We start from the raw sequence: 121,896 nt of genomic DNA, 5'->3' as shown, positions 1-121,896 counted from the left end.
AGCTCAACCTATGAGGCCTAAACTTTTCATTCATTTTAGAATCTTACAGCTAATTCCATTTTACATCATTAGTTTATCAAGGTCTCTCTTACTTGCAGATTTTATTAATAAAGAACCTGGGTGCTTGCATCAGATGACTAACTCTTACCAGTTTACTTCTCAACTGAAAATGCTTTGGAAAAGGTATGAGATTTGGAACCCTCACCTCCAGATTTGACTGTTACCTTCGCTTTGTACATAGGGACAGCCTCAACAGGACATTTACTTCCCATACCCACAATTTCCTTATTTGTAAAATGGGGATATTAACATCTATTTTGTAGGACTATGTCCTACAAAATAGATATTAGACTAGCTCTATGTTTAGAGCTAACGCATATAAAATGCCTAGCTCAGAATCAGACACACCTTAGGCAGTCCTCAAATGAAAACTACTAATATGATGATGATTATAACACAGCTGGAAAAAAATGAACATTTTAATTTCTAACACTCTTGATTCATTGCCCCATCTTCTCTGTGCAGGGAGACCTGTGCTTGAAAACAAATTCTATTTGCTTCCTCCTGTAGGTGAGGGATCAGATCGTCCATCTTATTGTCACAGTGTCCTAAACTGGACAGTCTGGTCCTCAGCTCCTGCTCTCAGGTAGCCGACCTGAGCTTGGTGGAAATCAGCACCCATCTACGAACCCTCAGGTACTTCCTCCTCTGTGGGATCCTAACCAGATCCCAGGAAAGTAGTTACATAGCTCTTTAGGCCTGTGGCTCTGGTCTTTTGACTTTTCTTTATTTAAACCACTGGAATAACCAATACACTCACGTCAATGGAGGAATGAATTAGAAGCCGGGATTCTGCCTGATACGTTTTTGTGTCTTTGGCAGAACAGCCAGCATCATTTTGTGGGGTGACCAAACCCATCATCACTGACTAGAATAGAATCAAACAGAAAGGAATGGATGCATGATTTGGGGATGTGTGAGAATTTGTTTGACTAAATTGATTTTTTGGAAGGACCAATTTAAGATATGATTTCAACAACAGAACTGTGACCATTCTGAATTCCTAACAGGCCAAAATATCAATAAACAGTTCTACCACTTCTTTCTTTCACCATCAAAAATAAGCAAGAGCTGGGACAGTGTGAAGAGGTAAGGGAAGGCAGAGTGGTCTCAGAGGAAATGCACTCCATGACAGAAGCTCACTTGCCCACGAGCATTCACCAGAGAAAGACATAGCATGAAAGGTGGTGTTCTAATGGGTCTGAGCCGCAGCACTAGTTGCTTAGTTAATTCCCACTTCATGATGCTTTGCCCCAAAATTACAGAGCTCTTAATCCCAAATTATAGAGCTGCGAAGACAATGGGGAAAACTTTGTATCTTTATACAATCTAGTGTTATTAGTCTCTGTTTTATTGGCTGTTGCTGCATATGAAAACCATCCTGGAATTCAGTGGTGTGAAGTAACCACTTCATTAGACAGATTCTGTGGTTTGTGAATTTGGACAGTGCATAGGAGGGATAGCTTGTCTCTGTTCCTCCATGTCTGGGGCCTTAGCTGGGAAGACTCAAAGGCTGGGTCTAGAATCATCTGGAGGTTCCTTGACTCACATGTCTGGCATCTGGACAGGGGTGACTTGAACTCTGGACTCAGCTGATAGTATCAACTGAAGAACCTACACATGACCTTTCCTTATGGTTTGGGCTTCCTCACAACATGGAGGCCTCAGGATAGTAAAACTCCTTACGTGGCAGCTCAGGTCTCCAGCATGAGTGTCCCAGGAAACAAAAAGGAAACTGCATCATGCTGTATGAACTAGCTTCAGAATTCATGTAGTTTCATTTCCTCTCAACTGTATTGTTTGAAGTAGTAACAAGTGTGCCCAGTTTGATAGGGGAGGGCACATAGATCTCAACTCTCAATGGGAAGAATATCAAAATATTTTGTGACCATTAAAAAAAAAAAAGGTCACTGCCCATTCTATAGTTGAGGCATCTAAAAGTCAGAAGGTATCAATAACTTGCCATGTAAAGTCTAAATAAATTATAGACTGGAATTTTTGAGCTGAAGAAAACCTTAAAGATCCCCTAATCCAAACACCTGTTTAAATAATGAGGATGTTATCAAGAACCAGAGAGATGCTATGACTTTCCCAAGCTCACACAACTGTGTAATGGCAGGGCTGGGATTAGATCCCAGGTCATCTGACTAACAAGTGCTCTCCCCACTGTGCAGAATGAGTATCAGCAACCGGGTGACACCCACTCCAAACAAGTCTCTCACTCATGGAAGAGAACTTTGGAAAGGCAAATGACACCAGCAGTAACATCAAAGACTGCAGAAAACAGTAACCGCCACCACTCCTGAAAACATGAGGGACAGAGTAACAGCTGGGAAATCCATCAATATCCCACCTCTTGAATAATATTGCCTTCTATTTGATTAGCAATATATCTCTTTCACAGAGACACGTGTTTAATCACAATAATAACTCTAAATGTTAAACAGTTGTTCCCGTTTGTTTGTTTTTTTTCCCCAAGGGAAACTGGGGATCAGAGGAATTCAGTAACTTGTCCAAATTTGCCTAATTAGTAAACGGCGTGTAGGCCTCCCCATCAGGTCACCTGGCTGCACATCCTATGCTATTTTTTCCTAAGTAGGAAAACTGTTTTAATATTTAATGTGCAACATACATAATTAGGGGTATCCTGGTTCTATGAAAGTTTGTATTATAAGAGGGAAGGGGGTGAATGTCATGGAATGCATCACAGAACAAGGACACAAAGCCAGCAGTTTTGACTGCAGCCCCTGAGCTCACCTAGTGAACTTTCCACTTCCCAAGCATGTCCTCTTTCCTTCAGAAGAAGGGAAAAGGAGTAACAGGCAAGCGATGCTATTCCTGCTGCCAGCAGTGCACCCCGTGTTACAGGCTCCTACCCACGGCTCCCAGGCAAGCCAAGCAGAGGCTTTCAGAGATGGGTATTTGCTTCCTTCGAGAAGCAAGGCAGGTAAGGGGTGGTGCCTTCTGGAAATAAGACCTTAAAGGAGAAGACCCTGGAGGTGATGTTTGTCTCATAAGCTTGAAGGGTTGTTCACTGACTCCACAAGGTGATTTTAGAGATGGAAGGAAAAAGGGGATTAATAATATAAAATATAAATAATAGAAACAATAAAAAGTTAATAATATAGTTACTGTTATTATTATGTCTGTGTAGATGTTTATGTACAAGCTCTTCTCTATTCTGAAAGCTGAAGCTATTTTTGCTCTTGCAAAAATTTGGCAATGATTTCTCAAATAGTTTTTCGTTTAGAAAAGTCTTTATTCTATTTCTTGATTTTGATATTTAAAAATACTTAGACGAAAGCAGCAAAAACACTAGAACTTTATTTGAACTCTGATCATGGAAATCTCATTTATATTATCTTTAGCACCTTTTTTTTAAAAGATTTTTTGATGTGGACCATTTTTAAAGTCTCTATTGAACTTGTTACAATATTGCTTCTGTTTTATGTTTTGGTTTTTCGGCCAAGAGGCATGTGGGATCTTAGCTCCCCACCCAGGTAATCAAACCCGCACCCCTTGCATTGGAAGGCAAAGTCCTAACCACTGGACCGCCAGGGAAGTCCCTTCAACACCTTTTTAAAATAACTCTCATGATCAGAACATTCTGTGAAAATCTAGATAAGGCTAAACTTGTTTAAATGCTTAGAGCTCATGGTACTTAACCAAGTAGATGTGGGGAGCACAGAAGACAGAGCCCTTTCTCTATTTAGGAAGCTGAGACTTGGGGCAATGCACAATGTGATTTGAAGCATATATGTCTTCTTTATAGCAGCAAATTCCATTGAAATGGCCTCTCCTCTCAGCTAGTTAGTTAAATATGAAGCTAATGTTTCTCCACATAAAAGTGCACCCACTCTTGTCCTGCTAGCTAGGAAAAGGGTAACGGAGTGTGCCAATTTGTGAAAAGCCCTGACTAAATCCTTTTAAATTAAACTCTACAGGTATCTTGATGTGAGTGGATGCCAAAAGATAACTAAGGCAGGAATCCATGCATTGGCAAGCAGCTGCCACCAGCTCAAGTATCTGGACCTAAGCTCTACAGGGATAAGCAAAAGAAGGTAGGAATTTTGCAAATTATCCTTTTTTATCCAGTTTAAGAACTTGAATCATGAGTTTATCCATTTCAGCTTATCATTTTAAGGGTACCTGTTAGTCTGTAATGTAGACTATGATATGATAGGCCAAAAGGAATCTCTATAGATGCTAAATGAAAATATGAATGGAGATTTATCCAATCAACTGAGGGGAGAGTTGTTTGCCAAGAGGGATATACACCAATGATATATTGTATATAGTCTGGTATGAACTACTACACAAACTTGGAATTATAATATGGTAACAATTATTTACTTTTCTAATTGCTCATTTAAGCAATTCCTGCTTCATTTATAGGAAATCTATTTTCTTCCTCTTTGGTCTGCCCCTTCGCTAAATTATACTGGGACTCTGGAGGCTTACACAGTCGCAAGAGGAGGGAGGGTCTATCCAGCTTCACCCAAGTGAGGAGACTAGAAACTCAAAACATATCCCAGATCATCTGCTTTTGTCCAAATCCCGTTTCGTCTGGCTTTGACAAATGTAAGAATCTTCTGATTGGTGACCCCTACTTCTACTTGAACCCTTCTATAAATTGTTCACTACACAGCAGCAAAAGTGATTTTTACAAAATATAAAGAAGACTCCTTTGATGAGAAATAGTGCAGGGCTTCTCGTATTTAGTACAAAGCAAACAAATTAATTTCTTTCCCAGCTTTATATGAACCTATAAGATACATTTCTTTGAACTCACTTAATACCAATTTTCCCTTTTCCCTCTAGGCTCTCATTTAATGATGCTTCTTAAATTCCTAAAACAAGTCAAGCCCATTCATCACCGTAGGGTCTTTCCACGATCTAGTTCCACTGCCAGGAATTGGCTTTCTCAATCTTTGTATGGATGTCTTCTAAAGATTATTTAGCTTAAATGTCACCCGTTAGGTCTTTCTGACCCCAAAGTCTAAAGTCTAGCTGGGCAGCCCTCTCACTCTTGGAGTCTTTTCCTTTTTCAGGAACTTCGTGGGAGAGGAACAAATTTCCTTGATAGAACCCACCCACTTCTTGTCTCACCTCTTCTTCCTTCCCTTCAGCGATGAAGGAAAAAAGAAAAAAACATCAACTAGTGAAAAGTGCTATGCAGAAAATTAAAACAAGGAGAGTAGGCATAATCAAATAATCATAGGAGCAAACCCAAGGCATATGTAATTACAAATGATGGCAAGTATTATGAAGGGAATTATGGAGTATTATGAAGAGTGCTGTGGTGTACACATACTCTCCTCTGTGGTCCTACCTGTGACCCATGGGGCTACCCACAACTTTGCGATGATATTGACTCAAGTGGCTTAGTGGCCTGTGAGTGGTCTGGAACAGTCTAAAACCAGGCTTTCACACAGATTTGTAAGCCATATTTGCATATTCATTAGCTTGGCGCTTTGACCTATTCTTTACAGATAATAAGGTACCAGGAGCAGGTACTTTATTACTCATTCACCTGAGCTGTGCACTAACTACAAGACTAAATGGTTGAGATTTAGAAACTGGGTGTCATTAGCACTCAATAGACAAGATTGCTCCAATGTCTTGACTTGAAACTCATTTTATTATTCCTCTATTTTATTTTATTTTTTTGTAATTACTTTAGGAAATTGTAACAAATCTATTCTGGATTCCTTTGAGAAGTAATACAATTCCTAGAAAGAGAAGTAGGCTGTGTGTCAGAAAGAGGGGAAGAAAAGCCAACACAAACATAGACTGCACATCTACTGTGTGCTAGATTGTTAGGCACTTGTTATATGCTCCCAAACTGCACTGTAGATATCTCTTATACTCATTGCAGTTAATTTATATGATAATTTGATTAATGTCTAATTCAACAGTAGATATTCAGTAAAGTTAATGCAGGGATTTTTTTTTCTTTAACTTACTACCTGGCACTGTGTCTAATATGTAGAAAGTGTTGGAATAAAATTTTTGAATGTAAAATATGAACATATGTTATTTCATTTGATAATCTCAGTAATCCCATCAAGAGGTAGTGTTCCACAGATAATACCACCACCCAGAGATAAAGCTAACGTTTTGTTTCATGACACATATAAAAGTCTTGTGGACAAACAAAACTATGTCTGCATAAAACTGTTCAATAGGGGCTTCCCTGGTGGCGCAGTGGTTAAGAGTCCGCCTGCCGATGCAGGGGACACGGGTTCGTGCCCCAGTCCGGGAAGATCCCACATGGTGCGGAGCGGCTAGGCCCGTGAGCCATGGCCGCTGAGCCTGCGCGTCCGGAGCCTGTGCTCCGCAACGAGAGAGGCCACAGCAGTGAGAGGCCCACGTACCGCAAAAAAAAAAAACAAAACAAAAAAAAAAACAAAACTGTTCAATAGGGCTTCCCTGGTGGTGTAGTGGTTAAGAATCTGCCTGCCAGTGAAGGGGACATGGGTTCGAGTCATTCCTCTATTGATGGACATCTTACCACCTCTTGGAGTTTCTAGAAATATACTCTTTTTGTTTTATTTCAAATCCTTCTCACCTCCCTGACCTTATAACTTAGGGTGTGAAGAGTCTGCTCAGGTTGCTATAACAAAATACCATAGACTGGGTACCAGAAAACAATAAAATATATTTCTCGCAGTTTTAGAAGCTGGGAAGTTTAAGATCAGGGTGTCGACATTGTTGTGTTCTGGTGAGAGCTCTCTTCCTGACTTGCAGATGGCAGCCTTTGTGCTGTAGTCTCAAAAGGGGCGTGGGGGGAGGAGGGGGGAGAGAGAGAGAGAGAGAGAGAGAGAGGACTCCAACGCTCTGGTGTCTCTTTTCACAGGGGCACTAATCCTATCATGATGGCCTCACCTTCGTGACCTCACCTAATACTATTTACCACCCAGACACCCCATTTCCAAATACCATCTCATTGGGAGTTAGAGCTTCAATGTATGAATTTTGCGGGGACATAATTCAGTTCATAACAAAGTGACTTTTTGATTTTTGTCTTCAGTGTTCCTGCTACTCCCCCTGTAATCTGGCTTCTATTGCAATACCCACCCCTTGATAGTCAGATATGCCTACTTCTTTCTTATTGGGTTCCTGGCCCCAGGAAAATCAAGGGATGTAACAAAATACTTGCTTTAAGTGACTGATATTCTATCGCACTTACTCTCTATGGTTGCCAGCTTCCAAGATAGCCCCCCCAATAGTCCCCAGCACCTGTTATTCATACCCTGTGTAGTCCCTTCCAACAAAGTACTAGCCTTGCTCTGTGTGACCAGCAGAATACAGCAGAAGTGACAGTATCTCATATCTAGGATTAGATGACAAAAGATTGTTGGCTTCCATCTAGGGCAGCTCTTTCTCTGTCTTTCTATCTGTCTAATAATGTCTAGTAATGAAATAAGAAACATAGAGGAGATGTTGGTTTGGAATGTATGCAGGGCCACATGCACATTATTAATTACTGTTTGAAGTTTTGCAGCTTCTTTTTAATGACGCTTAAATGATTTTATCTCATGAAAACTGAGATTTTATATCTGTAAATGATAATAGTTTAGAATAATTGAATATATAGACAATCAACTCCCTATGATTATAAGAAGTCAATGGACTCCCCAGCTTCTGGGTATTATTTCTATTACTATTTTTAGTTTGCAGTGAAGTGGGAGGGCATGGTGGTAGCTGTGGTTTACTGGAAGCAATTTACTTTCCTGGAAAGTTAAGTGATGTTCTTGTACCTATTTGTTGTTATTGGTATATATCTTTTAAATATTTCATATAAAAGACTGCTTCGTTGTTAAGTCTTATTTGTGGAATCACAAAGCTGAGTATTCTAGAATAGATGCAACAGTATAGTTCCTGTTATTTAATTTAATTGATATATTTTAAATATATAATAAATTCAAAATAATTATGATGAGCTATTTATAGTGAGGGATAGAAAACAATGTCCAAGACAAGTTCTTCCCTCAAGGTACTTATCATCTAATTTGAGAAAAAAAAATGTCACACACACACATGGGGAAATCTAAATGGCATGCACATCCTTTGAAGAAAAAAGAGATTGCTGGAGCTTTAGGAGTGGGTTTAACCTCAGTCCTTGAAGGACTGGTAAGATTTAGGTAGGCAGCAAAAAGGAAAAGGGACTCCAGGTGAGAGCAAATTCTTCCACAGTGTGATATAATATATATCACACCTGCAAGGTGCCTAGGGCAGGTATTCCCACCTACTGAATAGGACATTTTAAACCAGAAAGCAACTTGAGAACTTACCAAGTTAGTTAATATAAGACAGGGATTGGAAAATTGTAGTCAGCTGCCTGTTGGGTTTTTTTAACATCTTTATTGGAGTATAATTGCTTTACGATGGTGTGTTTCTGCTGTATAACAAAGTGAATCAGCTATACATATACATATACCCCCATATCTCCTCCCTCTTGCATCTCCCTCCCACCCTCCCTATCCCACCCCTCTAGGTGGTCATGACCTACAAGCTAAAAATGGTTTTTACAACTTTAAATTGTTATAATTTAAATGGTTATATAAAAACCTCTATTATACCTTTGATTTTTCCTCTTAGCCTGTGATCAAATACAAACTAAATCCTGCAAAGCCTAAACTACTTACAATCTGGCCCTTTAAGAAAAAGTGTGTCAACCACTGATTTAGGATCTTCATTATGAAATAAAACATATTTGGATTATTATAATGACATTAAGATATGGAATTATTACAATACACTTAAATATGGATCATCCTGTAAATATAGTTTTGTATCTGTCTCTTTTCCATCGAAACTTATACCTGTTCTTTTTATTCATCATTTTTTCAAAAACATTATTTTGATGCTTGCTATTCCATTATAGAAATTTGAGATAATTCATTTAAATATTATTCTATTGTTAACATATAGAACATACAGATTGCTTCTAATTTCACTCATGAAAAATACAACAGTAAAAAAATCCTTGCACATAAATATTAACATCTTTTAAATTTAATTTATATAAAGCCCTAGAAGTAGAATTACTAGTTCAAAAGTCACAAAATAAACAGTTTAAAGGATTTCAAATGAATATTGCTAAATTGCCCTCAGAAAGGCTGTATACTTTATTCTTCCAATAGTAATGTATGGAAGTGCCTATTTTGCCACACCTTTGGAAATTCCAGTGCTCTCCTAAATATTTAGCCAACATTATGTAGAGGGTGTCTTATTTTAATTTGTTTTGCTGATGATTCTTGACATTAATTTTTTTCAATATTCTTAATGGCATTTTGCATTTCTTGATTTATTTTTTATTTTGTGTGTGTGTGTGTATGGATTTTTTGCCCCTTTTACTATTCAAGCATACATCTTATTTCATAGATTTGTACATATTCTTTTTTTTTTTTTTTTTTTTTTGCGGTACGGGGGCCTCTCACTGTTGTGGCCTCTCCCGTTGAGGAGCACAGGCTCCGGACGTGCAGGCTCAGTGGCCATGGCTCACGGGCCCAGCCGCTCCACGGCATGTGGGATCTTCCCAGACCGGGGCACGAACCCATGTCCCCTGCATTGGCAGGCGGACTCTCAACCACTGCGCCACCAGGGAATCCCTAAAAGCTTTTAACTTTAATCAGGTCCCATTTGTTTATTTTTGTTTTTATTCTCATTACTCTAGGAGGGGGGTCATAAAAGATCTTGCTGTGATTTATGTCAAAGAGTGTTTTTCCTCTAAGAGTTTTATAGTGTCCGGTGTTACAATTAGGTCTTTAATCCATTTTGAGTTTATTTTTGTGTATGGTGTTAGGGAGTGTTCTAATTTCATTCTTTTACATGTAGCTGTCCAGTTTTCCTAGCACCACTTATTGAAGAGACTATCTTTTCTCCATTGTATGTTCTTGCCTCCTTTGTCATAGATTAGGTGGCCATAGGTGTGTGGGTTTATCTCTGGGCTTTCTATCCTGTTCCATTCATCTATCTTTCTGTTTTTGTGCCAATACCATACTACCTTGATTATTGTAGCTTTGTAGTATAGTCTGAAGTCAGGGAGCCTGATTCTTCCAACTCCATTTTTCTTTCTCAAGATTGCTTTGGCTATTCGAGGTCTTTTGTGTTTCCATACAAATTGTAAAATCTTGTTCTAATTCTGTGAAGAATGCCATTAGTAATTTGATAGGGATTGCATTGAATCTGTAGATTGCTTTGGGTAGTATAGTCATTTTCACAATATTGATTCTTCCAATCTAAAAACATGGTATATCTCTCTATCTGTTTATGTCATCTTTGATTTTTTTTCATCAGTGTTTTATAGTTTTCTGAGTACAGGTCTTTTGTCTCCTTAGGTAGGTTTATTCCTGAGTATTTTTTTCTTTTTGTTGTGATGGTAAATGGGATTGTTCCCTTAATTTCTCTTTCTGATTATTTGTTGTTAGTGTATAGGAATGCAAGAGATTTCTGTGCATTAATTTTGTGTCCTGCTAATTTACCAGATTCATTGATTAGCTCTAGTAGTTTTCTGGTGGCATCTTTAGGATTTTCTATGTATAGTATCATGACGTCTGCAAACACTGACAGTTTTACTTCTTCTTTGCCAATTTGTATTCCATTTATATATTTTTCTTCTCTGATTGCCATGACTAAGACTTCTAAAACTATGTTGAATAATCGTGGCAAGAGTGGATATCCTTGTCTTGTTCCTGATCTTAGAGAAGTGCTTTCAGCTTTCACCACTGAGAATGATGTTTGCTGTGGATTTGTCATATATGGCCTTTACTATGTTGAGGTAGATTCCCTCTATGCCCATATTCTGGAGAGTTTTTATCATAAATGGGTGTTGACTTTTGTCAAAAGTTTTTTCTGCATCTATTGAGATGATCATACAGTTTTTATTCTTCAATTTGTTAATATTCTTTAATTTGTATCACGTTGATTGATCTGCATATATTGAAGAACCCTTGCATCCCTGGAATAAATGCCACTTGATCATGGTGTATGATCCTTTTAATGTGTTGTTGGATTCTGTTTGCTAGTATTTTGTTGAGGATTTTTACATCTATGTTCATCAGTGATATTGGTCTGTAATTTTCTTTTTTGTAATACCTTTGTCTGGTTTTGGTATCAGCATGATAGTGGCCTCGTAAGACAAGTTTGGGAGTATTCCTCCCTCTGCAATTTTTTGGAAGAGTTTGAGAAGGATAAATGTTAGCTCTTCTCTAAATGTTTGATAGAATTTGCCTGTGAAGCCATCTGGTCCTGGACTTTTGTTTGTTGGAAAATTTATAATTACAATTTCAAATTCATTACTTGTGATTGGTCTCTTTATATTTTCTAATTCTTCCTGGGTCAGTCTTGGAAAGTTGCACCTTTCCAAGAATTTGTCCATTTCTTCCAGGTTGTCTGTTTTATTGGCATATAGTTGTTTGTAGTAGTCTTTTATGATCCTTTGTATTTCTGCGGTGTCAGCTGTAACTTCTCCTTTTTCATTTCTAATTTTATTGATTTGAGTCCTCTCCCTTTTTTTCTTAATGAGTCTGGCTAAAGGTTATCAATTTTGTTTATCTTCTCAAAGAACCAACTTATAGTTTTATTGATCTTTGCTATTGTTTTCTTCATTTATTTCTGCTCTGATCTTTATGATTCCTTTCCTTCTACTAACTTTGGGGGGGTTTTGTTCTTCTTCTTCTTCTTTCTCTAGTTGCTTTAGGTGTAAGGTTAGATTGTTTATTTGAGATTTTTCTTGTTTCTTGAGGTGCGATTGAAATGCTATAAACTTAGAGCTGCTTTTGCTGTGTCCCATAGGTTTTGGGTTGTTGTGTTTTCATTGCCATTTGTTTCTATGTATTTTTTTATTTCCTCTTTGATTTCTTCAGTGATTTCTTGGTTATTCAGCAATGCACTGTTTAGACTCCATGTGTTTGTGTTTTTTACAGGTTTTTTTTCCTGTAATTGATTTCTAATCTCATAGCTTTGTGTTGGAAAAGATGCTTGATATGACTTCAATTTTCCTAAATTTTCTGAGACTTGATTTATGACCCAAGATGTGACCTATCCTGGAGAATGTTCTGTGTGCACTTGAGAAGAAAGTGTATTCTGCCACTTTGGGGTGGAATGTCCTATAAACATCAATTAAATTTATCTGGTCTATTGTGTCATTTAAAGTTTGTGTTTCGTTATTTATTTTCTGTCTGGATGATCTGTCCACTGGTTTAAGTAGGGTGTTTTGTCATATCACTCAATCTGAGATTTAGTTTTCTTGTCTCTAAAATTGGAAACCTACTTCATGAAGGATGTTTAAAGGATTAAATATGATTGCATGGTGGCAAAATAGGAAAAGGATCCTGGGAAGAGGGAACAGCATAGAGGAAGTATGGAGTCTTAACACGAGTGCTTAAAGTTTGGGAGACAGTATAGCTGGAGGCAGGGCACATGTGCAGCAGGTATGGGGATAGAAATGGGCTCCTATGGAGACACTTAAAAGGGAGGCCTAATCTCTTTTTGGAAGGTCAAGGAAATGATATCTGAGCTGAGGTCTAAAGCAGAGGGGGAGGATATCTGGTCAATATGGTAGACTGAGCTGAAGTGACAAATATCCCATCCCACTTCAAATATACAGTGATGTAGAAAAAAAATACAACAAGAAGGGTGTGATATGAAGCCAAACTCAAAGCAAGGAAGCTATGGTAGATTAAAGATGGCGACAAATTCTTTACTACTACCCATCTTGTTGAGAGGTGGTGACTATTTACTCTCCCCTTGAGCTGGGTTGCCTTGTTGACTAGCTTGACCAGTAGAAGGTGGCTGAACTAACAGTCTGGGACTTCTGAGGCTAGGTTGTAAGAAGTCTTGTAGCTTTGGCCCAAGAGTCTTTGAAGACTCATTCTTGGAGTCCTGAGGCACCATGTAAGAAGCCCAACTATCTTGAGGGAGAGACCATGTGAAGAAGCCCTGAGACTACATGGAAAGTGACAGTTGGATTAAAATTTGAAAAATCATCAATATAATTTACCACATTAACAGAATAAGGGAGGGAGGAAAGCCATGATCATCTAAATAAATGCTGGAAGCATCTAACAAAATGCAAAATCCACCCATGATAAATATTCTCAGCAATGTAGGAATAGAAGAGAACTTCCTAAACCAAATAAAAGGCTTCTACAAAAAAACCTATAGTTAGCATCACAATTAATAGTGAAAGACTGAATGATTTCCCTCTGTGATTAGGAACAAAGCAGGCGATCTGTTCTTATCACTGCAATTCTATATTGTACTAGAAATCCAAACCAGTGTAATAAAGCAAGAAAAAGAAATAAAAGACACACAGATTAGAGATGAAGAAGTAAAACTATCCTTTTTTTCCCCACAGACGACATGACTGTGTATGAGAAAATCCTAAGAATTACACCAAACAGTCACTAGACCTAACAAGTGAGTTTAGTAAGGTCTCAGGATATAAGTTCATCATAATACCAAAAACAATTGAATTTTTATATGTTGGCAACAAATAAACAAGAGATATATCATGTTCACTGATAGGTAGACTTAATATTAAGATAACAATTCTGCCAAAATTGATCTATAAAATTCAACACAATCATAGTGCCAGGATATAGTTTTGTATAAATTGAAAAACTGATCCTAAAATTTATATGGAAATACCTTGGACCAGGAATATCCAATACAATTTTGAAAAAGAGTAACAAAGTTGGAGTATAACAAAGTTATACTAAAGTACTTGATTTTGAGACTTATTAAAGCAATGTAATCAAGACCATATGGTGTTGGTAAAAGGACAGATATACAAATCAACAGGACAGAATAGAGAGTCCAGAAATAGACCCACACATATATGGTCATTTGATTTCTGATAAAGGCCATTCAATGGGAGAGGACAGTTTTTTTTTTTTTAAGTAGTGCTAGAAGAACTGGCTATCCATATAGAACAAAATAAACTTCAACTTTTAACTCACCCAATACACAAAATTCACTCAAAATGGATTATAGATGCAACAGTAAATGATAAATCTATATTTCTAAAACACATAAAGAATATCTTTGCAACTCTGGGTAGATGAAGATTTTTTAGGTGCTCACAAAAGTATAAACCATAAAATAAAACACTGATAAGCTGGATTTCATCGAAACTAAAACCATCTGCTCTTTAAAAGACACCATTAAGAAGTTGAAGAGGCAAAGGAGAGAATGGGAGAAAAATTTCAACATACATATACATGACAGAGGACTTGTTTGCAGAATAGATGAAGAATGCTTACAACTTAATTAGATGGCAACCCAATAAATAATGGGCACATGACTTGAATAGAGATTTCCTTAAAGAAGATACAAGAATGGCTGATAAGCATATGAAAAGTTGTACAACATCATTAGTCATCAGAGAAATGCAAATTAAAACCACAATGGGATATGAGTACATATCCATTAGGATTGCTAAAATTAAAAAGACTGATACTACCAAGGGTTGGCAAGAATATGGAGCAACTAAGTAACTACAACTCTCTTACATTGCTGATAGGAATGTAAAACCAATCACCTTGAAAAGTACTTAGTTGCTTGTAGAGCTAAACATATACCTACCATGTGATCCAACCATCTCACTACTAGGAATTTACCCAAGAGAAATGGACACGTGTTCCTTCACACAGACTTGTACAAGAATAGTTATAGCAGCGTTATTCACAATAGCCAAAGTCTGGACATACCCCAAAAGCCAATCAACAAAGTGATGGATAAACACACTGTGGTATATGTATATATAATGTACTCTTATTCATTACTAGAAAGGAATGAATTACTGAGATATACAACAATATAAATTAATCTAAAAATTATTATGCTGAGCAAAAGAAGCCATGCATGTTAGAGTACATGCTGTATGATTCTATTTACATGAAACTCTAGAGAAGACACAATTAATCACAGTAAATCTAACCCCTCAGGTCCTAGCTATAGGGCCCTCTCACAATATGGCAGCTACTTCTTCTTCAAGACCAGCAGGAGAATTGTCACTCCAGTCTGCTCAGAGTCTTACATAACATAATGTAATCACAGGAATGATTCTCCCATCCAATTCAGAAGGCTTGGTCACTTTGAAAAGGTGGAGATTATTCAGAGCACATACACCAAGAAGTGGGAATATGGGGGCTACTGAAGAATTCTGCTTACCACAGTTGGCCTTGTTCTACTGTCCAAAAGTTGAGATGGATATATTTGCACTGGACTCAATTTCTCTCTCTCTATTTCCTGCATATATAATATGAAATGCAAACTTTTGTCTCAACTGAGAGGCGCAAGATGTATCAGATACATGGTTTACCAATGTGGGGAAATGACATATGAGCTTTGCTTGGTCATCACATAATGGGATCAGAAGTTTGAAATTCAACACTTCTCACTCAGTTCTAGTACTGGAGGCCGACTCTGCTCTGGTCTGTAAAATGGTGTTTGATACTGTTTGGAGCATTATAGAGATACTTAATTTTTTGAAGTGAAAGATTTACCAAAGTCTGACTGCCAGCACATACATACATATAACAATGCTATCTATTGATTACAGAAACGATAGGCAATCAAAGAGTAAGTTCAACTGGGTCCATAATTCTTTATTTTCTAAAAAAAAAAAAAAATCTGATGTGAATATGATAAAATGTTCCTATTTGTACTTTCTGGGTTTGTGGGTGTTTTTCTTTTTCCATATTTACATAAAGAGTAAGTAAATCACTATGATGTAAATTTGCTGACATATTCTTCTTTGTAAAATATTCAAAATTTTCCTATAACTTCCTTAGGAATAGTAAGCCTTGAGTAGATACTCATGAGAAAACTAAGACACAAGCGCTTGCAGCGCTGTGTTTGTTTGAGAGAGTTCCTGAACCTACTAATTTGTTCCTCAGTGGTATACCATTACTTGGATATCTATTTCCATCTTAACAGGCTTATCAGATCTTTCTGGGTCAGAGTAACTTCAGTGTTAAGGAAGGCTCTGAGGAAGGCTCTTGTACCTGTAGGGACTCCTATAGGGTAGATTACAATAGGCTTCTGTTAAAAGCCTCTTCCATTTACTGGGTGAAGAAGAGGTTAAGGGGTGGTGCTCATTCCCAGCTATAGAAAGTTGGATCAATTTATGATGTAGTGGCAAAGGATAATTTCTCATGACTCATCATCCTAGTCATTGTCTATCACAAGATTTCCCAAAGTATGTTCTCAAGAGCACAAACTCTGTGGAAAGCCCACAGAAACTGAAACAAAAACAAAAAACCCAAAACTAAAAGCTTCCATGGTCAAATACATTTAGGAAATATTAGATTAAACAAGTATAAACAGCTTTCTTTATCTCATCCAAGAAGGGATACAGTAGGGTTCTTTTCCAAATGTATTTGTGTTTTAGAAATGTATTTGATCACAGTAGTATCTTTTCACTCTTTTGAGAAACATGCTCTAACAAGATTATCTCTGATTTTTAAAATCCTTGAGCAGCCACAAAGCAAGCTGATCTTTCTTAAAAGTCATGCTGATAACTACAAGCAAGCTCTCCTTACCTACCCATTCACTGGCTCTCAAAGGCTGCTCTGTTATCTCCAATTCCTCACTAGCTGTTTCTGGATGCTAAAACAGAAAAGAAATGCCTCCTATTTCTTTCTTCTCCTCTCTTTCCTCTTAATTCTTCAAAAAATTAGAGACAGATTATATAACCTTGGGCTTCCCCTGAGTATATTGCTGGAAATATTCAAAAGCACTCCTTAGTACCTTGCGAGGTACTTTAAACACTTAAAAATACAAAAGGCAACTCAATAGGACTCCTTTAGGAATCTTTTTATAAGCTCAAGATGTGAATGATTCCTCAATAGAACAGACTAGAAAGTCCAGAAATAAGCTCCAATACATACAGGAATTTAGTATATGCTAAAGGTGGTATTTAAATCCACGGAGAAGAGATTCTTGAATAAACGGTGTTGAGACAACTCGGTAGAAAGCCAGAAAAAAATAAAGTTGAATCTACAACTCACACCAGACCCAAAATAAATTCCAGACGAATCAGAGTTTTAACATAAAAAATAAAACCGTGAAAAAGACTAAAAAAGAAAAGAAAAAAACATTCCTATGGCCTGAGCTGACATAATACACGCTCAGCACTGTCCGTGTAAGTGACAGCCCACAATGAAATTGAAACTTTGATAGGAAAAGCAGGATCCAACCTTCACCTGAGGCTGGGAAATGGTTTGATTAGGCAGAAGAGAAAAAAACTAAAAGATGTTTGTCGACATGACAATGAGAAGCTATTAAGTTAATCATGTAATCAAGTGTGGCATATCTAGGGGACAGTAGGAGCCCTGATGGATATTAAAAGGAGAGATGTTTGGATATATAAGATGGGACCAGACTGTAGAGGATTTTGGATGCCCAGATGAAGAGTTTACCCTTGATTCTCTGGGGGTTCATGAGCTAGGGTGCAGGATTTCTCAATCTCAGGACTATTGACATTTTTGACCAGATAATTTTTTGTTATAGGTGGCTGGGCCTGTGCATCATAGGATGTTTAGTAGCATCCCTGGCACCTACCTATTAGATACTACTAGCATCTCCCCCTTTTCGAATTGTGACAAACAAAAGTGTCTCCAGATATTGCCAAATGTTTCCTGGGGAACAAAATTACCACTGATTCAGAACGACTGAGTTCCAGAATGACAGAATAATTGATGTTTAAGAAGGACTGTCCCGCTGTGGTTGTAGAATGAACAGGAAATCAAGGACAGGAGCCCAAGAGAATGTATTAGAGGCTAGGTATGGTATATTGTTATAGTAAGGGCCCCCGATAAAGTACATCTCCCTGTATCCATGACCTTGTATAATCCCCTCCCCCATTGACTTAGGCTTGGCCATGTGACTTACTTTGATCAATGGAATATCAACAAACACGACACAAGCTGAGGCTAGAAAAGCATTTGTGCACTGGGACTTATGCTCATGAGACACTGCCACCATATGACAAAGCCAGTGCTAGCCTCCTAAAGACATATCCAGCTAAAAGCCAGCACCAAATTCAGACATGAGTTAGCCACTTAAGACCATGCAGCCACAATAAAGCTATCATGACTACATGATCCTAGGCAGGCCAGCAGAAAAACCACCTACTGGAGCCCAAGTTGATGGCAATGAAATATTGAACAAATAAAATGGTTGATGTTTTAAATCACTAGGTGTTTGTTGTGTTGTTATGTAGTGATAGATAACTGTTACAGTAGGTGTGGAGCAGATTCACATCAGTGGAAATGAGATGTGTACACAAGACATTTGGAATAATCCATGTTTCTTGACGACTCTTCAGTGAAGGGGCTTACAGAAAGGACAAAGCAGGTGAAAGAATATAAGAATTTACAATTGAGTGCAAAGGTCAGAGTGAGTTAATGAAGGAAGTTGCATGAGCAGTCTTCAAAAAAGGCACTTCTGGGCTTCCCTGGTGGCACAGTGGTTGAGAGTCTGCCTGCCGATGCAGGGGACACGGGTTCGTGCCCCGGTCTGGGAAGATCCCACATGCCGCGGAGCGGCTGGGCCCGTGAGCCATGGCCGCTGAGCCTGCACGTCCGGAGCCTGTGCTCCGCAATGGGAGAGGCCACAACAGTGAGAGGCCCGCGTACCACAAAAAAAAAAAACACAAAAAACTAAAAAAGCACTTCTGCCTAAGAAGTTAAAAATATTATTCACTCATCTATTTTGAAAAATACAGCTATTTATTAATTGCTAAAAGAACAATGATAATATTTCAGAGATTCAGTTTAATAAGTAAATCTGTAAAGCTTTAAAGGCATTACCAAGCTAGCCATTTCTTTTTTTAAATAAATTTATTTATTTTATTTATTTATTTTTGGCTGCATTGGGTCTTCGTTGCGGTGCGCAGCCTTCTCATTGTGGTGGCTTCTCTTGTAGCGAAGCACAGGCTCTACACACGCGGGCTTCAGTAGCTGTGGCTCACAGGCTCTAGAGCACAGGCTCAGTAGTTGTGGCCCACGGGCTTTGTTGCTCCGTGGCATGTGGGATCTTCCAGGACCAGGGCTTGAACCCGTGTCCCCAGCATTGGCAGGTGGATTCTTAACCACTCCGCCACCAGGTAAGCCCCATTTCTTCTTTATATGGAAAAAAATCAACCTTTAGAATAAACAGGAAAGCACATGAACTCAAAAATCACTAACAATTTACATTGCACTGATAATAAAGTTCATTTCAATGTATTAGCTATCTATTTGTATAGTACTGTATTCACTTAGCGATTAGATTGCTAAGTCCAGGGCTTCTAATGGAATGCCTCTCATAATTTACCAGTTAAATTTACAGATGGTAATTATCAGTGGTATTTACAGCTTGACAGATGCTGTGCGTGTTGACTTTATTTATTGTACTACACAAGAAGAAACAGTTCCTCAGATGTTTAGCACTTAGCTTTCTGTTTAAGAACACAAGCTTGAGGAACTGTGTCAGTCAAATCCTCTATTTTTATTATATCGAAAACAAAATAGTAAGCAATAAAGAGCATCCAGAATGAGAATAAGTGAAATAGAGTCATAACTAAAAGAAATGGAAATAAATAAAAGAAAATCTAAAAAGTGGCGGAAATTGACGTGAATAAAGTAAAAATAACCCAAATGCACTTTCACAGGCTATGAGAATCACCAAAGGGAACATATACATAAATCATGACAGAGTGAGGGTCTCTTGGAAATAAGACAAGATTTTTTAAGAGGATAAAAATGGATGAATTTTAAAGATCTTATACCCATGAAGCAGCCAATATTAAAGAAACAATAGCATTGTTGAAATAAATGTTTAAGATCAAAGGGTAACATACATCTGCATAATTTCCATAAGATTGGTTGAAAGGAAAAAAAAAGCTACCTCAGTCCTTGTTTAAATATTGTTGCCTGCCAAGGATTTTGGTTATTAATTTTCTCTCAGGTTGAGGAGACAAGGACTGAGAAAAATTATTTGGATTTGAGCATCTGGAAGATCTATGTGATTCCTCCTGTGCATTAACTAGTTGGACCTTAACGTTGGAGGGACATGCATTAAAGAAAGCCAGTAAAATCAGAGAATGGGGTCTTCTGGTAAATCTCATACTTTGGTTTGTAAGAAAACTTGTATACACGGAAGTTTACCAATTTTCCGGAATCAGAAAATAATAAAATACACATAACGTTAACCAATTTGGAATCCTACCCCTACCTTCCTTTCCCCTCTCTATCCAGTGAGTTAGCTTCTCATACCAGCTCTCGATTTACCCGAGCAAACACTGTTTATACCGAAGGCCCTGGCAACGCTTCTGCCTCACCCCCAGTTCCGGCCGGGCTCCCCAGCTCCAGGAGCCCCAAACACAGGTTCCAGAGGCCAGCACGGAAAGCACAGCCGGACTCTCGAAGGCGTGGGAACCGGAGCGGGGCGCTCCTCCTCCCAGGTTGGGCGGAGCCGGGCCTCGCTGGGCAAGTGCGTGAGGCCGCGCCGGGCGGTCAGTCGCGGCGGGCGTTGCTGTGCGGTGCGCGGGGCTAGGGGCGCGCTCGCACCGCTCTGGGGCTGAGCCCGGCCAGGGTCCGCGCGCGGAGCGACGTCGGAGCGCGCCGTCCCGACCCACCCAGGCGCTTTGCCCCGCCCCGACGTTCCCGCCAGTGGCCTAACCTGCTTGACTCGCCGCAACTCCCGGCGGCAGCAGGTGGCCTCGGACTCGCCGCCGTCACCGCTGCCCGAGCGGGCCGCGCGGCCCGGAGCCCTCTCGGTCGCCCCCGACAGGTGGGATGGAGCCGGACGGGGACCTGGAGGAGCTGGCCCGGCTGCGCTCCGTCTTCGCCGCCTGCGACGCGAACCGCTCGGGGCGCCTGGAGCGCGAGGAGTTCAGCGCGCTGTGCGCGGAGCTGCGCGTGCGGCCGGCCGACGCCGAGGCCGTATTCCAGCGGCTTGACGCCGACCGCGACGGCGCCATCACCTTCCAGGAGTTCGCGCGCGGCTTCCGCGGGGCCCACCGCGGGAGACGGCGCTGGGGCCGGGGGCCGCGGGAGCCCGCGTTCACTGCGGCCCTGGTGGGGTCCGACCCCGGGGACAGCCAGGAGGACGAGGGCGACGAGGACGCGGCGGCGGCACTGGCCGCCCACTGGGACTCGGCGAGCCCGGGCCAGGCTTGGCAGGACTTCCAGGCGCGACTCGGGGACGAGGTCAAGTTCATCCCCAGGTGCGTGTGTGGTTTGCAGAGCGGAAGGTGGTGGTGGTGTTTCTGTCCTTCCTGGGACGCTGCCATCTCTCCCTCTTACACTCGGAGTGTGCAGACCCAGTGGATCCTTTCTCTCTCTCTCTCTCTCCTCTGTCTCTCTCTCTGTCTCTCCCTCTCTCTCTCTCTCTCTGTCTCTCTGTCTCTCCCTCTCCCTCTCTCTCCCTCTCTCTCTCTGTCTCTCTCTGTCTCTCCCTCTCTCTCTCTGTCTCTCCCTCTCTCTGTGTCTCTGTCTCTCTGTCTCTCTCTCTCTCTCTCTATCGCTTTCCTCCTTTCACCGACGCACTTTTAACTCTTCCAAGACGGGATCCCCTAGAGTTAAGGAAAAGGAATGCGTTCGGAGTCACAGTTCGGGGAGAAAGTTTCACCTGCTCATTTCTCAGTTTCACAAGCCGGAGTGAAATCCACAGCGTCCGGAGATTCTTCCGGGACGCTGGTTTAGGAGCGCTCCCCGAACCTCAGAGACTTGATTACATCACCTCCTACTCCTGGCCTCCAGGCTGCACCCGGAGCAGCAGCGCTCCGTGACCCGGTCTGCTAGCCAATTTGCCATTCTCTATGGTGGTTTTTGTGTTTGTTGTTTTCCTGCTACTATGTAGAAAACGACATTGTTGCGCATTTATATTGCTGCAGGTTCAGGGCATGGTGGGAAAGATATTCAGGTTTTATTGAGATTAATTTGCATCTGTCTCTGCCTAGAGTCATGGTATGTCTTGAGCTATTTTCACTTCTTCCTCAGGCACTACAAACATCTTAATACTATAAAATGTTTTTCTGCTCTCTGGATTTTCATTGAAATTTTATGCATCTCTGGTTGTCATTATTAGGAAGATCTGAACATTTTGCTTGGCAGTTCACATATCTGAGACATAAGACTCAGAAAAGGAAATAGCCCTGGAAGGCAGCAGTGGCCTGGCTCACCCATTCACCGCTTAGACCTGCAGGGCTGGGAGTCCTCACTTCTTCCTCCGCCCAGCTTCTCCCTCCTGTTTGGAAAGTTCAGGAATACTGGGCATGGAAGTTTACTCACTGCAGTATAAGAGAGATTGTGTAGAGAAAGTGGGCTTGATACCCATCTTTTCTGTTACTTACAAATGAGTGAAAATGCAGTGTCTCCACCAGGGAAGTAGAAAAATTTAAACTTTGCTATAAACCATATACTTTGAATCATCTTTCATCTGTAACTTGGTTTGGGTCCAGCTAGTTTAAAAAGGTAACAATATTAAGAATAAGAAAAGGTCAGACCACACCGTATTTTACACACACACACACACACACACTGAACTACTTTTCAGAGTTGCTAAGTCTCAGCAGCCAATATTTGACACTTAACCTTTAAATGATGAAAATGACCTTCTTAGGATCAGCATACAACCAGGTCTTAATATTATTGGTGACATCATTATTATCACGATGCCTTTCCGACTCTTGAGATGTTATTAAATGTAATGGCACCAGCGTCACCTGGTAGACTTGTGTCCTCAGTCCCTGCGAGATTAACAAGGACAATATTTGCCTTCCTGTACTCGTTCAAGTGGAAAAGAACTAAACTGAATTGCTTCACCTGATTGTTACTATGGCAGCCGTTAGCTGTTTTGGTAAATTGGGTTGCTTCTATTCTACTTCCTCATACAGCTGTTCATCTTCCCTTCCTCCCATTCAGATGTGATAAAAATCTTTCCTTATTGACAATGTCATTGCCATTATTTCAGCCAAATTAATTCTGCAAACATTGTTGAGTGCCTGTTTTGTGCCACCGTCTTAGGTACCTTCCTAGGTACTTGGAGACAAAGAGAAGGAGGAGATGTGGTTCATGCCCTCAAGAAGTTCATAGTGTGGGTGAAATACTTCTCAAAAATTTCCTCAGAGAACATGTAAAGGCAGGAGGGTTATTTGTAGAGTTATCTGCATATATTGTGGACATAACCCAGTAAACTGCCTGCAAGCAGGAACTTTCTTTGAATTCTTGAGTTTTTACCTTAAAAAAAAGAAGTCACGTTCACTTTATAATATACTGGGGCTTGGTTTAATGTAAAATATTATATATTCTTCCAGGGGGAAAATTGTCTCTCTGGGAAGCTGTGCCATTTCATCTGGTGCCTTAGTTTCCCACCTGTCACTCCATCTTCCCCCAGGTGGCACCCTGTCCCACGCCTATCCTAGGGGGGTATTTGTGTACAGTTTAAGCAGAACAGATATCAGATATAGGAATGTTTGGTTCCTGCAAAGGCAAACCGTGGTAGTGATTTCCATTTCAAAGATCATTCAAACTCTTAGATCAAAATATTAAACAAATTTGGGTTAAAGCCCTCAGTCATTGATAATTGTATTAGAGAGAAAATGATATTGCACTGCGAAAGAATAAAAATGCTCTCTGGGTGGTGTGTTAAATTCTCAAGTTGGTCTTCTCTTAGAAACCGAAGGACTCCTTTCCTTAAAGGTTGGGGAGGGGAGTGTCCCGCCAGGTGTCACTGTTAACCTGAGCTGGGCAGGTGTAAATGGTCCAGAGGGTCAGGATGGGCCGTTACCACTAGTTCCAGTAAGCTGGAACTAGGTCAGCCAGCAGGTGAAACCAGAATGGCCAAGGCAGTGTAGTTACTTAAGAGAATTCCAGAAGGAGGATTGTATCAGGCCAAGAAAAATCCATGAAGTGGGAAGAGAATGTCTGGGGAGAAACAGAGAGCAGAATTGTAATTACCTAGTGAAGCCAGTTTCTGGTGTCAGGGGCATTATCTTGGTGAAAGGGAAGTTTGTATCCAGTAGGTACTCAATAAATGTACTCAATAAATATTTGCTGAATGTTCTTTGATTCCCTGCTTCATATACTGAGAATGCAGTTAGTTCATGCTGCATGCATTCTCTTCATTTCTTTTGTTGGTTCCCTCCCTATATTTTCACATTCTGGTGAGAGCTGGTATCTTCCGAGATTGGCAAGGAGAGAAGGATATAGGGTGTGTGTGTCTGTGTGTGTGTGTGTGTATTGAGCATTCGACTGCGGCAGGGTCATGACAGGAATTCACCTCTCTCCTCTAGTCAGAGCCGAAGCTTTTCAGAGTGTTCTCAATTCCATTTGTAGCGATTTGAGTGTCATTTGTGGACTGATTCACTTTAACTTAGAACCCCACGTTCTCACAAACAGAAATGCGAGGGTTCAGCTGGCACCAGAACCACAATGGACTTGTGAATGGGCACCAGTTTTGCCACAATAGCCAGATTAGACCCAGGGTGAGTGGGTGCCTCTGGTGTAACGGGTTAGCGTGATTGGTGACGTGCCAGACAGGGCTGGGGCGGGACTTGTTCAGGCACCAAAATCAGACCTGTGTGGTCAAGCTGTTTCACATGATTTGTGCCCTTTCTACACACACAACGCTGAAGAAGAGTCTTCTGTTGAATAACTTAGAAACAAGAAATTTAATTGAGAAGCACCAAACCTACCCACGTGTGAACTGTTATGTGGATTGTCAAAAAGGTTTACTTCGGCACGTCCACGTAACTATGAAGATGATGTCTAAAATGGAGAGGAAAAGCAACAGGTGACACCAATCCCACTTAACTAGGACGTTTTAGAAAACACGAAGCTACAAGTAGGCAGAGGCATAGTTTCATGGTCAGGGACTCCTTTATATTTCCCTTTCTTGGGGTCCACTTTAGGGCTTTTGCCTCTGATCGTCTTCTTTTGTAATAGTGCAGTTGCTTCAAAAGCCCGCTTCACCTTAATGGTATGGTGCTTGGCAGGATGGGAAAGGGAGAGGAGAGGTGGACGCAAGGGGAGAGGTAAACACAGAGAGGGCTGGAGACACAGGGTGAGAGGAGGCAGAAGACAAGCAGACAGAGAGACACTGATTGATAAGATAGTGCCTCACTTGTCCCTCTCTTCCCACTCAGTGAGGGTATGGCCTTGAGACAGCTTGGGATGCGAGAGTTAAATCAGCTCTTCTCTGTTTGATCTCAGCTCTTGAGTATCTTCCACATGTGAGCATCTGGGTGCTTTGGACTGGTTTTTTTGTTGTTTTTTTTTGCGGTACGCGGGCCTCTCACTGTTGTGGCCTCTCCCATTGCGGAGCACAGGCTCCGGACACGCAGGCTCAGCGGCCATGGCTCACGGGCCCAGCTGCTCCGCGACATGTGGAATCCTCCCGGACCGGGGCACGAACCCGCGTCCCCTCCATCGGCAGGCGGACTCTCAACCACTGCGCCACCAGGGAAACCCCTGGACTGTGTTTTTAATGTTTGAAGATAAGTATATTTTTTTCACCCATATTGCCAGTAATATCTGCTACTCATCCAAGGAGATAGAGATTGGTTCCAGCCTTGAGGCACCATAGTGGGTTGGACTTCAGTCCTGCAAGAGGTTCAAAGATGTTTTTGACTGTGTGTGATGCTTACCTTTGGCACTGGCTTTGAGGCCTATCAGTGTGCTAGCCACAAGCTTTCCAGAGATTTCCTGCCGTTTCTGCATTCAGAACTGGGGATATATATATATATGTATGTGTGTGTGTATATATATATATATACATACGTATATATATATATGTATATATGTATATCTTTATATGTCTCTATCTCTATATATAGATTGTATATATCTTTATTTTCTGTTTCTGGTCTGTTGCTTTTTGGTTTTCCTCTTCAGTATATCCTCTATCACAATTATGTGTCATTACGCTACTGCTGAGTGGGAGAAACCTGTCCATTTAAAGCACAGCTCTTCCTTGAACCATCCAAACCTTGCTCCTGGGCCTAGCGGGAGTCTCTGTATGGCTTATTTTTTATGAGCTCTGCTTGCTGGTGGTGGCCCCTTCTGGTTCTGATATTTGAATTTCATCTCGAGGTAGTAATTTCTTTTTGGCCTCCCGGCCCCAGAAAGGTATTCTGGGCTCCCATCCTTAGAGGACTGCCAGTTTTGGCCATACAGACAGTGGCCTGCTCTGACCCTCAGATCTCACTGATTGTTCAGAGCTCTGCTGGCAGGTTTTGGTGAGAGATTGTTTACTCAGCCCTTATGGTATGGGTAAAAAGAAAAAGGCTTAAGATGGGGTGCCATTGGAAGACTACCCTCCAAGGACCACAGACTCTTCTCTAGCTTGTCTTTTAGCCTAAAGTTTTCATTTACTTCTCTCCGGAATCACTGTTCAAATACACGGTCACTTTGAGCTTGTAAAACCTGTTTCTTGATTTCTTCCCAGGTTACTTGATTTTATTTCATTTGTAAAATGGAAGTAGCTGAATCGGGCTGATCGGCCTTGAATGGAGGCTTAAAGGCTGATGGCAGAGAAGAGAGCCTTTGATGATGGGGGAGGTTAGGATGCTGAGGTGATTCAAACGTCTGCTTTTTTCTCCTAAGAGGATATACAGTATACTTTCTTGCTTCATGTGTAGCTTGTGAAAGCTTAGTTGCACCTGACTGCAGTATATCGTTGGAGGGAAGAAATGGGAAGAGAGTATTTATCGTGGGTATTTGGGCTGCTCCTATCTGACTCTGTTAGTCTCATATCACGTTGTAAAATGGAAAGTAAACACTGTTTCCCAGAGGAAAGCTGTAATGATGGAATGACACGTATGATTTCTTTGATATTAATTCCTCAAAAAAACAGTTTCACTGCTTCAACTGGTAAATATTTGGGGTCTTTCAAATTATAATTGCCTTTGTCAGAGTAATTATAAAAAGAGAAAAGTGAATTTTAGCCCTTAAGGCCTTATGTATATGTCTTATAAAAACAAGACATATAGATGCAGTAGCTCAGGCGTGTTTCTTTCATTCTTTCTCTAATTCCCTCGGTATTCATGTGCCTGCCAGTGTCCCAGGCACTAGAGAGACTCCTTCGTAGACCTGACCTTCAAGGAGCTCATTGTCTCACGTTTTTAAATACCTAGGAGTTTCTGACATCTGAAGGACCTGAGATGCAGTATAATAAATGCAGAAAAATACCTCAGGGCACATCTCCAGACTATGGACATTTCATGTCAAGAGTGTTTCTCAAATTGGGGGCCCTTTGGGTCTTTATGTGTATGCTTGGCAATCTTAGAAGACTAAACATTTATGTTTTCATTTTATGTTATCATTATATGATAATATAAAACAAATTAATTTGAGCACATTTGGAATCACCTGGATGACTCTTACATGACAGATTTGGCTACAGTGTTTCAAAACCTGCCTCTGTGTTTAAGATTGTATGGCATCTGTTCCTTGTCATGCATGGGCTGATGAGGAAGGCACAACAGTGGACTTGGTGCAAGTGATGTGTCCACGTAAATTGAAAGTGACCAACAACACAGAGTGTTGGGTTGTCTGTGTCCTCAATGGAAAAGTGATCAGGGAGTGGGGTTTTGATCCTGTAAGTGTGGCTGGAAAGCGCAGTACACAAGCTGCCAGGACCATACTGACATTGGCTGTGGGGGTGTAGTTTCAGTAGAAGTGCATCCCTTGTCAGTTTAAATGAATGTTGCTAATTCTCATTCCACTGATTTTGCAAATGCGTGTTGGTCACATAAATGTTTGGGAGCTATAAGTATAAGGAGTTTATATCTGGTTTATGTTTGTTTATAGTTAAGTGACGTAATATAAACAATATTTACATCAACTCTGGAATCCATAGGAGATATTTTCTTTAATAAGGTCTACATGTTTATCAAGTGTGAGAAATACTGGTCTAAAAGGACTTGAAATCCTCAAGAACTGTATAAGATTGAAAACATTAGTTTCTCTATTTTTCATTGCTTATCGATCTCATCCGTCATTTAAATTGAGGGCATAATATTGTGGAAGAAGTTCATCTTAAATTGTTCCCAGTCTTAAGGATCATTTTTGTTATTTGCCCACAGAGGAAACTCTTCTTGCCTTTTCCCTATGTCATTCATTCACTCCTTCATTTAAAAAACTTTTCTTTTAATGCATGTGTGCCTGGAACTGCACCAGGAATGGGGTGCTTTAAAATGATATCCAGTCAAAACTCAAAAGTTTCTTAGACAGTTTCTCTCTCTCCAAAGGGGATGGCATCGGTGAGCGTAATGAACGGGAAGAATCACAAGGTGGGTGGTCTGGGTCCAGCTCTCACTGGGGGTCAGAAATCAAGCAGACCAAATTGACAGATGAATGGATAAAGAAGATGTGGCACATATATACAATGGAATATTACTCAGCCATAAAAAGAAACGAAATTGAGTTATTTGTAGTGAGGTGGATGGACCTAGAGTCTATCATACAGAGTGAAGTAAATCAGAAAGAAAAACAAATACCGTATGCTAACACGGTATATATATGGAATCTAAAAAAGAAAAAAATGGTTCTGATGAACGTAGGCTCAGGACAGGAATAAAGATGCAGACATAGGGAATGGACTTAAGGACACGGGGGTGGGAAGGGTAAGCTGGGACAAAGTGAGAGAGTGGCATTGACATATATACACTACCAAATGTAAAACAGATAGCTAGTGGGAAGCAGCAGCATAGCACAGGGAGATCAGCTTGGTGCTTTGTGTCCACCTAGAGGGGTGAGATAGGGAGGGTGGGAGGGAGACACAAGAGGAAGGGGATATGGGGATATAAGTATACGTATAGCTGATTCACTTTGTTATACAGCAGAAACTAACACAACAATGTAAAGCAATTATACTCTAATAAAAATGTTAAAAAAATAATAAGGCATTAATTAAAAAGAAAAATCAAGTGGACAAACTAAATTCAGGGAGTTTCTTCCTCTCTTCAGTAGAGCAGTTATCTCCATTTATCTTGTGTGGTGGTGTCACAGTTCCAGCAAGAGAGACTCTAGGCCCTGTCAAATTATCTCCACGTTCCCTCCTCTTACCACCCCGTGGGCTGTGACTGATGTAATGGAGGGGGGCTCACAGACTCTGAAGCCTCCAGGGCCAGGCAGGTAACATAGACCTGGTGGAGTGGAGTTGGGGCCCAGTAGCAGCCTCTGCTTCATATGCTGGGGGGACGGACAGATGCTGCCATGCAGGACATCGGCCCAGTTTTGCCAGCGACGCCAACTTATAAAGGATGGTGAAAAATCCAGATTTTAAGTAGGAATCTCCAGTTTTGCATATTCCATGAAGGACAAAGCACAGAGGCGGGAAAGATACTTTTTCCAGTTTGCAACCCCTGTTTCCTACCTGAGAATGTGCCCTAGTAAATTCAAGTGTCAGGCGTGATCTTGCTTTGAAGGTTCGTGTTGATGTGAACATGTGGTTCCATGGTACCCTAACTTAGTATTTTAATCATGCTACTTCTTCCCCTTCCAAGTTTGTGGGATAGTATTTTGACCCAAAGATAGTCTGTCTGTACTCTCTTTTTTGCTCTTGGGTGTTCTTGTAGTTTCCTGAGTTACCTTGTTCAGGCTTAACAGATGTTGCTGTACAGTATTTTCTGCCTCCAGATTTGCTGCCCTGATGGTGTGTCCTTGGAGGAGGAGGGCTGAGCTCTGAAAGCATTGAGATGTCCAGAACACCTTTTACCCTGATGTCTTTCTTTCTCTTCATTTGAAGCTGAAAGTATTTGTCACTGTTTTAAGATATGTTAAAAAAAAAAAAAAGGAATGAAATAAAAATAAGGGAATTTAGTGATGAGAGGTTATATTTTCTGGTACCACAGTGGTATTTCCTTTCATTATTGGAATATTTTGTCCTTCAGTCAAAAAAAATTTTATGGGGATGAAAAGATGCTCATCACTAATCATCAGAGAAATGCAGATCAAAACCATAATGGAATATTGCCTCCTACCTGTTAGGATGGCTGTTATCAAAAACACAGAAAGTAACAATTGCTAGTTAGAATGTGGAGAAATTGGGACCCTTGTACATTGTTGGTGGGAATGTAAATTGGTGCAGCCACTATGGAAAACAGTATGGAGGCTCCTCAAAAAATTAAAAATAGAATTATCATAGATCCAGCAATCCCACTTCTGCATGTATATCCAAAAAAATGAAATCAGGATCTAGAAGAGATATCTGCACTCCTGTGATCATTGCAGCACTAGTCACAATAGCCAAGAGGTGGAAACAGCTCAAGTGTCCATTGATAGATGAATGAATAAAGAAAATGTGGTATATACATACAATGGAATATTACTGAACTATACAAAAAGAAGGAATTTCTGTAGTATGTGACAACACAGGTGGACCTGAGGACATTAGTCACAGAAGGACAAATAATGTATAATTCCACTTATATGAGGTATCTATAGTAGTCAACTCTTAGAAAGTTGAATGGTGGTTGCCAGGGGCTCAGGGATTGGGAAATGAAGAGTTGCAGTTCAGTGGATTATAGAGCTTCAGTCGTTCAACATGAAAAAGCTCTAGAGATCTGCACAATAAGGTGCATGTAGGCAACAATACCGTACACTTAAGAGTTTGTTAAGAATAGAGATTTCATGTTATATGCTTCTTAACCACAAGAAAAGCAAACATATGGAATACAAAATTTCTTTTTTACAGAGATAAGAAATTGGGATAGCTACAAAAGCTCTGTGTCTCATATCTTTTTGGATCAGTACCAAATACAGGCTCCGTCAAGGTTTGCCCTTTAAATATACTCACACCTGTCGTTTTCAGGTGACCAAGCAGAAACACTCAAAATAATGACACATTCTGAGAGCTCCCTCCCACCACACACACCGAGGGCAACTGCTCTCTTCAGTTTCAGTTTTTGGGGGGCATTTTATGGGCATGTTCAGCCATGATACCCCCTCACGATCATTACAATTATGGAGCATGCTCAAAGTGACCATTTTGTTATAATGGTATCTCTGACCTAGAGTGGTTTTTTTTTAATGTCTGGATAGAAAACAAACAAGTGGGGCTTCCCTGGTGGCGCAGTTGTTGAGAGTCCGCCTGCCGATGCAGGGGACACTGGTTTGTGCCCCGGTCCGGGAAGATCCCACATGCCACAAAGCAGCTACCGTGAGCCATGGCCGCTGAGCCTGTGCGTCCGGAGCCTGTGCTCCGCAACAGGAAAGGCCGCAACAGTGAGAGGCCTGCGTACCGCAAAAAAAAAAAGAAAACAAACAAGTGCAGATGAGTTATTCATTCTGAAATCTGGGTGCAGCGGTGGAAGTTTCACCTGCTGTGAGCCTCTTGTGGCTGCCTGGTCCAGAGGTGGAGGGGCGGTGGGAGGTTGAGGCAGCCGGCGCTGGCTTGTTGCCCATCTCCTTAGGCATGGGGGTTGCACAGTGCATCCCCTGGTGTGACCCACTCACCTCGTAATTCTTGCTCCTGTAGAACAGTTACAGTCTGCTCTGGCTGAGGTGGACGAATTCCTGAGGAGTCAACCAACATTTGCTTAGAAAATCCATGTTTTAGGACGTTCATATATCATGTTTTCTAATGGACATGCCATAAACTAGTGTTCGTGTTTGTGATGCAAATATGTTTTCTTTTCCTCCTTGGGGATCTGTTGGCATAGCATGTACTTCAGTCTGGCAGAGATGGTTAGCCTGGGGATGTCAGTGAATGAATTACAGTGCATGCATTTCTACTCTAACACAGCACATGTATTCCAGACAAACCTAATGTTCTGCAAACACACAAAGGACATATGGAAAAAAAAAGTAGGTATGGGGCTGATCTCTCCATATCTGTATAGCTTTGCAACCAGCATACTCAAAAAACCAGTAACAATCTGAATAAGATATTAGCACAATAAAAAAGTCACATTAGATGCTTAATAGAAACATACGACAGTCCAGGGTACTAGTACAGAAAAACTGTAAATGTTTTAAAGCAAGTATAGGATTTTGCACTTTGTTTTTTAAGGTGAAGGTAACTCGGTGGATGGAGGTACCTGGGTTGTGGCTGCTGGGTTACAGGAACAAGGACAGAATGCACAAAGACAATGCATGTGTACTGTCTGTGCTGGGAGGAAGCCCCCAGGGAATGGGCATTGTGTCCAGACTGAGTTCACCTGCAGCCGGCTGCCTTCAGCTGTGGTAATGGGCTTGCACTTGGTGACTGTTACGTGGGCGCAGAGCATCGACATGCTGGGAAATGCAACTTCCACTTCTGCGTCATTCACCTATTGACCTAAGGGATGAGCTAATTGATGCTATAGGAACATGCACTGTGTCTGAGCAGTCCTAGTCTTGAGTGAAAATGTATGGGAGGCTAAAGCAAGGCACAAAGCCAGAAATGAGGGTTAGATTGATTCTGTGTGTACAGGTCCGGAGGTTTTATATTGGTCAAAAAGGGATAGTGCATTGCCTCTCTGCTAAAAGATGACAGTGAGTAAGCTGTCTTCAGGCTAATAAATATCTGTCCACAGAAGTCCACAGATCTGTTGGATAGGCTGTGATAGGTTCATCCTAATGAACCCTGGTGAGAATTATAACGTTATGTTGTAGGTGAGCATTTGGGCCATTAAAAAGTGACCTATTCTGTTGAATAATATTTTAAATTAAAGTTCTCATTTAGCAACTGAATAAGAATTCAGTTCTTATTGAATTCAATTTATTCAACCAAGTAAGCTGAATAACCTTATTCATCTGTTTTAAGCAGTGCTAGCATATACTCATGGGGAAGCTGGTACATTTGTTTATGCAATTAACCCCAGGAAAAGTACAGTGATATAAGCCACTGAGTTAGTTAGAGAAATAGAGCCAATAAGATGTGAGCGTGTGTGTGAGCGTGTGTGTGAGCGTGTGTGTGTGTGTGTGTGTGTAGGTGAGGGGGTGTGGATTTATTTTAAGGAATAGGCTCACACGATTGTGGAGGCTGGCAAGTCTGTAATCTGCAGGGTGGGCCAGCAGGCCGGAGACCCAGGGAAATGCTGATATAGCAGTTTGAGCCCCAAGGCAGTGGGCCGGTAGAATTCCCTCTTCCTTAGGGGTGCTCAGTCTTCATTTAAAGGTCTTCAACTCACTGGATGAGGCCTGCCCACGTTCTGAAGGGTAATCTGCTTTACTCCAAATCTAACTGATTGAAATGTTAATCTCATGTACAAAAGACCTTCACAGCAACGTCCAGACATGTATGACCAAATATTGGAGCACTGCAGCCTAGCCAAGCTGACACATGCCATTAACCATCGCAGCTACTAAAAAAAGTTTTCCAGATACTCTGTTCTTGAGATTCCCAATGCTATGGGAATTGGTTCCGGTGAGATCAGAGAGCATTTTTTTATTGCTTCCAGCTTATAAAATATGCACCAGAAATTTTTCAGATATTTATTTGAATCTGCAAAAATCCCTATACATATATTATATTCCCCTTGTACCCCTTCCAAATGCCTAAACACTTCAAAACCACATATCAAATTTCAGGGGTGGTTTAACGTTATTAATATTTTTCTATCGGCCAAGAAGAGGCTTACCCTCCCTGTGTTCATGGCTCTGAGATGCCCCCTGGGAGAAGAGGGCTTCTTCACCCTGGTGTCTACCCCTCCATTCTCACCCTACACCCTCACTCATCCTCAAAATATCCATAACTCCACACTGAGCCCCTCACGGAAGAGACATCTTGGATTTAAGCAGCCTCAGCCGTCTGGCAAGTCACGCCAGCCCTTTACATTGCTGCACTTTCCCAGGCAGTCTAACTGCTTGCTTGTTCATTTCCTTTCTTCCTTTACCTCCTCTTCCTCTCTCCCTCCCTCCCTCCCTTCTGCAACTGCTGTGGGAAAAGCACTATGCTAAGAAGTCCAAAGGTGAAGTTTTAATGAGAAATTGTACAAAAATTCCCAGAGTAGGAACAGGTTCTTACTTTACTGTCCCCAACTGCTAGTTTTTGTGCCTGAGTTGGTAGAGCTAACAGGGATGCAAATTGAAAGGCACGGGGAAGCCCAAAATGTTCCACCAGATACAGGTCCTAAAACTCAGCCGTAAGGAGGCCGTGAGTTCCATGCTCAATTTCCCAGGACAGGCATTATTCAGCTCCCAGGAGCTGGTTTTAAATCACGTCTTTTCTCAGGCTCTGCAGCTCAGGGCCTCAGACCAGCAACACTGGCCACACCTGGGAGCCCTTCCAGCAACGCAGACTGTAGGCCCCACCACAGACCTACTGAAGCATCTGCGTTTTAACAAGATCCCTGGGAGACTCGTGCATGTCTTCAACTCTGCTGAGGAAATGAGAATTGAGGGTGTGGAATGCAGCCACGTTGGGTTGGGAGCTGCTATTCAAAACGTAGAAAAGCCCCAGGAAGAGAAGGTGGAACTGAGGTAGAAAAGATAAACATCACGTGCTTCAGATTTTGCCTGGGGTTGCCTCTGAAATGAAATCCAAATTGTGAAGTGTTCGTGATTGAATTTCCCATGAAGATAAAAAATATATACTTCCTCGAATATATTGTGTAATATTTTGTGAACGTGTTCCTCAGAGACAAATACACCTACAGAAGAGTGCAAGGAGCTTGGTATACGGCTTGCTGACTCTTCGCAGATGGAACACTCTCATATTTGGCATCCAGATCTAGAAACAGCACGCACCTAGAAGCCCCGTGCTCCCTTCCCGTCACCATAGCCCCTCCCTGACCCCCCGGCATGATTTCTTGGGTGTCTGTTTCCTTACTACATAGGTCTGGCTTCTTGCAGTCACCATTACGCTTGTGAGCCTGTAGTTGTAGATCTGTCATTTTCTCTCTTCATTGTGTGAAGATACCGCAGTTCATCCATTTTACTTTTCACGGCCATTTGGGTCATTTCTACTTTGTGGCTATTACATAGCGTGCCGCGATGGGCAGTCCATCTTTTGGCAAGCATATGGACTCACACGGTGCCTTGCTTTTAATAACTGTTTTCAAAATAACTTCAGCTTTCCTTGCTAACTCAGGGTCATCATTATGAAGCTGAGTTTCATCCCGGGCTGTGGTGTAGTGTATCCCCAGGATTTGTGGGGATGGCAGTTCAGTTTGGCTTTTCGAGTTCCTGTGTGCATTTTCTGTTCTTGCTGTCAGGCTGCCAGGTGATGGTTTACTGTTGTCAGTTCTTCCTTCCTTCCTGGGTACCTTCGTTTACTGAAGACGCAGAAAGCAAACTGATCAGATGAATTAGAACTGTGTTCAGAACCCCTTTGAATGCATGTTACTCCTGTGCCAAGGACGGGGCTCACAGGCCGCTGTTCATTCTCTCCTGACTTTGTCTGCTTTTGTATTCTTCTCAGGGCCAGATGCCTGAGCTTCAAAGGGCTGGAGTGCTGCCGTCATTTTGAACTTAATTTTTTGGGGGCGGTTTTATTCCTTTTCCATTTTTTTTTATATTTTTATATAAATATTTTTATATTTTTACATTTTATATTTATATTTTAACTCCTTGCCCCCTTTCGTCCATTTTGAAAGTTCCCCAAGGTAGACACTGTAGTTCTAATTGTCTTTGTAGAAATTATCCCATGCAGAAGAGGTCCAAGAGGGAGGGGATATAGGTATACACATAGCCGATTCACGTCATTGTACAGCAGAAACTAACACAACATTGTAAAGCAATTTTACTCCAAGAAAAAGAAAAAGAAAAGTAAGCACAAAACGTGGATTTATATTATCATGACTACATGTGAGAAGTACACACGTAGCCAAGAGTAGCCATGGTGTTATGCTGAGATGAATCCACAGGAGTCTGGCAAGTCTTGCACCTGGGTCTTGGGCCCCAGACCAGTAGTTGCTTATTGAAATTATTTTTAATGCTCTTTTCTTTGAAAAGAAATGCTACAAAAACTGTACATGGAGGTAAACAGATACTGCTGCTTTGTGAGGTTCTCCTTGTCCACTCAGGCCGATTATTGTAATCACCTATTACAGCTCCTTCTTTAGCACTTATACAACAATCTGAATAAGATATTAACACAATAAAAAAGTCACATTAGATGTTTCATAGAAACATACAACAGTCCAGGGTACCAGTACAGAAAAACTGTAAATGTTTTAATGCAACTATAGGATTTAAAGCAACCATTCAGCCTTTATTTCCATTTTGTTTAGTAGCTTTTAGGCCAGTTGTACACTGCAGAAGGGATGTTATCCACACCAGGTGAGAGAGGGCAGCTCATACCCCAGGGAAGCAGAACTGGAAGCAAGGGCAAAATAAAGGTTTCAGATGAAAAATGTAAACTGAAATAAATGTAAATGCACAGTTGACTGAAATTGCTTTTTCATTATCTGATGAACCAGTGAATTAAGATGATGACTCGAGAAAAGACCGGTTTCTCTTTTCTTGGCTCTCCAGAGGGGTTGAGGTCAGATTCCTTCAGGAGATAGTGTTTGCAAATCTGCAGGTTGGTTGCTCTTCCAGTGGACTGTGGCTCTGGGAGCACAGAAGTGGACTAGTTTTCAGGGCAGCTGATTCTGGTATAATGTGGAAAAGTCAGATTTTAATAGCTTTTTTGGCTACCTTCTTTTTTAAATCACATTCTAAAAAAATCACCCTTTGGTTCTTCAGAAAATCAAATGAAAAAGTAATTAAACTTCCCTGCAGGTTGCTAGGGAAGCAATGAAGTGCAAAGTTGATGAGCAGTGGAGTGTATCTCAGGAAACTTCTATCTTGTGGAAAATGTACCCTAGGCATCGTTGAATGAGACCAAGAACCTCTCAAAGGGTTTTAACTGTTGAAATGTCAAAATTAAAGATGTCAACAACATTTTATTTTAGGGGGGAAGTGTGTTCAAGAAAATTTGTAAGAAAATCTCTACAACTAATTTTGCGTTATTTTGATATTTTTTTGTCCATCTCTGCATAAACAGAGAGACTGGAAAACCATTATTGGTTTTTGATGGTTAGGTAGCAAGGTAGGTAGGTAAAAGTCAATGATTCTTAAAAGTAGATTAAAATTTTTTCTGTGATATTTTTGTACCGTAACTAAACAAACACTACATGTTTGTTTTAAGTTAAAAATAAACTTAAAACTTAAAAATAGTTTTAAGATAGTTCAAAGATGTCATAGAAAAGAAATTCTCATTTAACTACATGATTATCAGGGCTAACTCTTATAACCTTTCAGAAAGACTTTTAAGAAGGCCAGAGCAGGTTGTGTACAATCTCCAACAGATTTCCTTGCCAGTATCATGTACACTCAAGCATAAGGTCGAGATTTAACTGTTGAAGACAATGTGACTGTAGCTTATGTACCTAACAGTTATCCTTTCATGATATCAATAATAATTTAGAGTTAAATGCCAGTCATTCAATAGTTAGTAGCAGTTATTCAATATATATTAAATACGAATTCAAGAAGTAAGTTTACTTAAAAAACTGAAAATAGAGCTACCATATGACCCAGCGATCCCACTACTGAGCATATACCCTGAGAAAACCATAATTCAAAAAGAGTCATGTACCACAATGTTCACTGCAGCACTGTTTACAATAGCCAGGACATGGAAGCAACCTAAATGTCCATCAACAGATGAATGGATAAAGAAGATGTGGCACACGTATACAGTGGAATATTACTCAGCCATAAAAAGAAACGAAATTGAGTTAGTTGTAGTGAGGTGGATGGACCTGGAGTCTGTCATACAGAGTGAAATAAGTCAGAAAGAGAAAAACAAATACCGTATGCTAACACATATATATGGAATCTAAAAAAAAATGGTTCTGATGAACCTAGGAGCAGGACAGGAATAAAGACGCAGACGTAGAGAATGGACTTGAGGACATGGGGAGGGGGAAGGGTAAGCTGGGATGAAGTGAGAGAGTAGCGTTGGCATACATACATTACCAAATGTAAAATAGATAGCTAGTAGGAAGCAGCTGCATAGCACAGGGAGATCAGCTCAGTGCTTTGTGACCACCTAGAGGGGTGGGAGGGAGACACAAAAGGGAGGAGATATGGGGATATATGTATACGTATAGCTGATTCACTTTGTTATACAGCAGAAACTAACACAACATTGTAAAGCAATTAGACTCCAATAAAGAAGTTAAATTTAAAAAAAAGTTTACTGCTGAGTGAACAGATAGAATTCACTTATATCCCAGAATATGCTCATTTTAGGAGAGAAAATGAGTTCTTTGCTGGTACTCATGTTTCTGTGGTATATAGTAAGAAGTCTTTGGGAGATTTTAGAAAGACAAGCAAATCCTCATCTTCTGTAGAAGCTGGTGATGGGTTATCTATATAATGCAATATTTTAATAAGTCCATGTTGATCTTCATAAAATCATGTGATTTAATTTGTTTTTAGAACTCACATATATAATAATATCTATAAACTTAAACATTATTTTGTTTAAAATGCATCCTAATTTATTATTGAAATATATTTAGGATTCACCATATTGTTTTAGCCATTTAGCTTGGATGGAGTTCTGATTTCAGCATCCTCAACCCACAAACACACAAATCTGAAGTGGAAGAAAAGGAAGGGGTCTCTGTATATCAGAAATATTAGTTAGAAATCCCCACAGGACATTTTCTCCAGTTGACAATTTTTGACTCTCTTCAGCTTTCTTAGTGTATGTTATATAGCAAATATTGGCTGCTTCCCTGTTGGAAACAGTGTGAAAGGAGAAAGGGGAAAATTAAATCAAGGCAAAAGGCAGCCAGCAGGTTGAAGAGGAGTGTATGCCCTTGCATGTAGATTTGAGATGCAAGCCGGTGTGCTTCTAGAATCTCTCCTTTCTCACTGTGTTGTGAAGGGAATTGACCCTTTTCAGCTTGGCAGTCAGATATACCAGCTTGTCTCCTTCCTGACCCTGTGCCCAGCAAGGCTCATCTGCTCCCTCCTCACCACTGTCTTCTTTACCCTCCGTGAGGCCGAGTCCTTAGCGTGCCTCAGATCCAGTACAAAGCTCCACCTTCTCCACTCCACCCCGCACTGTGTCCGCCTTCCCTAGGCTCCGGCCTCATTCATTCATAATGCAGGATCTGTTGCTGGTCAGATCTCTGGGTGCTGCAAGGGATGTGGAGACTGATAGGGTAACTGGGAAGATAAAACATCCACAAAAAACTCAGTAAATAGAGCTTCAGATGAAATGTGGCATGGGAAGGATTTCTTGTGGTTGAATCATTCAGAGCAGGCTTCATGGAAGAGGCAACTTTTGAGAGAGGCTTGACTGATGTGCAGAGTTTGATTTCTAGATAGGAGTTACAGAAAGTTTTGGTTTTGATCAGAGAGTAAGATTAAAATATTCTTTGACTAGGGAGAAATAAAGCTGTTTCCCAACTCTTTTCAGTCTCGAAAATTGAAAAAAAAAGTTAAGGAATGGTATAATTTGAAATCAACCAAGATAACATATTTGTCTCCTTTTTTGAAAATTTATGTATTGTGTGTTGGGCACTGTGCAAAATATTTGAGGACAGTGAGCACCTAAGAGTGTTTAGAAGATGGGACATTTGAAGGAAATGAGATAGGAAAGTAGAGTGGCTGTAAAATTGGTTCTCCAAACCAGAATTTTCCTATGAATAAAATGAGAACTAATATACTTAAAATTATCTAATATTATTGAAATATTATTTTGTCTGAAAAATTGCTTTTATTATATATGTGGTCCTATAAAACAGTTCTATATAAAATCTTTTTAATAAATAAAAAATAAAGTTATTTCTAAAATATATAAAAATTTTTAGGTACATTAGTGCAAAGAAAATCTTTTAATAAATATGTGAACATTTAAAAATTGCAAAGCAGAGTAAGTAGTTTTGGAAAATATTTAAGTATTTTAATCTGTTGCTTATTCATCTATCTCTGATACTTTTTTGAAGAATATATATTTTTTCCAATGTGGTCTTATTATGCTTTTTTCCTCCATAAAATTGCTTGTAATCTTCTTTGGAGTTACATTTTATGATTATTAAATTTGAAATTGTTGACATCAGCAATTGACTTTTCTCTGTGGGTCATGTTTTTAATTAAGAAAATTATTCTGTGTACAAGGGCTGAAGAGCACTTCAAGAGCAAATTCTGTGATAAGCTTAGAGCAGATTCTACTAAACAGGATATTCTCAATTTTTTTTTGGTACGGACATGTATGAATATCGACTTTTGTAACTAGTTCAGCCCTTGATTGTCCCAAGTTCTGTTTTTGCCTCCCTTCAAAGTACTTTCTTTGACAAATACTTTGACAAGTTTCTTAGCTTTTATAAGACAAGACTTGTCAAATAAATTGTCTCCATTTATGACTCTTTTGAATGTTTTCCCATACTTAGATGCTTCAAAATTGTAGGCCTTTTCAACTTCGTTTTATTTTGGTACAGAATATAAATTTAAAAGATGTAGATAATGATGCTTCTTCAGGAGATTTGTGTCTTCTGGTTCACGTGGTTAATGATATCGCTCTAATTCGCTCTCGTGGAGGATAAATGCTGACAGACTTTTTTTAATAAGCCTATTTTTAAAGAATGTTGCCAGGTTTACAGAAAAATTGTGAAGATGGTACAGAGAGTTCCTATATAACCTGTACCCACTTTCCCTCATTTATGACATTTTGCATTGGTGTAGTAATTTGTTAAAATGAATGAAATGATATTGATATATTATTAGTAATTAAATTCCAAACTTTATTCAGATTTCCTCAGTTTTTCCCTAATATCCTTTTTTTGGTTCCATCATTCCACCAGGACACCACATTATACTTAGTTGTCGTGTCTCCTGAGGCTCCTCTTGGCTGTGACAGTTAAATATTTCAAGCAAGTTACACGGTTTCACCATCATTCTTGAGGAAAGGAAATTTGGTACTGAGCTTTTTATTAAGCATGCATCTTTCTTTGTCTTGTGGGGTCATTGCTGCTAAAAGGATTTACTGCAAAATGTAAAAGCATTACCATCCAGTAAAATAACTGGTTATACATTTAAACCACACTAAAAATGGTTAAATCACAGTAGCGAAAACATTCTAGTTACTTTCTGTTGCTCTGTGGCAGGACTCTCCAACTTGTGTTTTTGGTACCTATTTCCTGTACACTGTGCCTGTAATTTCCTAATTTCCCACTGATGTGGCCAAATGGCTGCCCGGCAGCACTGTGCATCTATCTGCGGGTAGCGGCACAACTGGCTGGTTTTCCAGGTGGCCCGCAGGTCAGACCCCTCCATCTTTCTGCATCACCATCAAGACCCGCAGGAGTTATCTGTCTCCAGCTTCTCTAGTCCAAGCTTAATTTGTTTTATCAGTGAGTATGTTTCCTGCTCCTGAAAAGAAAGTCTTAGTTACATTGTGTCTAGAGAGAGTCAGGAAAGGAGAGATGGGTTTATCACTGATTGTCTTCTGATTTAGCAGCACATTAGTGAGAAGTCTTTTCACTGCACAAATGTATCACGCTACCAGGTGAACGCTGAAGGTAAAAAGCGCACATCCACTGACTCACCCTGGCTTATTTTAATGCAGCTGTTAATAACTTTAATGCTTAAGAAAACCTTTAATGTATAGTTAGTACACAGTTTAATAACAGTTACAACCTGTTAATGCAACTTTTTGATTACAGAAAAGGGGAAATTCTGGATAAATGCTAAAGGACAACAGGCTTAAATTGGAATTGTTCCTGGCAAACCTGGGAAGGTGATAGATGTCGTCTAAAGGGAAAATTTAGCATAGAAACTGATATGGCACTCTTTATTTTCTCCCCAACCCCTATCTTTCCTGCCCAAATAAAAATTTTCAGTGAAAAATAACTATAATACACATAGTTGCACTAACATTACTAGATTAAATGCCTACATTTAACTTGACTCAAGGTAAATTGATAGGAATATTGGGAGAGTGAATGTGCATTATAAGGTAAGAAAGACACATATTCCCACATATACCTGCCCACTGTCTACAATATAAGCACATTGATAATGTGATGCCCATAAATGAAAAAATTTGATATGGACCTACAGACAGGGTGAGAGCAAAGGCCTGTGTTCCTGGGTACAGAAGGGTTAGGTCTGCATTGCCCCATCCCCATTCCTGTGCTCAGGGCCCAAAGTAAGGCCCATTTGGCCCTCTGCCTGTTTGTGTAAATAGTTTTAGTGGAGCACAACCAAGCTCATTTGTTGATTGTTGTCTATGGCTGCTTTCATGCTACAATGGCAGAGTTAAGTAGTTGCAACAGAGATGGTAAGTATTTTATATCTGGTGCTTTAAAGAAAAGGTTTACTGACCCCTGGACTATATAAGCTTTGCAGACTGACCTCGAGCGTGACCCAACTCTCACTTTTCAGTTTCCCCTGCCCTGGCCCCATAAGACAACATTTCAGTCCAAGGGGCTTCCACGCCACACGGCTTTCTTCCTTTCAGCCCTTTTCCAATACACTACATAGAAGCAGACAGGAGATAACCACCTACTTCTCTCTAACTCATTGGGGTAGAGGAGTCCAGAGGAAGCGTGACAATGGCTAATGTTTATCAATTACCTACAGCATTCCTTGCACTGTTGTCTGTGCTCCAGTTGGGTTAATCCTCACATTCCGTGGTAGGTTCAAGTACTATACCCACTTTATAACTGAGGAAACTGGAGCTCAAGAGGTTAAGTGTTTCTCACAAGGCCCAGGATGTGCTGAGGAAGCATGTGAATTTAGCCAGGCCATTACACTTACCCCGTGCACTCCTCCTTCCTGGCTTCAGGAGCCCTCCGCTGTTTCGAGTGTGCTGTCCTTAAACCTTCAGCACAGTACCTCTTGCTGGCTCTGTCTTCCTCCCTCCATTGGCAAACTCCCAGTAACTAAATTTCAGTGATTTTAAATAGCAAGCAATTTGCAATTTGAAATGTTTCTAGACTTTGCATAAATCTAGTTAACGTGCTCACCTTCCAGGAAGTTTCCATTTTAAAACCTTTTGGGAAATGTTTCCCAAATAAGTACTTAGGCAAGTAAAATGTTTTTTCAGGGTGACGTGAATCCAGGAGGAATTTTACCCACAGGAGATGTATTCAGGCTGGGGGTCCTGGAGTAGGCAGCAGTGGTTGGTTACCTGAACTAGATCATCCTCTGACTCAGCAGCAGCAAAACAACTGAGAAAAGCCCAGGCCACTGGATTGGTTGTGTTTCCCAGTCTGTGGGGTAGTGGGACCAGGTTGAATAAACCATTGTTTGTTTTTTCTAGAAGGGAGAGCCAGATCACCATTCTGTAACTGAGTTAATGAAGAGCAAAACCTGTTGTGAGAAACAGGCGGCCAGTGTGAGGCTGTTAGTGGGCTGAGGTACATCCTGTCTGGAGAGCAAGACTTGAACCTCCAAAAGAGAACTGATGCTGCCCTGTTCTAGCAGCACAGCTGGATTTTGGCTGTTGGAACTTATTTTCCAGTCAGTTGAGGTTTATTCTGAAAGTATGTGTACTATGTAATAAGAGTACATTTTGAAATCATTCATTTTCACTTAACTTGTAAGGGGGAAAGAGGCTAAGCCTTTCCCCCTCAACTGACTAAATGACAGTATGGTTTGTTCAGGGCAGCTAAAAAGATCAGTTGGCGTCACCTGAATAGGAATATACTCATTATCCTTATTCCCAAAGAGAAATAAACTATCAGATTTTAAAAAGACTTTATTTTTTTAGAGCAGTTTTAAGTTCACAGCAAAATTAAGAGGAAGGTACACGGATTTCCTATACACACCCTGCTCCCATACATGCACAGCCTGCCCATTATCAACAGCTCCCACCAGAGTGGTACCTTTGTTCAAATTGATGAACCTACATTTTCACATCATTATCACCCCAATTCCTTACTTTACGTTAGGGTTCACTCTTGCTGTTGTATCTTCTGTGGATTTGGACAAACGTACACTGATATGTAGCCATCATTATAGTATCATGCGAAGTATTTCACTGCCTTAAAACTCCTCTGTGCTCCGCCTGTTCATCCCTCCCCTCCAACCACCGGCAACCAATGATATTTTTACTGTCTCCAAGTGTTTCCTTTTCCAGAATGTCATGTAGTTGGAATCATAAAGTATGTAGTCTTTTCAGATTGGCTTGTTTTTCTTAGTAATATGCATTTAAAGTTCCTCCATGCCTTTTCATGGCTTGATAGCGTATTTCTTCCTAGTGCTGAAAAATACTCCATTGTCTAGATGCTGAATAATATTCCATTGTCTGGATGTGCCACAGTTTATTAAAATCCATTCACCTACTAAGGGACATCTTGGTCACTTCCAAGTTTTTGCAATTATGAATAAATCTGCTATAAACATCTGTGTGGACATAAGTTTTCATCTCCTTTGGGCAAATACCAAGGAACACAATTTCTGGATCATATGGTAAAAGAATGCTTAGTTTTATTAAAATTTGCCAAACTGTCTTCAAAGTGGCTGTACTATTTTGCATGCCCAGTAGCAATGAATGAGAGTTCCTGCTGCTCCACATCCTCAATAGCATTTAGTGTTGTCAGTGATCTGGATTTTCGCCATTGTAATAGGCGTGTAGTGATAGTTTGTTGTTGTTTTAATTTGTATTTCCCTGATGACATATGATGTAGGCTATATTTTTTCATTAATTTTTATTGGAGTATATGCTTTTTTATTAATTTTTATAGAGTATCCTTTTTATGCTTACTTGCCATCTGTATATCTTCTTTGGTGAGGTGTCAGTTAAGGTCTTTGACCAACTTCGTAATCAGGTTGTTTTTCTTACTGTTAAGTTTTAAGAGCTCTTTGTATATTTTGGATGACAGTCCTTTATCAGATGTGTCTTTTGCAAATATTTTCTCCCAGTCTGTGGCTTATCCTCTCATTCTCTTGACATTGTCTTTTGCAGAGCGGTTTTTAATTTTAATGAAGACTAGGTTATCAATTATGTCTTTCATGGATCAGGCCTTTGGTGTTGTATCTAATATGGCATCGCCCTATCTGAGGCCATCTAGGTTTTCTCCTAGGCTTATCTTCTAGGAGTATGATAACTTTGCATTTTACATTCATATCTGTGATCCACTTTGAGTTAGTTTTTATGAAGGGTGTAAGATCTGTGTCTAGGTTCATTATTTTGCCATGTGGATGTCCAGTTGTACCAGCACCATTTGTTGAAAGACTGTCTTTGCTTCATTGTGTTGTCCTTGGTCCTTTGTCAATGACTATATTTATGTAGGTCTATTTCTGGGCTCTCTATTCTGTTTCATTGATCTGTCTATATGATAAGATTTTAGTTGTCTATAATTTTACACATTCTATAATAAAGGAAAGTAGAAGCTAGTGAAAACTCCTGAAGTCCCACATTTCTGGATTAAATTACAGTAGACTTAGATTTACCTTCCTATCTGCAAACCTGTTTCAAAATCCTTCGCTTAATTCTCTGCTGCAGCCAAAACTTTGAGAAGTTGAGAATGGTTAAGATGTACACTTGATCATGTTGTCTCTTCCTTTAAACCTTCCAGCACCTTACCACCCTCTCAGAATAATTGCCCCTCTCCCATGTCTTTACCGTGCTTTCAGGCTCGGAGCAGTCATCTGGCTCTTGCTAACTTCTCCCCCAATCTGATGCTGCTGGTCCCTCCCCGACTCTAAGCTCCTCAGCCTCACCAGCTTCTTCCATTTACAGGAACTGCTGCTGGCCCTGCCCCTGCCCTCAAACCCCTCAACCTATGATTGGTTATTGGTTCCTGGAACAGGCCACCCCCACCCCACTTCTGCCTAGTTGGCATCTACTCATCTTTCAGGTCATCATACTGCAAGGCTTGGTCATGTTCACCTGCTCTATGCTGTCAAAGCATCTTGTACTTAATCTTCATGGTGAGCCCAATGAGGGAAGGTACTCAGTATGTTTCTTAGCATTTTATTTCCAGTATCTAACATAGTGCCCTTTGGATTGCCTGGATATTTAATTTCCCATGCTCAGATGTTAGGGTCATAGTGTCAGTTTTCTTCCAGCCCTCCCTAGTGTAGGATGATGTAGACATTGAATACTATTTGCTTTTGTCCACAGAGAACAATTTAGGGTTTTAGATCTACGTAACTTACAGTTTGAATAAATTGGTTAGCTCTCTATTTCAGTGCTTAAAGCAGCAAGAGTTTGAATCTAAGCGCCAATTTTCCTACCAACCTTACTGGGTCACCGTGTTCTTTAGCCTGGAATGATGTTGTCTGCACTTGACTATTTCCCAGAGCTGTCCTGAGACCAGAGGTGTCCAGGCATCCTAAATACTGGCCTTACTACATTACAAATACATAACCATAGATAAATATGTGCTCTTCTAAGTAAAATGTAAATCCTGTGGAAGTGTGTGACATTTAAAATTTTTACCAATCTTAATTATACCTATTTTTTTCCTCCTAAATTCAGGTAATTTATCTCTCAGCTTCAGTGGGAATATTTGCAATTTACAATGCTTATTTCCCAGGGATCATTTAAAATTTTTAAGTTATGAATTTTTCATCAGCAGTTTGCCATTATCACTGTCTTTCAAACAAATCGTCTTGTAATTTATTGAACAAAACGATGAAAAGGCTCAGATCTAAAACCAGTTGGTAATCCAGGGTGTGTCCTTCTCATTTCATTTGATCTCTTTCCTTAAGATATAAATTAGATTATTTTTAGCGTGAGTGGCTGTCTCCGAACAGAAGCAGAGACTGTTTTTCATCTTGGCTGACTAACGTGCATGACCTGACCCTTAATCTTTACCCAGTATTTGTCTGGTACACCTGTAAACAGGTTTGCATGGTATTTGTGAATCCAAGCATAGTTGTCTTATATGAGGCCCTGGACTTAAGTCTTGTCACTACCGGGCACCCTTTTCCGCACCCAGAGGCACCACCCTGGGTGAGGGTCAGGAGTAAACAGAGCTGTGTGTGCAGCATTGTGTGGTCTGCTTGTTTAACGTTTGACGTCAGGAGCAAGGACACTGGGAGAGACTGGTGACTCCTGTAATCTCGGGAGCAGAACAAAAAGACTGTCTTGGTACCAAGTAATGGCACCCAGTCTGTTGAGCTGAAGAATCCATAGGTGTTTAGCTGCCTGTACAGGGCACAGCATTTAAATCTTACATAGAGGGACCACGTATTATCTTGTTAAGATAAAGTATTGTTTGTTTTTGTTTTGTTTTTTGCATCAGGTATGAAAATTGTTTGTTTTTGTTTTGTTTTTTGCATCAGGGGACAGCATTGCAGTCTCTAGGCATAATCCAGATGCTTCTCTAGTTTCACAGATAAGGACCGAATGAACCAAGCAGACAAAAGGAGGGGAAGAAGGGAGTGTGCCTCACTGTGTACAGTAGTGCTTTCCCCAAATAGCTTTAGGTAAATAAGAATTGATCAGATTATCTCATCTTAATCTTAGTTGTGCCTTCATTCGTTAAAGGAGTCCCTTTGTAATGTAGATGGTGCTTGTAGCAATAATACCTATCCTCTAAAATAATTTTCAAAAAATCTTGGTACATCAAAGTTTTTTAAATGGAGACATGCACTTGGGACCCCTGAAAAGCAGATTAGCACTTACTTTTGGTATAAAGAGCTAGTTCCTCTGGAGAATTGGAATCCTAGCTCTGGTACCAGAATGATACTTACCTCTCTTGACCTCAGTTTCCTCTGTGGTAAATAGGATACTAGTGATAACTTCTTCATAAGGCTGTTGTCAGGATTAAGTGAATAGTACATTTAAAAGCTGAGATCACTGCTGGGACTGCATATGTAAGGTGCTTAATAAATGTCTGCTTCACTATATGAATGCTTCAGAATAGGCTTTTATTCCCTTGAAAAAGAATGGATGGTGGCAGTAAAGACTCACCCTGGTCATAGAAGTTTTATTATTTATTTAATATGAATCTATCAAGGAAGGAGTTAAGAAAGTAATTTAATCTGGAAGGTGATGATTAAAAAAACAAGTTAGGAAAGTATGACGCCAACTTTTTAAGTTCAAGTTGAGTTTTACAAAGAACTTCCAAGCCTTAGGCTCTACAAAATACAAACATTTCTTTCTCTCATATCAGGAAGATGGATGTGGTCAGGCATCCTTCCCAAGCAGTTTCCCTCCGTGTGGTGATCCAAACATATTTCATCACATGGTTTCACCATATTGGAGTTTTTCACTTCGGCCATGAGGATGAGGAAATGAGGAGGGAGGCAGAGAAGGAGAGGGCAGGGGGGAGAGGGGAGAAACAGAGAGAGAGAGAAATAGATATGAGAGAGGGATAATGAGAATGCATAAGAGCTGAGGATCTTACAAAGGATTTTAGGGGCCAAACATGAAAGTGGCAAACATATCATTTCTGCTCCCATTCCATTGGCCACAGTTAGTCACATGGCTCCAACCTGCCTGCCCAGGGTTCTGAGGAGTCAGTTCTCCCCTGTGTGCCCTATGAAAAGAAGCAGCATAGATGAGTATCCAGCTAGTCTCTGACACAACAGTTAACCATGTAACTTATTTCCTGCTAGTGGCACACATTTTCTGTAATTAATCTTTTTGTACACTTCACTGTAAACTATTCCTGAAATTCTGTGTAATACCAGGACCAGCAAAGGACTCAAGAGAATTTACAATCATTATGTTCTTTTCTTATTTTAGAAATTTTCAGAAATTCAGGGAATTTTCGGAGACATCTACTTCTGAACATTATATTGCTGTGCAGTTAGCCAAGAAACAAGGACTCTTGGTGACAGTATCTTAATGGCAATCCTTGACAGGCAGGTCCCTATTAACAAGAAAGTTTTTATGCTTTGTAAACCGCTGATGGTCAGTAAATGACAAAAGGCAAGGAAGTTAATGATCCTGTTGTACATTGAAATTACATGGGACAATGTAAGAGTAGAGTTTTTTTTTTTTTTTTTGGCTGCTCCTTAATAAATATGGCTCACTACTGTAGCCAATATTTGTACTCAGCTCTGACAGGAAGGATGATGGCAAGTTTCTGTGTCTTATATCACCAAATAAAGTGACTTATTCCTGCAGGTTTATTAATAATATTTCAGTTGAGCAGTTCTTTTCAATCATAATTGGCCTCTGCACACATCGAGCAGTTTATTTTTTTTTTTATTTTTTTGCGGTACGCGGGCCTCTCACTGTTGTGGCCTCTCCCGTTGCGGAGCACAGGCTCCGGACGTGCAGGCTCAGCGGCCATGGCTCACGGGCCCAGCCGCTCCACGGCATGTGGGATCTTCCCGGACCGGGGCACGAACCCGTGTCCCTTGCATCAGCAGGCAGACTCTCAACCACTGCGCCACCAGGGAAGCCCCGAGCAGTTCATTTCTAAGAGAAAAGCTGGGAGAGTTTATAGCTACGTGGACACACCTCAGGGCCATGCCTAAATAAGCTTTGGGTTAATATATACCTTACATTTTGAAGTGTTTCTTAGTTCTGTGTAATGATTTTGAATCCCATTTCTTCTGCCAAGGTTCAGATGTTTAACACCACTGGGAATCAATATAATGTAATGGTTGACCGTGTGATCTGCAGTATCAGACTGAGTTTTGAATCCCAATTCTGCCATTCAGTCACTATGTGACCTTGGAAATTTTCAGTGTTTGCTATGGTTGCCTAGGTATTTCTGATAACAAATATCAGACTGGGTGGCTTAAACAACAGAGATTTATTTTCTCACAGTTCTGGAGACTGGAAGTTTGAGATCAAGGTATTGGCAGGGTTGGAGGTGAGAGCCTCTCTTCCTGGCTTGTCAACGGTGGTCTGACTGTGTCTTCACATGGCCTTATCTCTGTATCACTCAACATCAGCTCCCAAACTTGAGTCAAGGACACCACCAGCCTCACTGACTCACTCCTTTATCCCCTAGCAGAACAGCTGCCCAGTCTTACCAGGTTTTCTTTTGAAATGACTCTGAAATATTTGTCTTTTACAAATGTTAATAATAACAAGTATGAGGATTCTCACATATAAATATATGAAATAATTTTTAACTGACTATAAAACAATAGGTATATGTACTTTTAGGATCATAAAGTCTGAAGTATGTCTTATAGGGATTGGTGGAACATATTATTAAGTAATTAGTTTGCTACCTAACTTTTTTTCTGTAAATCTATTTAACTTCCTATGAAAGGAAAAAAACCCAGCAGTGACAAAAAAATCCTTCCCTATCACTCCTTCCCTGTGCATGTCCACTGCCCTCACTGGCCTCCATCTTCTAATATTAAATCATCACATTGCACACCTTAAAAAATCACGCTGTACAACCTAAATATGTACAATTTTTATTTGTCAGTCATATCTCAATAAAGCTGGGGGGAAAAATGAAGTTGCTGTTCCACTGTTAAAAATATAATAATAATATGAAGAATAGTGCAGTAGCATCTCTGACTGCTATCTTCCCTCCATTCTGGTCATTCTATTGTTACATTTTTCTTCCTTGGTTCTTATGTGTCTCTTTCCCAAAAAATATTCTGAAATTTTGACTTTTTTTACTCGGTTTTATTTAATTTTTAATCTAATTCTTTTGGCAGAAAAGAGCAAGTTAGTACCTTGTATCAAAACATCAACCTCGTGGAGCCAAGACTAATTCAGCCATATGAACATGTTATAAAGAACTTCATCCGTGAGATCAAACTTCAAAGCACAGAAATGGAAAACCTGGCCATTGCAGTGAAGAGGTATTGTAGTCTTTCCTGTCTCAGTGGCAGAAGGGGTCCTTTAACTGGCTCTCTGACCAAGTGGCACAAAGACGGAACTGCATTATCATATGGTATGGGGGGTTGACCCGAACCTGAGGAATCTGGAGCTTTCTAAACTAAGCCAGCATGAGGGAAGCTGAGTCAGACAGTACTTTGTAGGGTCAGCCAGCAATCCATCAGCAGGTCCCCATGATCCTATCATATAAACCCTTCAAGGCCTGTGATGCCATATAGAACAGTTCAAAGAGATTCGTTATCTTATATCCAGCCGCTTGAAACATACAGGATACTTTTCATCCAGAGAGGCAGGCAGACTCCATTTGAAGCCTGGCCTTGTCACTGACAGAAGAGTGACTTTGGGCAGGTTACTTAATCTCCCTGAGTCTCAGCTTCTGCATCTGCAAAACGAGGCTGTAAATATTCACATCCTCGGGGTGTGGAGACCTCATAGTGAGGCTTGGGTGAAGCACTTGGCACTGGGTCTACCACATGGTGGGTACTCAGCAGCGTTTCTTTCCCTCTCTCTAACCCTCCTCACCAGCTTGACCTGAAAGCCTAAAAACTGTTGAACCCTTACTCTCATACAGTTTATATAAGCCACAGCTGGCTTACATAGGGTATCTTACTGGTTTTAACAGCAACCCAGTGCCAAAAAAGAATTTATATGTGTTGCAATCCAAACATCAGCCTCTTTGTTCCCTGGAAGACCACACTCCTTTGGCATATATTGGGACAGAGGGCATGTTGTTTGTCACAATTCCTGGGTGTTCTGCCCCACAGATGCTTCTCACCTATGTGCTCTGCCGCCAGCAGCTCCCAGTGTGCTGCGCACCGCACTGGTCTCTGCCCAGAACTCGTAAACGGCCCCTTTCATAGGATGCCCCCCATTTGCATGGGGGCAGGTGAAGGCCGTTCCTCTCTCTTTATTCTTTCCCTACACATGATGATAAAACTATCTAGCTGACCCTGTGAACTAATTAAAATATAGAAGAGAAAATGTTTTAAAACACTGATGCTAAATAGGACTGTTTTTATAGTCCTAGAATCATACAAGAGTTGAACTATCCACAGGGGTTTTTTTGTTTGTTTGTTTCTTTTGTGGTACACGGGCCTCTCACTGTTGTGGCCTCTCCCGTTGTGGAGCACAGGCTCCGGACGCGCAGGCTCAGCGGCCATGGCTCATGGGCCCAGCCGCTCCATGGCATGTGAGATCTTCCCGGACCAGGGCACGAACCCGTGTCCCCTGCATCGGCAGGTGGACTCAACCGCTGCGCCACCAGGGAAGCCCACACAGGGGGTTTTTAAGTGAACATTTTCAGTTCCTGACTCCAATCTTTTCCCTCAAGTTTGTCTGCTAGAGGCTTTCAGTGAGATCATAGGGCGGTCCTCAGATCATCAATTTCTGTAGAGCATTCTGGGGTGTGGATCAGAGCCCCAGATTTGGCCTCCTTTGAGGGGTGACTAGCAGACACACATACTGAGTTTTTACAGAGTCCAGTGAATTATCTGTGAAAACACACTAACTCCCCTGTACACACACAGATGCGTATACACAGACCCACACAAAGATTCATGGGACACACACACATTCATTCACACATAACCTCTAAGTATAGTCCTGTGTAAACCCATAAGGGAAAGAAGAATGGCATTCTCTTCCCTCTGCTCTCATTCCCAGCCGGGCCGCTCTCTGCTGTGCACGGAGTGCGTCACGTGATGTGGAGCTGATGGTGCTTCTCTCCTCCCAGCTTCTGTGCTCTGTGGGTGGGATCCGAAGTCGGGCTCTGTCCTAAGCCCAAGGCCTCCTAAAGGCCGCTCTCTGAGCTGGCAGAGACCTTGCCGAGGTGTTTAAGTGACTACTGTAAATATTCCCTTACATCCTTAACTAAGGACCATGCGTCCCCACCTCTGTTTTTGGTTAGGGGAGGGCCTCAGTCTTTTCGCTCAGCACTTGCACCTGAAGAAGGGGTTCCCAGTGTCCTGGTAGGAGCCCTGGACTGAGGTTAAAGTGGACATTCCCAACATGGTAGATGCTTTACTGGGAATTGGGAATTGCTGGGGCAAACAGTGTGTCATTAGAGACTACCCTGATTTACTCCCCCTCCCCCAAAAAATAAGAAAGAAAGAAAAAAGAGTTGTTCAGAAGTGAAAAAGGCAGAAGGAACACATTGGGGAGGCGTCCCAGATGCCCAGATGTTTGGGACTGGATGTCTAGAAGGAATGGCTGGAAAAAAATAGTCATAACAAAGGGAGAAATGGATGTGTGGCTTAGCTATTCCCAGTCCCAGAGTTGACCAAAAAACCCCGAAAGTTGCTGTGGAGATACATAATGCCTAGATTTCAAACATCAAGTGTTTGTAAACAAACCAGAACTAGCTGACTGTCCAAACTTGGTTAACATAACCTCGGGCAGGCCGTAAGGTGAAGAGGAAGTTAACAGGAGCAGAAAATAGTGATAAGTCACTCCGAATTTTACTTCCGGGTCTTCCCTCCACCCGTCAATGCTTGTTTGGAAGCTCATGTAGAAATTAAATTAATGCAGGAACAAATTGTGTTGGGAGGGAGTAAATAAGTTGAAAGCAGGTAGGATGGTATAGCAGAAGCTATCAGACTGGAAGACAGAGGCCTTCTACTGAGGTCCTGTTTCTACTTTTATTAACACCATGTCATTGGGCCAAGTACATTGACTCTAAATCTCATGGTGGCTGCTTTCAGGTCACTTCCAATCTAGTTGAGTAGGCAAGACATACACATGTGAAAATTTAGATAATTGGACACAGAGCTGAGAGAGAACAAAAAATAAATTTTTTAGGGCTTAATCTGAAGCTTCAATCATTGTAAAGTGACAGGTGTCTCCATGCTAGACAACTGCTAAATAAAGCTATCTGGGTATCTTCGCAACGAAATTTTCTCATTTCTAACTTTTTGGCAGATCAGTATTCTCTGCCTCCAGAGAAATACGATTTATTGATTGTATTAATAAAAAAAACAGGAATTTTCTAAAGGGCAACTATATCTACATTCTAGAACTTTAGGGAACCAATCAGAAATAATTTTTGAGATCTCTTCTTTTTTTCCCTTCTAACTATAGCATTTAGCATTGTGTTTTTCATATGGTAAAATTTCAAAATTTTATCTAACCATCTCTTTGCCATGGAGTTCTTTTCTTGTCTGGGATTGTAGCTCAGTCATCGCAGCAAAAAAGGTTTTCAGAATTTATTGAGAGCCTCCCAGCAATTTGGTATCTTTATCTGTTCTTTGCTACAATCTAGTTTAATACCATTTAATCTATTCCATTTAGTTAATATCTAGTTTCAATGTCCCTTTACACCCAACTGATCGAATTGCCAACATCATTTTATTATGTGGAAGGAACAGGGAATATTATTTTAAATGGTATGTTTCTCCTCATCTGTAAAATAGAGAGCTTGAAATAGATGAGGTCAGAGTTTTCTCTTCATGTTACAAGGCCAAGAGTATAATGAAAAGGTGTGCATCCTCTTAAATTTCAGAGCCCAGGACAAGGCAGCCATGCAGTTGAGTGAATTGGAAGAGGAAATGGATCAGAGGATTCAGGCTGCAGAACACAAGACACGGAAAGACGTGAGTTTGTGGGATGGCCCCTTCATGCGACGAATCCTCAGAACACCTTTTATGGACAGGGCACCGGGCATGCTCTGGGTGCAGCAAGTCCAGACTGCCACAGGTGCTCTCAACAAGGGCATTGTTAGTGCTGGTGGTTTTATCGGGGCGGGGGTGGGGGGTAGAGTAAGGAGAGAGGGAGAGGAAGTGGGAGAGGGAGAGGGAGCGGGGGGGAGAGAGAGAAAGTAATCAAATAAAGTGGCTAATTTCAGATGGCAACAAGCACAGTAAAGAAATGGCATGTGTGATAGACAGGCTGCTTCGGGTTGGGAGGTCAGGGGCCTCTGTGAAGAGGGGACAGGAGAGCTGAGGCCTGGAGAAGGCAGAGCCCGCCTTCGTAAAGGATGGTGGCTCCACTCTTAATACCATTGTCTTGCTGCCCACGTCCACCGCTACTTTAAATCTAGATTACAATGAAGTTAAAATGCTCCCTGCTAATTTTGGTGTTGTTTTACAATGGGATATACTTTTACTCATCAATATAGGAACTCTCATAGTTGAAAGTTGGGTGCTACCTTCAGTGATTTCCATAGGAGAAATAATTATCTTTTTCCTTTATGAAATATATTTGGGTGATTGATGTTTACTGAAAACAGAAAATAGACATATTTCTTTGAGTAGCTAACTTCAGGTTGAACATTCCCTTTTTTTCTATTCATTTTCCCCATTAACTCTGAGAGGCAGAAAATTGAGTGAGAAGGGCCTGGGTGTTGGCATCCAATAGACTTTAGTTTGCCTCCTGGCTCTGCCCCATCTCAGTTAAGTGGCACTGGAAAAATAACATAACCTCTGAGCCTTTGTTGTTCCAACTTTAGATGGGATAATGCCACCTACCTGCTTTAAGGAGGGTCGAGCCTGGTGATCTGTATGCGTGCCTAGCGCAGTGCCTGAGGTATGGTAGGGGCACCGTGGCCATTGCAGTTCTGCTCTTTTACGGTGCTCTGCGTACCTTGTGTCCTTTCAGATTCTTCACCTTAAATTGCTTTACCACATGTATGCCTTCGGGTCTCTTGATTGTCTTATCTCTTAATAACACATTTAATAACTGTTTGGAAGTCATGTTCACAGAGTGAATAGCTCAGAGTCCATGGTCCAGCTTTATTACAATGATTATCCCATTCTTTTGTTAGCGCTTTATTTCTTCTAGTCTAGAAACAGTAACATCCTATTTTTTTCTGCCTTTTTCCCTCTCCATCCATTTAATCTGTGCATTCATTCATTCATCACACACTTATCAAGCATATGCGTTATTCGGTCATCAAATCTCCGCCTCTTCCAGCTAAGCACTTCCCAAACTCGTTGTTGGTGATGGATACCTGACCATGGCCCTACCCCTTATCACTTCATGTTTTGTTAATTATACCATCTTCCTCATTTTCCTTGGCTCTGGTACAGGGGTGGTGAATACATGGCATCTTTCTCTGTTCCACAGCGATGGCATAAGTGGCTGGTGAGTCACTGCACAGATGTGGTCTCTGAAACCTCAGCACACTGCTGCCAATGGAGCAGCTTTGGCCCTGGGATGACACCTATTTGCCAGTCTGCCCCAGTCTCCTAGTCTCTCTGGACTAACACATCCACGCTGACTGAAGGTTTTCCCTAACTCACCTCCACTAAGCGTGGCTTACCTTGGCTCCCCACGCACAGTTCTTCACCCCGCAGCTCGGGCCTGGCTCATTGCTCTGCTTTCACTCCAGCTGGGTTTTTTTGCCTTGATAACTCCTCTCCACTTTCCTAAATTTTGCAAAGATCAAAGAAAGTCTCCCCTTCTCCCCAGTGCCCTCCCCTAGTCCTCTAGCCACGTTCACCTCTTCCTGACCTTGACTCCTCTTGCACATAGAGTGTTTATCCCATTGTTTCAGTTAGGGTTTTAAAAATATGTTGTAACAGCTTTATTGAGGTATAATGGGCATGCAATAAACTGTACCTACTCAAAGTGTAGAATATGATAAGATTGGATATGTGTATATACCGAGAAACCGTCACCACAATCAAGATAAAGGTAGGTTCACATACTGTTGGTTTCCACGCCCCTGTGTCATGCCATCCTTCCTTGCCCCTCCTTGTCAGGCAACCGTCTTACGTCTTCTTTGGTGAAGCGTCTATTAAAATCTTTTGCTCACTCTTAAAACTATGTTGTTTGTTTTCTTATTATTGAGTTTGGGGAGTCCTTTATATATTCTGATCTATAAATATTTCCTGACTTATCTTTTCATTCTCCTAACAGTGTCTTTTGAAGAGTAGAAATTTTTTATTTTTATGAAGTCCAATGCATCATAGATTTAAAGTAGTGGTGGACGTGGGCAGCATGGATATGTTTTTTCTTTGACGGATGTGTTTTTGATATTTAAGAAATCTTCGCATAACCCAAGGTTGCAAAGATTTTCTCCTGTGTTTTTTCTATAAGTTTTATTGTTTTAGATTTCACATTTAGGATCTAGTTTGTAAGGTATGGATCAAAGTTCATATTTTTTGCATATGCATATCTAATTGTTCCAGCCCATTTGTTGAAAATACTATCTGTTCTCTGCTGAATTGCCTTTGCACTTTGTCCAAAATCAGTTTTCTGTATTTGTGTTGGGTTTATTTCTGGGCTCTCCATTCTGTTCCATTGATTGATTTGTCTATCTTTATGCTGGTATTACATTGTCTTGATGATTATTGCTTTATAATGTCTTGAATTAGTTCCATAATGAGTCTAGTATTAGTTCTTCAGCTTTGTTCTTTTTCAAAGTTGTATTGGCTATTTTAGGTCCTCAATTTCCTTGTCAGCTTGTCAATTTTGAAAAACAACAACAACAAAAACCCAAAACCTGTTGGGGGTTTGACTGGACTTCATTGCATCTGTAGATCAACTGGGGGAGATTTGGCATCTTATTAATAATGAATAATCCACAAACCTGATATATTCTCCATTTATTTAGGTCTTATTACACTCAACTCCACTGGCTATAAAATTAAAACTTTATTTGAATACAGAACATAGGATATTAAATTCCATAATGTGTTAAGAGAAAAAGGAAACTGAAAGATATTTGGGCTCATGTGAGCTGCAGCCCCTGACCTCCTGGAGTGCCCTTTTGCCATTCTCTGTACCAGAGGTGACACACATGAGAAGTACCAGCCTATGGGGCAGCACTTTGCATAGAAATTTGCAGGTGATGTGGTTTGAATTTAGATAAGGTGTAAACTCTTGGAAAAACAGTAAACCCATCAGGCCTTCCTGAGTCCTGATGACATGATAGGATTCAGGCAAGCACTGGGGCCCTTGATTGTGCCATAGCTTTTAATTAAACACAGCCGTATTTAATTAGCTAGTTAATTGATGTGCTGCAGCCCTCTATCACAGTTGAGTAGTGGTCTTAGAGGTGTCACCCCAGGTTCCGTGTGTATGTAGGTTGTGGGATTCTGCAGTTCTTCCAGTCTTGTGCGTTTCCATTCCAGAAGTGCTGGGCATCTAAAGCTTGGTTACTTCTGTTTTACCTTCTCACTGTCTCTGTGTAGGAGACTTGGGGTCAGCCTTAGTTTGACACAAAATGTTTCTCACCTACAGGATTTTGAAGAACCTATTTAAATCAACAAAATCATTTTTTTTTTTTTCTTTCAGGAAAAACGCAAAGCTGAAGAAGCCCTCAGTGACCTCAGGCGTCAGTATGAAACGGAAGTGGGAGATCTACAGGTGACAATAAAGAAACTCAAAAAGGTAGGTTTGTGGCAGCTGGACTTTGAGGGATACTTTCAGTATCTCAATGTGTCTACATTTTTAGCAACTAAAAACATGCAGAACTATATTGAAGCAGTGGATAGATCAGATTTCAGAATCAAATTGGACTCCTTGGCAAGAATTTTTTTTAAAGGCCTGTAATTTCTATTTTTAAGGGCAGCCTATCTTCTGCATAGATCTAATAAATATTTCTGGTCCCTTGAACAGTTGTCCATCAAACCTCAGTTTTCTTTCCTTGGTCTTTACCAAGTGCCCTCAAGTCCCACGTGTCCAGTGGACTGTCTGCTCACGACAGCAGGGACACTGTCTTTCCTGGTCATGTAGCCCTACACTCAGCTTACTGCAAGGTATATGTATTCAGTGAATATTTATTAAATGAAATGAATACTTCTCTTCTCTGTGGAAAGTTCCAGATCTAGAGGACCACTGATCAGCAAGAAGTGGGAGAGAACCTGTTGACATGAAAGCAGAGGTGTGATTGGTTTGGGCCTCTGCTCTATTTGGTTTCTAATGATTAGGGTCCATTTCACTCAGTGGTATGCTGGTAGATGTTTTACAACAGGCTCTGGAGAGGGGAGGAAGGGAGGAGGCATTTGTAGCATTTGCCGATCTTCATGGTATAAATATTCCCACCATTACCGATTTCAAGCTACCAAGTTGATATCACTGAATGCAGAGTTTGGGAAGAAATGCTTAAAATAAATAGGCTCTCGCCTGCTGGTACACATTGGCTCCAGCATAATACTGGATTCACTTCCTGCATGTGGATGGTCTCCATAACTAATGGAAATACCTTAGCTAAAATGAAAATGGGTCCTTAAAAAATAATCGTCCCCAAAAGTGGCATTGTGAATTTAGGCACATCACTTTGCTTCTCTGGTTTTTCATAACCAGAGATAACCTTTAATGCTCCTTCCAGTGTTTATACTGAATGAGATTAAGTGATAATTAACTGCATTTGTGGGTTACTGCAATTTAAACCTCTGGAATTATTAAGAATTCTCCCCAGTATCCTTCTTGGAAAAGTATTATCAATGTCAACCTTATATCTGATTTCCAAAGGTCATTAGACCATAATATTATTCTTGTATTACAGAATTTGAATGGACCAATCCTTTGCTTAATGCTAGAGTTACAGATTCTGCTAGTCACTGTCCTCAATTATTTCTGTGTCATCCAAACCTTTAAACTAAGAGAGTGTTTGCAAGAGGAGACACAGAGTTGTTTTTTCGTATAGTATATGATGAAGACCAAATAGGCCCTGAACAGTAAGAGTCAGGAGTGACGAGACCCAAGTCCTTATCAAGACTGTGCCAATTTCAGACTCCCCTGGTGGTGCAGTGGTTAAGAGTCCGCCTGACAAGGCAGGGGACACGGGTTTGAGCCCTGGTCCGGGAAGATCCCACATGCCGCAGAGCTAATAACTAAACCCATGCGCCACAACTACTGAGCCTGCACTCTAGAGCCAGCGAGCCGCAACTACTGAGCCCACGTGCTGCAACTACTGAAGCCCAGGCATCTAGAGCCTGTGCTCCACAACAAGAGAAGCCACCGCAATGAGAAGCCCACGCACCGCAACGAAGAGTAGCCCCCGCTCGCCGCAACTAGAGGGAAAGCCCATGCGTAGCAACAAAGACCCAACGCAGCCAAAAATTTAAAAAAAAATTTTAATTTAAAAAAGACTGTGCCAATTTCTTCTGTAACACCCAGGACAATTGGCTTCATCATTCTTTTTTTAAAAAAAATAAATTTATTTAGTTATTTATTCATTTATTTATTTTTGGCTCCGTTGGGTCTTCGTTGCTGCACGCGGGGGGCTTTCTCTAGTTGTGGCGAGCGGGGGCTCTTCATTGCGGTGCACAGGCTTCTCACTGCGGTGGCTTCTCGTTGCAGAACATGGGCTCTAGGTGCACAGGCTTCAGTAGTTGTGGCTCATGGGTTTGGTTGCTCCGCGGCATGTGGGATCCTCCTGGAGCAGAGATCGAACTCGTATCCCCTGCCTTGGCAGGCAGACTCTTAACCACTGCACCACCAGGGAAGTCCGGCTTCATCATTCTGATCGTTAGCTTCTCATCTGTAAGATGGGATTAATAATAAACTATCCTAACCACAGTGACTGACATTTTATTGACTTTGTAGCTTATTAAGCTCTTCTTCATAATTAAAAAAAATCAAATTCTTAAACTTTCTCTGAGGAAAGTGCAAACTTCCCACTTTTACAGATGAGAACGCTGAGTTCCAGGTTAAATAACTTGCGCAAAGTCACTCAGCTAATAAGCAATGGGTTGTCTTTCTGTCTTTACACAGTTGGTGCTTTCTCACTTACACCAGACTTCCTGCCTGCCTGATAGGGTTGTTCTGCGAGAGAGTAGAGATAATTTATGGGAGAACATGTTAAAAGCTGTAAAGGAACATACAGAAGTCTACAGATTTAATATAATCACCAGACATTACCTTATGCCAGTGGTTCTGAGAAACTCATTTTTTTCCCCACAATTTTTTTTCTCTGAAATTGGCATGATCTTAAAATCAGTGGCTCTTTCGGCTTCAGCCACTTGAAAACCTTCCACTGATGCCACCTGGCAAGATGAAGAAAGTCTATCATCAAAGTACTTAGATTTTGATGAAATATCGCATTCATTTTGATCAATGCATGCATATTCTATTAATGGACACCCACAAATCCCCACATTTCCCAAGGGATGTAAGCTATGTGTAAGAAAGACATTTTTGTTGTCCATGTTAGGGATGCTTCTGAGCCAATTTAGTCTGGTAATGCTCAGTAATCAACCAGGAAGTAAAGCTCATTTGTGTACTTATATAATTTTGTGTGTGTGTCTCTAACTTCATACCATACTTAAATTTTATTGACTTAAATCATTAAATAAGCATTTTTTGACATCACCATGAAGAAAACAGTTGATTTTTGACACCAATTTTGCTCTTAAAAATCTTGGACTCTAGTAAGAGAGTTAAAACACTCATAAGTAATTATGATATAGAATAGCAAGTGTTAAATGCAGATAAAGTTTAAGAGAATATAAAGGTCCAGACTCATACGCAACATAACTGAAAAAGGGAGGACTGAGTTGCTTGATAGTTGAATGGTTTCCCCAAAACGGCTTTTCAATTGTTTCAAAGAAAAATATACACACTACTATATATATAAAATAGACTACTATATATAAAATAGATAACCTACTATATATAAAATAGATAACCAACATGGACCTACTGTATAGCACAGGAAACTATACTCAGTATCTTATAATAACCTATAATGGAAGAGAATGTAAAAAAAGAATGTATATATATGTGTGTAATTGTACATAAGTACATATGTATAATATGTACTTTACACCTGAAACTAACACACTGTAAATCAACTATATTTCAGTTTAAAAAAAAAAGAAAAAAAAAAGGTACCTTGGCAAAAAAAAGAAAATTCATGAAATAAGAAAACCCCTTTTTTAAATGTTTAAATTATTTAAAGCAAATTTTCAAATCCTTCTGGATTATATGTAGTTTAATGATTTATAAGGTTGTATAATGTTGAAAGTTGGAGACTTCTAGACTTCCCATATCTACATGCACATATATTCCTAAACTTAACCAAATCAATTCAAAGTAAGTTTGTAAACGCCCAACTTTTATTTGCTTTTTCAGCTAGAAGAACAATCAAAACACATAAGTCAAAAGGAAGATGTAGCTGCATTAAAAAAACAAATTTATGACTTATCAATGGTAAGAATTAACTTTTCACTTACAGTAATATATTTCCTGTTAGACTACTGTTTCCTAAATAAAATCATGCTATGATTTCAATATTCCAGGAATAAAAGCTTAAAGAGAAATTAATACTACAGTTAGAGAAAGTCTTTGAAATACCTCTGACTAAAGGTATTATATTTATGCAGGCTTTTTCCCTCAGTGATACCTATTGTAAATGCTTTTTTTTTTATTCAAAGCAATAATGGCATGGCCTTTAAATTTTAAATAGTTAACCCCTGCATTGTTATAACATCAACTTTTATCTGTTTCCCTGACTTTGTAAGATGAGGTATTATTGCCCTGCCCTCCCTCCAAGTTTTCTGTCTGTCCCTTTTCCATCTTCTGCTAACCATATCTTTAGTATTTCTGTTGCCATAAATGATAACATCTACATCGTTATATTATCATCATTTTCTTTATTTTGTTTTCAGGTTGACTCTAAAAGTTGAAAACCAATAATGAACATTTCCTTTATCGTGACTCTAAATATTCTCCCTGCAGAGCCAAGAAGTGAGCTAAAATTGTTCTTTCTCTCCAGTCATTATCCCTGTGCCACTCAAAAGAGAAGGTCCCCCAGCTCTGTGGTCAGATAAATCCCCTTTATGCATTACCAGTTTCAGATTTTGCTGCCTCCTAGTTGGTTTTGTGCTTGGATCACAATGTTCTCGTAGAATTGCTTGCTTCTCTTGGATTCTCTGGTGGAGTTTTTGGTTTCTTGTAAAAAGAGCCTGCCATCTTCATGATATTACCTCTACCTTGCAACTTCTTATTTATTCTTTCCAGTACACGGAATTTGTTTTTTTCTCCTTGAAAATATTAATTTTGGAGTCCAGGAAATTTCAATTCTTATTGGACTGGCTGCTTTTTAAACTTGCTACCCAGATGTCATCTTGGAATTTCTGATCATTTTAGGTAGCTGTGGTAGGATTCCTGTACAGCTAGGCAAACATCTGTTTAGCTCAAGGCCTCTCCCCTGAAAGATGGCCTTCCTCAGAGCTGTGTGTGTGAAGCTGGCTGTCAGACATAGGAACCCAATTACCAGATGCATGGGGCCTGGATGTTCAGAGAGAAGCCTTAACTTTGCTTTTGGGAATCATTCAGTTATTTTTAAAAAGAAGAGCCCCGTCTTGTTGCCTTTGGAATCAACTCTGGCTTATCTGCTCTTCTTTCCTAGGGTAAGAGCAGGTAAAGGCTTGAGAGGCAGCATGTCTTAATGTACAGTTTTAATCTCTATTTCCAGACCCCCTTTATCACTCTCTGGGGTTCTGCCTGACCAGTGTCTCTTCTTTGTTCTACAGCAGAACCTTCAACACACATCTTCTGGACCTCCTTTTCCCCTACTCTCTTCCCCTTGTCAGCACATTGCCATCCGGTTTCCTTTTTCCAGCAATATGTTTAAATCACTTGACTGCTGATGGGCCCCTCTTCCATTCTTTTAATTTTTACTGGTTTATTTCCTTTGGTATTTCATGTTAATGGGGTCTCAAAAGGGAAAGAAGACAAATTCATGTGCCCAGTCCACCATATTGAACTGGAAGCCTCCAATGATTTTTTTTCTTCTTTCTCTTTTTTGTGTTTGTTTTTTTGTTTTTAAGAAAAATATAGAAATCTCCTAACCACACTGGCTTATTTTCAAGTGCAAAATTAAAAATGTTAGGTGATAGGATTTATTGTGAAAAGTAGCCAGTCTACCTGGTAACAGGTATTGTTAATTCCACAGAATATCTATCAGTAGTTCCACAGCTCTCATTAAGTAAAACAGATGTTTAAATGTTTGGTCTCCGTTAATTTGCCAATAACATGTTAAAGTACATCATGATAAACTCTTGACTGTTGTAGTTTCACACCAAATGTCAAGTATTTTAAAAAAAAGAGCTTTGAGGATTTAATTTTTGATACTTTAATACTTTATGAAAATATCAGATTACCTTGAATTGATAATTAGTTCTTTGAACACCAAGACTTGAAGACTTGTGGAGGGGTGAGAGTGATGTGTGGGAAGGTTACACTACACTTGACTTCACTTCTCCCGGGTAGAAACTCTGAGTCTAATGACCTGCACTGTGCCTTTCCTCTAGGAAAATCAGAAAGTTAAGAAAGATCTTTTAGAAGCACAGACAAACATAGCCTTTCTTCAGAGTGAATTAGATTCTTTGAAAAGTGATTATGCTGATCAGAGTCTGAATTCTGAAAGGTATGAAACTTCACATTTTACTTTCCAGTTTGAGTGGAATGTTTATTTAGGTAACCATCCATGTCAATGAAGCTCAGCTATGTAATAATAAAGGGTTATTTATTAACTTTACTAATGTGTTCTTTGCTTTCTAAAGATTTTACTTTAGGTGTCAGATTTCCTAGTGATTTTTGTGTTTTCAATTTTTTTAATTACTGGCTGCTCAGGAAAGTGCAGGGCTTAGTAATGTTTGAATTAACTGGCAGCAGAAGAATATACCTAAAGTGTCAAGAGGCAGCGCTAATTGAAGTGCTTTGAAGGTAGGAATCCTGGCCCTACAACATAAAAAAATGGAAAATGAGACATCTTAGGCAAGTCATTTTATTTTGCTGTGCTTTAGTTTTGCAATATGGTGTTAATAACATATGACCTAACACACATGTACCCACAGAGGCATGTAATTATATATAAGGAAGATACACATGTATATTTATATAAGGGTATTTAAATAGAAAATGCATCTGTATGCATTAGTATATGTGTGTATCCCCTAGTACATGTATACTTGAGAAAAACACCTTGTGTTTTGTTTGTTGGTTTGCAAACTTTAATCAGAATTAAGGTCCTGTAATGGAAAGCAGTGAAACATTTATTAAGGACTTGCTATATACAGGTCCCTGAGCTAGATAAGGAGTTATGAGTGTGGAATATATAAAAAAAAGACAAGACGTGGCCTCTGCTCTTTGAGAACTTCAAATTTAGTTGGGAAAAATTAAAATTTAAAAGCGTTATGGAGTTAAACAGCATAAGAACTCAGCCATGTCAGAAACAATACCACTGCAGTGTCACAGGTTGGGTCCATTGCCATGAGATGGTAGACAGAGTGTTCCTTTAGTTCAGAAAGGTGGAGACTTTATTAAAGAGATACTTGAGATGAGTTGGTCAGCAAGCAACACAGGTCACACTGACAATTGCCCAGCACTGTCTTTAGTACTTTATTAGCATTAACGCATTCATGGTTTCCTATGAGATAGGGACTTTCCTTATCCCCATTTTACAGATGGGAGTCTCAGAGATGTTCCAGGTGAGGCAGAACCCAAAGCAGGGGCAAGGACATGGGGAAGGATAAGACTGGTTTGGGGAACAATGGTCAGCCTGGTGGACAGAAAAAGATATTTGGAATGGAAAGGCAAACGTTTAAAAAAGATTAAGAAGTTTAAAAGCTAGTTTAAGGCTATAATGTGAGGCCCCAGAATTTTTGGCTAAGGAACTTAAATTCCTACAGACAATTGGGAAACTTTTAGCCTTATCAAGAGAGCAAATGGATAGCTTATTACAGACAAAATTTGACAGCCTGAGGGTTTTTGGAAGCTAGTGATGGGGTTTTATCTGCTTAGAAATGGGGCAGGTGTGAGGTAGGGGCTGGAGGTAAGTGGCTGATGTTCTGAGTGGACATTTTGAGGAGGAGGCCAGGGCTTCTTCACAATAAAGCAGCAGAGGAATCGCTGAGCGTGAGTTTACAGTGAACAGAGAAAGCCTGGTCCTGTGGATTCCACTGTGGCTTAGGGTAAGGCGGGGAGGGCAGGCAGGGCTGGGAGCACAGAGACAAGAAGGAATCACAAGAAGGGAGAGTATAGCTGGGGCTGAAGTTGCATATGGCTTGGAATGAGCAGAGAAGAGTCAGAGGTGAGAGAATGGATTGGGCGGAAGGGACTGGTAATGTGAGTAGCTGGGGAGAGGGGACTCAGCAGAACATCAGGGGGTTCAGTCCCAGTGAAGAACAGAGCCAGGTCAGTGGGCTGGGGTGGAGGAGCTGGTGGGTGCGGGGAGGAGGATGGGGGGAGCAGAGCCTTGCGAGAGGAAGCAGAGGCGTGGGTGTGCTTGTGGGTCACAGGAGGAGAGGAGGCTGCTGATGTCTCAGAGGAACCAGGCAGCAGCACAGAGAGAAGACCACGGTCAAGGACACAGGCCTTCGGAAAAGGCGGAAAGAGGGTCTGGGAGGGTAGGTGTCGGTAAGGCAGGACTGAACACCTAATCCGCATTCAAACATAAAATATAATTTTACAGGGATCTGGAAATAATCCGAGAGTACACAGAAGATCGAAATAGTCTTGAGAGGCAAATTGAAATACTCCAGTAAGTTCTCATATAAAGTCCTCATCACATTTACATTTAACTTATGTTTTGTTAGTAAAAACAGGTGCCACATGTAACACGAGTTGCCATATATCAAAGGCTGGGTTCGTGGCTCCACGCGTGTCCCTTCTCGACATGGTGTGTTCAGCACGTCAGCTTGGCTTTCTGATGCTTCTAATCCTACATAAACTATTCAAATCCAGGGACTAGAGTATAATTCTCTAAAAGTGCTCGCAAGTCAGGTGATATGTCTGGCACGTCTTTATGATACCTTTATTTTACTGTAAAGGACAGTGGCCCTGACCTCATCAGCTTTCTCTGCAGCTCAGCACGCTGAGAGGTTTCAGGCGTCTCACATAGTGCATGTCACATCACTAGGCATACACGATCATTCTTTGGCAATTTATTGTGTCTGGTTAGCAGTATATTTTTCTTTTCTTTTTTTTTTAACCTCTTGGAAATATTACACCTGCTCTGTCAGATTTGCAGCTAAGTTTTAGGAATTCCATCCTCTGAGACCTTCCCCACAAAACCTCCCCCTTTCCCACTGCCCCTTTCTCTCTTTTTCACCTAGGCAGTATTTTCTTCTGATTTTAGTTCCCCCAAATGATGCCAGGTCAGATTTGACAATTTTTTTCCATCATTATGAATGCTTATTACATCTCACCTGTGACAATGATAGAGTTGATATATTACAAGAATCCTGTTAATTCATTTATTCATTCATTCAGCAGGTTTTCACTCAGCACCTTTTATGGTTCAGGTATGCCAGGAGCTGAGGATACAGTAGCAAGTAGGAGAAAAAGGCCTCTCTCCTTATGGGGCTAGTCCAGGGGAAGAGGATGGAACCTGATCAATACTTACAGATGTTAGATGCCAAAGGAGCGGCAGGGGCCAAGGGGAGCCGAGTGTCTCATAAGGGCATCCTCCTAACCAGAAAGGTCTAGGAAGCGTCTGACTTCTGAAGGACGAATAAGCCTGAAGCAGGGAGACAGTAGCCAGTCTCTACAGCAGAGACTTCATTTGATAGAAGAGGTTGCTCAGTCTCTGATAGCTTAAGTGGCTGCTGTAAGGCATATAGAAAGTAAGTGCCTGAGTTGGGATTTGAACCTGAGTCAACATTGGAGCCTTTAACTGGTATAAAACAGTGCCTGGTGGTACAGCACCATGCCACAAGAAGGATGCAGGAGTAGCCAGGAGAAAGAAGTGTGACATAACGGCACATCCGTGCAGCGGGGATAGAGAGTAGGTGGGGCCGGCTGGCTTCAGGCCTTTAGGGAACACACACCTGCACCAAACCTATCCAAACAATGGAGCTACCTGAAGGAGCAGTGGGTTCCACAGCATAGCTGACTCACTCCTAAAATGCCTTGAGACCTCTAAAGAGAGGTGACACATTGTTAAGTTGCACTTCTAGTAATGAATTATGATCTCAGTTTATGAGGTTTGAAGGGAAGTGGCAGAAAGATACAAGCGGTGGTAATGCCACGTCGTGAATATCACAGCCTGAAAAGAAGTGGTGACTTTCACCCCCACTAATACTTTCCTTATCTATTTATTTACTTTGTAGAACAGCTAACAGGAAACTGCATGACAGTAACGATGGCCTAAGGAGTGCCCTTGAAAACAGTTACAGCAAGTTCAACAGATCCTTGGTATGTGATAGAATTTTATAATGCATTTCATTCTTTCTCGTGGTATTTTGATAAAAATCATATATTTTCTTAGAAGAGAACTTATAATAATGAGAAACTATTTCATATAATAAAAGGAGACATTTTCCCAACTTAAAAAATATGCCACTCCTCTGCATAAATAAATGTCTAGGTGTCAGCCAACTCTTTGTTCAGTGTTCCAGAAAACCAGAGAAAGATGTATAAGGTGTGACCTGGGTCCTGGAAGAGTTTATAGTATAGTAGGGAGTTAAGATGTGCACAGATAGCAATAATAGAAGAAAAAGTGAGATGTCTCGTGGAGGTTAAAATATATATTGCCCAGTTGAGAGGAGAGAGAGGGTGCTTCTGGCTGAGGAGTTTATTTAGACCCACTGGTTTGTTCTTTCTGGTAGTGAGATCATCAGAGTGGAGGCCTTGGGCTTTAAACCCTCCTACAGAAACAAGCTAAGGCCCGTTTGGAATTTTGAGGACCTTTCCCTAGACTACATGTGCCAGAAAGCCTCCTCCCCCACTTTTGGGGGTCAGCTTCAAGGTTGGGGTTCCAGTGCCACAGCTTTGGGTATGGATGAGTCAGCTACTAAGCCAAATGATGGTTTGAGAAGAGATAAATCCTCAGTCGGTATTGCAGGGTCCTGGCAAATCTGGGGAACCAAGATTCCCCTTTATGGCTTATATGGTAGGGTTTGGACTTAAGACATGATGAGGAGAGAGTACTATGGGAAGTTGTTGCAGTTTTTCCCTTGATTTCTGTGCTTTCGTTTTCTCATGTAGGATACCAAACTTTTAATTACATTAGTAAACTAGTGTGCTACAGTTTTTTAAAATGTACACAGAATTTTTACATGTAATAACAAAATATTACGTATGTATTTTATGTATTACAGCGCATAAATAATATATCACCAGGGAATACAATTTCCAGAAGCAGTCCTAAATTTAATGCTCATTCTCCTCAACCTCTGGGCTATGACAGGTATGTTAACACCTACTTACTTTTTGTTTAAATTCTGGAACAGAGTTAAAAGGAAAGTACATTTCCTTACAGGTAAATTAGAATAACAGAATATATTTGGGGCACTAATATCTGTTTTCTACTATCTTACTTTAAATTTATGAAACATGAAACATGTAAAGATTAAAGTAAAAATGTTTTAGAGAGAGTAAAGTGATTCCTTTAAGATGTTATCGTGACTTGGTTTTATGTATGCTTACCCTTACCTCATGCCTATTAAGTCTTGTTTCTTAGAAGTGCCCTCAGTAAGAGGTGTTTCAGGGAAGCCAGTGGAACTACCATATGTGATGTTGTGATATACGTAGTATATGATGTTGAGACTCTTGGCACAATCTGTAAATGTTTAATAGCTCAGTATAATATTATGCAAGCTATGTTCAAGGAAAGGCAAACTTTCAAAACAAACAGAAATGTGGCAAGTAGATGTTTATGCGCTAATGTATTAAAGGAGTCACAGAGGCTTCCCAGAAGTGAGGATTTAGCTCTATTTTTAATCAAATGAAGTGAAATATTAGCCCTGCTATAACTTGAGATCTAGCAGTAAAAACTGAAAGATTACATTTGTGTACACATGTGTATACATATACATGTCCAGTGTTGCTACTTAATAGGCTAACTTGGAGTATGTCAAAGTTTGATGGTAGGGCTTCCCTGGTGGCGCAGTGGTTGAGAGCCCGCCTGCCGATGCAGGGGACACGGGTTCGTGCCCCGGTCTGGGAGGATCCCACATGCCGCGGAGCGGCTGGGCCTGTGAGCCATGGCCGCTGAGCCTGCGCGTCCGGAGCCTGTGCTGCGCAACGGGAGAGGCCACAACAGTGAGAGGCCCGCGTACCGCAAAAAAAAAAAAAAAAAAAAAAACCCCAAAAAAAAAAAAAGTTTGATGGTAGACGTGAGTGCATAAACTGCAGGTCTCTGGCTCTCCATTTCTGATGCCACTTTCATAATTTATGTTCCTTCCCTTTTCATTTGAGGACTTTTGGTCTAAAGAATAATGTACTTAGTATCTTGGCATTAGCAAAATGGCCATATCCCCTTTCAGGAAGGTCTGTTTCCAAGGCTTACTGGTAATCACTTTTAATAAAATTCTATCCAAGTATCAGATGTTTTTATTATTCACTGATTTGTTTAATAAAAAATTTGAATGGTTTATCTATTTGTAGGAAACTGGCTTCTCTGTTTTTGAGAAATAGATATTACTTTTTTTTTAAGTTTAAAAAGGTATTATTTTAAAAAATTGTGATAAAATATACATAACGTAAAACTTACCATCTTCACTATATTTAAGTGTACAGTTCAGTGGCATTAAGTACATTCACATTGTTTTGCAACCGTCACCACCACCCACCTCCAGGACATTTTTCTTTTTTCTTTTTTTTTCCACACACACACACTGTATTTTATTTTTACAATAGATAAATAAACTGACACCAGGCATTGTACATGGATGACCACAACAAAAGCAACAATGACTGCACTTATGAAACACACTCATACTATGTCATAATATTGACATTCAGTCCAGTAATCCTCCACTGTAACAGCTCCTTTACTTTGCAATGAAAATTGATTTGTATATTTTTTGCCTCTGGGACCTTGTGGGATTTTTTTTTTATTCAAACAGAAAGTCACAAAAATTATAATCATCCTCATCAGTTCACTCAGTCCCATGTAATTAATTTTTTCATCTTGATCTTTTGTTAGCACTTTTATGAATTCATCAGTTTTCCATTAGAGTTCTGAAAATGCTTCTTCATTCAGTTCAGCAGTATAGTCAGTTACCAGAAACCTGTACTTGTCAGAGTCTTTTCCATGAATTCCTTGAAGATGAAACCCTTCTATAGGAACATTTTTGCAAAAGCATCAGGGTACACCCAGAACTGTCTGTAAATGACAAAAGACTTAAAAATGACCACGGTTAAAGATTTGATGAAAGTTCATAATAATGCAATTGACAAGGAAATTTAGTTATTTCTGAGATATACATTTTAAGGTAATAACTAGAATTATGACTTATAACATTATACCAGAACATATAAGAGTTTTAGAAATTTCATGTAATGTCTGAAACATTTATATTAACATATTTCCATACAAATAACCCAAAGAGAGTTTAGCATTAGTTGTTTTTTTGTTTTTTTATACTTCAGGTTCTTATTAGTCATCAATTTTATACACATCAGTGTATACATGTCAATCCCAATCGCCCAATTCAGCACACCACCATCCCCACCCCACCGTGGTTTTCCCCCCATGGTGTCCATACATTTGTTCTCTACATCTGTGTCTCAACTTCTGCCCTGCAAACGGTTCATCTGTACCATTTTTCTAAGTTCCACATACATGCATTAATATACAATATTTGTTTTTCTCTTTCTGACTTACTTCACTCTGTATGACAGTCTTTAGATCCATCCACATCTCAACAAATGACTCAATTTCGTTCCTTTTTATGCCTGAGTAATATTCCATTGTATATATGTACCACAACTTCTTTATCCATTTGTCTGTCGATGGGCATTTAAGTTGCCTCCATGACCTGGCTGTTGTAAATAGTGCTGCAATGAACACTGGGGTGCATGTGTCTTTTTGAATTATGGTTTTCTCTGGGTATGTGCCCAGTAGTGGGATTGCTGGATCATATGGTAATTCTATTTTTAGTTTTTTAAGGAACCCCCCATAGGTTCCTTAAAAAACCTATGTATCACTTATGAATATAGATGCAAAAATCCTCAACAAAATATTAGCAAACCAAATCCAACAATACATTAAAAGGATCATACATCATGATCAAGTGGAATTTATCCCAGGGATGCAAGGATTTTTCAATATCAATGTGATGCACCACATTAACAAACTGAAGAATAAAAACCATATGATCAGCTCAGTAGATGCAGAAAAAGCTTTTGACAAAATTCAACATCCACTAATGATTTAAAAAACTCTCCAGAAAGTGGGCATAGAGGGAACATACCTCAACATAATAAAGGCCATATATGACAAACGCACAGCTAACATCGTTTATTCAAAGGTGAGAAACTGAAAGCATTTCCTCTAAGATCAGGAACGAGACAAGGATGCCCACTCTTGCCACTTTTATTCAGCATAGTTTTGGAAGTCCTAGCCACAGCAATCAGAGAAGAGAAAGAAACAGAAAGAATCCAAATTGGAAAGGAAGAAGTGAAACTGTCACTATTTGCAGATGGCATGATACTATACATAGAAAATCCTAAAGATGCCACCAGAAGACTACTAGAGCTCATCAATGAATTTGGTAAAGTTGCAGGATACAAGATTAATATACAGAAATCTGTTGCATTTTTATACACTAAGAGTGAACTACCAGAAAGAGAAATTAAGGAAACAGTCCCATTTACCACCTCATCAAAAAGAATAAAATACCTAGGACTAAACCTACCTAAGAAGGTAAAAGACCTGTTCTTGGAAAACTATAAGACACTGAAGAAAGAAACTGAATATGACACAAACATATGGAAAGATATACTGTGTTCTTGGATTGGAAGAATCATATTGTTAAAATGACCATACTGCCCAAGGCAATCTACAAAGTCAATGCAATCCCTAACAATGTAATCACTAACAAAATACCAAAGGCATTTTTCTAGAACAAATAATTTTAACATTTGTATGGAAACACAAAGGACCCTGAATAGCCAAAATCATGTTGAGAAAGAAGAAAAGAGCTGGAGGAATCATGCTCCCTGACTTCAGACTATGTTACAAAGCTACAGTCATCAAAATAGTGTGGTGCTGACATAAAAACAGACACATAGATCATTGGAACAGGATAGAGAGTCCAGAAGTAAACCCACACACTTATGGTCAATAAATCTATTACAAGGAGGCAAGAATATATAATGGAGAAAAGACAGTCTCTTCAGTAGCCAGTCCTGGGAAAACTAGACAGCTACATGTAAAAGAATGAAATTAGAACATTCTCTAACAATGTATGCAAAAATAAACTCAAAATGGATTAAAAATCTAAGTGTAAGATCAGATACCATTTAACACGTAGAGGAAAATGTAGGCAGAACACTCTTTAATATAAATTATAGGAATATTCTTTGGATCCATCTCCTAAAACACAGGAAATAAAAGCAAAAATTAACAAATGGGACCTAATTAAACTTATGAGCTTTTGCACAGCAAAGGAAATTATCAACAGATCAAAAAGACAACCCACTGAATGGCAGAAAATATTTGGAAATGTATGACCAACAAGGGGTTAATATCCAACATATATAAACAGCTTATATAACCAAACATCAAAAAAACAAACAGCCGAATTAAAAAATGGGCAGAAGAACTGAATAGACATTTCTCTAAAGAGGTTGCTGATGGCCAACAGGCACTTGAGAAGATGCTCAACATCGCTAATCATCAGGGAAATGCCAATCAAAACCACAGTAAGATATCACCTCACACCTGTCAGGTGCTATCATCAAAAAGATGATATCATCAAAAAGAACACAAATAACGAATGTTGGCGAGGATGTGGAAAAAAGGGAACCCTCATACACTGTTAGTGGGAATGTAAATTGGTGCAGCCACTGTGGAAAACAGTATGAAGTTTTCTCAAAAAACTAAAAATGGAATTACCATATGACCCAGCAATTCCACTTCTGGATATATATCTGAAAAAAACAAAAACACTAATTCTAAAAGATGCATGCAGCCCAGTGTTCATAGCAGCATTACAATAGCCAAGATATGGAAGCAACCTAAGTGTCCATCAACAGATGAATGGATAAAGAAGATGTAGTATATATATACAATGAAATACAACTTAGCCATAAAAAATAATGAAATTTTGCCATTTGCAGCAACATGGATGGACTTGGAGGGCGTTATGCTAAATGAAGTAAGTGAGACAGAGAAAGACAAATACTGTATGATATCTCTTATATGTGGACTCTAAAAAATACAACTAACTAGTGAACATAACAAAAAAGAAGCAGACTCACAGATACAGAGAACAAACTAGTAGTTACTAGTGGGGAGGGAGGAAGGGGCAATATAGGGGTAGGGCAGTAAGAGGTACAAACTATTAGGTGTAAAATAAGCTACAAGGATATATTGTACAATGTGGGGAATATAACCAATATTTTTTAATAACTGTAAATGGAGTATAACCTTTAAAAATTGTGAATCACTATATTGTATACCTATAATTTATATAATAGTGTACATCAACTATACTTCAGTTAAAATTTTTTTAATTAAAAGCATCTTGTAAATTTAATTTTATTGCTTTTGTGGCCTTATTGGATTTCAAGTTGTATATTTGTTTTAGTTTTGAGTTTTTTCTAAGAACTCTAACAAAAATATAACTTGTTTTGTATTTTTACATATTTAATTGTAATTAAAATATTCTTCAGGCAGATAAGAATAGTTTACTTTTAAAAGGGTATGTATATAAGTTGAGTTTGAGAAAGTCTGATCTATATTTTTTATTTAGATCTATATTTTCATGGAGGTGATTTTTCAATCAGGATGTTTTTCTCTTTCATTCCTTATCAAAAATATGAATAGGTTAGGGCTTCCCTGGTGGCGCAGTAGTTGAGAGTCCGCCTGCCGATGCAGGGGACACGGGTTCGTGCCCCGGTCCGGGAAGATCCCACGTGCCGCGAAGCGGCTGGGCCCGTGAGCCATGGCTGCTGAGCCTGCACGTCTGGAGCCTGTGCTCCGCAACGGGAGAGCCCACAACAGTGAGAGGCCCGTGTACCGCTAAAAAAAAAAAAAAAAAGATTACCCTCTCTTTTCTAAGAACATTCATCTCTTATTATTTCTCATTATCTGGAGACCTATATACCCTGCCCATTTCCTCTTTCTGATGACATCATGTAGGCCAAGTGGCTAGGATGGTGTCCAATATGTAGTAGGAACTAAGTAAGTTGTAACCCTTGATTTATTTCAGTATAAACTTAGATACTTATGGGAATCAAATGGAAAAGCAAAAGTAAATGAGGTAATTAACATTTATAAAATGCTGGAGTTTCCCAAGTGGAAAGATCCACAGAAGTCAGGAGTTCTAGCCTTTGTATGGGGCATCTCCCTATGAAACCTCTCCCATAGGAGTCTTTCCAGACATGTCCACACTTAGTGGCAGAAAATTCATCTTGTATGCCAGACCATTCCAGGGCCACACATTTCTGACTGCCTGGCATTTTTCACCATGTCAATTACAGACGTGATTCCCACAAAAGTTTATCAGTTGGCCCTGAGAGAATATAGTCTTCCTGTGTCAGCTCTTCAAATATTTGAGGAGAGAAACCATTACAACTTAAGCCGAGTGCACTGAAACATTTCTCAGACTGGAGGGTTTAAAGTCTCAGGTCATAATAGAGGTATTATCCAGAAATGGACATGCTGTTCAAAATATGGTCTGACCACATTAGAATAAAAAGGTTCAGATGTTCTGTGTACATTTTTCTTAACACAACTTGAGATTACATTTACATCCTGGGCATTCTGATTCTTTTTGTATCAGGAAATAAAGGTGATTTTTTTAAAACAGCTTCCTTTATTAAATGTTTGATTTAAGTGTCTTTATCTTAATTGATTGTTGCATAGAATGAACTATTGCTCTGAGCATTTTATTTCCCCTGTTGCTTAATCATGGAATACACTGAGGCTCTTGGCAAGAATGAGAATATCGGTCTTCTTGATTCTGTTGCTGTCTGATTCCATTGCTGTGTCATCTTGAGCATCGCCGGCCCTCAGGTACAGCAGTCCTCTCCTTTGTCACCAGGTCATCCCGCTCTTCCTACATGGATGAGGACTGTGACTCTCTGGCCCTCTGTGATCCCATGCAGAGGATAAACTGTGACATTGACAGCCTGCCTGAGAGCTGCTTCGACAGCGGCTTGTCTACCCTGAGAGATTTCAATGAGTATGACTCGGAGGTGGAGTACAAGCACCAGAGGGGATTCCAGAGGTCACACGGCACACAGGAGAGCTCTGGGGGTGATGCTTCAGACACAGATGTAAGCCCCAAAGTCATTTCTCCCCTAGGCCTGATCTTCCATAGAAATAGGTATCTCACCCCGTTTGACCTTTATCTGTCATGGGCATTGTTTTAAAGGTTATACATGTGAAACATAGTTGGGAAAATGTCTCTCCCTATCAAGTTAGGGAAAACTCTCACAGATTCCCTTTTGCAGCCACTCTGTTCCATAATAGCATTGACTGTTGATCCAGCAGCATATTTTTCTTCTTTTTATTTCATGATGTATATGTGTAATGAAAGACTTTGTTTTTTAACGGCTGACTTTAAAAAAAAAAAAAAAAAACAGGTTCCTGATATCAGGGATGAAGAGACATATGGCTCAGAAGGCGTGGCTTCCATCCTGGACTGGAAGCCGCAGGAGTCTGCTAGTGAAGGCAGTGTCATCAGCTCCTTGAGGAAGCCCATCTCAGCACTTGCACCACAGGTAGGCGGTTTCAGAGACACTTTTATTCATGAACACTGTTCATCTTCATGCCATATAACTTACTAGGAAGAAAGCTGGCACTACCTTTGTCACTCACTGTGGCTTCCTTCCCCTAGACAGACATGGTGGATGATAACCATAACTCTTCCAGCTCACAGAAGGCTTACAAGATTGTGCTGGCTGGGGACGCTGCAGTAGGAAAGTCAAGTTTGCTCATGAGACTTTGCAAGAATGAATTTCGAGGAAACACAAGTGCCACCCTGGGTACAGTTCCTTTTTCAGTGGATAATGGGAAAATGACCTTCTTTAGGTTGATTTCTATTTTTGTTAGGGATTATATACAGACACACAGATCTCTCTCTTTCTCTCTCTCTCTCTGTATAATATGTATATAGGTAGAGGTGTGTGTGTGTGCACACGCACTTGCACACACACGTGTCCTTCTCTATAGAATAGCCCTCTGTTTTGGCTAAGGCCTAAGTTTGGGAGAGGAAGACTAGCAAAGGACTGAGGTATCTGCTTACCCAGTGAGACCAACCAAACAAAGTTTAGAGCCAGAGATGACAGATTCATTTATTCAGCAAGCATATCCTGAGTCCTGCTGTGAGCCGCATACTGTTGTAGGCACTACGGATACACAATAAACAAAGTCGAATAAATCCCTGGATGAAAAACACATTTTAAAACATGAGATTTGGGAGAGGTGCACTTTTACACAGGGTGCCCAGGGAAAGCCTTTCTGATCAGGTGTCATTTGATGTTGATAAAGTGAGCTTACCGATAGCCAGTTTGTCATTAAGGTCAAAATCATAGCCAGGTGTATGTTCCCTCCCCTCCTTCACAATGGAATACAAGAGTAATACCTCTCAGAACAAGGAAAAAATAGTGTCCTCATTTCCCAAATTTGCACAGTAATCAGTAAAAGGAATTGAAAGAAGATATGCAAATTATCATTTACTTTTCTTCCTTATCTAAAGAGTTCTTATTTTGATAACCAGAAACCTTAGAACAGATTACCTTCTTCACAATGGACGTCTTTCTAAATTTATGGTTCTCTGTTACACCTTTCAAGATAACAAAGCTGAAGGTTCACTTCAATTTGATTCATAAAAAGCCTGCAATATGTGGTTCGGTTCCTAGAGAGCCTGGCATATATATACATCGTATACATGTACTTATATATATATACACATACACACATGTATATACCTGTATATATACATATACATAGGCACATTTATGTGCATGCACACACACACACAGATATAACTGAGTCCATCTAATTATGTGGACACATAAAACATAGATTTTCCTTTTGTCCATAGATTAAATCCTTCCCCAAGTCAGCCAACCTGCAATAAGCATCTGCACGCACTTGTGTGGTCTGACTTATAATTAGTATGGAAGGTCACTGTCCTTGAAGGCCAGGTTCATTCCTCTCTGTCTTGCCGAACTTTGGCTTATTGGCTTTTGTCTCATCCTAAAGAGGGCTTGAAAGTAAAAACCAATGGAATTATTTACATCGTGTTCTCCATGTTCTCTTATATTCCTTTTCAGGAGTTGATTTTCAAATGAAAACTCTCATTGTAGACGGAGAGCGAACAGTACTGCAGCTCTGGGATACCGCTGGCCAGGAGAGGCAAGTGCTTTCCATAATACTTTGGATTCTGCTGAGTTGCACAGACAAGCCTTGTAGGATACTTGGTGGGTTTTGTACTCATATAATTCTGATCGAGCACGTTAGAATTTCAAGAATGCTTGTTTTTTCCCACATCCTTTCCTCCTTCGCTGATCCATCAGTCGTGTGAAGAGGATCTTTAAGCTTCCTTTGAATTGGTGAGCCACTGATAAAAAGAGAATGCCCTATCCTAAGGAGAAAATTTCGGTGAGGCGGCATTCCTGAACGTGGCAACAGTGTGAGGAGCTGCATAGCGGGGGCACCACAGAAGATGGAGAGGAGGACCTGTCAGTTCCCCGGTTCAAGGGCAGGGACACAGACCATTGATAAATAGCAGACTCGCATCTGGCCACAGACAGTACCCTGTCTTTCTTTCACTGCTGATGGCCAGAGCATCAAGCATAGGTTTTAATCATATCTAACTCTTAGGGAACAGACTGTATCCGATTGTGCACCGAACAAGTATGGGGGTACCTGCCGACCTCTGTAACCAGGCACCATTCAGGGTGTTCAGATTCAACGGTGAACAGGTGGACACAGACACCTGCCCACATGGAGCTCATATTTTCTAGCAGCATTTGAAAGATATGTGTGGTTAACATAGCTATTTAAGATCCTGTAAAATACTGCACTCGGTTTAGGACAGATAGGGTGAGGTATGCTCTTCCCCTGGTGAGCCCCCAACACCCTGTGTGTGTGTCCTGTGGTGTTCCACATGGTTACTTCTTCTACCACCCACCCACCAGCCAAAAAATAATTTTTCTCTGATGTGCCTCTCCTTCCATCCTTCACACACACCCTTCTGTGTCCCACAGCTGGGTTCTGGTAGTGTGTTGCTGAGGCTGAAATTTTTAGAAATTACGATCTCAACCTTGTCCTGGCTATGCTCTGGGGTATGTAGACTTTCTTGGGATTATTTGGTGGAGAAAATGATTGGCTTTTCTAAATCACTAGCCCAGATTCTTATTCTGTTACCTTTCACCAGGTCATTCTAGGCCTCGGGGATGACTATTTCACAGTAATAGGTTGCCATTAGATTCTTCTCAATTGGGGCTTGTTTTAAAAGGTAAGGGAAAAAAGTGAGCATAAAGGAGATGAAGAATGAGGCAGCACCAAACTGACTGACTGATTAGAACAATTACGTGCTATTCTCTTTTCCAGATTCAGAAGTATTGCCAAGTCTTATTTCAGAAGAGCAGATGGTGTTTTGCTGCTGTATGACGTTACATGTGAGAAAAGCTTTCTTAATGTACGAGAATGGGTAGATATGATTGAGGTAAGAATTCAAAACAGAGAACCAAAAAATTACATAGGAGAGCTACAGGCTGTCTCGGGAAATGCTGTTTCTCTCCTTTGTCAAAACGAACTCAATTACAAGCCACTGATCCAGGCTCTCAGGAAGAACTGGATGTGAGAAGTGGGGTTCCCAATGGCACTTGGTAGTACTGGTCTCCTCGTCAGTAGCTGGGCAAGTTCCCACAGAGCTAAGGACTCTACTAAAGTGAGCTTCTGGGGTGGGGAAGGAGGGGGGAAACTCCTGGGTTTTCTTTTTTTCTTTTTCTTTTTTTTGCGGTAAGTGGGCCTCTCACTGCTGTGGCCTCTCCTGCTGCGGAGCACAGGCTCCGGACGCGCAGGCTCAGCGGCCATGGCTCACGGGCCCAGCCGCTCCGCGGCATGTGGGATCTTCCCAGACCGGGGCACGAACCCGTGTCCCCTGTATCGGCAGGCGGACTCTCAACCACTGCGCCACCAGGGAAGCCCTGTCTTCATTTTTAAAGGATGGTTTTTCTGACTCTATAATTATTTGCTGACTTTGTTATACAGCAGAAACTAACACAACATTGTAAAGCAATTATACTCCAATAAAGATGTTAAAAAAAAAAAAGAATCCATACCTAGACACATCATGGTTGAACTGCTAAAAGTCAAAACAAAGAGAAAATGTTGAAAGCAAGAGAAAAATCACTCATTGTGTACAGAGGAACCACAATACAATAATGACATCAGAAACGAGTCCAAAAGGCAGTGAAGTGGCATAATTTCACTGTTTTTGAGGCTCATTTCTTGATGCTGTTATCAGGTGTGGTACCAAAGTAGATGAGCACCTGGATGTTTTTAGGCACCACAAAGAGTCATTTCTCAGTGAGGGCTGCTGCTTCGCTTGTTTAGGAGCTATAAACCTGTTTTTCTAGTCAGGTTGTCTTCTATTCTCATAGCCTGCTCAGGGGGATGTGTCCTTACTGCCCCCTTCGTTTTACAGATAGGGAAATGGAGGCAGAAACAGGAAGAGACTGCCTGATTTCATGCAGCCGGCGAGTGGCCAGGTGGTGGGAGGGACAGAGTCTCAAACTTAACTCTGCCTCTCACATCTTACATTCTGCCAGCCAGCTCCTCTATGAATGCCGGGACAGACAGTGCAACAGTATGCATATGCTGATTTGGGGAGCATTACCCTGAGAATCTGTTAATTTGAATGACTGCTCCTTGACTCTTCACAAGAAAAGTGTTGACATTTAGGGCCTTCTGATTTTGCTTTTGTTGTAAGCCAGATAGCAGCGAGTGTGGAACTCTGAGACTCCATTTTTGTCCCATTATAGCTGAGGGAATATTTGTGTGTTTTGTACCTGCGATAATGAAGTTGACTTGTAATCACCACTGTTTGAGTGAAAATTATAGAAAATTATGTGGGCACTACAGCCAAATGTAATTCTGGGGTTGCGCGTCTTGAGTTTGGTATTATTTTGTATAGTGGCAAGGGTGATGGAGTCAGTTTGGACCACCCCTGGCCCTTACAATGTCTTATTTAACCTCTCTGAATTTCAGTGTTCTGATCTGGAAATGGGAGACGGTTTGGCTCCTTTTAGAGATATTTTGAGGTTTAAAGATATTGTCTGTACATCATGTGGCATATAAGGGGCATTCAGAAAGGGTAGCTGTTGTCATCATCAACCTCATAACTTGTCCAGTGTTTCATGTATGCACAATTTCTTTCTTTTCTTCATGGTAGGATGCAGCCCATAACAGCATTCCTATCATGTTGGTAGGAAACAAGGCTGATCTTCGTGATGCTGCTGAAGCGGAAGGACAAAAATGTGTCCCAGGGTACTTTGGAGAAAAACTGGCCATGGTAAGAGTAAGAGTGGGTCCAAATTGGGAGGGACCTTTCACTTCTGTCTACATTTGCTGAAGAGGCTGTTTGACAAACTCCACTCTGTTTGATAAGTCTTCTGTCCCTATACAGGCAGAACTCCCAGTGGCCCCTATCCGTCCCATGAATGTAAATAATTACACCAAGAGTTAAATCCCTTGTGGAGGTAAAACAATCACATGATCATTTCCCCCACTGAGTACCAGTGACAAAGAGGATGCAAAATTATCGTGTCTTCCTCCTCACTCTTCCCCAGTTCCTGGAATCCTTCTCTAGTCCTGGAACCTAGGTAGAGGAAGAAGAATGGATGTCCTGTTTTGAAAAGATGGGTTTGGTTCCAGAGGGTCACTGTGCCAAGGGGCAGCAGATGGTGCAGTGTGTCATCTGGGTAAAGGGGTGAAGAGAATTGGAAGACTCATTCTTTCCTCTAAGATTTGTAGTCAGTTGGAATAGTATAAAATTATTTTTGGCTATGCATTTGTACCAAGGATGGACCTCATTTCTGTCCAGATTATTACTGTGGGCAGTGTTTATTCTCTCATTATTATCACTGTGTCAGAATGCTATGTGGCCCTCTTATGACTTGTCTTACCCAAATAAGGAACCAGATGCTCCTTAGGTGAAATATGAAGTTCTTATCATAACAGTCCGATCTGACATTGCTATCACTGTTGTCTGTCATCAGCATGAAAGGACTGCTCTATAACATATACATGTGAACTTTAAAAAGAAGTTTCCATTCCACTATTCTAAGTTGGAATTGTTTCTTGTTTTAAATTTTAGAACTGTGAGCCAAATATGATAAACATCAAAACTAGGCCGTGAAATATAGAAGAGATCCATTCAACACATATTTAATTGTATCCACCATGTGAAAAAGCACTTCATTGTGAGCTGAGCAAAGGGTAGAGAACAAAGGAAACCGTCCTTGTCCTCAGTAGTTTACTGTCTGGGGAAGACAGATGTTAAACCCACGAAATCCACATATTCCCCTAGAGAGCTCATAATTCCTGGCCACATGCCGATTTTATTCCCTCCCCCCCAGTTTCTCAGATTTCCCAAGGTTTGCTTATTTATTATGCATCTCGTGTCCTCCACCCTCCTGCATCCTCAAAGGCCATCTCTATTTCACCCTATAACATCCTGGCTATGAAATTCAGCAGCAGCACTACCCATTTCTACTAGAAATACATTCATTTGGGGTATTTTTTAGATTTTCTATGGATTTGGGGGCTCATGGGTAAAGGTTTCACGGTAGTCTTTCCCCATTGTTTGGTTCTTCCTTCTCTCCCTGCTCCGGAGCACCCATCACATCTTGCCCGTATCCCACACAGGACTGTGTTGCCCACACCCAGCCCCACAGTGCACATAATTCTCCTTTCCTAAAGGAAACTGTCTCCAGCTGTTAGACAAAGACACCCAAAAATAACCTCATCATTTACATCTGCGGCAAGTGCTATGCTGGAAAAATACATGCCTCAAGAGGTTTTACAGTAGGAAGACCTAATACCAACCTTTCAGAGTTAGAAAACACTTAATCTTAACTTCAAGGGAGGATTACCTAAAAATCTAGAAGGTAGGTAAAAGTCAGCCTGGGGAAAGAGTTACTAGGGATATAGGATAACCTAGGTAGTGGTAACAGCAGGTGAAAAGGTCCTGAGGTGGGAGGGAATTTGGAGTGTTGGGGAAATAGAGGGACGGCCAGGGTAACATGAGCACTGTGAGTGAGGGAGAGTGGTGGCAGGTAAAACTGGGAGGTTGGCTGGGGCCACGTACAAGCTAGGCCTTGTCGGCCAGGTAAGCATTCCAACATTGCTTGAGAGGGATGGGAAGCATCGAAAGGTCTGAAGCAGGAGAGTGATATGATCAGTGATTGTAAGTATAACCACTGGGAGGTTAAGTAATAGACTAGAAAATGTCCATTGGTTTTAGCAACACAGAGGCTGCTGAATCTTGATAGGAAAAGATGATAGATTGAAGGGGGGGCGGGATGTGTGTTAGCTGCCAGCCAAAAGGAGACATACTTTTGATGGACATTTAATTCCTAAGTGGTTATTAAGCTATCATTTTTCTTTCTCTCAAATTATTTGATAGAGAACATTTGGTAGTATGTGTGACACTTGGATATAAGAGCCTTAAACCATGAAATTTTGTATTGTGGGATTTTTTTTTTTGGATGCAAAATAAAAATCCTCTGACTAGGAACTGTTCCTGGAATAAGTAGGCTCAAACCTGTTTTTTTTTTTAAAGTCTTGAAACTCAATCCAATTTCTTAACTATTAGTTTTAGCATACTCAACAGGGCAATATTTTAATTTTATTTTATTGGTTTTAAAAGCGAACATTCCAAGAAACCTAATCAAAGCCTTCATTTAATGGTATATATATGTTTTTTCCAGACCTATGGGGCATTATTTTGTGAAACAAGCGCCAAAGATGGTTCGAATATAGTGGAAGCTGTTCTCCACCTTACTCGGTAAAGTTTTGCCTTATATTTGGAAAACTGGATGTAGGATTGAATTTTCACTTAGCTGTTGTATGTGTCAAATTTCTTGACCATAATGTGAATCTACATGGGAAAACACTGTCTTGTCTTTCAGTAGTGGTTGGAGAAACATAGTTTTTATAAAAAACTGGTATGCTGCTTGTTCACTGTGAACATTGGCAAAATACCTCTACTGCCAAACAAAGCAGGTGCATCTGAGGTGTCACTGACATTTCTGCAAAATGTGCCCACAAAGCTAATAGTTGACGTGTGTGAATCACTTCTAGGAACCAGATTTTAAACACAGGAGACTATTATGAATATAACTATCTATTATATTATGACATTTTCCAAGGTAAAGGAAAAAGAACTCAACAAAACAAATTGTGTATCATGCCAGTTGGAAGCACTTTGTTTACATTATTTAACCCAGGTAATTATTAAGCTAAGGCAATGGTGTTAATAATATATAACATTTTGGGATGTGGATTAGAATGAAAATTGCATCATTGAGGAACTTGGTTTTAACTGTATTTTAATCCTTGCAGTATTCTTAGGAAATAACAATGTTTTCTGCTGGATTTACTTCTGCCTAGTTTTCTGCCACAGATGAAAAAATGATTCTTTGCTGATCTAAAGGGATTCAATACGCCCCCAAAAAAGAAAGAAAAAATACAAAAATGCGCATTAACAAAATCCAGCCAATGATCCTTAATTGCTGACAAAGCAAAAACATAATTTTAGGCATGTAGAGATTTGTGAGATCATTTGTGAGATTCTGATTTTATAAGAATCTTAACTTTAGTACAGTAAGGGGCTCCGTGCTACCTTAGCTTCAGGCAGGGAGTGTTGAATTGCTGCCTGGGCTGAGCAGGAAAGGATGCTGCAGGCCAGGCCCTCCGCATGGCTGCTGGCTTCTGCCCAGCACGTTGGAGGACTGTAGTGTCAGGAAGCTCAAAGTCCAACCTTAAATCTACCCCGAACAGCTGTGGAGTCTTGACTAAGTCCCTGTCTTCCTTTAGGCATCTCTAATCTGTACAATGAGGGAAGGGGCTAAAGAAAATGATCCCTAAGGCCCCTTCTAGTTCTGACAGTCTGTGATTCCATATATAATAATAGCCTGGACTCTATTGAATAACATAATCACTATTTAACACGGAATTGTCTTGTGGGATCATATTACAGTTAAATGACTCCAAATTGCCCCGGTCACACCCAGAGTGCAGGATCGATCCTCTTTATTATATCATAAAGACAGGAGAGCCAACAACAGCCTTTTCCCCTGGTGCTCCTGCTGGCATGTTGGGTCAGCCCAGCAGCCTCCCTGTTTACAGTGTAGCTTCTTTACTTAAAACACCTGTGTGGGGCTTCCCTTGTGGCGCAGTGGTTGAAAGTCCGCCTGCCGATGCAGGGGACACGGGTTTGTGCCCCGGTCCGGGAAGATCCCACATGCCGCGGAGTGGCTGGGCCCGTGAGCCACGGCCGCTGAGCCTGCGCATCTGGAGCCTGTGCTCTGCAATGGGAGAGGCCACAGCAGTGAGAGGCCCGCGTACCGAAAAAAAAAAAAAAACCTGTGTGCAGGAGCATTCTGATAACAAGGTCACTTCTTGTGAATCACTTATCAAGGAGCTTTTTAAATTGTTGCTATTGCATTATGGGCTGGTTTGAGGCCTCTAGGTTAGTTATGTTAACAATGTGTTAAACAGGAAAATTATAAATAAACCAAACATGTAAAGACTTTAATGTGCTTTATACTGTGTCATCAGATTGCTTGTCAAAATACCCAAGTCTTAAATGAAAATGGTATCGTTTCCACAAGTGAAATTACCACTTTAAAAAGTTTTACAGCTTTCAGAATGTTATGTATAATAGTAACTCCCCTTCAAACCATGTTATGTCATAAAACTTGAACTAGAACAGTTTATGGGTTTGCACTGTCTGAAACAGTATTTGTTTTTGAAGGAAGGCCATAAATGTTTGGGTAACAACCTGAACTCCTCTGCTTTTTCTTGGAAAACCCTGTCTATCCCAGGAAAAGTTTCTCTTAGAAATGCAGTTTCCCTGTAGGGCTGATAGACATTCATTCCAACCATTGTCCACTGGTAAGTAAATCTGCCATCACTAGAGCCACAGGCTTTAAACATTTTTCAATAGATTCAAGTACAACAGGCATTAAACTGGTCAATGGCCTAAAATTTGAGAAAAACACGAAAAGCTCGGGCTGATGTATCATCAGTTCAGCGCCATTGCTGAGCCCACTGGGGATAAATCTGTCCGTAAGATTGAGTCATTTAAAATGCAGTTGTTAAGTATATGGCAGTTTGGGGTGAGGTAATTTAATTTTCCCAGGCTTAAACCTATTTTAGATGTTTGGAATTATATCTTCCTGATTTCCTTAAAGTGGGAGATGCTTGCATCTTTGGTAGATTAAAGAAACTGAAGGCCAGGTGAACAATATGGGCACCTATTTTTTCTCCCTTAATATCTGCTTTCAGTGTTCAGTAATGTCTGCATTATTATCATTTCTGCTCAGTATGAAAGCCCTGTAGAGATATCAGATTATGTAAGATAGGCTGTGCAATTTAACGTTAGAGAAAAAAAAGAAAACAAAATACATGACCAGGCAGCCATATGATATGTAATTTACAGAGGCCTTTTAGACTTTCCAGAAGGGAGAGATGTGAGTTGTCTTGTGAAGATGCTATGTTTACTAAACCCATTGTACAGATAAGAAAACTGAAAATTAGAATGCTTCATCAGCTTGCTCAAAGTGACACAGTACTAAATGGCAAAATTGGGACTTTTCACCACTCTGAATCTCTGGCTTGCCTTTTAAATGTTGGTAATCTCAGGATTCTATTCTGCACTCTCTTCCTCTTACTCTTTCTCCCTAATGTCTTCCACCACCATGGTTTCTAGAACTGTGTCTAGAAGGTGACTTCTAATTTCTGTATTTTTAACTCCCATCTTTTTTTAAAATTCCACAACTATATTCCCACCCACTAACAAATGAAAATTCCATAGGCATGACTGATCCAACATATCTAAACCCTAATGTGTTCATTTTTCTTTAAAATTGTTCCTTATTCTATACTCCGGTTCTCAGGAAACTACTAACATTATAGTTGAAAAAGAGTAACCTAGAGTCAGTCTTGACTCCTTCCTCTTTCTTCATCATCTGCCTCTAGTGGGTTCTGGGGCCCTACTGATTCAGTGACCCCTCTGCAATCTTCCTTCAATCCCTCCCCCCCCCCTACCCTGTTCTGCTTCAGGCTTCAAAATTTCCTACCCCGTTTAGTGCAGGAGGGACCTAAGTTTCTGCCTCAGAGTTTCTCCAGCATCAGTTCATCCTCCACCCTGTAATCAATCAGGGTAATCTCTGTAAATAAAAATCCAATTAAGACCTTCTTGCTTGCACCCCACATTGGTGCCCTACCTACAGCATAGAGTCCAGCCTCCTTAGCAAGTGGCTAATGGTCCCCCAGAGCCCAGTTCACCTACCTTTCTATTTGCATCTCTTATCTTGCTTCCCAAATGAATGATAATCTATAGACACAGCAAACTTTGCTTCCGGTCATAGCCAAGTTCTTTTATGCCTCTTTGCCTCTATACATGCTATTCCCTGCACCTGGAATCTCTCTTCCTCATTAAATGACAGTGAATTCCTATCCCACCAAGAGGTCGGCTCCACTGTGCTTGTGTGTTAGCGGCTCTCGGGGACCTGGTAATGATTTATTTAGAAGACATCTGGCTTTCTCTCAAAGCTCACTAGTTGAGAGGGACTTCCCTGGTAGTCCAGTGGTTAATACTCCATACTCCCAATTCCGGGGGCCCAGGTTCGATCCCTGGTCAGGGAACTAGATCCCGCATGCCACAACTAAAGATCCTGCATGCTGCAACTAAAAACATCCCGCATGCTGCAACTAAAGATCCCCTATGCCACAAGGAAGATCCCGTGTGCCACAACTAAGACCCGGCACAGCCAAATTTAAAAAAAAAAAAAAATTTACAATTAAAAAAAAAAGCTCACTGGTTGAGGATCCCAGAGTTTGGCATAAATCGGACATTTGTTGAATGACCAAATGGTCAAGATTTTGCATTTGGAAGTTGTATTAGTTTTCTATTGTCACTGTAACAGATTCCTCCTAGCCTAGTGCTTTAAGCAATAAAAATAATAGTTCTGGAGGTCAGAAGTCTGAACCAAGTCTTACAGGGTGTTATGGGGTTGAACTGTGTATCCTCCTTCTTTTCCTGAGTCTTTATTTCTTATCTGTGAAGGGAAGACATTGATGCTCACCTGTTACCTGTCAGCATGTGTGTATTAAATAAGGACTATGTGAAAACGTGTAACATAGCATTTATTAACTAGTCTCCAGCAAGAACCAGTTTCCCTTTTGTTTCCTACTCACAGTGCAGTGGTTTTCAAAGGTTAGCACATATCAGCTCCTTTTGGGGCTGTGCTGACCAGTTTAGTAGCCACTAGCCACCTGAAGTGTGGCTAATCCAAGCTGAGATGTGCTGGATGTATTAAATAAATACTGGGTTTTGAAGACAGTATAAAAATTGTATTCAGACTACACTACAAAGCTACAGTAATCAAGACAGTATGGTACTGGCACAAAAACAGAAATATAGATCAATGGAACAGGATAGAAAGCCCAGAGATAAACCCACACACCTATGGTCACCTTATCTTTGATAAAGGAGGCAGGAATGTACAGTGGAGAAAGGACAGCCTCTTCAATAAGTGGTGCTGGGAAAACTGGACAGGTACATCTAAAAGTATGAGATTAGATCACTCCCTAACACCATACACAAAAATAAGCTCAAAATGGATTAAAGACCTAAATATAAGACCAGAAACTATCAAACTCTTAGAGGAAAACATAGGCAGGACACTCTATGACATAAATCACAGCAAGATCCTTTTTGACCCACCTCCTAGAGAAATGGAAATAAAAACAAAAATAAACAAATGGGACCTAATGAAACTTCAAAGCTTTTGCACAGCAAAGGAAGCCATAAACAAGACCAAAAGACAACCCTCAGAATGGGAGAAAATATTTGCAAATGAAGCAACCGACAAAGGATTAATCTCCAAAATTTATAAGCAGCTCATGCAGCTTAATAACAAAAAAACAAACAATCCAATCCAAAAATGGGCAGAAGACCTAAATAGACATTTCTCCAAAGAAGATATACAGACTGCCAACAAACACATGAAAGAATGCTCAACATCACTAATCATTAGAGAAACGCAAATCAAAACTACAATGAGATATCATCTCACACCAGTCAGAATGGCCATCATCAAAAAATCTAGAAACAATAAATGCTGGAGAGGGTGTGGAGAAAAGGGAACCCTCTTGCACTGTTGGTGGGAATGTGAATTGGTACAGCCACTGTGGAGAACAGTATGGAGGTTCCTTAAAAAACTACAAATAGAACTACCATATGACCCAGCAATCCTACTACTGTGCCTATACCCTGAGAAAACCATAATTCAAAAAGAGTCATGTACCAAAATGTTCATTGCAGCTCTATTTACAGTAGCCCGGAGATGGAAACAACATGAGTGTCCATCATCGGATGAATGGATAAAGAAGATGTGGCACATATATACAATGGAATATTACTCAGCCATAAAAAGAAAGGAAATTGAGCTATTTGTAATGAGGTGGATAGACCTAAAGTCTGTCATACAGAGTGAAGTAAGTCACAAAGAGAGAGACAAATACCGTATGCTAACACATATATATGGAATTTAAGAAAAAAATGTCATGAAGAACCTAGGGGTAAGCCAGGAATAAAGACACAGACCTACTGGAGAACGGACTTGAGGATATGGGGAGGGGGAAGTGTGAGCTGTGACAAAGCAAGAGAGAGGCATGAACATATATACACTACCAAACGTAAGGTAGATAGCTAGTGGGAAGCAGCCGCATACCACAGGGGGATCAGCTCGGTGCTTTGTGACCGCCTGGAGGGGTGGGATAGGGAGGATGGGAGGGAGGGAGACGCAAGAGGGAAGAGATATGGGAACATATGTATATATATAACTGATTCATTTTGTTGTAAAGCAGAAACTAACACACCATTGTAAAGCAATTATACTCCAATAAAGATGTTAAAAAAAATTGTAAAATAGCTCATTAATATTTTTATTGGTAACATGCTAAAATGATATTTTTGTAGTACTGAGTTAAATAATATATGTTAATAAAATTAATTTCACCTATTTCTCTTTACATTTTTTACTGCGGCTGCTAAAGAATTTTAAATTACATACGTGAATTACATTCTATTTCTATTGAACAGCGTTGCTGTGCTGGGAATATGCCAGTTCCCCGGATCTACTGCTTTGTAACAAGCCACCCAAAATGTAGTCGCCTAGAACAAGACCACTTTTTATTTTTTGAAATTACCAGAAGTGACTGGATCTCACTGGAGGGGCCGTGACTGCTCTCCCTCGGGCGTCTCATGCATTTGCGGTCGTGGACACTGCTGTGGCTCGGTCTGATGTCTGCGGCCAGGGGGCTCCTCCCTGTGGCATCTCAGCCCCCTGGACCTCTCTGCTGCCCTCTCTCCAGTGAGGAACACTGGGCTTCGTAAATGGCAGCTCAAAATGGTCAGGCCTTATTAATGCCTGGCTTGGAAGTTTTAGCACACCATTTCCTCGCCGTTCTATTGGTCTGAGCAGTCACAGAGCCGGTGCTGACCATGGGGGAGTGACACAAGCTTCACCACTTAATGGGGGGCACCAGACACTGACAGCGGAGGCAGAACTCTTGGGGGTTGTCTTGGGGACAAGCTGTCACACTCTCCTTACCCACAGAGTTTGCCATTCAGCTTGTCTAAGGTGGGACTTCAGGATGTGTGTATTTCACAAGCATCCCCAGGGATAGGAGACTTCCCTAGGGGGCTTTCATAAGATCATGGAGATCTTTGGACCAGTGTTGCCTCTAGCAGTTATTTCTAAAAGAAATTTAGGAAGAGGCAAAAAGAAGACATTTTTTCTGGATTTTAACCATCTGTTGTTATCTCCACGATCTTGTATAATTACAGAATGGTTATAAAGTCATCATTGCTTTTGTTAATGTTAAGCATTAGCTGGGGGTGGGAGCCAGGTTCCAGAGTCCTAAGGAGTGACCTGTGCGTGTGCAGACTATAAGCCATGCAAAACCACAGGAGAGAGCAAGAGTAGTCTGTGTGTGTGCATGTGAGTGTGTGCACATGTGTATAGGCACCTGGGCATGTGTGTGTCTGTGTGCGCATGCATGAGTGTGTGGCCTGGTACTGAGAATGTGAGCACTGGAGCCCACCTGCGTGGCCACTTCTCCAGCTGTGTAACCTAAGGGAAATTTCTTAACTTTTTTTTGCCTTTGTTTCCTCACATAAAATGGGGCGCAACAAAATCATATAGTTGTTGTGAGGATTAAATAGGTCAACACCTACAAAGCACTTAGAACACTGTCTGGATGGCACACAGCAAGTGCTCAGCAGTGCTCTTTTATTTCTACAGAGTTGTTTATGGTTCAGTTTTATACCTCAGTAATCTCCTTTCTCTCTGTGTGTCTCTCTCTCCCTCCAGGGAAGTGAAAAAAAGAACTGATGAGGATGACAGCAAATCCATTACCAATCTGAGTGGGACCAGTTCCAAAAAATCAACCCAGATGAAGAATTGTTGCAATGGTTAAATCCAAAAGATCCTTGGCCAACGAAGCCTTCATTCCCAGAGTACTGAATGTACGTGACTTATCTGCTTCCTACATGGAGTGGTACGTCCTACAGGCCTTGTCGTATGGAGAGTTACAGTGTGGTAAATCTGAACTGTGCTCTCAGGTCCCTCCAGAACCTCGGCTCTTTTTTGCTATGTTTCAATGAGTGATTTGGGCCCCCTGGTTAAATATACCTGTCTTATCCTTACAAAGTCTTAATAGATAATGTGTAAATGTTTTTAAAGGGGTTTAAAAAAAAAAAAAAAGCACATGCTCAGATCAAAGCTATAGAAGAAATTCACTGACGTAATTAGCTTCATGTGGTAAATAACCTATGACATTTACTTCCAATATTCAATACTAGAAAACTAATAAAAGGGGGTTACCATCCTAGCTTTGCTGTAAACTAGCCTTGTGGTCTCAGACGTGTTGCCAACCCACATTAGATCCATTTCCTCATCTGTAAACAAGCAGCTTAGCCTTTCAGGCCTAGGCCCTCTCAGCTCTGTAGCTCTTTTAAGGAGTGAGAAGGAGAGCATGATGGCCCACAGTTAATAAGGACTCTGCTTGTCTGTACTTTTAATTCTTTTTTATTTTTTTATTTATTTTTTTGCCATACGCGGGCCTCTCACTGTTGTGGCCTCTCCCCTTGCGGAGCACAGGCTCCGGACGCGCAGGCTCAGCGGCCATGGCTCACGGGCCCAGCCGCTCCGCAGCATGTGGGATCTTCCTGGACCGGGGCACAAACCCGCGTCCCCTGCATCGGCAGGCGGACTCTCAACCACTGCGCCACCACGGAAGCCCTGTCTGTACTTCTAAAATATTGGGGTATTAATTTTTCTCACTTCTTGTACAAGAACAGAATTTGAGAAAAAATGGTAATGTTTTAAGCTCCAGTGGAGACAGAAAAATCTATTTTTTATATATAAAGAAAGAAAACAAAATAGTTGTTTTGGGGGACAAAAATAGTTTGTATATAAAAGAGGGTATTTTTTAATCTCAGAATACTTATAAAGTCAATGGTTTGAATTCACTGTTAAAAATTCTAATGAAAAAATATAAAGCGACATGCAACTGAAAATACAATGCCCAGGAAAGTTGTCACACTTCACTTAAAAAAAAAAACACCAGCAAGAGACTGCCAGGGGCTGGTAAAAGGGAGGAACTGAGAGTGACTACTAATGGGTCTATGGTTGCTTCGCGGGATGATGAGAATGTTCTGGAATTATATTGTGGTAATGTTGCACAACTTGGTGAATATACTAAACCCCACTAAACTGTATACTTTAAATGGTGAATTTTACGGTATGTGAATTATATCTCATTCAAAAAATACACTAGTATTGATTTAACATTTTGCTGAATGAAAATATGCATGCTCAAACCTCCCCGTGGTTTACCCATGGTTTAAGAGTATAATCTCCAGAAAAACGCAAATCCCCTAACTCCCTGGTTGCCAGCATTCTCCTCCTTAAATAATGAACAGTGAAAGAAATGTTATGTGTAGTTTTGGAAAATCACCTCTTTTGAAGAGGAATTGTGGTTAGGGTACAGGTAACTCAGAGTCCTTTGTTTCAGGTGATTAGGGACTCATCCTCACCAACAGCCTGATAGGTTTTGCCCTCCTAGAAGCCGTACTGCCTCCCAGACTTCCCCACTGAAATGTCTCCAAAAGCCAAAGGAGTCAGTACCTGACCCCAGGGTGGGTCAGCAAGGCATGCTCTTTGGTTTTTGGTTTTGGTTTTCAGTGGCCTGAACCAGCTAAGTTATTCCCAACTAGAGTCTTGAACTTACCTTTGTTCATAGGTCCAGGCCCCAAGTAGCCTGCTGAAAAAACTTAAATAATAGCTCTTATTTATTGTAATACATAAGCTAAAAACATCCCTCTTGTAGAATTAAAACAATTCTATTTATGATTTTTATGATCATGTTAGCACACAGAGATTATAATTAGCCACAACGTCCATTTAGCTTTTCAAAGTGTGCCTTCTCTCTACTGGTGAGATCTAGTTGGGTTTTTTTTTTTGTTTTTTTTTTTACTGGAAAGTTGGTTCTGTCCTCAACAACTCTACCATGGATTCCTGTTTTATGGTCCCAGGAGAAAAAAAAGTTTACATTTTTTACCAAAAAGAATGCCTTGCTGGTGGGGAATTGTCAAACTGAACCAGGGAGGGATGGTTATTTTTGTGCCATGGTGTGATGAAAGTTTTGCCACTGCTGTTTGCCTAGGTGGCATCTACGGAGCCTAGGTTAGAATAGGCCTGACACCTATGTGTTGATATATGGTACTCAAGTTTAGGTGTTTGGTGCAACTGCACAAAACTGTGTTGGTATACATGTTATTGTGTTGTGTTTATTTATTTTCCCACAAAGTGTCTATACTTGTCTTACAATCTGTATATAATAGTATACCTTTGATACAGAAGTATTATCTTGGTCTTTGCTTTTGGGTTGTACAGCCAGTGCACCCAAATTGATTAGATTACATAGGTGCCTGTGATAAACAAAACAATCATCTTTAACTAATTGAACCTGAATAGATATTTTTGCAACAAAATCCAAATTAGAGACTTATAGCTCCATTAGAGACTTATAGCTCCGGTTAGCAATCTTGTTTAAAGAAAAGCTACTTATAGCTCTTTCAGTTGCCTTGCTAGGAAACCAAGATTATTACTAACATTTGACTTCATGAAGGTGTTCTCAAATTTAGAGTATATTTTTGGTAAGAACAAAAATAACTAATGTTTTTAACTTGAACTTAATTTGCTACACTTGCATAGTTCTATGCAAGTAACTCACCTTGTCTCAATTTTTCCTTGGAGAGCTTTTAAAATCACAGTTAAACTACACTCTTTTTTATGTATCCTGACACAATGGATAATATTTTAGTTTTGTCATGGAAAAGAACATTGGCTATGGAGACATTTTTCACTGTTAACTTTTAGCCTCATGCATTTTCATAATTTATTTTTTCTACTTGCTGCTTTATATGACATATGTGACATTTGATTATTTAATACTAAATGTGATTTGCATGAAGCCAAACTGTACAACCCTCTTGCTGAAGATAAAATTGAGTTTAAAGATATTTATTTTCATATTTGTACAGTGATCGGCTTCAGAGTCACGTTTTTTTGTGGGCTTTTATTGTATATGTGTATGAGAAATTTCATATGTATATATTAAGAAGGCCTCTGAGTACTGAATAATTATTTTATGATTTTGATTTACATGGTTGACATTTTCATGGTATCGGCTATATTTCGTTTATACTGTTTATTTCTCTTCAAACCATTAATAATTATCCCGTAAAGTGTAATTTTTATAGCAATGCAAATGTCTAAGGAACTACAAATATTTTCTACATCATAAATTCAATAAAGCACGCTTGCTTTGGCCTTCTGGTGTTTCCTTCAGCTTTGCTGCAGGCATCGCTGAAGTAATTTTAGTCCTACGATGTGCCTACGTGAAACCCTGCTGAGAGAGAAAAGGATGAACACATGGTGTGTGGTACTGTGGCACATCATGTCATCTCGGCCAGCAGGGCTACAGGTCGACCAGCTTGGGGTGTGACAGCCAGCAACAGTAAGGCTTTCGTAGAAAAATTTCAGGACGTGCTCTGGCAGTTCTCATGACCTCAGGGGTTAGGCCCCTCCTCTGACACCCCTGCGTGGCCCCCCACCCTGCCTAGCTAACTCCGCTCATCCTTCTGCTTTAGTTTAAACATCACTTCCTTCAGGAAGTTTCCCTTCTCAACCCCAAACCAGGATGAGGCTGCCTGCTTTCACCTGTAGAGCCCCCTTCCTAACTGGTCAGCATCCTTATTGCCCTCATACTTGTTTAACTAGACATAGCCTCTGAGCTTTATCCCTCTTGTCTGCTGCTGCCTCCCCTCTGCTATACACAGTGCTTGAATGGGAAATCAAAGAATTAACTGTTTTAAGGCAGGCTTTGCAGAGTTTCTGCAGACACACATACACAGAGACATACATACACAATACACAAGGACAGTATAAATAAGAGGCCACATATTTTGGTGGCCACAGGTCTGAGCTCTGCAGCCAGCCTGCCTGGGTTTGAACCTGGCCTCATGTACCTACTAGTCGGTAACTGTGAATAAGGGGCTTCATCTTTGTGTACCCCAGCTTCTTCATTGGTAAAATAGGGGTGACAACAGTACCTTTCTCATGGAGTGGTTGTGAGGACTAAATGAGTGTATGTATGGAAAGGGCTTAGAATAGTACCTGGCATTTTGATCACCCTCAGTGAAAAAAGAAAAACTTTTGAAGCACCACTGATCCCACTGGTCTTGCTCAGGGCCCTGGGTACTACCATCAATATGACAGAACTCCCGAAATTTACCAGATTACTTTGAGGAATGGGGCACTGTAGAGGATTCACTTGGACATAAGTTCATTTACCTCCCACGTATATTCTTGGTATTGCATTAGGCACAAAGTTGGGGTATCATATAGGACAGAATATTCTGTAAAGAGTAGATTAAAAGAGAAGGCAATCATTGAGAGAAAAATGAGGGCCTGAAAGTTAGAATGGAAAGTTGTGAATGGAGTCCTTATAAGCGTATGCTCTCCGTTTATTAAGGGGTGACTGGATGAAGTAGTTAAAAGGACGAAGAATGTAACAGAGCTCTGACTGGGCTTTCAAAGCAAAATGACAGTAAAAATGGTGGTGGGTATTAGGGGTTATGGAAACTAACCTTTATACTATGACCAATAGCCTGTTGACAAGGATTTCCTGTGTATATATCCAAAAGTCCACAGGATGGGAATGAATCTCCAACAAAGCATATTGTTTTGCAAGCCTTAAAATAAAAAATAACATCTTTTCTTTCCAGATCTAGACATTAAGATGTTTTCATAGCTGAAAATGGAAAATAGGCACAAATGCTTCAACTTGAATTACAGGTTAAGCTAAATTTTCAAGTGCAAAATTCTAAGAATAATTACCCAGTTTTAAATTTTTTTCTGCATATCAGGTTTATTTGTGAATTTATATTTCTTAAATTTCTGTAGAATGGGAATTTAGTTGTAAGGCCCTTTAACTCGTGACCTCTCCGGCTGGCAGTTCAGGAACCATGTTTCGTGGTATTTGACATACATTTTTATATAATCCCTGACTGTCCTTAAGATTTGAGCTTTCTGAAAATTTCTCAATCCCAGTTTTCTGGCACATCTTCCCACTGCTGTGCAGCAGGGTAGAATGCAAGAGCTAGATAAAGATCTCTTCAGAGGAAGTTCTATGAGTTCCAGTGTACTTTTAGGAGTAAAACTAATGCTCTTTAATTCGCCACAAATATCTTCTCTTCTTGATCAGTCATTTCAGAAACAGATATATTTACTTAGATAATATCCCAAAATTTCTTAACATGACCCCTCAGGCCCTCTGTGATCTGACTCCTAACTGTTCCTTTGCTAATTCAGTTATGTTTATTGAGCCTGACTGTGTCATGGGTGCAATTCTAGACCCAGGGGATGCAGAGTGAGTAAGATCTGAAGCCGACTGCGTTCTGGTGGAGGCTGACAACAAACTTGTAAACAAATAAAGAAGATCCACGTTCTGCCTCCTCCCCCTCTTTCTCCACCCCAAAGTCCCCAGTCGGGCACAGGAAACTGTCCCTCCGTCAAGCCTTGCTCTCTCCCCTCCAGCCCTTTACTCAGCTCCACTCTCTGCCTGGAACACCACTCTGTCTGCTCTCGTCATCTGCTTGCCCAACTCCTGTCTGTCCTGCACATCTCATTTCAGAGACCACTCCCTCCCAGCAGCTCTACCCAACCCTGGGGTCTGAGCTAGAGCCTCTCCCCCATGATTTCTACCCCCAATGCCCATGGTAGACTTGGTGAGACTGCATGTCTCACCAAGATGAGCAGGTTACTTGTGTGCCTGGCATGCTGGATGATTTCTGTCTCCTGCAGCCCTTTAGACTTTACTGAGTGGGGGTAACCTTTCCCCACTCTCAGTGCACACTTCAGCAGCCTCATGACTTAAGATTCCTCTAGATCAGGGTCTCAAGGGTTTTTTTAATGTCACAGACTCCTCTGAAGCTGAGGAGCCCCTTGGAATAATGTTTTTAAATGAATAAAATGAAATACATAGGATTATTAAGGAAACCAATGATACTGAAAGACTGTTCCCAGTCACAGATACCAATAATCCTATTGGGGTTTGTTGCTAGCATTTTATAGTAAAAAATAAACATGTAATTTTTTCCCATTCAAGGTAGAAATATAGATTTTTACCCATAGACCCAATGGGTCCATGGCCCTAAGTAAGAACCCCTGCCCTGGGTGAGAAGCTGCAAACATAGTATATTCAGAAGAGAATTCCCACATAGTAATCAAAACTCCAAGCCTGACTTAGTGGTATTAGTCCTCTCCCTGATCCAGTTCAGTTCTGCTTCAGCCTGGAAGCTCGCTGTGGGAAGCAGGGATTGGTCCCCCTGCTCTGTCCTACATCCCTGACTACCACTTACTGGTGATACACTCCCCTCCAGGTTCCAAGCAAGGGGAGCATGATGTTAACATTATAGATGCTGTTTTATATGTTAGCAAGCCAAATCTCACAGAAGAAAAAGAATGCATGTGGCCAATTGTTCTTGACCATCAAGTGTGCTGAAGTTTAAGGATAAAATGTGGTCCTTGCAGGAATGTGTAGTAATCCACCTCCTGCCTTTATAACTGCAGCTCTGAAACTAGTCTGATTTAATCATCCCTCTTATAGCCATGAATATGGGCTGAGGAAGTAAGAAAGGTTAAAGATTGAGGATAATTGGGTTAAGAAGCAGAAATAGTGAATGTTTTCTGGGGTGAGATGGCATAGCATTTTTCTCCTCTCTAAAACCCCACTGAAACTAGAATCAAATGGGTTTTTCTTTTAAAGATACAGAGCCACAAAGGCAGAAGACAATAGGAACAAAATAATGAAGCTGGAGAGTAGATGGAAAACTTGGAACCGAGTTAACAACCTAAGAAAGCTGAATTCTAAGCTAGTGGGGGAAAGCTGAGAGCAATAGGTTTACATTGCCAATTTCCCAAAGGCAGAAGCACGTACCTCTGGAACTGGGAGTATAAGGGAAGGTGGGGAGAAAGTAGTTTGAGAAGCAGTTTTATCCTTAAATATTGTTCTCTCATGCTACGCCACTACTACTCTGACCAAAGTCTGGAGATGTATTTTCTGGAGTAAAACAGAGGGATGCTAGATTGGGGGCTATATAAGGCACGGTTGAGTGTGTTGGTACTGCTCAAAAAGCAGGGGAGTTAAAAGACAGTATGTAATCTGAGCGCTCAGTGCTAAAAGCTAATACTACCCACTCAGCTTTCAGAACACTGATGCCTTTATCTTCCAGAGATTGAAAGACTTTTCCCTGGAGTAATGACCAGATAAGAGGAAAGACCTTTTCTAAGAAATGCACCCTGCCTCCATCACCCTACAGTAAAGTTCAAAGTTGGCAAGTTGCTCCCATCACTCAGAACTTTCAATCAGGATGTTAGCTCCCCTGAACACCTGAAGGATCACTGGATTTTTGTGGAAAGGTTCTAACATGGAAAACAGAGACCAAATAAAACAGAAAAAATATCAACTTAGGGAAACAGAGCTTATGCAGAGAAAAATATCTATCATTAATATATTGAGAGAGATAGACAAAACTACTGCAGCCATGAAACAAGAACAAGATATCATCAATAAGGAACATTCATAAATCAAAAATAAGATCTTAGGAATTCAAAACATGACAGCATAAGTTTACAAAAAAGTAAACAATATAGAGTTTGAAAGACAGATTTGAGGAGTCTTACAGAAAGAAAAGTGCAAAGAAAGAGAAACCAGGAGAGGAAGGAAGTCCGATATCCAAAAATAGCTGTTACAGAAGGAGACAACAGAGAAAGCAAGGTAACACAATCAAATGTCAAAAGCAATTGATAGAATCTCCCCTCTCTGCTCCCTGTTGGTTATTCGTTAGATCTTTCTGGAGAACTCACCTGGGAGGCTGCTGTAGCTCTCTTGCCTATATCCCACTTCCACTGCCTAACAGCTGCATGGAATGAATGACACCTGGAATGAAGATCACAGCAGGACATGGAGAAGGGCTTGTCCCCCACCCCCAAGGGTAGGCAGGGACAGAAGCAGAGAGGAAGACCATGTAGATGGGGGTCTGAGTACCTGGGGCAGAAGCTGGGATGTTCCTAACCAGGGCATGTAAGGGAGAAAAGCCAATCTGCTTTGCACTCAAAGGAGCTTAGAGCCAGGAAGCCAACTCAAGGTCCAATACTTTTGGAGGAAGGAGCTGAGTAAATCTCAGCTGCAATCTGTTTGCCCATAAAAGAGCAGTGGGTTTAGCATTGAAGCTTCTGGGAAAGGACCACAAACACAAGAGGTTTTCTAAACATAATGGGTTAGCCAAAAAGTTCATTCGGGTTTTTTCCATAAAATGTTATGGAAAATACCTGAGCTGGTCGAGTTCCTGCCAGCAGCCTGTACTCAGCCCCGCGCGGTGTCTCATTTCTACACCACCTATACCTGGGATCCGTCACCACCTTCCTCCTCTCCACCAGCCTTGCCTCCCTGAATATTCATGTATCCTTTTATATATACTTATTTTTATATATGTATATTTATATGTATTTCATGTACATTATATGGTGCTAAACTCAGTCGGCTGTATCCCCTCCCAGGATTTGCCTGGTGCCTTCCCCTTAGAGGATGACTCCTCTCCTTTCCCCAACCAAAGACTGCATCATATAAGCTTGCCAGCTCCAGCCCTTCATTCCTGTCATCCTTCCCCATTTCTTCATTATGTCCCACTGCATTTCAGAAAGCACCAGAACTACTCACCTTGACTGTCAAAAGAAAACTTTAAGGCTTTAGAAACTGTCCTGTCCCATTAACCAGACCAGAAAGTGGCCAGGAATCTAGAATTTAATGCCACACGTAAGTCTTTAACCATCAGATAAAAGGCTCAGAACTGAAGAGGGTCTGTGGCCCCTTCACCTCTTTCTGAAGATGTCCAATAATTGGCTATTTCAGAGAAATATCTGTTTATCATTCATGTAAATATGTGAAATTCTCTAAAACCCTTGGATTGAAATGGAGAAAGCTGGGGAGGGAGGTGGCTGAGAGGCAAGCTGAGAAGCATCTACTAAGAAATGTAAGCCCCTCCAAACTACATGTTGTCTCCATGCTCCCTCACTCACAGACTGAATGAAGTTCCTCCTACAGACTGTTTTAGGAGGTCATTCTGAGACATTCCTAGAGCTCCTTCCTGCTTCCTGTTCAGTCGCCTGCATCCCACCCCCACCCCCAGCACCACCACTGGATGGGTGATCCACCACCACCGGCAGCCTGGCTGCAGAATGGATCTCTTAATGGTGGCAGTCATATTCCCTTGACCTCCTGAGAAGGCATAAGCAGACCCTGTCCTAGCTTCTTCTGTTAACTGGGTTGGAGCAGGAACTTGTCTCCCTGGAAGGAAGGCTGGAACCCCAGACCCTTCAGAAGGCCATGGCAGAACAGCATAGCTCAGGGCTGTGCTTGTTCCACTCGATGTAGGTTAAGTATAAGTAAAAGATTCGGCTCACCCCTTTCCCTTTGGAAGGAAACTTCTGGCTGAAGTGGCCAAAGAATGATTTCAGAGAAAGATGATAAACATGAACAAAGGGCAGCAAAACTACAACACAAGCAAAACATTACAAAATCCTTGAGCATGTGGTTTTTACAATTTTCAGGCCAAATGTGTGACCCTTGGAAAGGATGCAAATTTTAAGGTCAAAGTCACAAGGATGGAATGTGGAAAAAATCATCAGAGTTAGAATGCTAACTCTGACATTTGACAAGTTACTTAACATTTCTAAGCCCCAGTTTCTTCATCTGAGAAAGGGAGAATAACTGTACATCCATACCCAAAACATCATTCACTATTAATGTGCTGGTAATTCCCAAAGCCACTTCTCTGCACTATCCTTTCCTCTGAGCTCCAATTGTACAGCCAACAAGCAGGGGAAGCTCCATTAATTCAAATTTTCCAAACGTCCACCACCCCACCAAACTGTTTTCTAATGTCAGGGAATGGATGTCACTATACATCTACTCAGACCATACACCGAGTCAGTCACTGGGTTCTAATTTTGGTATCAAGTTGCCCCTTTTCCTCTATTTTTTACTGCCTCTGCTTATAGTTCAGTTTCTCACTCTTTCTTTCCTGAATAATTACAATAGAGTCTCATATCCCCAGGGCTTAGAACAGTGGCTAGTGTACAGCAATACCTTAATAGTACTTGAATCAATCCAAAGTCTGGACTGAGGGGGCAGATAAATTAATACATCAGTGTGATGAGTGCTATGGTATGTGAGATCCTGCCACAGGAGGAAGTAGTCAGCTGATGAGGAGGACTGTAGGATCACATAAAGGGGTCACAATGAAAATGACCTTGAGAGGCATCTTGCATTTAACAATTAAAATATATGAGTACTTACTATGTGCCAGGAACTATGCCAGACATTAACAGTCACCAAGACACAGGCCTTGCCTCCATGGAGATCATTATCTTGTGTAGTAGAAAGTCTCACATGCTCAGATTGTCTAATCAAAATATACACTTGGATGTCCAAAGTTTACCTCAAAAGTGAACTAATTCCCTGTGCCACCACTGCCACCACCCAATCACACATACCAAACCTGCTCCAATCACAGTATTTCCCACATCAGTTAATGGCACCTTTCTCTTGCCAGTTTTTCAGGCCAAAAATATTGGTGTCATCCTTGATTTTATTTCTAACAATCTGCTTCTGATCCATCAGTAAATCCTATTATCCCTACCTTCAAAATGAATTCAGAATATAACCTCCTCTTGCCTCCTCTGCTACTATGATTACTGCAGTAGCTTCATAACTATAATCACTCTGCTTCTTTCTGAGACCATGCGAATGTGGTCTATGTTGAGGATAGGCCATGTCTATCCTCAACATAGAAGCCTTATAGTGCTCAGGGAGGGTACTGGCTACAGAAGATAGACAGATGGATGGATAGATAGACAGACAGAGGTATATAAAACCAAGAGACCAGGTAAGGTCACCAAAGGAATGAGTATAAATGAAGGAGAGATCTAAAGACTGGACTCTGGAACATTCCAACATTAAGAAATTGAAAGGGAGGGACTTCCCTGCCGGTCCAGTGGTTAAGACTCCACTTTTCTACTGCAGGGAGCACAGGTTCTATCCCTGGTCCGGGAACTAAGATCCCACATGCCATGAGGTGCAGCCAAAAAAGCAGAAAAAAGAAAGAAACTGGAAGGGAAAAGAGGAACCAGTAAGCAGAGGAGACTGAGAAACAGTAGCAGGGAGGAAGGAGGAAATCCAGAAGAGTGTGACATACTGGAAGCCAAGAGGGGAAAATATGGCAAGGAGAAAGTGATCAACTGCATGAAAAATTCTGAATTGGCCAAGTAAGATGAGAATCCAGAGTTGAACACTAGATTTAGCAACACAGAGCTCACTCATGGCTTTGAGAACAGACTCACATGTGATGGAGGTGAAGGCATGACTGGGGTGGATTCAAGGGAGAATGAAAGAAGAGCAGTTGCTGATAGCAAGTGTAATCAATTCAAGGAGGTCTGTTCCACAGAGGTGCAGAAAAACAAGGATACAGCTGTAAGAGGAAGAGGGGCGCAGAGAGGGGTTTTTTTGAAGGTGAGAGACAAAGTATTTGATGTTGACATAAATGATGCACTTGAGGAGTGATAAACTGATGATGCAGGAGAGCAAAGGGAGAATGCTGGAGCCCTGTGGTGGTTACAGGTGAGGGGATGAGAGCAAGTGTCCAAGTCCAGGAGATGGCCTTGGAAAAAGCACAGAAACTTTGCTGGTGGTTAATAGAGAGAAGGAAGCATTAATGAGGTAAGACTTAGAGTATTAGAAGAAAGATTGCTCCCCCATGTACGACAGTGTGGGCAAAACTCAAAAGGGTAAGTGAGGAGCTGGGAAGGGACCATGGCTGGGGGTGGATGGAGGGGTATGAAGAACCAAAGCTGAAAGCCACAGGTGGAGATGGATTTTGGAAGTTACGAGGGCAAACTACTATTACAGCGTACGCAGTGGGTGTCCAAGGTGGCTGAGTTGCTGACCATGTGTGTGAAGAAGGTGCTCTTGGAAGACAAGCAGCAAGAAAGATTGCAGAGAGGTTCTAGATGCAGGCAGCCTTGCGCATGAGGCTAGAGGCACAGTGCAGGTGTGGCATCCTAGTGTTCATCCAGAGACTGGGGATGTCTGAGGGTAGGAGGAGAGAACTGGGAAGCAGAAAGACAAAGAGGCTGCCCTGAATGGATGGAAGGGACCTCTGTTTTGGACACCTCATTTCTCTCAGAAGGTGGCACGTCTGCATTTCCACCTTCTGACCTACCACAGAGGAGCCAAAAGCTGCAGGAAGGGCAGGAAGTGCTGTAGCTTCCTCGTGCTGTGGTATGGGGGACTGTGGGATGCCCCTGCCTCACTGATTCCTAAGGAAATCCAGGATGGCTCAACATACCGTCAAACCAGGACGTGGGGCACGACTCTTCCCCTGATAGGACCCAGCACTTAGCACAATGTGTCCTGCTAGCAGGATGCAGAAAAGCCAGGATGCGAAGAAGCATGACTGTGTCCCTCCTCTGAAGGGTGGTTCTGTGCCTAACAGATGGGAGCTCAGGCCCTGCTGTGGCCCCCCAAGGTGAGGAGGCACAAGGCCCAGGCCTGCTGAGCCACACCCTCCAGTGTTTTCCTAAAGCATCCCCAAAGATCATAGGGGGTCCTGTGGCAGGCACATCCTCCATGCCTGCTGAGAGCTGGGCAGAGAGCCACAGAGCAAGGAGAGGAGAGGGAGGCCCGGAATGAAGGGAATTGACTCAGAAGGGTCACAGCAGCATCACGTGGGAAGCTGAGGTTAATGTGCACACATCCTGGCTTAGGTGGAGCGGGTCCTTCCCATGTATCCCACCTGCCACGTGCCGGCATTGGCTTATGCTGCTGACCAAGTTTTGCAACAAAGGGCTAGGGGCACAGAGATGAGCTGGAACCAAGACCTTCAGGATTCTCAGTTCTCAGCAAAATCAAGAGCTGAGAGAAGACAGAGTCAGAGCCTATGATTCATGCAGGATGTTGTAGAAGGATGAAGCCTTGCTCATCCCATCCTATAACCCTAGCACAAGCCCCACCTTCCAGCTCCCCCTTGGCTCAAGAAGTAAAATCAGAATGAAAACTCTCACAGCAGGGCACAAAATCAGGTATTCACTGCTCCAGAATTGCTGGTAGATGCTAGGGATATAGCAATGCTTGCTTGGGAACTTTGGAGCTCGCCTCTGCCCTCTGAGATACCATACTGTCGTGGCAAATGGCTCTGACCTTCTGGAGCCCTTCTCCTGGGCTCTGCAGAGAGCATTTCAGAATTCTACAGAGAGTATTTCAGGCAACCGAGTACCTGCAGTGCAGAAGAATGACTTCTCCACAAAATCACTTCTCTTGTTAAACACCAAGTCCCAGCAAATAGGGACCGTGGCTGCTTTGTTACTGTACCTCCTCACTGCAGCCCACGCAGGGAGGGCAACAACCACAGGATGCGCACAGGAGTAAACCCCAAGGCGCTGCTGCTTCCTGCACCTGTGAGAGGGGCTGAGCCTCTGCTCCTCACCATTCATCCAAAGCCGGCTGCTCCACCTGCTCCACGGCACAGGCCTGGGCTGTCACAGAATGAAGGACAAGAGTGGTTCCTGTGTCTACGGCAGGGACAGGAAATAAGGGAGGACAGCCGTGAGGGTGTGTGGGGATGTGAGGAATGAGCACAGGCAGGCCTGTAAGGTGCTGGGGGACGCAGAGGACCAGATGCCTAACGGGGCTTGTGGAGGACTGTCCATTCCCATGCACACAGACAGTGAGGCCAGGACCCTGAATACTTGATCTGGATGAGAGCGTGGGGAGGAAAAAGGGGGCCTGAAGGAGAGCTCTGTTTCCAGAAGGAGGAGTGCATGCTGCCAATTGCCCCCCTTTCCCGCCTTGTCCCCCTCCTCCACTGTAACTTCTCTGGGTCCACAGCCAGGCAAAGAGCATATCGGGGGCTTTCCAGAGTGTAGCATTCCCAAGGTCAAGCCCCACACAGAGGCCTCAGGGGCAGGGCCCTGGGCAGGCAGCCGGACACATGGGAATCCAGAGAGTGGGAAAGGAAAGGAAGCCAATCTCTTGCAGTAAATAGTGCTGGCAGCTGGGGCGCATCAGGGGAGAGGGTCAGGGGAAAGTGAGAGGCCAGAGCAGAGTCTCACACACAGTCAAAGACACATGCGTACAGACACCTAGCCACACAGACACATACACAGGAGGACATAAAGTCAACAATGCCACTCAGAAGCTAACTCAGAGTACCCAGAGACATGTTCAGGAAACACACCTACATAGACTCATGAATACCCTGAGTCAGACAGGCCCCAGCAGACTCCGGCACCACACACATGCAGATAGACACAGCCCATCTTGCAGGCCCAAAACACAAATGCATTCCCAATCCATCCTTCCCAGCCTTTCTCCCCGATAAAACTAATAGGCCACCTCAGGCCAGGTCTGTTTATCCATCTCGAAACTCTGGTTTGTAATTTCTGTCCCATTGCCTGTCCTTTAATAAGGACAATCTTGGATCCACGCACGCACCCCTGGTCTCAACAACTTGGCTGTGTGCTTTTAAAGGAACGCCACAGTCAGCAAGTCAGTCCCCTGCCCTCTTCAGCAGCCCCGTCCTTCACCTACACTCCCATCCCTACCCCCGGGAGCGTCCCCAGTTTACCACAGGCTCCTGACCCTCAGTCTCTCCGATGCAGCAGAAACAGAATCTAAAGGAAGAGTAAACCAGACAGACCTACTCTGTCAAAATCCCCCTCAGCAAACTGTGAAGAACCAGCTCCTGACTCGTCAGGAAGGAGCCCTTGATACAGGGCATGACCACATGTGTCGCTCTACCCCAAACTTCAACTGCAGTCCATGCCTTTCAACCCTAACCCTAACCTAAACTCCAGCCCCATTCACAAACAACTCTAAAACCAATCCTTCAAGTGAGACCCTCAGAATAACTGTACCTCATAAAGGTAATGCTGCTGGGTATTACCCAAAAGATGTTTACATGGCCAGGTAAGTTCAGGATAGAAAACTGCGATGTTCCCTCTCCCCAGGAGCTAGATGCCTACTTCCCTCTAGTCGATCGCAGCTTCAGGGATCATAGGCCCATTTATAACTCTCAAGTGCAGAAGGCCAGAAAATGTCCAAAACCTCTCATCTAAACCAGATCAATATCACACAATACGCATAAGGTTAAGTCCCTCTCCAGACTATCTCAGAAGCTTAAAACTGACCCCCAACACAACATCTATCTCCTTGACCCATTTTGATCCCAATTTTAAACTCAAACAGTACCCTACTCCAACCCTAACACAATCCTAATCGAAGATGCACTAGCCCTTTTTTTTCCTAAACATCGAGTTAGCTTTACTGAACAGTTCATGAATTGGGCAGCATCCCGTTTAGCAAGTAGAGGGGAGCTCTAAAAGGCTATAGAAAAAGAGAGGTTTTTAAGAGTATGACAAGGAAGTCAAAAACAAAAAAAAAATTATTTCAGGATTAGGTAATCTATCTATAGGGGATGAAGGAGATCTATGTGCCAGGTTACCTCATCTTCCTTTGGGGGATGGAAAGGATTACCTCACTGGTGCGGACCAGAAATTCCCACACCGATCAGTTTGGATTACATTCTTGGAGAAGGCTGTAACTTCAATAAGGTCAGGTATTAAGTCTTCCTTTTAGCATAAGTGACTCCATTTTGGGCCTGTCATTTCTTTTTTAACAGGGAAATGGTGCCAGATCAACTCAGATAGGACACCCCTACTCCACCCACACTTCAGAGTGCTGGAGAAGAAAGCAGACTTTTATAGACCCTTTCAATTCTCACCATGTAGATAAGCAGATTCTCCAGCTACTATAGGTGAGATCTACAAGATGCACTAGCTCTTATCAACAGGAACCATAAACGCAATTCCAAATCCTACTTTAACATCACCGTGATTCCAGCCCTATGCTTACCACTACCTACCTCCAATCCGTAACCACTATGTCAGTGCTGTTCCAAGCATAGTCCTAACTCTAATCCTGTCCCTAGGTAGCCACACTTTGAGTAAAGTCTGCAACTATGCTGGGCACACAAATATCACACACTTATGAAGGTAATGGGTCATCTGCAGTCCAGGAAGCAGTAGCTCCCTCAGTAACAGCTGCACAGTCATCAGGGCAGCTGGTCCCTGGCGGGCTCAGTGCTCAGCTGGGAACCCAGGAGCACCATGGCACCCAGGCTCTTTGACCCTTGTTACACATACAAGCGTACAGGGGCCCAGCTCACCCCAAGCCCTGTTCTAGCCCAGCTTCTGAGCTGAAATTCCTGCCATACCCCTCCCCGGCTCCTGCCTGCCAAGCTGGGAGCATGTTGCCCTGAAAGCCCCACCAGGCAGGCACAAATGGGCCTGGGGCCTGGAGCTGAAGGGAATGTGGCCTCTTCCCAATGTGGACAATTCCAGACTCCTGCAACACCCGCACCTAGGACCTCCACCCCGGAGCCAGGCCCAGGTGCCCGTCCTAAAGAGGTAGTGGGTCTGCCGACACTGGGGGTGAGTAGGGGTGGATTAGCACACCTCCTCTCCCAGGCTCCAGGGTCTCAATCTGGCGTTAGGGTGTGTTCACTCTGCACTCATCAGCAGACGTAAAGCTGAAGTGAGCCACGTGCACCTCCCTCACCTCTCACCCTCGGCACCAGGACCTCCGGTGTAGCAGTCCTCTGTACCTCGGCCACCGCAGAGATTGTCAAACACTACCTAGGCTCTCTCGAGAGTTCACACCAAGCCAAAGCCTTCACCCAACAGACTGGAACACTTAGGTGGATACTCACAGGTCAGATGTGTAGCCATCCGAGTCTCTGCGTCCCCTTCCTTACCGTCTACATCCAGGCTGGCCTGAGGACAAGAGAGGGGCTTGGTTCAGGGCTGCAAGCTCCAAGATACGCACATGAGGTGCTTGATAAATTAACAAAATCAGCTTTAACTTCTAGAAAAACAAGTGATAAGGACTGTCAAGATCTGTGCAGGGTGTGAGATTTTACTCTATTTGTAACTAGCTATCCTGTTACTGTTCCATGAATGCTGGCAGAAGACACAAGACTCCTGGATCAGATATAAAGGATTTTATTACTCATAGCACAGCCATAGCAAGAGCTTTAGCATGGTTTTTTGCGTCAGTTTCCCATGTCTACCAAGTGCCATGGGGGTGGCACAGGATCTATGATAGATGCCTGCACATACAGTGGGCTGTGTTACAAGAGAGGAACATCTGTAAGGCAGTAAGGCATATGTGTGCAGCACTGAGGTTCCGTGATTCACAGCTTATTTTATAGTAAGAAACAAGCCTGATCTTTTTCCAGGGGGAAATGTTGCCTTATCTGTCAAGGTTGATTGTTGCAAATACAATCCTGAGAAATGGCATGGAAAACAATCAGGGCCTTGTATTCTTGGCATACCCAGTAAGAAAAACATTCAGGAATACTAAAGGTCCATGACGGTTTGCCTCTCTCAACAGTGATTAGCAATGCGTAAGAACAAATGGTTCGTGAAAAAAAACAAAAACAAAAAAAACAGCTTTCCCTATGCTGGAAGAAGTCCCAGGAGAGACACTCTGGTTAAAAAAGAAGTCAATTAACAAAGACCCTACAAATTATGCTTATTCATTACTTCTTTAGCTGATAGGTGGAACTGGGGATTTCTTTGTCCTTATCAAGGAAGAAAAGAGAGAAGACATTATCATAGGGACAACGTGAACGCTGAAAAATTTGTGGTAACCTGAGAAGGGTTTGGAAAAAACTTCAAAGGTCAGAGGCAGGTGGTGGTAAATAGCAGTGAAACAAGAAAGTAGAATAGGCCCATGTGGCTGAATGAAATGTAAGAAATGAGAGCAGATAACAACCTAAACCTTTCCTTGTTTGCAGAGACAGTCTCCAAGGTGGCTTCCCCTCATGATTCCCACCTCCTGGTATTCATGCTTTGTGTAATCCCATCCTCGAGAGTGTGGGTGGACATGTGATTTGATTCTAATCAACAGCACACAGCAAAGGTGATGGGATGTCATACATATGATTATATTACATTACATAATATAAGACTGTCTTCTAGCATACTCTAGAGACTACTTTCTGGCTTGATGAAGTGGCCACGTTGGGAAACCCCACGTGGAAAAGAACTACAGGTGGCCTCTAGGAACTGTGGTGGCCTTTAGATGTTGAGAGTGGCCTCCAGCTGACAGCCAGCAAGAAGCTAGGGCTCTCAGTCCCACAACTGCAAAGAAATGAATTCTGCCAACAACCAGAGTGAGCTCGAAGACTCTTCCCCAGTCAAGCCTCCAGATGAGAACACAGCCCAGCTAACACCTTGACTGCAGACTTGTAAGACCATAAGCAGAGGACCAAGCTGGACAACTGACCCACAGAGACTATGAGATAATAAACTGTGGGTTGTTTTAAACCACATTTGTGGTAATTTGTTACACAGTAATAGAAAACTAATACACTGCTATAACCATGAGAGTAAGAGAAGCATCTGTAAGGCAGTAAGGCATACATGGGCAGCATGGAATTTGCGTGTATGCAAGGCACACCCTAATTCCACAGTATGAGCTAGGGAAGAAATAGGGAAGGAGAAGGCATCTAGGGAACTCCTCTCCCTCAGCTCATTCTATAAAGACATGTAGCTATGGAGAGCCTGCAGCCCTCCTAATAGGCTGTAACCATCTCATCCTGCATATTAAATGTAAATTATCCTTTTGTGCCTTCATTTGATTCTTGATGTGGGATTGGCAGACATTTGTAAAAGGCTCAGAAATGTAACTAACTGTGATCTTTAGAACATGGGGAGGGGTAAACCCCAGGCAGTAATAAAGCAAAAGAAACCTTTGAAAAGGGAAGTAGGGATTTCTCTGATCACAGGATAAAGCTACTAAATTTTGGAATTTAGTCAGTTTCCATAACACATCACATTTCTTTTGGATATTTACCCCAGAGTAGAATTGCTAGGTTATATGGAAGTTCTTTTTAACATTTTGAGGAACCATGAAACATTTTCTACAGCAGCTGCACCCTTTACATTTCCACCAGCAATGCAGCAGAATTCTAATTTTTCCACATCCTCGCAAACATGTTATTTTCCTTTTTTTTTTCTTTTTGAGAATAGCCTGCTGTGGATGCGAAGTAGTATCTCACTGCGGTTTTCATTTGCATTTCCCTAATGACTAATGATGTTGAGCATCTTTTCATGTGCTGGTTGGCCATTTGTATATCTTGTTTGAAGAAATGTCTATTCATGTCCTTTTCCCATTTTTGAATTGGGCTGGATTTTTTGCTGTTGTTGAGTTGTAGGAGTTCTTTTTTAAACTGGATTATTAATCCCTTATCAGCTATATGATTTGCAAATATTTCCTCCCATTCCATGGGTTGTCTTCTCACCATCAAATGATAGTGCCCTTTGAAACGCAAAAGATTTAAATTTTGATGAAGTCCAATTTATCTATTTTTTTCTTTTGTTGTGCTTTTAATGCCATACTTAAGAAACCATTCCCAAATCCAAGGTCACGGAGATTTTCACCTGCTTTCTTCTAAGAGTTTTATAGTTCTAGCTCTTAAATTTAGGCAAACATATACTCTTGCTTCTGTCTCTAATATTTCTTCCCAAATAAAATCTGAAAAACAGATTTCATGATTCCAACCTTTATGACCTTTATCAAGTTGCTTAATCTAAGTCTCAGTTTAATTATCCCTCAAGGGATAATTTCACAACGTTATTTTAAGAGTTATACGATTAAACATAGCTAGTATAGTGCCTCGCACACTGGTGCTCAATAATCCTACGTATCCTTTCTTTTTTCCTTCAAAGTACTTTCTTTACAGGACCTGCCAGAGTCAGTTATTCTACCTGATTTTACTGTTTTCTTCCTGAGAGTCAAGCCCAGAGCCTCAAATCTCCTTTCTTTGCTTCAGAGGTCTCTCTGGTCCTCTCCTCTCTTACACCTTGTTCTCCTACTTAAGTTCCTGCCTCCACTAAAATCCAGCTTGAAGCCAACTGGGCTACCACGGAGAATACACATTCTAATGGGGTTCGGGGAGGAATGGACAAAGGCGCAGTCCCACAGGGCCCCTGCCTCTCGACCACGTTGGAGGGATCACAACTTAAGGCACACTGAACCCTCAAGGAGGTCAAGGCCAAAGACCTTTGGGCATAAGGGAAGTTACTCCTGAACCTCTCCTTCCAGTTAGAGATTCCTTCCAGGCAGTTCTGAGGAACAGTCTCAGGTCCTCCTGTATATATACAGCGGTCCTCTGTGGGGTCCATCCCCACAGTGCAGGCTCCCGAGGCTCCCCATGTTCCCAAATGCTCTTCCACTGAGACAACACCAGAGACCACCCTTGCCGTCCCGTATGTACACAGCTCGTCTCTCTGGGGCTGGTGTCCTGCACACAGGGACTCCCCGTGGCAGTAAATGCAGAGAGAGCCCTGAGAGTCTCCATTCGCACGTGGGTCTTCCATGGGGGCGGCTCCGCACACCGCTTCCGGGACGCTCCCAAGGGGTAGAGGCAGGGACACTCGTGGCTCATATGCACAGGGACCCCCTCGGGGGCGGCTCCCATACAACACCTCAGAGTCCGCTGCCCGCAGACCCGCCCCTCACGGTGCCTGCCAGGTCCCCGCCGACCCCGCCCCCGCTTACCGGGACGGCCACGATGCTGGACGCTGGTCCGGCGCTGGCTGACCCTGGCCTACCTGGGTTACCCGAATTACCCGAGCGCTGGGAGCAAGCGGCGCGGGTGGAGCGGCACGGTGAGATGGCGTCGGCCCGCGCGTCTAGAACACACCCACCCTCCGCGCCCCACGCGGGTATGGCGCGTGCGCACGCGCAAGACGAAATCCGCGGGCCTGGGGACGTGCGCTCCGCCCCGCCCCGCCCCGCCCTCCTGCTCCTCCACGCTCCTCTCGCGCGCTTCAGTCGGCTACAGCAAGCGGGATGAGGCGGTAAAGGACGGCTGAGGGGCGGCGGCCCGCCCCGAAGAGCTGTGGGTTCGGGTGCCAGTGGGCGCTCCCCACCAGCGCCGCGGCAGGATTAGTGCCCGCCCGGAGGAGGCGGCCCGGGAGGGGGCTCTTCGGGGGCTGCGGCACCTCCCAGTACCGCCGGCGCCGGGGCGAAGCGTCCGGCCGCCCGCTCCTGCCTGGGGAGGTGAGAATGACTCACCCGGCGGCCTCGATTGAAGCCAGCCTCTCCTACCGAGGCCAGCTGCCCACTCAGGCCTCCGGCCCCACGACCCTGGCATCAGGGCATAGACTTTAGCAGTACCGCACAACGGAGGGTCCAAATGAGCCTCACAACGTGCTTGACTGGCCCAACTCTTTCTGTGCGCCGCTTTCTGAGATGATTGGTCTTCTGTCTCCATCAGCAAAGCTGTACCCTGATGTGGCCCACTTTTTGCTGCAGCACCCTTGTCCTTCAGACTATCCAGTTAGCCGTTCTGAGGGCTGTAATGTGCATTTTTACCGAACTAGGTACTTTGAAGAAAGTGGGGGTAACAAAAAAAGTTAAAAGTCATGAAGCCCCCCAACAACTAATTATAAAGCAATAACTAAAGAAATACAAACGATATGCTGAGGCTCTTTTTATTTAAATTATTTTTTAATTTTTTAAATATTTTATTTACATTTTAATATACCCCAAGTTTCCAGATGAATTCAGTTTCTATGTCACAAATACAATTCACTTCATCGTGTGGGGAATACAAAGAGGAACTCATTTTGTCCTTACTACCATGAAACTTACCAGTAGGGAAGACAGTACAAGGTCTTAAAGTACAGTGCTATATATTGCTCTCACTTTTAAATGAAATGCCACACACTAAACAGTGTACATATTAAGTAATTTAAACTTCACAACGTCACCATGAAGTACCATACTTTCATTGTTTACATTATACAGATGTAGAAAGTGAGGCACAGAGAGATTAAACAACCTGTCCAAGGTCACCTAGCTAATAAGTGGAATCTGGGTATTCTGACTCCAGAGCCCATACTCCTAACCGTTGGTTTTACTGTACAGCCTCCAGGACCATGTTTACAATATGCAGGATCCCAAGTAAATGTTTTTGCAAGGACCCTGATTATGTAAACAATTTGATTAAAATATGTATTATGAAATTCATGACCCCATGTGAAGTATAATATTTTATTAATGAAGATTTGGGGTAATGGGTAAAGAAGTGGGACTTACATATTTGCTTGCTGTCATATCAGTGCACATAAAATTCTTGGTACTAAGAACCATCTCTTTTTGTCTTTATTTCAGATGCATCATTCCTAGCTAATTTCACATCTCACACATGAGAAAAAGGTAATGATGGTATTATTACTCACAAGGTCATAACTTCAGAACCTTTTTGTTTTGAAACAATATATCTTCTTGCCTCTCTAGTTTCCTAATACCATTTATTTAACGCTAGTTACATCATTACTTATGCCACCACATCATCCATCTTGCCACCTGTGAATACAGGCTTCTAAAGACTCTTTCATTGGTTGCTACAGTGGTTCATTAATGATGAGCACAAATGCAAATCTTACCCAGAGTATATAGTCAAGTCTGAATGGTAATTTGTTTTCTAGATTGTTAAATTTACCCTTTGGAATTTTATAATGTAAATGTAGAACAATGTACCTCCAACCATGTCTTTTCTTGAATTCTTTAGGCCATAAGCACAACATTCCTAGAATAATCTTTTAGTGCTGACTGAACCCCTAGCTTACTCACACTGCTACCAGCAGGGAGAATAGGTGAGAGGCCATTGGCTGGTCAAGAAGAGCAATCCCATGGCACAGGATTATCCATCTGTCTTCCAGCATGACGTAAGAGCAACCAGGGAACAACCCTTCGTGATAAACACACTCAAAAAACTAAGAGTAAAAGGGAATTTCCCCAGCCTGATAAAGGGCATCTGCGAAAAAACCACCACTAACATCACTTAATGGTAAAAGACTGAATACTTTCCCCTCTGAGATCTTGAAAAAGAAAAGAATGTTCATTCTCACTACTTATATTCACATTGTACTGGAGGTTCTAGCCAGGTCTATTAGGCAAGAAAAAGAAGTAAAAGGCATCCAGATTGGAAAGGAAAAAGTAAAACTATATCTATTCACAGAACACATGATCTTATACATAGAAAAGTCGTAAGAAATGCACTTAAAACTACTAGAATTAATAAATGAGTTCAGCAAGGTTGCAGATTACAAGCTCAGTATACAAAAATCAGTTGTATTTTTACGTACTTTCAATGAATAACCTGAAAATGAAATATTTTAAAACTTCCATTCTTAATAGCATCAGGAAGAATGATACTTAGGAATAAATTTACAAAAGGAGTGCGAAATATACACTCTGAAAACTGAAAAATTATTGAAAGAAATTAAAAAAGATCTAAGTAAGGACTTTTTTATGAATCACTTCACTATATACCAAAACTAACAGCACTGTAAATCAACTACTATTTTTTTTTTAAGAAATTTAAGGAAAAAAGATTTTTTTAAAAATCTCAGGTTCATGGATTGGAAGACAACATTATCAAGATGGCAATACTCCCCAGATTGATCTACAGATTCAACACAACACCTACCAGAATCTCAGCTGACTTCTTTGTAAAAATTGACAAGCTGATTCCAAAACACACATGGAACTTCAAGGGACCTTGAATAACCAAAACAATTCTAAAAAAGAATAAAGTAGGAGGACTCACATTTCCCAATTTCAAAACTTATTACAAAGCAACAGTAACTAAGTCAGTGTGTTACTGGCACAAGGAGAGACATATACATCAATGAAATAGAATTAAGAGTCCAGGGATAAACTATCTATGGCCAACTGATGGCCAACTGATTTTTGACAAGAGTGCCAAGACCATTCAATGAGGAAGAACAGTCTCTTCAATAAATGGTGCTGGGGGCTTCCCTGGTGGCGCAGTGGTTGAGAGTCCACCTGCCGATGCAGGGGACACGGGTTCGTGCCCCGGTCCGGGAGGATCCCACATGCCGCAGAGCGGCTAGGCCCGTGAGCCATGGCCGCTGGGCCTGCGCGTCCGGAGCCTGTGCTCCGCCAGTGTGTTCGTTACATGAGTCTGCCCTTGTTTAGAAAGACACTGATCCCACTGTCCTATCCACACAAGCACCCTCTGTCAGTAGGTACCAAATCAATAAGTAAACCTGTACTAAATGCCTAGTCTACAAAAAGGCATAAGATTGGCTTTGGCTCTGACTCCTCAGCTCTGAGACAGAGGAGCAAGGGCTGGGTAAGTTGCCGTAGAGGAGTTTGCAGCAGATGGTTTTAATGGCTTAGTGGGATGACAGTGATTGTGGGTTATCTGTAAGGTAAACAGTGTACCAGTTGGAGCTGGTGCCAAGTTTGCTGAATCTGATGATTTTGTCTGGGGCAAGAGGTCAGGCTAATGGGAGACTGAGAAATGTTGCAGCAACAAAAAGGTGGCAGTAGCTGCAGGAAGCAGGAGCTGATTGGGTAGGAGATAAAGTATTCTGTTCACCTTCTCTTCATCCCACTGGTGTGGGAGAGTCCCACCCTAGGGTTCTGGGAATGGCCAAACACACAACACCTGACACTGGACCTATGCGATTGACAGCAATTTATTAATCACATATATTCACAGCCCAGGGGAGGAGGACACAAAACACCATGTAGTGCCACACTGCGCTGCTCTCAGAAATAGACTGAACAAACGGGCTACAAGAGGCAGGCTTTGTAGTAACAAGAGGGTGAGGTGACCCTTGGTTCCCATGGGAGGCTATGATTGGTTTGTTTGAATAATCCACATGCTGTGGGGAGGTGAAGCCCATTAGGTTGAGGACGGGTCACGTTCAGCTGGTCCAGCTGACAGGGAAACTAGTGAGTAGGGGACTTTTCCCACTGGGCGAGGGGCATATCTGGTGAGAGTAGAACTCATGGTTAGGCCTCTGGGACCCTGTAAGGCTCAAAGATGTCAAGGCAGCACATGAAACTTTAGGCCTTACAATACATATAGGGAAGGAATAAAAGCTATTTTGTAGGTTTCCTGACCTGCTATTTAAAAGCTAATACAAGCTGCTTTTTACTTGTATATTCACCTTATTTGATTTTTATTAACCAATCATTCAGTGCTGTTTGGTAGAAAGTCTTCTTGTTCTTGTATTATGGAATTTTCAAGTTCAAGGAAGTTGTTGAAGGTTAAAATCCATCCCAGGTTCAGGTGGGACTATTCCTAAATTATCTTAAATGTAAGGATCTATTTTGGTTTTGAATAGATAATAAGAAGAGGTTTTTAAAATAACATGTAGTAATTGTTTCTTTGTATTGATTCACTTTGCTGTACAGTATAAACTAACACAATATTGGAAAGCAACTATACTCCAATAAAAATAAATAATAAAACGATGATACTATATATAGGAAACCCTAAAGACTCCACACGAAAACTACCGGAACTGATAAATAAATTCAGCAAGGTAGCAGGATACAAGATTAACATACAGAAATCTGCATTTCTTTACACTAACAATGAAATATCAGAAAGGGAAAATAAAAAACAATCCTTTTTAAAATCGCATCAGGGAGTTCCCTAATGGCCTAGTGGTTGGGATTCCAGGCTTGCACTACCATGGCCCAGGTTCAATCCCTAGTCAGAGAACTGAGATCCCACAAGCTGCCAAATAAATAAATAAATAAATAAATAAAAATAAAATAAAATTGCATCAAAAAAATAAAATACTTAGGAATAAACTTGACGAAGGACGTGAAAGACTTATATGCTGAGAACTATAAAACATTGATAAAGGAAACTGAAGATGATTCAAAGAAATGGAAAGATAGCCCATGCTCTTGGATTGGAAGAATTAATATTGTTAAAGTGGCCATACTACCCAAAGCAATCTACAGATTTAAAGTGATCCCTATCAAGTTACCCATGACATTTTTCACAGAACTAGAACAAATAATCCTAAAATTTATATGGAACCACAAAAGACCCAGAACTGCCAAAGCAATTCTGAGCAAAAAGAACAAATCTGGAGATATAACCCTCCCAGACTTCAGACAATACTACAAAGCTAGAGTAATCAAACAGCTTGGTATTGGCACAAAAACATATATGGATCAATGGAACAGAACAGAGAGCCCAGAAATGAACCCACACACCTACGGTCAATTAATCTTCAACAAAGGAGGCAAGACTATACAATAGGGAAAAGATAGTCTCTTCAGCAAGTAGTATTGGGAAAGCTGGACAGCAGCATATAAATCAATGAAGTTAGAACACTCCTTCACACAATACACACACAAAAAAACTCAAAATGGCTTAAAAACTTAAATATAAGACATGACACCATAAAACTTCTAGAAGAGAACACAGGCAAAACATTCTCTGACATATAGCAAAGTTTTCTTAAGTCAGTCTCCCAAGGCAAAAGAAATAAAAGCAAAAATAAACAAATGGGACCTAATCAGACTTATAAGCTTTTGCACAGCAAGGAAACCATAAACAAAACAAAAAGACAACCTACAGACTGGGCGGATATGTTTGCTAACAATGCGACTGCCAAGGGCTTAATATCCAAAATATACAAATAGCCCATAGAGCTGAATACCAAAAAAACAAACAACCTATCAAAAAATGGGCAGAAGACCTAAATAGACATTTCTCCAAAGAGGACATACAGATGGCCAGCAGGCATATGCTCAACATCGCTAATTATTAGAGAAATACAAATCAAAACTACAATAAGGTATCATCTCATACCAGTCAGAATTGGCCATCATCAAAAAGTCTACAAATAATAAATGCTGGAGAGGGTGTGTAAGAGGGAACCCTTCCACACTGTTGGTGGGAATGTAAATTGGTGCAGCCACTATGGAGAACATTACGGAGGTTCCTTAAAAAACTAAAAGTAGAGATACCATATGATCAAGCAATCCCCACTCCTGGGCATATATCCGAAAATCTCTTATTCAAAAAGATGCATGCACCCCAATGTTCATAGCAGTACCGTTTACAATAGCCAAGACATGGAAGCAACCTAAATGTCCTTCAACAGATGAATGGATAAAGAAGATGTGGTAGTTTTGGAACCAAGATGGCAGAGTAGAAGGACGTGCTCTCATTCCCTCTTGCGAGAACACCAGAATCACAACTAGCTGCTGGACAATCATCGACAGGAAGACACTGGAACTCACCAAAAAAGATACCCCACATCCAAAGACAAAGGAGAAGCCACAATGAGACTGTAGGAGGGGTGCAATCACAGTAAAATCAAATCCCATAACTGCTGGGTGGGTGACTCACAGACGGGAGAAGACTTATACCACAGAAGTCCACCCACTGGAGTGAAAGTTCTGAGCCCCACGTCAGGCTTCCCAACCTGGGGGTCCAGCAACGGGAGGAGGAATTCCTAGAGAATCAGACTTTGAAGGCTACTGGGATTTGATTGCAGGACTTTGACAGAACCGGGGGAAACAGAGATTCCACTCTTGGAGGGCACACACAGAGTAGTGTGCACATCGGGACCCAGGGGAAGGAGCAGTGACCCCAGGGGAGAGTGAACCAGACCTACCTGCTAGTGTTGGAGGGTCTCCTGCAGAGGCAGGGGGTGGCTGTGGCTCACTGTGGGGACAAGGACACTGGCAGCAGAAGTTCTGGGAAGTACTCCTTGGCATGAGCTCTCCCAGAGTCTGCCATTAGCCCCACCAAAGAGCCCAGGTAGGCTCCAGTGTTGGGTTGCCTCAGGCCAAACAACCAACAGGGAGGTAACCCAGCCCCACCCATCAGTAGTCAAGAGGATTAAAGTTTTACTGAGCTCCAGTGCACCAGAGCAACAGTCAGCTCTACCCACCACCAGTCCCTCCCATCAGGAAACTTCCACAGGCCTCATAGATAGCCTCATCCACCAGATGGCAGGCAGCAGAAGCAAGAAGAACTACAATCCTGCAGCCTGTGGAACAAAAACCAAATTCACAGAAAGATAGACAAGATGAAAAGGCAGAGGGCTATGTACCAGATGAAGGAACAAGAAAAAACCCCAGATAAACAACTAAATGAAGTGCAGATAGGCAACCTTCCAGAAAAAGACTTCAGAATAACGATAGTGAAGATGATCCAGGACCTCAGAAAAAGAATGGAGGCAAAGATCGAGAAGATGCAGACATGCAACAAAGACCTAGAAGAATTAAAGAACAAAGAAACAGATGAACAATACAATAACTGAAATGAAAAATACACTAGAAGAAATCAATAGCAGAATAACTGAGTCAGAAGAACGGATAAGTGACCTGGAAGACAGAATGGTGGAATTCACTGCTGCAGAACAGAATAAAGAAAAAAGAATGAAAAGAAATGAAGACAGCCTAAGAGACCTCTGGGACAACATTAAATGCAACAACATTCACATTATAGGGGTCCCAGAAGGAGAAGAGAGAGAGAAAGGACCAGAGAAAATATTTGAAGAGATTATAGTTGAAAACTTCCCTAACATGGGAAAGGAAATAGCTACCCAAGTCCAGGAAGCACAGAGAGTCCCATACAGGATAAACCCAAGGAGAAACACGCCGAGACACATAGTAGTCAAATTGGCAAAAATCAAAGACAAAGAAAAAATTTTAAAAGCAGCAAGGGAAAAATGACAAATAAATACAAGGGAACTCCCATAAGGTTAACAGCTGATTTCTCAGCAGAAACTCTACAAGCCAGAAGGGAGTGGCATGATATACTTAAAGTGATGAAAGGGAAGAACCTACAACAAGATTACTCCACCCAGCAAGTATCTCATTCAGATTCGATGGAGAAATCAAAAGCTTTACAGACAAGCAAAAGCTAAGAGAACTCAGCACCACCAAACCAACTCTACAACAAATGCTAAAGGAACTTCTCTAAGTGGGAAACACAAGAGAAGAAAAGGACCTAAAAAAAAAAACCCAAAACAATTAAAAAATGGTAATAGGAACATACATATCAATACTTACCTTAAACGTGAATGGATTAAATGATCCAACCAAAAGACACAGGCTCAATGAATGGATACAAAAACAAGACCCATATATATGCTGTCTACAAGAGGCCCACTTCAGACCTCGGGACACATTCAGACTGAAAGTGAGGGGACAGGAAAAGATATTCCATGCAAATGGAAATAAAAGAAAGCTGGAGTAGCAATACTCATATCACATAAAATAGACTTTAAAATAAAGAATGTTACAAGAGACAAGGAAGGACACTACATAATGATCAGGGGATCAATCCAAGAAGAAGATATAACAATTATAAATATATATACACCCAACACAGGAGCACCTCAATACATAAGGCAACTGCTAACAGCCATAAAAGAGGAAATCGACAGTAACAAAATAATCGTGGGGGACTTTAACATCTCACTTATGCCAATGGACAGATCATCCAAAATGAAAATAAATAAGGAAACAGAAGCTTTAAATGACACAATAGACCAGATAGATTTAATTAATATTTATAGGACATTCCATCCAAAACAGCAGATTACACTTTCTTCTCAAGTGCACATGGAACATTCTCTAGGATAGATCACATCTTGGGTCACAAATCAAGCCTCAGTAAATTTCAGAAAATTGAAATCATATCAAGCATCTTTTCTGACCACAATGCTATGAGATTAGAAATCAATTACAGGGAATAAAATGTAAAAAATACAAACACATGGAGGCTAAACAATACGTTACTAAATAACCAAGAGATCACTGAAGAAATCCTCAACAAAATACTAGCAAACAAAATGCAACAGCACATTGAAAGGATCATACACCATGATCAAGTGGGATTTACCCCAGGGATGCAAGGATTCTTCAGTATATGCAAATCAATCTATGTGATACACCATATTAACAAATTGAAGAATAAAAACCATATGATCATCTCAATAGATGCATGAAAAGCTTTTGACAAAATTCAACACCCATTTATGATAAAAACTCTCCAGAAAGTGGGCTGCACTTTCTGAGGTAGAGGGAACCTACCTCAATGTAATAAAGCCCATATACGACAAACCCACAGCAAACATCATTGTCAATGGTGAAAAACTGAAAGCATTTCCTCTAAGACCAGGAACAAGACAAGGATGTCCACTCTCACCACTATTATTCAACATAGTTTTGGAAGTCCTAGCCATGGCAATCAAAGAAGAAAAAGAAACAAAAGGAATACAAATTGGAAAAGAAGAAGTAAAACTGTCACTGTTTGCAGATGACATGATACTATACATAGAGAATCCTAAAGATGTCACCAGAAAACTACTAGAGCTAATCAATGAATTTGGTAAAGTTGCAGGATACAAAATTAATGCACAGAAATCTCTTGCATTCCTATACACTAATGATGAAAAATCTGAAAGAGAAATTAAGGAAACACTCCCATTTACCACTGCAACAAAACGAATAAAATACCTAGG

At 41.2% G+C, this 121,896-nt stretch overlaps 1 protein-coding gene across 3 annotated transcripts; it reads left to right on the top strand.

Moving 5' to 3' along the window:
• Positions 1-599: 599 nt before the first annotated feature.
• RASEF (RAS and EF-hand domain containing) lies at positions 600-94,707 on the top strand. 3 transcript variants are annotated; one of them, XM_082843147.1, is made up of 18 exons: positions 600-696; positions 4,005-4,121; positions 50,529-50,675; positions 54,209-54,299; positions 57,946-58,041; positions 61,729-61,806; positions 63,912-64,027; positions 66,074-66,142; positions 67,713-67,797; positions 68,703-68,791; positions 75,600-75,834; positions 76,144-76,281; positions 76,398-76,545; positions 77,839-77,920; positions 79,121-79,235; positions 80,967-81,086; positions 83,506-83,582; positions 91,183-94,707. In XM_082843147.1, the coding sequence occupies exons 3-18, from the start codon at positions 50,647-50,649 to the stop codon at positions 91,286-91,288; spliced, it is 1,674 nt and encodes a 557-aa protein (XP_082699273.1). In that variant the 5' UTR covers positions 600-696; positions 4,005-4,121; positions 50,529-50,646; the 3' UTR covers positions 91,289-94,707. The 3 variants fall into 3 exon arrangements, with proteins under 3 accessions (XP_082699273.1, XP_082699271.1, XP_082699272.1); XM_082843145.1 differs by lacking the exons at positions 600-696; positions 4,005-4,121 and adding an exon at positions 20,616-21,286; XM_082843146.1 differs by lacking the exons at positions 600-696; positions 4,005-4,121; positions 66,074-66,142 and adding an exon at positions 20,616-21,286.
• The last annotated feature ends 27,189 nt before the right edge of the window (positions 94,708-121,896 follow it).

This window comes from Leucopleurus acutus (genome assembly GCF_964270905.1).
Source record: "Leucopleurus acutus genome assembly, chromosome: 7".
In the NCBI taxonomy this organism is placed as follows: Eukaryota; Metazoa; Chordata; class Mammalia; order Artiodactyla; family Delphinidae; genus Leucopleurus; species Leucopleurus acutus.
The sequence above is the reverse complement of the archived record's forward strand: the minus strand, read 5'-3'. Positions and strand labels throughout refer to the sequence as shown.

Coding starts and splice junctions, on each gene's coding strand:
- RASEF (XM_082843145.1), top strand. CDS start 20,856: ATGGAGCCGGACGGGGACCTGGAGGAGCTGGCCCGGCTGCGCTCCGTC. Junction 67,798..68,702: donor GCAAGTTCAACAGATCCTTG/GTATGTGATAGA, acceptor TATGTATTACAG/CGCATAAATAATATATCACC. Junction 79,236..80,966: donor AATGGGTAGATATGATTGAG/GTAAGAATTCAA, acceptor TCTTCATGGTAG/GATGCAGCCCATAACAGCAT.